General features: G+C 46.9%; 5 protein-coding genes and 2 pseudogenes across 10 annotated transcripts; 3 read left to right on the forward strand and 4 right to left on the reverse strand.

The window, feature by feature from the left end:
• Positions 1–9,201: 9,201 nt before the first annotated feature.
• On the forward strand, positions 9,202–25,676 carry PHF19 (PHD finger protein 19). Of its 3 annotated transcripts, none has more exons than XM_040962952.1 (15): positions 9,202–9,299; positions 11,425–11,625; positions 12,206–12,287; positions 14,598–14,693; positions 14,983–15,083; positions 15,442–15,590; positions 16,876–16,971; positions 17,579–17,647; positions 17,810–17,930; positions 19,224–19,291; positions 20,177–20,341; positions 20,784–20,871; positions 21,521–21,606; positions 22,434–22,529; positions 23,328–25,676. In XM_040962952.1, exons 2-15 carry the CDS (start codon positions 11,440–11,442, stop codon positions 23,668–23,670), a joined length of 1,746 nt encoding a protein of 581 aa, XP_040818886.1. In that variant the 5' UTR covers positions 9,202–9,299; positions 11,425–11,439; the 3' UTR covers positions 23,671–25,676. The 3 variants fall into 3 exon arrangements, with proteins under 3 accessions (XP_040818886.1, XP_040818887.1, XP_040818885.1); XM_040962953.1 differs by lacking the exon at positions 9,202–9,299 and adding an exon at positions 10,105–10,458; XM_040962951.1 differs by lacking the exon at positions 9,202–9,299 and having other exon boundaries at positions 10,587–11,625.
• Positions 25,677–28,332: 2,656 nt separating this feature from the next.
• LOC121144720 (protein CutA homolog) lies at positions 28,333–41,068 on the reverse strand. Its single transcript, XM_040963168.1, has 6 exons — positions 41,000–41,068; positions 36,307–36,455; positions 34,159–34,218; positions 31,832–31,877; positions 31,244–31,293; positions 28,333–28,435 (listed from the first exon to the last, which is right to left on the reverse strand). The coding sequence occupies exons 1-6, from the start codon at positions 41,066–41,068 to the stop codon at positions 28,333–28,335; spliced, it is 477 nt and encodes a 158-aa protein (XP_040819102.1).
• Positions 41,069–47,704: 6,636 nt separating this feature from the next.
• LOC121144549 lies at positions 47,705–49,638 on the reverse strand (annotated as a pseudogene).
• On the reverse strand, positions 48,838–50,562 carry LOC121144550 (annotated as a pseudogene).
• Positions 50,563–53,115: 2,553 nt separating this feature from the next.
• Positions 53,116–70,228, forward strand: PSMD5 (proteasome 26S subunit, non-ATPase 5). 2 transcript variants are annotated; one of them, XM_040963248.1, is made up of 10 exons: positions 53,116–53,288; positions 56,116–56,260; positions 57,554–57,667; positions 58,388–58,516; positions 58,927–59,036; positions 60,948–61,090; positions 64,441–64,632; positions 66,237–66,346; positions 66,683–66,823; positions 69,469–70,228. In XM_040963248.1, the coding sequence occupies exons 1-10, from the start codon at positions 53,116–53,118 to the stop codon at positions 69,724–69,726; spliced, it is 1,515 nt and encodes a 504-aa protein (XP_040819182.1). In that variant the 3' UTR covers positions 69,727–70,228. The 2 variants fall into 2 exon arrangements, with proteins under 2 accessions (XP_040819182.1, XP_040819183.1); XM_040963249.1 differs by lacking the exon at positions 58,388–58,516.
• A 4,923-nt stretch (positions 70,229–75,151) lies between these two features.
• Positions 75,152–77,420, reverse strand: B3GALT9 (beta-1,3-galactosyltransferase 9). The gene is made up of 2 exons (XM_040962824.1): positions 77,415–77,420; positions 75,152–76,255 (listed from the first exon to the last, which is right to left on the reverse strand). Exons 1-2 carry the CDS (start codon positions 77,418–77,420, stop codon positions 75,152–75,154), a joined length of 1,110 nt encoding a protein of 369 aa, XP_040818758.1.
• A 2,338-nt stretch (positions 77,421–79,758) lies between these two features.
• Positions 79,759–104,724, forward strand: FBXW2 (F-box and WD repeat domain containing 2). Of its 3 annotated transcripts, none has more exons than XM_040963908.1 (8): positions 79,759–79,820; positions 79,927–80,035; positions 84,929–85,438; positions 92,636–92,830; positions 95,088–95,221; positions 97,346–97,432; positions 98,658–98,827; positions 104,067–104,724. In XM_040963908.1, exons 3-8 carry the CDS (start codon positions 84,949–84,951, stop codon positions 104,353–104,355), a joined length of 1,365 nt encoding a protein of 454 aa, XP_040819842.1. In that variant the 5' UTR covers positions 79,759–79,820; positions 79,927–80,035; positions 84,929–84,948; the 3' UTR covers positions 104,356–104,724. The 3 variants fall into 3 exon arrangements, with proteins under 3 accessions (XP_040819842.1, XP_040819843.1, XP_040819844.1); XM_040963909.1 differs by having other exon boundaries at positions 79,775–79,820; positions 95,088–95,125; XM_040963910.1 differs by lacking the exon at positions 98,658–98,827 and having other exon boundaries at positions 79,775–79,820.
• Positions 104,725–123,206: the final 18,482 nt, after the last annotated feature.

Here is a 123,206-nt window from a genome sequence, read left to right on the forward strand (position 1 = left end):
TCCTGGGGTGAAACCAAATTCACAGGGGCCCTGACACCTCTGAGACAAGAACAATCATTTTCCAGTGAGTTGGCACAAAAAACTCTGCTGCACATAACAGCCATGTTCCCACACAGCCTGCTGATGGCACATGGTGCACGCATCTCGGGGGCTGCTTCCCCAGCCTGCCTCTGTGCTGGCTCAAATCCTGAACGGCAAAGGCAGCTCTGAGACCAAAACGATGGGTGGCTTGGGGCCAGGGCTGCTCCCAGAGTCCCTGCCCGGGTCTTCAGCAAACGCTTGGCAGAGGTTCTTCGCAGAGCTCAGATGAGCTCTGGAACCTTTGTGTTAAAAGCATGTTAAAAGTACCAGGTGAGTCTGGAACTTTGGCGTTAAATGGTTTGAATAAATTGTCCTGTATCTCACATTTGAATGTACAGATTGTGTGTGTGTGTGTGTGTGTGTGTGTGTGTATGTGTAAGAGAGCGAGAAAGATTTTCAAACAAATTAAGATTTCCCAGGAGTCAGGCATTGCCAGTGCCTAATTGGGCACCCTGCAGCCTCCCACACATGCCCTCTGTCCTTCAGCTCCATGGGGAGCCAGGGGCACACATTCCTGTTGCTGCTTTGTGCAGCCCACTTACAGAGCAGGTCAAGGGTCGCTGCTGAAGCTCCCTATCTTTGGAGTGGACATGATCACCCTGGACAACCCCAAGAACTGAAGGGCCCCCGGGGGTCAACGCCTCCACAGGCTTCTTCCACACTTCTTTAGACAAATACAGAGGATTATGAGTTCAAGGTAAGCACTGCTCCGCTAAGCGACTGGGTCAGCACTGACGCACATGCTGTAAATTACAGGGGGCCCCACCTTGGCTGGACACAAAAGCCATCTGGTAGGGCTTTGTAAGCCACACTCCCAAACCCAGACCAGAGAAAGCAGAGCCTCCAAGGACGAGAACACGCACAGCCACGGCTGAAGGCTCCCAGGCTGACCCCATGTTCCTGCCAGGAGGGAAGATCAGAGCTTAGGAACAGCAAGTGGCTGCCCTGGGCCAGGTCCGGAGCTGGCTGCAGATTGGGACTGGAAAGGCTGTGGCAGGGGAGAAGCTGGACTGCCAAGGCAGGGGTGACGGGAGGAAACCAGGCAGAAGTTACCCAGTCGAGGTCACCCAAACCCTCCCTGGAGAAAAGCGAAACCTGAGTCTGGGGGATGAGTACCACGCAGCCACACGAAGAAGGGAAGAATGGGGCCAGCACGCTGGCATAGTGAGTGAAGCAGCTGCCTGCCTTGCTGGCATCCCTCATGAACACTGGTTCGAGCTCTGACTGCTCCACTTCCGATCCAGTTCCCAGCTAATCTGGTTGGGAAGGCAGCAGAGAATGGCTCTAGGCCTTGGGCCACCAAACCCATTGAAGGGGATCCAGAAGAGGCTCTTGGCTCCTGGATTCAGGTCTGACTATTGGGTCCATCTGGGGAGTGAAGCAATGAGTGGAAGCTCACTGTCTCTCCCTCGCTCTCTCTGCAAATCCTCCTTTCAAATAAATACATTTTTAAAAATGAAGATGAGGAAAAAGAAGAGGAGGCAAAATAAGAGAAAGGCAACCCCAGACAAGGATACAGTTTAAGGCTTTGAGCCCCAATCAGAGGGAGGGTGGGGGAGCAGACAGTTGTGGGAAGGGAACAGGAGGCAGATAGGAAGGGACTGAATCCCAAGGGCCTTGTATGCCAAGCCAAGGGGTCATGATGCATGAGCAAACCCATGATAGGCTGGATTACCAAGGAGGGCTTCCTGGAAGAGTCCTAGTTGAGTTGACAAAAGGCTAGGATTTAGAAAGCTGGCGTCTCCATGAACTACCCCCACCCTTTGAACTGGGTTGAATCGCAGACTGGCTGTGTGGAAGATGGGCTTGTCTCTGCTTTGAAAGCTGTGGTTTCTCTGTAACTAAGTCTGGGCGCCATCCTTGACTAGGAACCAAGAAGAAATGAAGGGCACAGCCCCCTGCCCAGAGCTCATTACCGCGCCCCAGCGGGCTGCCCCAGCGCCATGGCGTCATCAGCCTCCTCCTCCAACGGCTCCTCCTTTCTAATGGGTCCAAGTTTGCAGTACATTTTTATGGCTGCTCCTGAGCCAGCTGGAAGTTCTTTTTCCATAAAACCTCCAGGATACAAGTAGCCAGATTTCACATATTAAAGTAAAAATGTCTAAAGCATTGTTTAAAAAAAAATGCAGGCTCATTTACAGGGCTTCAATTCACACAACTGGGTATGCCCAGTTCATTTCCTGCAAAGCCAAAGGTCCAGTTAGAAAGGTCAGAACCTTCACTGGTTGTCCATTCACTCCACAAGCAATAACTGGGCATTGCCCGGGGGCTGGGGTTGGTGCTAGGCCCTGAGGGGCTGCCTCTGGCACAGTGGCTCCAGCCCCAACACTTTCCCCCAACAGCAGAATATATCTTAATGTGCAAATGGTTCCCCTATGGGCCATCCAAAAGTGGATCCCAAGTTCTAGCCACTTTAACTTGCTCCTTTTTGTTTCTTTAAGGATTGCCTGATTTGAAAGGGGGTGACAGAGAAAGGCACCCACCTACCCACAAGAAAGAAAGAGAAAGAAATTTTTATCGGCTGGTTCACTCCCCAAATGGCTGACACAGCCAGGGCTAGGCTGGGCTATGCCAGCTGCCACCTGAAGCCAGGAACTCCATCTGGGTCTCCCACATGGGTGCAGGGGCCCAAACATTTAGGCCATCTTCTGCGGCTTTCCAGGTGCACTAGCAGAGAGCTGGACCAGAAACGGAAGAGCCAGCAACTAAAGCATTATTCACATGGGATGTAGGCATCTCAGATGGTAGTTTAACCCACTGTACCACAATACTAGTCCCGTCTTGCTCATTTTTAAGCAATACCAATACTATCTACTGTTAATAGCTTAAGGTGAACAACTCGGGAAAGTTTAGCTGTGATTTATAGTCTGCTCAGAATCTATGTCTACCTTAAAACTGATTTCTCTTCTGAGGTGTTCACATTTAGAGAGAGGAAGAACTAGTTTCCACTTGCCACTGCCACTATGGAAGCCTAGTGGAGTCAAATCCACCTCAGAGCCTCTGCCTGCCTGGGTGACAGAAAGCGGCCCACGAAATCCAATCCAGTCAGATTCTCATGCTCAGATCAACTCCAGAATAAGTGCTAAGGGACCTATTGGTGACTAAAGTCCTCAGTAGAGGACCCTGAATCACAATGGCACCTGCCACCCACCTTTGCCTGGAGTCCAGTGGTTCTGTGATTCTCTTGTCCAAATCTATTCCTCATTATCCTCTAGTAAGATCCCCTTTGCTTAAGATGGAGTTGGTCTTGACTGCTCCTAACCCCAAATCCTGTCTGATAGACAGGAGGGCCGAGGTCCCCATCTTACACACAGAGGAGGCAGCCAACAGCCAACTGCCTAGGTGCTATAAATCCTGACATGAGAGTTTCTTGCCAGGAAACCCATTTTAGGATGCTCTAAAAATATGGACACAACCTGAGACACATCACAGCAAAGAGACCCAAGTGTCCAGGCTGTACCCCAAAAAGCCGGGCCCAACCTCCAGTTCGTGGCTGGGCACCAACTTTCACAGCTCTGCTGGCTGTCACCAAGCTTGTTCCCCTTGCAGTTCCATCCCCATTTGGCCCTTCTGGCCCTTTAGAGGGTCCACGTGTGTTGAGAAGGAGGCTGACGTCCAAGCTGTGGGTGTGGGCTCTGCTGACAGAGGGACATGTTGGGTCTGTGGACAGGGAGCCAGGGGAGAGGAGGGAGGGAGGAAAAGGAGGTCCAGACTGGCACATGCATCCCTGGGCACTCTGGAGAGGAGCTGGAAAGGGCCAGATCATCCTGCCTTCTCAGGACTGTGGAACACAGCCCAGCCTCCAGTCCCCGGGGAAACAACCAATAGGATGTCTGGACAGGCTTGATTATAAAGAGATGTGTTTATTTCATAGAGTTGCCTCACAGGAGAGTGAGGATGGCAAGTCTGAAATCTACAAGGCAGCCCAGCCATGGAAGTTTGGGCAAAGATTAATGCTCTGTCCTCAGGAAGAGTTATGGGGGATTTTTTTTTTTAAAAAGGATTTATTTGGGTAAAAAGCAGAGCAGTAAAAGGAGGAAGAAACAAAAGAGAGAATCATCCATCCACTGGCTCACTCTAAATGTCTCCACAGCCAGGTCTGGGTCAGCCAGGTCTGGGTCAGTCAGGTCTGGGTCAGCCAGGTCTGGGTCAGCCAGGTCTGGGTCAGCCAGGAACTCGACCAAGTCTCCCACATAAGAGTTAGGGGGCCCTAACTCTTAGGCCTTCCCCGGCACATTAGCAGGGAGCTGGATCAGAAGCAGAGCTGCCAAGCCTCAAACTGGCACTCACATATGAGATGCCAACATCAAATTCAGTGGCTTAACGTGCTGTGCCACGATCCCGGCCCACTAAGACTGAATTGTTTTTCTCCAAGAAACCTCCACGTTTAAGTCCTACAACTGATTAGCTGTAGCCCACCCACAGGATGGAGGGTAAGTTCCTTAAAGATAGCTGATGGTGGGTGTTAACCGCATTATGGGAGGCCTTCACTACAATGCCAGCTTTGGAGTTTGATGAGCTCCCTGGGTATGGTAGCCTTGCTGAGTTGACACATCCACCAGCCTTCTCAGATGTGTGACACAGGGTGGTGGTACCTGTGCTGGTTGACTGCAGGCTGGTGAAGCAGCTGGGCATGGAGGCACTGGGCTGCAATAAGCATGAACTTCAGTCACACAGAGGGTGCACTGCCAAGTGCTAGGGTTACCATAAGGGGTGGGTGGATAACTGGGGCATGGTTTGAGCCTCTAGCTCTTCTTTGCTCTCTCTCTCTCTCTTTCTCTCTCTCTCTCTCTCTCTCTCTCTCTCTCTCTGGCATGCCCAGACCAAGCCCCTGGCCGTAGAGACCTGTCCTTGGCAATGCCACTCCTGTTTTTGCCTGGTATTCTTTATTATCCCTCTGGTTTGGCTCCATGTTCACACACATGCCTTCCATCTCTCATTAGCTCTATCTAACTCTTGGAGATCCCTGCCTGCCTGCTGATGCTCCCTTATATTCTGATAACCCTTCTCCAGTCACTACACGTCTACTCTGGGCCTGCCACAGCCTCCCAGGTGGGATTGGGATCCCACTGGGCTGAACCACATCTGAATGAAACACCCCAGCTCATGGACTCCTACCCCAAGGCAATCTTCCACACAAGCCAGGCTCCCTGCACACAGCTCTGGCCCAGCTGTTTCCGCTGTGTTGTGGCAGGAGGCCGACGTCACCTTGATTCTTGTACTGGGAAGAAGCAACCAGAGACCCAGATGTAAGCTTTTCAGACATCAATGCCCCCACAGAGATACAAGGTCGGGACGCAGAACAGAGGGCGGAGCAAGAACAGGCTTACGCATCTCCTCTGAGAGCTGCAAGGGGCCGGAGGTTATCTTGCAGTGGCCGTGGGATTCTAGGGGCAGAATCTCCATGCTCCCAAGACCACTTAGACTACTTCCCTCACCCAGGCAGAGATTCCTGCTAAGACTCCTGAGAATGTGACATGTCACAGAGCACTCAACCACAAGGCTTTTTAAGTAGATGGTGGTGATCGAGAACTTCAAGAGGACACCTGGGAACCAGCTAAAGCAACCGAACCCACGGCTCTGGATGGGGAGGGCGATTCACCACGTGACCTTGAACGAGCCTGCCAAGCCCATGAGAGTCCTCTCACGGCTCCCTTCATTCCAGCATTCTCCCCTAAAAGTGGAAAGTCGGGCGACTTAAAGTCCTCTCCAGCTGTGACCCCAAGTCATGCACCTGACACTACCTCCCCAACCCACCTACACCGGGTAGCTTGGGTGCATCCCTTAGCATCCTTACTCCTAATTTCATCACCCACACAGGGAAGGAGTCACAACCTCACACCGCTCTGTGGGTGAGATGGGAGACATGAAGTTCTTTATTTAAACTCGCAAGAGTTAGTCACATATGAGCTATTGTGACAAGATGTCATATGATATGAAGCTCGTTTTTAAATCTGATCTTATGTTATTAAATTTGAAGATGTATTTTTATTTGAAATGCAGAGATAGTTAGAAGGAGGAATGGGTTTTTTTTTTTTATCTGTGTCTCTCCGAAAGCCCTTACTAGCCAGGGCTAGCCAGGTCAGAACTGAACCGGCCCACAGGCAGCAGGCTGTCTCCCAAGGTACGTATTAACAGGAAGCCCCTGCCACCTGCAAAATGACCCACCATTTCAAACAGACAGCAGATTCCACATTCCCAGCATGGCCAGACCATCACACTGAGCCAGGCGCTCCAGACCTCTTCATTTTGTGCTGAGAAAGAAAGCATTGCAGGTGCAATTTAACCACGAATGTTCTTTTCTCATTCCATTCCCAGTCCTTCCCAGACGCAGCCCCATTCTAAACCCAGCGTATTTCCCCCTGCGCTTTTTAATACCTTCACTGCCTGACTCTACTCCTAAAACTATGAACCCAGCAAAGCTTCGAATGTTTTTGAAAATTTGTATTGCGAGACAGAAAACGATGTTGGTGTTGTGCTAGAATGTGTCTCTGTGGTGACGCTACCTGAGTCACTTTCACTCCCCTTGCAGGAACACATCGCAACTTCTCTAGCAAGCTGCTGTCCATCAGCAGTCTCTCATCTTTTGTTACGATTTGCCGATGGCTCCAGTGGAGTCACTGCATTGTATATATTTGAGCACCTTTAGCATTGCTAGACACTGCCGGCCTGCCCGCCAAAGTTGCCGAGCCTCTTTCTGCATCCAGCAGTGGTGCCCAAGGGTCCCACGAGGCCTCCCCTCACTGCCCCCGAGCGACAGGCTTCTTTCTGTGCCTGTGAGGAGAAGCATCTTTGGATCACAAATCTTTTCATTTGCATCTCTCACATGATCAATGAGGCTGAACATCTTTTCCTATATTTGGATGCTTTGGACATTCAGATTTTTGCCTTTTTTTTTTTTTTTTTTTGCCAATTGCCTATTGATATTCTTTAGCTGTTTTTAAAATTTAGGTTGTTTGTGACGCCACACTCCCTCCCTCTGGAATATCCACCTTCTGCATCATCTTCCTAGATAAATGCTGTCTTTTCCATCAACCTTAGCTTCTAAACAAGCGCTAAACGACACCTTTTTTTGTGACATTTGTAATTTCCTGTTTTGTAGTATTTTAACTACTTCTCATTTTGCATGCTACTTTTTGGTGTACAAAACACCTGTTCAAGACCCAACTGCTCCACTTCCTATCCACTTCCTTTCCCTGCTAATACACCATGAAAAGGAACGGAAGATGGGACCAAGTGCTGGAGTTCCTGCACCCATGTGGGAGACCCGGATGGAGCTCTTGGCTCCTGGCTTTAGCCTGGCACAGCTCTGACCGTTGTGACCATTTGAGGATAAGATCCCTTTCTCTCTCTCTCTCTCTCTCTCTCTCTCTCTCACTTTGCCTTTCAAATAAATAAATCATATTTAAAACACACACATTTGCTCTTTTGTGACTCTATTTTACCTTTCACGCAATGGCCCAGTGAGGTGGTATCCTATCACAACTTGCTTTGAACAGATGGGAAATGTGGCTTCAGCTACCCAGTATCCACAGCTCTCTGTGGTCACAGTCAGCCCCCTGCACAAAGCTCTCCTCCTAGTACAAATGTGCGGGGCCACCTGTTCGGCACCCACTTCCCCCCAAGATTGTGGGCTGCTTGTCTCCTACACACTACGCCTGGATGGTTCAAGCCCCCTGCTCTAGTCCCACATGGGGGAGCAAGCAATGGAAACACACTTTCACCTTCTGGACACCCACTGGGTACTAGCGGCATTAACTCTTGCCTTCCCAACAACTATCTTTAGCTCAGGAAACAGGCTGCAGAGGTGAAGTGACACACTGAGGGTGTCTCCCCAGGAACGGGCAGAGCTGGCCTGGCATGCTCGGAGAGGGTGTCCCCAGCATCCCAGAGGCAGATGCCACCAGCCTGGAGCCAAGCAGAGCAATTTGCTCCCCATCAACAGCGCTGCCCCCGTGGGCACAGGGTCCTGGCGGAGCCTGATCAAGTAACACATTCCTGCAGGCCCTTTGGGGGGCCTGGAGATCTGCCCTGAAAGACTGTGGGACTGCTCCCAGCTTTCTGTCCAGGCTCAGGCCGAGGGCAGGCTGGTCTGTCTTGACAGGAGGGGCAACAAGACCAAGGGGTACAGGGGAGGGAGGTGGGGACAAGTCGGGATCTCAGGCTGGGAAAGTGCAGCTCCCCTGCTGGACAGACCACACCGGAAGGCCAGAGGCTGGTGGTCAAGATCAGGCCACTTGACAGCTCTGAGAGGGAGGGAGGGAGAGGGGAGAGAGATGCTGTTCACTGCTCAAACCCACGAAAGATCGTCATAGCATCTGTGGGATCCAGTGGCATGGGGGTGGAGGTGGGGATTCCGCCAGTGTCCGCCCCCACTCCCAGCCCCAGAGTGAGTCCGGGTGGGGTCGAGTCTGCCTCTTCTTTCCGAGGCAGAGACCTAATCTGATCGGAGCCGTGCCCGGTTGCCCCACATGCCCTGTCGGTGCAGCGTCTGCTCCCTCTCCTCTGCCTCCCGGGGGCGCTCCGTGGGTTCATGCCATGGGCCCTGTACCTATGGGGTGTGTATCTGAGACCCCTCCCCACGCAGAGCGCACTTGCTTCCACCCCACGGTGCGCGTGGTGTACCCGATGTGCTGGGACGCGCGTGTTTGGGCCCCTGGACCTACTCTATGCGGGAAGTGCAAGGTGCTGTGTGGGTTCCCGTCCCGGTCGCACTAGATCTGCGACTCGGACCTTCTGTATGTATACTGGCGCAGCCGAACGCCCGGGTCCGGAGCGCGCTGCCGCTTCCGTGTGTGCCGGGCTCGGGCGCGGGCTCCGCGTCCCAGTGCGCCCGAGGCTGGCGGGCGGGGACCCGGGGGCGGGCGCGGGCGCGGGCGGGAGGCGCTGCGGGGCCCGGCGACCGCGGGCTCCAATGGCGAGGCTGGCGCGGCCCCTGCTAATTACATAAGCGGGACGTCAATAATTCGCGGGAAAACGCGAAAAAGATGGCGCCCCGCGCCCGGGGGGCCCCTTCCTGAGCGCCCCGGCCCCTCCCTCCGCCGCCTCCCCCTCCTCCCTGCGGCGCCCCCGCCCCGCCCCGCCCCCGCCGAGACCCCGACCCCGGCCCCACGGGCGGACACTCGGCCAGGCAGCCGCGGGCCGCGCGCAGCCGCCTCCGCCGCCGATGCGCCTGGTGGCCAGACTCCAAGTGGGACCGGCGGACACGCAGCTCCGCGGTAAGTGGCGCCGCCGCGGCCTCCCGGGAGGGGACACCCCGCCGCACCTTCCCCGCCTGCACGCCTCCCACGCTTCGCCGACTCGCGCGCGCTGGAGAGGGCACGGAGCCCAGCGGAGCCTCGAGCGGGACCCAGGGGTGACTGCGGACGAGGCTCCCCCGGGCCCGAGCAATGGGGATGGGGGGCGTGGGTTACAGATCGCCGTTGCTGGCACCCAGCCTCGTCCCTTGCCGGTGAGGGCTGGAGGGGGAGGAGAGAGGGAGACATTTGGGGTTTCGCTCACGTCCAAAGTACCGCTGCAGCGGACCGGGGCGGGTGCTGCCTCCGAGGGGAGCGCGTGCACCGCAGGGGGTCCCCCTGAGAGCTGGGGGCCCCCGCCCCAACACCCTTTTAAAAAGCCAACGGCCGCCCCGGGAGAGGCCCCGGCGCATGAATCATCCTCGTTTCCTGCCCCCGCCCGGCCCCGCGCTCTGGGCGCCGCGGATTTGAACTGGACGCCGAAGGGAACCCGCAAACAGGCTCTGCTTTGCCGATGGGTTTGAATCAGCCAATCACAGCCCGCGGGGGCCGCTCCAGGAGGACGCGGGCGGGGTGGGGGCCGTCACCCGGGGGCCCCAGCCTGGCCAGGAGGGCGGCGCGGCGACCGGGCCGGCTCCCAGGGCGCCGCGGGGGAGGAAGTGTCAGTTTGTGAACCTGCCGCGGCCAGGGCCCCGCGCCCCAGGCCAGGCCGGCGGAGGAGAGCCAGGTGGCAGGGAGAGAACAGGGGTCCAGACCACGTCGTTTCTAGCCCGGAGCCTGGCACCGAGCCCTACAGAACAGACAGACGGAGAGGGTGGGGGCTGGGGCCGTGGCCTTGCTGCGGTGCGCGGAGCCCCCCTGGCACTTAACTTTCACACCCTCATCGGCGCGGCTCTGGACAGCGGTCCACACGGGCTCACAGGAGTGCCACAGAGAATGCCTGGTGCCTGGCACCGCGGCACAGAAAGGGGACCTCGCAGCACAGCGGGAGGACAGCCAGCGCGGTGGTCCTCTGGCTGTAGCTGGGAGGGCATGCAGGGGGCATGGAGCCAGGTGTGCCCAGAGAAGGGATCTGGTGGTCCTGGGTGCCGGCAGGGTCATTCCTGGCCAGTGCAAGGGGAGCGCCAGGCTCAAGCAACAGGTATTGAAGGAGTGAATGAATCCACAGATTCATTCATTCATTGAAGTGAATGAATGAATGAATGAATGGCCTAAGCCCAAAGATGCCCACCAACTCTCTCACCCCGCCCCCGCCCCCGCTAGGGCCAAGGCAGGGATGCCAGAAGTCCCTGGGCTTGAACTCGGTGGGCTCTGGGAGCTCATTGGTTGGGGAAGTCCGAGGTGGGTGGGGTTACAGATGGGAGGACCTAGGGGATGCTCAGAGATGCTCTGAGCGACAGAGGCCGGCAGCACCTCTGAGGGCAATGAGAGAGACAGGCGCAGACAGGCTGGCAGGGAAATGACCTAACCACTCGGAGAAAATCCACATCTGGGTGAAGGCAGCAGCCGGATTTAATGTCCCAGAATCCCCATTCCCTCATTCTGTTTGAGTGTGAAAAAGGAGATTACTCAAATCTCAGATGGCCAACCTGGTATCCAGGGGTTTCTCTTTGAAGGTGAGTTTTTTCTGGCGAGGGATCTCAGGCTAGGGGTGGGAGGCCATGAGAACTTTCCACTGCTGCCCAGGAGATGGCCCTCCTCCCGGAGGCCAGGGTGTGCGTTTGTCTAAGAACTAAAACTTCAGCCTGCTGGAACAGGGAGTGGGCTCAGGCCCCCAAGCAGGGTCTTGGCTGCGTGTGGGTGGAGGGACCTGTTTTCATGGTGATCTGGGTGAGGAGAAAGCAACAGGACTCAGAATCTACACCACCCCCCCCCCAACTATGAACCATAGCTCTGCCTCTGGCCTGTCAGCCACTGCTTCTCCTTGCTACACTTCAGTTTTCCCCTCTGTAAAATGGGAATATTATCTCCCTTGTAGAGCTGTCCTGAGGATATGATGAGATATTATGCAGAATATTCCAGAATCAGCAGTTCCCTTCCTTTCCTTAGGGGGTGCTTCCTGCCATGGGGAAGCAAAAACCAAAAATCTCTTCCGTTTCTCTCCCAGTGTCGGCAGAAGCTGATGGAGACTCGAGCTCTGGACCCAGGGACTCGGGATTCCTATGGTGCCAGCAGCCACCTCCCCAAAAAGGGGGCCCTGGCAAAGGCCCCAAACAACGTCAAAGACCTGATGTCCAAACTGACCGAGGGCCAGTATGTGCTGTGCCGCTGGACAGACGGCCTGTATTACCTCGGGAAGATCAAGAGGGTAAACATTTCCTCCGAGGGCCCAGCCACTGCGACCCTCTGCCCCTCCTCTGGCCTGGTCCCCAGAACAGCACTGGAGGGAAAGGGGACTGCTGGGAAATTCCCTGGAGCGGGGAGAGGGGGCTTGGTGCCTGAAAACTGGAAGGAGGAGGGGCCCGCCAGAGGCTGGTCTTGCAGGCAGCAGCCTTGATGTCAATATCAGCCAACCAAATCTTTTAAAAAGTGCCCCACGTGCTCACAGATGACATCAAGGCCAGGCTGGAGAGGAGCACGAATGGCCATCTGCCCTGGTCCCCGTGTCCCCAGCACTCTCACAAGTGTCGCCCTCCCTTCCCCCATCCCACTGCGACAGTCCTTGAATGCAGAAGCCAGGCACCTCCCTCCAGTGTTGTTCCCCAGCTACCGGCCACACACATACACACACACACACACACACACACACACACACACACACACACATACACACACTCCCCATATAGCTTCGCTCTGCTTTCTGGAGCACCAAAGAGAAGAAAAAACTTTGTTCCAGTCTGGCTGTGCCTTGCCTCTTGCTCACACTGCTCTCTCTCTCTGTACCCCAGGTCAGCAGTTCTAAGCAAAGCTGCCTGGTGACTTTTGAAGATAATTCCAAATACTGGGTCCTGTGGAAGGACATACAGCATGGTAAGTGTGCTTAACTAACTTCTCAGGGCTCCCACCCCTCCCACGGCCTTGCCCTCTGTTGGCTTCGTGTTTTCCTTTCCTCTCCTTCCCCTTCTGATTGGTGGCATCTGCTCTGGTGCATGGACCCCCATCAAGCCTGAGATGGTGGTCACATGACCAGTGGTGGAGACACCTGCCATCTGCTGGAGTGTGTGTACTTCACAAGGGAGGTGGGGCCGCTGGGCCTGGGTCTTGGGCCTGGGTCGACTTACTGGCTGTACTTTGTCTCTTGCTCTGAGTCAGGCTGGGAACCAGCAGGGAGTTGTGAAACAGAACTCTCATTCCTCGAGGAACCCAAATGATCACTTTGGGAGAAAAGTAGTGGGGACAGCTCTGTGTGGCAGGGAGCTGGGCATGAGTGAGAGACCAAAAAAAGTAGAGCTGGCCCAGGGAAAGATGGCTGTGCCCAGTAGAGTTGGACTAGTTCAGGATGCAGAGGGAAACTGGGTCAGGCACCATCCCTGCCTGCAGAGTCAACAACCTTTTCCAGAGAAGACACTTTGGGGGCATCTGTGCCACCTTCTCCTTCCCCATGCACACGGCAGACACCAGCAGCCATCCAGCACTCCTGGGTACCTGGTGTGGAGCTCCCAGCAGCTGCTACCAGAGCTGGCATGAGGCCTTGTCTGTCCCCTCTGATGGGTTTCAGGGTCAGAGAGCCCATGGACCAAGTTCCAGAACTGCCTCTTTGAGGCTGCAAGTGACATAACCTCTCTGAGTCTTTTTCTTCATCTGGGGATGATTACATGAAATAATCCCAAAAAAGTGCTTAGCCCAGTGCTATTGAGTTACTGGGAAGCAGTTTCTCAAGAATGTGTTACCAGAAGAGATGATTCCAGAAAGCCTGCCAAGGAGAAGCTGCATAACCCAGCCAGATAGGACAGCCTTCTAGCAGTCCTTTCCTCCAAGAGACAGCGGCCAGGCAGACTGGTCCTTCTCCAAGCCCCCTTTGCCCACGCTTAAGATATGAAGGGTCCCAATCCTGCTTTCCAGCTGGAGAAGTCGTTGGCTCCCTGCAGCAGACCTTATGTTGAGAGCCCACTGTGTGCCAGACTCCATGAGGGTGTGGGGAGACCAGCTGTTCCACAGCCGCATGCCTGCTCCCCCAAGCAGCTCAGTGGTACCCTGGCATCTCCCAGGATGAGAGCATGTAGCTGGACACTGGCCAAGGTATTGTTCTATCACTGCATGAAGCCAGCCAAGACTCACCCAGTGCCATTAACTTCTTGAGGTATTATTCAGGAATAAGAGGCAAAGGTTCCTGCCTGGCCATTTATGGAACACACACATCTCGGGCACCTGCTGTGTGCTACAGTGGCTAGAGACAATGAGGAAACATCATTTCTGCCCATTAAAGATCTTCAGGCTGCTGGGAACGAACAAATCATGAACTCAAATATATTTGATATATACATACAAACGTTTCACACAGACATATTCATTCTTCCGAAAAGAGAGGAAACCAGTAGACTTAAAACAGTTATAAAAGCGAATCAGCCAGTCACCATATGTGGGTTTTATTTGGATCTTAATTCAAAAGAACAGAGCTAAAATTGTTAGGACATTCTAAGAGGTAGGTGAAAATGTGAACACTGAATTTGTTGATAATATTAAAAATATGTCAATTTTAGGTACAATAAAGGAATGGAGCTTTAAAAAAAAAAGTCCTTCAGAGAGATACATGCTGGAATATTTATAGGAAAATGACTGGGTATCTGGAACTTGGTTCCAAATAATTACAGGAAGGGGAAGAGGAGAAGGATCAAATTGGAACAAGACTGGCCATGAATTTATAATTGTTGATGAGAACATGGGCTTTGATTATAGTAGCCTATAAGAGAGAGCGTGCCCATGTGTACCCCCTAAATGCCTGCGAAGGCCAGGGCCAGGCAGTGGGAAGACCTGCTTACGTTAGCAATCTACATTTGGCCGGAAGCTGGAAATGGGAGCTGGAGCTAAGACCCCAAACCCAGGTCAACCACGATGGGGCACAGGTGTCAACCACGATGCCAAACACCTCCACAATAATTTTTTAGCACTGTTTAATAGAGGAACAACACAATCTGTGCCAAGTTAGGAGAGAAAACATGAGTGCAATTGACAGCACAAAGGATTTGATGGCAAACAGCCGTGGGTTTGAGTCGTACCTCTCCCTCTTCACCTCTGGGAGCCTGGATTTCTGTTGTCAGGATGGCATTCACAGACACCTCAGGGAGGTTGGGGACACTGCACACGGGAGAGCGCAGTAACCCCAGAGGCTCTGTTTTCCAGCCGGCGTCCCTGGGGAGGAACCCACATGCAACATCTGCCTGGGGAAGACTTCAGGGCCACTCAATGAGATCCTCATCTGTGGGAAGTGTGGCCTGGGTGAGTGGCCTGCTAGGCATCGCTCCAGTCCATGGGGGCTTCAGACTGCTCCCGGCTTCTATGGGAATCCAGAGTCAAAGGAGGGGGGGCCGGGTCATGGCTTCAGTGGGGGAGGGGGAGACATGGAGGAAAGCAATGAAGTGGGTGCCAGCTTTGCCTCCTTGGTGGGCATGGTCAGCCAGCTCCCCAACAACTGTCGCACGGCCCTCCCAGCTCTGCTGCCTTGGGAAGGACTAGCCTGGAGCTGCCCCTCCCTAGCGGGCACTCACCAGCCCCTCCTCCACCCTAGGTTACCACCAGCAGTGCCACATCCCCATAGCAGGCAATGCAGACCGGCCCCTGCTCACCCCTTGGTTCTGCCGACGCTGCATCTTCGCACTGGCCGTCCGGGTGAGCCCTCGCCCTTCCCAGCCCCAGTTCCGGGCAGAAGAGCCACAACTGGGGCTTGGGCACAGAGTATGCCTCTGCCCCCTGCCAGGTCCTCGAGCCACCCCGTGCCTCCGTTTCCCCTGCTGTAACACGGACACGGGGTGGATGTCAGCCGGAGGTCCTCTCCAAGCTACAGTCTTGGACTTATATTACTAATGAACAGTATTTCCAGCAGCGCCTCACCGAATAGAAAAGGATGGGTTTGGGGTGTGGGAGAGAGAAAAATGCTCGTAGCGTGGCTGAGCCCCAGAAACGCCTTCCTCTCGGAGGCCGAGGTTCTCGGACCCTGAGGTGATTCCCGCCCTCGTCTCGCCCCCAGAAAGGCGGCGCACTGAAAAAGGGCGCCATCGCCAGGACGCTGCAGGCCGTGAAGATGGTACTGTCCTACCAGCCCGAGGAGCTCGAGTGGGATTCGCCCCACCGCACCAACCAGCAGCAGTGCTACTGCTACTGCGGCGGGCCGGGAGAGTAAGGCACCAGGGAGAGAGGCGGGGAGGCGGTGGAGGGCCGGGACGGGGGTAGGCCCAGAGTGACAGCCTGGGGGTAGGCCCGGAGTGACAGCCTGGGGGTAGGCCCGGAGTGACAGCCTCGAGTGGGGCCCAGAGTGACAGCCTGGGGGCGGGGTCGGAGTGTCAGCCTAGGGGCGGGGTCGGAGTGACAGCCTGGGGGTCGGATTGTCAGCCTAGGGGCGGGGTCCACAGTGACAGCCTGGGGGTGGAACCCGGAGTGACAGCCTGGGGGCGGGGTCGGAATGACAGCCTGGGGGCGGAGCCCGGAGTGACAGCCTGGGGGCGGGGTCGGAGTGATAGCCTGGGGGCGGAGCCAGGAGTGACAGCCTGGGGGCGGGGGCAGAGTGACAGCCTGGGGGCGGGGCCCGGAGTGACAGCCTGGGGGCGTAGTCAGAGTGACAGCCTGGGGTGGGAACCACAGATGTGGGAACTGGGCCCCCTTCAGAAGTCTCTAAGGTCCTAAATCGCAAACCCAAGCTCTGCTGTCGAGGACTTTATAAAGACCCATGGCCCAACTGGATAAACTTGGCCAAATCATCCTAGCTTCATCTCTTAAGTGGGCTTAAGGACCTCAGCCTCCTCAACTTCCTGGGGAGACAACAGAGGGAGAAATGCTTACAAGAACCTTTACTTGGCACACTTCTCCCAAGCTTAGAGGGCACAGCTGAGAGGCATCCCAAACCTTGACTAGGACCAAGGCATCGACATTTCAACCTGAACCATACTTAACCACAGTGTGAACAATGCACTGATTGATATTCAGGGAATGCTGTTTTGCACTTGATTTGTATTCAGTATTTGTTGAATGGTCCTGATTGGATAGAAAACTCAGATGTAGCCTGCCCCCTCGTGGCTTACAGGAACCATGTTCATTCTCCCATGAAGCCTTTGCCTGCTGTTGATGTCTGGGAGGCAGTGTGTACAACACAGGCCAGATGTGGAGGTTCCAGGGTAGGCTGGGCAGGAAGAAGAGCTTGGGCTTAGAAGTTAAGGAGGCCAGAATTTGACTGGCCATTCACTGCTTGGCCTCTGAATGACCTTGAACAAGCCTCTGCCTCATCCTCATAATGGGGTAAGCTCGTTGAGGTAGGTTTGTGCCTGGCTCTCTGGCACAGCCCCTGTATTCACACATGGTGGAATTCTCCATCCTTGCTGCTGAGGGAGGACGACCTAATGATGAGAAAAGGTTGCTGAGACCTGTCTGTGCTCCTGGCCCCGGCTCACCCCTGCTCCTGTCTCCCCAGATGGTACCTGCGGATGCTGCAGTGTCACCGGTGCCGGCAGTGGTTCCATGAGGCCTGCACCCAATGCCTTAATGAACCCATGATGTTTGGAGACCGGTAGGTACTGATTGCGTCCAGCAAGGCCTCGGGAGCGAGGCGCAGCGACAGGGTGGGAGCGGAGATGAGCGACAGTGATGCCCCAGTGGCCCCCACGCAGCAGCAGCGGGAGTATAGACCTGTTTCCTGGGGGGTGGCTCGGGGAGAGGAGGCCTCAGGTGTTCTGGGCCACTTCTCTAGTTGCTATTGCTTTGTGAAATCACAAAGTCATGCCTTCCCAAAGGCCCAGTCTCTTTTAGTGTCTGGGGAGGGAGGAGTGACACAGTCCTTTCTCAACACCCCTACTCAGGGTTGTTGTAGAAGCTGCTAGAGAAGCTTGGTTCAGCTACTCTGCACTGGAGTTAAGAGAAGGGATTTGGCCAGGCAAACCTGATGTTGTGTGTCATTTGGAGAGAAGGGCCCAGTGTATAGCCCAGTGTAGCCCAGAACAATGATGCCTGGGAAGGGAGGTCCCTGTCCTGCCCTAGCCTTACCACTCAAGAAATTACCAGCCCCAAGTGAGGCTATGAACAATGGGAAAACGGGGAAGGGCCCTGGGGCCAGCCTAGGGTGGGCTGTCAGTCCATCCGGCCACAGGCCCCCTCTCTGCACTGTTCCTCCCCTGTAGGTTCTACTTGTTCTTCTGCTCCGTATGTAACCAGGGCCCAGAATACATCGAGCGGCTCCCCTTGCGATGGTGAGGAGGGGCAGCCTGGCCACAATCCACTCACATCCACTCGCTGCAGCTACCTGTCCCCTGCCCCACCTTGTCCCATCTCTGCTTGCCCCCAGGAGGCAATGGCCCTGGCTGCACAGGCTGCCACCTCACGTGCCTCCTCCTGTGCACCCCCCTGCCCAGGGTGGATGTGGTTCACCTGGCCCTCTACAACCTGGGAGTGCAGAGCAAGAAGAAGTACTTTGACTTTGAGGAGATTCTGGCTTTTGTCAACCACCACTGGGAGCTCCTGCAGCTTGGCAAGGTATGCAGGGCTGCGGAGTGCCTGAGGAGCAGAGAGGCTTGCCCCGTGTCACAGGGGGTGGGCTCAGGAGGAGCTGCATCTCAGGAGTACTTCACCGCAAGCTGGAGCTTCTCCAAGTCCAGGTCTTGGAGCCTGACCCCGAATGTTCACAGCGGGTAGAGTGGGGCCTCGCCAACTCTTCAGGGAGCTGGGCCAATGGGTCAAATCTCGAACAGGCTGTCTGCTGCTGAGGTCTTTGGCCCACTCCAGGGTTCCTGGCCAGGTGGGCAGCGGAGTGGGCCTGCCCCCTGCTGATCCTGTTTGGAATAGTCACCAAGGCAGCCAAGTTAACAGAGCCTTGGGCGACTCGCCAGTGGCAGTGTGGCTGTGGGGCCTCAGGCAGGGCCTCCCTGACCACTCCCACACTGGGGCTGGCCATCCTAGTCCCCAGTGACACCCTAACAACCCTCTCCAGTACATGCGGAGTGTCACATTTGTCTATATTGTTGCTTCTTTAATGAGACAGGCTTTTACAACAATCTTTATGGTATCCAAGGGTTTCAAATGGTATCTCCCTTTATGATGCCTGATCACTTACAAGGCAATTATATGATATACCCTTAAAACGTAGACAGGATTGGCATTTTTAACAATGATGTTTTAACTTTCCATATTGATAAAAAAAAAAAGACCATTTATGTTCCTGGAAGAAAATACTTAATACACCAAAAAACATGAGACAGTATACTTTTAAAAAATCTGTGTTCTACATCAGAATAATAGCAGAAATAATGAGAAATGCACAGGTATGTTTCCTTCCGCCTTTTGCTGTTGTGTACATTTCTTTCTTTCTTTGTATGCGGATTACTCCATAATTGGAAATGACCCCTTTCCGAAGTTACATTCTACCAGAACCACTTTATTCAAGAGTCTATAAACTTTCCCAGTGCTGTGTTGGTTTCTGCTGTAGGTTAGTGCTCCTTCCTGTGAGGCTCCAAGTTTCTTTCCCATTTGCCCAGCATTAGCAATGAGGCCACAGGTGCCACTTTGTTCCATGTCACAGCCACGCCAGTATACACACAGCAGCATCAGGGGTCAAGGGCATGGAGAGTTTTCTGGCTCTTGGTGCATTTGGCCAGGAGTTTTTCTCTCCATTTCTAAACAGGGAAGTGAGCTCATGAGAGAGGTGAAAAAACTTCTCTGAGGTCATGGAGTGAGTCAGTGGTCCTCCCCAGGAGGACTGGGGCACACCAGGAGAGGGAGGGGTCAAGGGAGGGCCTGGGTGCAACCGCCCTGCTGGCCTGCTCCCTGCAGCTCACCAGCACCCCCGTGACAGATCGAGGACCACACCTCCTCAACGCTCTCAACAGTTACAAAAGCCGGTGAGTGCAGCAAGGGGGAAGGAGGCTGGGAGCCCCCAGCAGGTGGGGCTTCAGCCTTCAGTTCTTCCTGCCTCACAGACTAGGCCCCAAATGGGTTCCCTGCCTGGTCTTCCTCCCCTGCTCTCCCCTGTTCTTCAAGATGTAGGATACGCTCCAGCTCCTGCTGCCCCTAGGCTGAGTGCCATGGACATGCTGCACCTGCAGCCCTGCTCTCCTAGGGCCCCTGCTGCTCTAATCAATTGGGGTGCTGGGCCAGGCATGGAGGGATGGAGTCCATCCCTCAGCTGCTCAGCCCTCCGCCTTCAGATGTCTCAGTTTCCTCACTACCCGGGCTTCCGGGGCTGGCACTGAAGGGCATTGTGGTCAGCCTATAGTCTTGCCTATTGACTCAAGGCACCAGCCCTTTCCAGCCTCTGGCTTCCCACTCAATGTTTTGCTCCCACCCCCACACCTTCACTTTTTGCTTGTGTGAATCCCAGACACAGCCCTGCCCTTCCTGCCCTCTCATCCCAGTGCACAGTCCCCTCCATGCCTGGAGGTGCTTTTAGTCTCCTGCTGAAGGAGGCCAGAGAATAGATGAGGTGGGATCCAGCCGTGTGTACTGGCGGAGCACTGTGAGCTGCCAGAGGCCTTCCTATAGGAAGTGGCCTGGGGGGCGAGGTGCTGGTTGAGGCTGAGGAGAAAGGAGATCAGAGCTGCAGGGACCACATAGGATGCACAGGAACAAAGAACGACAAAGCACCTTCTCTGCCCCTCCCGGACCCCCTCTTCCATGGACCTGGAGGAGGCGGCGGTAGCAGCTCAGGAGGCCTCTCTGCTTTTGGGCTCTGGCCACCCCTCCCCAGGAGGATACACTGACAGGCTCCAGAACTTTCTCCTCACCAGCTTCCTCTGTGGCAAGGAGATCAAGAAGAAGAAATGCATCTTCCGCTTGCGCATCCGAGTCCCACCCAACCCCCCGGGGAAGCTGCTGCCCGACAAGGGGATGGTACCTGCTGAGACTGGCCGAGCTGCATCTGAGCTGCGGAAGAGAGGAAAAAGCAAGCCTGGGTCAGCACTGGGGTCCCAGGGGCTGCCCAGTGGGGGTACAATGACACCCAAGTAATCCAGGAGGACTACACCCAGCCTGTTGATCTGAGGCGCATTCCCTGGCTACTTCCCCAGAGTCCTTTAGTGTCCCCACCGGGTCCAGGCTTGCTGGATTAAGGGGGTAAAGGGACCTGCACCCTCCCTCTTGTGGCCAGCTGAGCCCTCCTCCTGGGTGCCAGGGCCCAGGGTCTTTGGACACAAGATACCTTTCTCCTGCTGCCTACTGGCCAGTCTCCACACTTGGAGCCCCAGGATTCACCCTTCTCCCCAGAACCCCTTGCAAAGTGCCCACTCCCCCAGGACTGATTCCAGCCCCCATGCTGCTCCTGACTGCCCTGTCTTTGGGTCACCCCTGGCCCTTCAGCTGTGACTGAACTGCCCTCTCTGTTTTCTGTCTTCACAGTTTATTGCCTCACGAATTCCAGCAACAGAAAAGGCGAGTTTATAGAAGAAAAAGATCGAAGTTTTTGCTGGAAGATGCTATTCCCAGTGTTAGTGTCTGTTTTCTTCCTCTCCATTTTGACATGCAGGGTTAGCGCGTTAGGGACTCCTATGGTGCCAAAAGCTAAGTGGTACTTCTCAGCCCACCAGGGCACCGGGGCCTGGTAAAGCTCAACGAGCAGAACCAGGCACCCTATTCCCCTCTCCCCCGCTCCCAAGAACACAAGGTGGGCAGGAGGAGGAGGGCAGGGTGGGCAGTGACCTTCTTGAGGTTGCATATCAAGGCAGTGGTGGAGCCCAACCTAGCACCAAGGTGCGAAGCAGGGGAGCACTTTCTCACAGTGGGGTGGGGGGCATTCCCCAGGAACCCAGCACTTGATAGTTTACAACAGAATAAAGCAAGGCAGGGACTGTGGTCCCCAGTTTGCATTTGAGTTAAATGAGGCCCAGAGGAGGAGAGTACATAAAAGCCACCCAAATTAGGAAGTTGCAGGCTATGACCAGTGTGACCTGGCTCCCTGATCAGGACTTGGAATAAAGAGGAAGTGGCAGGCCTTACCCCAGGTGGGGCCCAGGCCCTGGCAGAGCTGACTGCACAGCAGACAGTCCGGGTGGTCCTCAGCTGAGGCAGCGTACTTGTGGGAGGGTGGATGTGACACCTGCTGACAGACCTCCCACCTCTCGCCCCTGTGTCCACAGAGCGACTTCACCTCGGCCTGGAGCACCAACCATCATCTGGCCAGCATCTTTGACTTCACGCTGGATGAAATTCAGAGTTTAAAAAGGTAGCAGTGAGGGAAATGGTGGCAGGGGGACAAACAAACAGGCTCCCTCCAGTTCCTGTGGTGCAGGCAGGGACAATGCTGAGTCCTCAGAGGGAATGGAAGTCCCGGGTTCAAAGTATCCACATTGCGAGGGCCTGCCTGGAGGGTCTCTACATAGCAGTCTCCAGCCCCTTGTCCCATGAAACCCCAAGAAGCAGTCTGGGTAGCCTTCCACAGCATGGCCTCCTCCCCGACACTTTGTCCACAAGTTGCCATGGCTGCCCCATGTGCCCCCTCAGCTCTGCTTCTGCCCTCTGCATCACCACTCCTCTGCATCTGACCTCACACTCGGCTTCTTCCAGGAAGGAGTCCTCCCTGGCTGCGTTGCACACAGCCCTTCTGGCCTGCTCCCCACAAGGGAGGGGGTGACATCCTCCATCATTTTGTTTCCAGAATCACTAGGGGTCACTCAGTCAGCTAAGGCCTGGTAGAGAAAGCAAGGCTGAGAGCTGAGCTTACCCCATGACTGGCTTCAGTTAAATTCCCTAACCTCTTGAATTTCATTAGTGTTTTGAAAGCAAGATCCTGCAGTGAAAGTGCTTTTGAAGTGATGTAGTGCTTCAGGCCATACTCGTTGTAACCAGAGTGTGTGTTAGCAAGTGGCACCAGGGAAGCCTTTGACTCCTTGAAGACTGGAGGGCTATTATAGGAAACAGACAAGCAGGTGGTGGTATTGGGAAGCTCAGCCTCTGCTGGGATGAATGGTTGTTGTCAAATCAAGGATCTAGCTAAGAGGTCCCAAGGGATGCCAATAGCCAGGCTGGAAGCTTCACTCTCTCCTCTCTCAGTGCCAGCTCAGGTCAGACCTTCTTCTCTGACGTGGACTCTACCGATGCTGCCAGCACCTCTGGCTCTGCTTCCACCAGCCTCTCCTATGACTCCAGGTGAGCTTCCAGGAGTGGTGGCTACAAAGGCCATCATCTTCCCCACCTCCCCAGCCCCACCCAGCCCCTCTACCTTCCAATTCCGAAGTATAGCTCATTCTGCACATCGCAGCTGCAAGCTGGGGGAAGTCTATGTTTTGTGGCTTCTGTCCCAGGGCAAAGCCCTCCACCTGCTACAGAATGCTGGGACAGCCTCTGCTGTGGGATGTCTGACCTCAGGTCCTTGGCCTGTTCGTGCTGATTTTGCATGTCCATATCTTCTGGGGGGAGGGGACAGAGATCTGGGCAGACTCCCAGAGAGCCCAGGCTGTTAGGGAAAGTGCCAGGGAGGGCGGTGTTGCCAATACAGGGACCCCTTCTCAACCCGGGGCTCCGCTAGCTGTTCTTGAGAGCACAGAGGGCCCTTGCCTAAATGGAATCCAGAGTACAGTGGCCACAGAGGTGTGCCTCGAGGGTTCTGTCTCCAGACAGCTCTCTATCCCTGTCTCCACTGTCATCTCTGGATTTGATTTTGTCTGTGTCCACTGCTCTCCTGTGTCTTGTGCATTCATGCACATGGCTCTGGAGTACAAGGTCATCACATCTTTAGACCCTCATCCCACCCCCAGTTGACTCATCTGGTGTCAACTGAGTTCTGGTGGGGAGCACGCTGGGTCTTCAGGAGGCCCTGCCACGCCCCAGCAGCTTAGCTCTCCTCTGGCCTCTCAGCTGTCCTCGCAGGGCCTGGCTCAGGGAAGAGGTGCTCATTCTAAAGGTCCCTTCCTGTTGCCCTCATCTTCCTCTTCCCCTCCAACACAGAAGGACAGTGGGCAGCCGCAAGAGGAAGCTGGCAGCCAAAGCCTACCTACCGCTGCGGGCAAAGCGGCGGGCGGCTGAGCTGGCTGGACGCTGCCCCTCGGACAGCAGTGCAGAGGGGGCTTCAGGCCCCGAGCGGCCGGATGAAGGCATCGACAGCCACACGTTTGAGAGCATCAGTGAGGACGACTCGTCTTTGTCGCACCTCAAGTCCTCCATCACCAACTACTTCGGTGCGGCAGGCCGCTTGGCCTGTGGGGAGAAGTACCAGGTGCTGGCTCGGAGGGTCACCCCCGAGGGCAAGGTGCAGTACCTGGTGGAATGGGAAGGGACCACGCCCTACTGACTGGCCCTCGGGGCGGGGGGGGGTGTCAGGAGCCCTGCAGACCCTGCAGACCCTGGCAGACCAAAGGAGGGATAGCAGAAGCCATAGGTTTCCCAGTTTTCTGTGGGCTGCGGTGGGGGAGGGAAGCAGGGCAGAGCTCCAAGTGCCTGGCTGAGGTTAAGGTGCCCTTCCTGCCAAGGAAGGCCAAGGCCGTGCCAGTCCTGCCCGTGGGCCTCCTCAGGCATCTGCTCCCCTGCCTTGTCTCGAAGGCCCCACAGCCTGTCAGTGTCTCTGCACACTGCCACACCCCTTCAGCTCACTCTATGCTCCTCTGGTGTCCTGCCGGCTCTCTGACTTTCCTCCCAAGGCCTCCGTCTTCATCTCCAACTCTGAGTCCCTCTTCCTCTCTCACCCCTGTGAGTATGTTGGTGTGCACATCTGTCCCTCCACTGGATTCCTTCCTGCCTGCTCCATCCTCCGGTCATGGAGCCCACAAGGACTGTAGGATGGCTTGTTGTGGCAGACGCCCAGAGCCGAGGAGTCAACAGCGCCAGCACCACAGCCCCTCATGAAGGCTCCAAGAGCCAGTTTTGGAGTTCATGGAAGTCGCCTTTGCCCTGGCATAACCCCCCACGCCCCTACCCCATGACTTTGGTGCCATGGAATGGACCGCGGCTTTGCTCAGGAACCCGGAGGGTTCCTCCTCCCTCAGACCCACCACATACAACCAAACACAGCTAAGAAGTATCCATTACTTCACACTGATGCGTCCAGCTACACTTATCTCCACACAGCCTAACCCCCATCTGTCCCTGTTTACAGACACACACACAACTACCCATTCCCTCCAGGGTCGGCCTGGCTCCCGTCCTTGGCTTTTTCACAGCCCTTCCCAGGGACCATGTGCTGCAGTGAAATGTGAACCCCAACCCCAGCGCCCGTCTCCGTCTTTAGCCCAGGAGCCAACATGCCTGCCCGCCCCCTCCACCCCAGGAAGGCCCAGGAGACTCCTGGCCTCTGCCACACCCCCTGCTCGGATGAGACAGCGACAATCACTCTTGGGGATAGAATGGGACTTCTAGAGGGCCTGTACGGTCCAGTCTCCTCAGAGAGGATGCTTCTGTCAACATGGAACATTCCACAGGATTCCTACAACTAATGTTCAAACTTGGCCCCATCTGGAGGAACCAAAATTGGAAGGGGAGGGGGAGTTACCTCTCATCTTTGCTGCTTCCAGAGATACTAGAAACTGACTGCCTGATTGGAGAGTGGAAAAAGTGCCTTGACTGGGGACAGGGGAAACCGATGGGAAGCCAATGTCAGCAGCTGCTGCTCTGGCTCCCGGCGTGGCTGGCTTCTGCTTGTCCCCAAAGCCAAGGGGAAGGTCTGGTTCAAAGCCAAGGTGGGTGGGAATAGGCTGCAGCCCAGAGAAGATGGCTTTTCCCTGCTTAGGCCTACCTCCTCCCCGCTGAGTGGGCAGGAGTCCCTGAGGTAGGTTAGACGCCCCCTGCTTTATACTTCAACTCTTCTAGTGCCTTTGAAGAGACCTCACCTCCTGCACACAGCCCACCTGTGGGAAAACTGGGGTTGGGCCCAATGCTCCGCAGCCTCGGCTCCACAGCTGCTGCCACTGAGGCCCCCTGCCTGGAGCCTGTGGAGAAGAAAGAGGCCAGCCCCAGGCTCAGCAGGCACACAGCACCCACATCCAATCTATGGCTTCCTGCTGGCTCTGGGCCTGTTTTCAGGGTGTCTACACAAGCCTGGGTGAGCAGGGCCTATTCCAATACCTTCCCTACTCAAACTCCCCAGAGGCTATTGAAAGGAGGGAAGCAGGTGCCTTTGCCACTTGGGAAGACAGCCCAAAGCCTATGAAGGTCACCCAGATTCCCACCCCAGCATTTCATTCATGCCAGATAATAGCTGCAATACTGCCAACTGACCTTATAGCCCTGTGCACCTTCTAAGATTTATGGTTTTGAATTGCTGCTTTTAATAACATTTGTTATATTAAAGATATAATGAATGTGTGTGGTTTACAGTGATCACTCTCTCCCTCTCTCTGAGAAACTGCCTTTCTTCCCAGTGGTGGCTTGTGGGCTGCTGGGAGACAGCAGCAACAGGGTCTGGCTCCTGCTCTTGGCTTCCTGGAAGTTAGGTGGCAGAGGCCAGAGTGATCCGGCCACCCGGCCATTCCTCTCACTGAAGGCAACCTTTCGCCCTTACCATCAGAGTGGTGGATTCCTTCCCCACTGCGAATAGGTACCGAACCCATGCAGAGAAAAGGCATCAGGTGAAGGTGCAGAGGTAAAACACAGGAAATGAACTTGGGCTCAGAACTGACTTGTTCCAGTTCTAACTGGACTTGTATTGCCAGAACTCTGGCCAGAGCCCTTTACTTCTGTTTTCTGAGCCCTCAGTGTCATGTTAGTGCCTGCCAGGCTCCTGATGCTGGGAGGGAACCCTGCACATACAAAGGATCTTTGAAAAGTTTGTGGGAAATGCATACTTTGGAAAGACCACGCATGGGTTTCAAAACGGATGGACTCAGGAAACAGGGGCCTCCTGGCTGAACGGCACGCACTGCTCTGTGGTGATTCAGTTCATTGTCTCCAAGTGCCTGACAACAAGAAACTGCCTACACTTCATTCTTCATACTCTGCTCCTTGTTATGGGGTCACTGGAAAAACATTTTTTAGTAGACATATTAAAATCTTTTTACAAAGAATTGTATATATTTAAAGACTGGGGAATGCCACAGAACATTTATTGGGTGGTATTCAAATAATGCAACATTCACGTATCCTAGAAAGGTTAACGGCAGCTGTAATCATTCCTTTGTCCAAATCGCCAATTCATTTTGTTTTCAAAATGTTTCTTAGAGCGCTACCCAAAGGATTTGTATAGAAAGTGTACATAATGTATATAAGAGTGTTCAGAGCATTAGCTTTGAGCCAAGCACACACATTTATAACATGGCATCAGCCTAAAAACAAGACCAAGTGACAGTGGATGACATTTCTCTCTTACATGCTCTTGTCTTGGTTCTCTTAACATCCAACTTGACAAACTGACGTTTCCTGTTCTTGGCTTGACCATAGTGGCCCAGAGAGCTGATCAACTTTGACACTGCCAAGGCAAAGGAAGGCCACCAACAGTTCTCTGATAACACACAGAATGAAGCACAGAAAATGAATCCATCAAGGCCACAATCCCCTTTGAAATAAATCCCACATGAAGACAATCCATGGAAAAGTTGTTGGGTTTTGCCTATCCTACAACTTCAAAGTAACCGGTTCTTGTAAAGATAGCTTTGGTTGTTGACATCCTGGAAACATTAGTTTTGTAGCCAGTTTGCAAGAGCTCAAAGATGTTCAGACATGTCTCCGGCCTTGAGCAGCTCGCAGTTGAGGAACATGAGGCTAACTGTGACACATAAAGATAACAAGCTCAAAGGCCAAAAGGATTTCCTCCCTGCAGGGAGCCAGTCAGCGCAGAGAGCAGGTAACACATCTGTGCAGATGGGCATTGCACCCAGGAGATCACAGCTGCCTGGGGACCCTTCCCCAAACTGCCTGCCATCGCCACAGGGCAGAGCTACCTGGGTCCGCTCTCTTATACCATATGGCTCTGCAGCTTCCACCTTCCCTGGTCTCTTCCTGCCTGTGGAGCAGGGACAGAGGAGCCCTAGTCCTGAGCTACCTGGGCTGTTCCACCTGCAGCCAACAAACCACCATCCTTACACCTCCCTGCCATTTGGCTTTCTCCAGTACTGCACCCACAGAGAGTGCCTTACAGCAGCAAGCTCACAAAGCCTTCCCAAACTTTTTATTAAACCATTTTAAAAAACACATTTTTAAAAAGTGTACCTGAGCACTGGTAGGAATTTGAGTGGGAGACCTCTGACCTTTACCCCTCTCTAGGCAGTCCCCACTGAAGAACACTGGCCTAGCGGTTTCCAGGTTCTGCTTCTGTGATTAAAGGAGAAGGCAGCAGAGTGGCTCAGAACTTCCTCACCATCACAATCTCGTGACGGTTATTGTAGATAAGGAAGGTATCAACTCCCAACTCCCAATCCAGGGTGCTGTGTCTCAGTGCTAATATTCCCCCACCCAGTCATTCCCAACACCACCTCTTTGGGATTCAGGAGCTACTAAGCCTCCAGATCAAAGAATAATCTTGACTCCTGGAATTCTGCCATTGGCAATGCATCTATCAGGATAGAGCAGTTGTCAGTATTCCTGGGAAGAGGCAACCAACCCCGCACCTCCAAGAGGAGTAAGGTCCTCAAGCCCATTCCTCCCCAAAAGAACAGGAAGGCAAACATACCCCAGGAACTCAAGGTAAACCCGGTGACTAAAAAAGGTGAATTCACTCTCCCTGCTTCCTCTCCACAGTCCCTACACACAGCCATCCTTGCCTTTCCACCTTCTGGCCACGTTAGAGCATGAAGCACTCACAAACACATTTCCCTGTGCTCCCGGTTGGCTTGACTAACCCAGCCCTCTCTTCTTGCCTCAGGAACTTGGGACTTTCAGCCTCCACAGGATAGGTGGTGCCTCGATGCTGACAGGAACCTGGACTCTGGAGAAGCTGAGAGGTAACAAGAGGCTTCTTTTTCCCAAGATTGCAGCTGATGGAGGCCGAGCCAATGGAGTTGGCCACACACGCAGAAGCTTCTCCCACTCAGTCTTCCTCCATACCCTCCTCAAGCCACTTTAAATACTGTACATCTCCATGGTCCATGGGAAGACTGAAGACTTCCGGGATTTCAAAAGGATGGATCAACCTTGGGAAAGAAAGCACACCCCGGCGAGGGATGATGATTAGAACCAACCCATGCTAAAAAGCCAGATGGCCAGCTCCCAGGAGGACCCCAACAGTCTGCCATGGCCATCCTGTCCTGCAGTTGCTCAGCACTCCCGAGCCCAGGTCTCATCTGTTAACAGGTGGGCCAGAAGGCTTAAGGGTCTCACAGATATGGGATCAAACTCCAAGTCTGCCCTGAGCAACTGTGGGAGAGACTAGGGGAAAGTTACTAAATGTTTTCTTCAAAGGCCCCTGAAATACAGGAAATAGGAATATCCACATGATTGGGTTATTGAGGGTTAAATAAAGCAAGGTATACAGACCACTGATCATTATATCAACTGGCACTGCATGCATTCAATAATCACCCTCCCATAACATTGCTATTCCTTTCCTGAACAGCCCTCTCCCAACTCTTTTGACTTCTTTTCCCCACCTAGAAAACTCTCCTCGCTCCTACTGGTCAATCAGATGTTGCTCTACCGCCTCAATACCCAGCTTAACCACTGATCTTTTCTAAGGAGCTTTCCCTGAGTTCTCAAGCCTGCAGTAACCTCTGTCTCCTCATCATGTGGTACAAGTTCCCTTTGCTTTCCCCGGCTGATGAAACATGAGGACTTGGATCTCAGCTCGCCATCTGTCTAATGAGGGTTCTAGTCCATGCTGTGAAGTACTTCACAGTTCCAATACACATCACAATCTATTAGTATGATCCTGATTTTATAGGTGGGGCAGTTGAGACATACAAAGTATTACTATCTTGTAGGCACTTTCGCTACAACTAGCAAGTGTGTGGTGGGCATGTTTTGACATGGGTCAAGCTCTGAACCAAGACAGTGTCCACCAGTAAGGCTGTAATTTCTCAGCAGTGATGGCTCTACCAGAGGTGTCTCCTTTCCTCCCTTGTGCTAAAGTGGTGCTAGGGGGACCTTTTCCATAGCTAGATTTAATAGAATCCTAGTTCTCCCAGATGTGAAGGGAAGGAATTTTATCATCCAGATAGATGGCTCACATCCTTGGCTATATGTCAGAAGCAACTCAGTCCCCACTCCAGCCAACATAAATCAGAATGTGTGAGATGGACCTACATTGGTATGTTTGAAAATATCACTAAGTGATTGTGATATTTAGCCAGCATTGAGAACCACTGGATCTGACCAGTGCTTCTCTCTCTCTCTCTCTCTCTCTCTCTCTCTTTTGTGGCAATCCTCTCTTTTTTTTTTTTCATGATTTTTACATAGCTAGTTAGGATGATAAGGGTCAAGGGCTACAGGAAGGTGAGTGAGACCATTATTTCCATATTCTCTTTTTTTCCTTCCTGTTTCTGGAGGAAGGAGGGTGATAAGGGGGGTGAGAAGCCACACCCACCCTCCCAAATGCCTCTGTATCCTTGAATGGAGGACAGTCCCACGCACTACCCTAGGGTCCCCAATGTGGGGCATGCTCCAAGGGTCTTGCTCAAGAGGTTTGGATAGTGTAACAGTTCTGAATTACTACCGATCTCACCACTCCAAACACGATGAAATCTCTCCAGAATCCACTGGTTGATATAGTCCACCTTAGAGTCTCCATTTGCCCAGATAGTCAAATTGATCAACTCCCCCAGCCAAGTGCTGGCAGTGAATATCTGGACTAGTGGCTTTCACAGGGAAGACTGCTGGCCTTAGGAGTTCTTTGAGACTCTTCATGGGGTCTATCAGCCAAACCACTTTCGTAACAATTTTACTTCGTTAGTTACCGTTGTATTTATTGGGCTGACAGTTACACTGATGGTAGCTGATGGAATGCAACAATGGGTGAAACTGCAGCCACATTAGCATGAGCCAAGACAGTGGCATCAACCTGTACTTGCTGTCACCGTGTTCTTCCCCAGCACACTTCCATCTCAGTTTCACTTGACATTATGGTCAAGTTATACAAGTTTCCATTTTTATTAAATGTCAACCTTTGAAAAAAAAATGACCTTTTTAACATTCTGTGTGGTAAAATGGAAAGCACACAGAAAGCATGTCTGCTCTATACCTAGATTCACTGCTTGATATAGGCTTGTCCGAGTCATACACTAGTCACTCTGGGGTAAGCACCGTTTCGCTTGCACCCTGAACAAACCAGTCTGCTGTTTTAAACAATTACTTCACTATCAAGGAGACATTTTCCCAAACACAAAGGTATGATGCTCAGATGAAAACACCGTAGAGCAAAAATTGTTGCCAAGGATGAAATTCCTATTCTTAAGCAAAAACTAAAGTTTTGGAAATTTGGAATTAATCACTATGAGCTTAAAAATCATACCAACATTTAAAGATGCTTTTGAAGAGAGCTCATTGTCTTATTAAGCCAAATTCTACAAAAAAAAAAAGTCAGATACTATCATCCTCACTTAATTCATTTATAGAAAATATGGTTACTTTCCATTAAAATACATTATGTTAGTACATAATGGTCTCAGTTCATTTAAATGAATTAAAATTTTTAAATCTCTCAGCTCTAATGTCTGACATAACAAGCACTAATGCAAACCACAAATAAAATTGTTTAGTGTATCAGTCTTTATGCATGTAAAGGCCTCTAATATTTAGAGACCGACTGGTTTGAACGGTCTTATTCTATGAAACCCCAATTGACACACGGACAATCTGAGGCTCACAGAGGGACAAGGACTTGTTCAGGGGCATACACAGGTTGGTGGAGAGACCACACATCTCCACTTGGCAAGCTCACTCACTTAATACCCAGTCCAGCCCAGGCTGGCCCCGTGGTAAACACACGTGAACAGAGGCAGCCTTACCTGATATAGCTGGACAACAGAAGGACCTTGGAAGTCTTTGTTTTGATTAACTGTGAGAGAAGGAAACACAGTCACTGCTGGCAGCACCTGGGCCCAGCTCTGCCACCGCACCTTCATCCGGCGTACAGGAGACAGCACTCCTCCCACCCAGCTCACCAGGCCCTGTCTCCAGCAATTTTTTTTTTTAAGATCTATTTTATTTTTATTGGAAGATCAGATATACAGAGAGGAGGAGAGACGGAGGAAGATCTTCCGTCCGATGATTCACTCCCCAAGCAGACATAACGGTTGGAGCTGTGCCTACCCAAAGCCAGGAACCCAGAGCTTCTTCCAGGTTTCCCACGTGGGTGCAGGGTCCCAAGGCTTTGGGCCATCCTTGACTGCTTTCCCAGGTCATAAGCAGGGAGCTGAATGGGAAGCGGGGCTGCCGGGATTAGAACAAGTGCCAATACGGGATCACAACGGGTGCAAGGCGAGGACTTCAGCCACTAGGCTACTGCGCCAGGCTCTGTCACCAGCAATTTTACAGAAAGGTCTTGGCCTCAGCCCGCAATCTCCTTCCCTCACTCTAACCCCATCCTCACTCACCAACAGGATCTCAGTGGCTTCTTCAATTTCTCCTTTCCAAAAGTACCTGGAGGAGAGAACAAAATCAAATTATGATATTTACAAGAGGAACCCAGTGGAGTGTCAACTGGCCTAAGTAGGTGATTAAGAAGACACTTCTAAAAAATCTGTCCAAGTCTACAGAAAGTCTTGAACTGGCCAGATCTCCAGAAGTCATCCAGCCCAACCATTCTGATATGGCTGGAACATTCCTGAAGATGGGAGGTTCACTACCACTCGAGGCCTACAAGTGAGATGTTTTACTCTTGTGGTATGCTACCATCTGCCTCAGGTTTTTTTCCTTAACAGGCTGCGGGAAGGCACACCCTAGCTCGGCCCTGTGGAAATGTCTAGGCCTCCTCACCTCCAAACTGGGCAAATGAATGCTAAGGCCTTCCAGTCCTTTTGTGCCGGCAGTATGGTTTTTTGTTTGTTTGCTTGCTTGCTTTGTTTTGTTTTTGTTTATAAGATTTTATTTATTTTTATTTGAAAGTCAAATTTTACAGAGAGAAGGAGAAACAACGATCTTCCGTCTGTTGGTTCATTCCTCAAACGGCCACAATAGCCAGAGCTGAGGCAATCTGGAACCAGGAGCTTTTTCTGGGTCTCCCAGGTGGGCAAAGGGTCCCAAGGCATTTGGCCATCCTCCACTGCTTTCCCAGGGTACAAGCAAGCAGCTGGATGGGAAGTGCAGCAGCTAGCACATGAACTGGCACCCATGTGGAATTTTGGCACTTATAGCTGGAAGGATGAACCAATTGAGCCATTGTGCCATGCCCTCCTCTGATCCTGCCCGCCCTCCCCTCCACCGCCATGCACTTGCACTACTTTAACACTGGCTCTTAAAGTCACATATCCACTGGCAAATAAAAAACTCAGTTCACGGGGAAAAGTAAGCCTTATTAAAGAGCCAAAGTTTTAGAAGCTGAAAAGTCAGTGATAATGTTCAGCAGACAGTATGAGGACAGCATCACAGGAGAGGAAAGAAATTTAGCATGGAAAGACCATGGACACTCAGGGCAAACCATGGATGACCAAGGCTACAGGCCTGTCTGTGTCACAGGACCGTGGTAAAAGGATCGTTCACAAGCAAAAAGGAACATGTGGCTGAATGAAATTCCAGTCCAGTTCCCAGACACAGGCTCCTGCGTGGGCTGAACATCAATCACCTGTATGTACAACCTTTACAAACTCAGAAACTTGGACCCCACTTCAGAGAGACTGAGTGGACCTGGGTTGGAGGTCCCAGATTGAAAACGTGGCTATACCCAGGTGCCACACGCAGGTCTAGATGGTGTCCACCACTCAGGGATTGACAGCATCGGGGGTAAAGGTGGGCTTTCATTATATAGCACTTTCCTCTTCTTGCCTACAAAAAGCACATGCTTTCTCTCTCTTTTGGGAGTAGAGAAGAAAAGAGAATGATTGGGTAGAATAAGACATAAAACTCCTGCACAGCCTGTGCTGGGAGGCAGAAAGAACTTAACAAGGAAAATGGAGAGGCCAAGTGTTTGCAGTCTGAAGGAAAGACAGCCAGTACCTGTGCAGCCATGCACATATGCTGAATTCCATTTTTTTCCCAAGAACCCCAAGGCCATAGAAATTGTTTTCTCTGACACCCCTTCTTGGCTTACAAATATGAATATTTATTTGGCTGCTAACTTCTCATTACACAGAAGACAGAGTATTCAGATTGCAAATTGTATGTAAATAACCTCAAATTACAATATAGGTAATCTACCTAATCTCCCCCTAATCTGCCCCCAGCAGATGACCTTGCCTGTCAAAAGCTGTTAGCATCACTCATTTCAGTCTGTTTGTATATCTGTGAATCTCTATGTTTAGGGGTCTCCATCATTACAAATTTAATATTTGCCTAGGCGCTGCCTCATAAAGACAAAACCTATTTTTTATAATTTCTGTTCATTATTAATTCAATTTTTCTTTCTTGCCCACAGACAATTCTCTGGCCATTTGGTTTCTATCATGTGTATATTAGGATGGGATGCCTAACATGACTTCCTTGCTAACAACAGGTTAACTAATTTGATCAACAAATGTGCAAAACAACATTATCTCTAAACTGTGGTGTCCCCTCCTCCCTTCTCTACACAAAAGCTACTTTCACTTCTCTTCGATGACATGAACCTACGGATGGATTCACCTCCTCTAAACATCAGTTGTCAACTGCTGACCGATTAAATGTCACCGAGTTACTTTTTGACAACCCCGTTGGTTCACTTGCTTCCCATCAGCCAGAACCTGACCCCAGCATTCCCCTCCCCCTGAGTGAACCTGGCAAAACTCACAGTGAAGCAGCTCTGGGCAGGATGTTCACAGAGGCAGCCAGCTTCTTATCCAGTATCGCTCTAAGAAAAAGGGAGAGGATGGCAGTCACGAAGGAAGAGCCATGATCTTCAGCGATGGGGGATTACCCAGGAAACCAGAGTCTAAGTAGGCAGCTGCATGGCTTGGGTGTCCCCTTGACCGCATATTCATATGTCATAAACATAATCCCTCGATTACTATATTAATGATATTTGAGGATGGGATTTGAGGAGGTGATTAGGATTAGATGAGGTCCTGAGGATGGGCACTGGTGGCTTCATAAGAGGAGGTGCGCTTGCTCATAGCTCCTGGCGATATACTCCACGTGTGATGGAGCAGGAAGAAGACCTTTACCATGCTAGTGCCATGCTCTGGGACTTCCCAGACTGTAGAGCTATAAACCAAACAAGCTTTTATTATCTGTAAATTAGCCAATCTGTGATGGTTCTAGCAACAGAAAATGCACATTAGATATCACCTCATGACCCTCCTCACTCGAAGTAGCATATTCCATAACCACCACACACTGCCCTGAAGGCAGAGTAGATTTTGTTTCAGCATTAATTTACTTATTTGTTTGAAAAGCAGACTTCCAGAAAGAAAAGAGAAGGAGAGAGAGGGGCCCGGAGGTGTGGCCTAGCAGCTAAAGGATCCTCGCCTTGAATGCGCCAGGATCCCATATGGGCGCCGGTTCTAATCCCGGCACCTCCACTTCCCATCCAGCTCCCTGCTTGTGACCTGGGAAAGCAGTCGAGGATGGCCCAAAGCTTTGGAACCCTGCACCCATGTGGGAGACCTGGAAGAAGTTCCTGGCTCCTAGCTTCGGATCGGCATAGCATCAGCCATTGCGCTCACTTGGGGAGTGAATCATCAGATGGAAGATCTTCCTCTCTCTCTCTCTTCTTCTCTGTATATCTGACTTTCCAATAAATAAATAAATCTTAAAAAAAAAGGCGAGAGAGATCTTCATCTACTGATTTACCCTCTAAATGGTCACAATAGCCAGGGCTGGGGCAGAATACACAGACAGTTAATAAACCAATTAAAAATCAGTATTTTAAAATAAGTATGGGGATGGACATTTGGCCTACAGTTTCTGACATCTGCATCCCATATCAGAGTTGCCTGGCTGCTGATCTTAGCTTCTTGTCATGTGCACCTAGGGAAGCAGCAGGTAATGGCTCAAGTAGCTGATTTCTGCCACCCATGTGGGAGACCTGGACTGAATTCCTGGTTCCTGGCTTCCAGCTGGACTCAGCTCCAGATACTTTGGCTGTCTAGGGTTAAACAAAAGGATAGAAGATTCTCTCTCTGTCTCTCTAACTGCTTTTCAAATAAATGTGCACCAAAAAATGGAATTAAAAGAACTTAAATGTGTGTGTGTGTGTGAAGAATGCTGAATTACAAAGCAAGAAGGAATTGAAGTGCCAAACCCACTACCTCCCTGTCCCATTAACCTTCAAGGCTGCATCTACAGAGTGGAAAAGGGAGAAAATTCTGACATTTACTAAGCATCTACTACATTGCATGTAGTGAGTCTACCCTGTATATATTTCCTATCATTTAATCTCCCAACCATTCTTAAGGAAGGTGGTATTGTACCCCTACAAATTTAGGAAATTCACACTGAAAGGAAAGAAATGATTTGCCCAAGACAACCCAGTAAGAAGCAGCATCAAGATTCAAACCCTGGCTTAATTCCAAGTCTAGCCCACCTCTTTCCATCCTCAGTGGCTTCTAGAAAGACTCCTTCTTACTTGTCCTGAGTTCTTCTAGCATTGAGCAAAGAGAACTGCTCCATGAAGACAGTTGAGCCAACAAATAGGAGACCTGAATTCCCAACCCCCAGGGTGACACTGTTGTCTGACCTTTACACATTGAGTAAACCACCCAACCCTATAGGTCTCCCATCTGTTTTATCCCATTATGTGTCACTCAGCATCTCTAGGCCCAGCTGTAGCATGATTAGGGGAGCATTTAGCTATGTTCCTGTCACCTCAACCAGACAGGTGTGTTTTTACCACTGGATCAAGGGGGTTGTCAGAACATAGAGAAAGATCCCAAGTAGCCTGTGGAGCATCCCGTACCTCCCTGAACCATCCAGGAGCCCTCTGGTCTCTTCACCTTACCTGGCAATGTCTTTGGCAATTTGCTCGTTGGGACAGTTGACAAAGACAATGGAGTGGGTGCCAGAAACATAGCTGCCAGTGATAGCTGAGTGCAGCTGCAGGCTAATGGTCCTGAGCATGGGGTACATTAGGAAGGAAGTGGTCAGGATCTGTGTGGTGGAAAAAGGAGAGGAGGAGTCAGCAGAAACATCCCCAATCCAATGCTTTACAGCTCAGGCAGGCTGCAACCAATGCTGCGACTATCTTTTCATCTCTACTTCCCACCTGCAAAATAATTACCAAGATCTGCATTGAGCTTTAGTGCTTAAATTACTGCTGATAGGAGAAGAAAATGGAGGCTCAAAAGTAAAGAAATTTGCTCAGAGAGTCTGTCTTCCAACTGAGGAAGCCATGCTAAAGACTCAAGTTTGAATGACTTGAAATCCATTTTTTTTTTTTTAATATATCAGACAAAACTGCTGCTGGAGGAAATACCAAGTGGCATCAACTGAACTGTTATGCTCCTGGAGATTACAAATAAGCTCTTAAATCTATTGATATAATAGAAAGTAACTTCACCTCCATTCATGTGGTATATATACCAGAGACTGTCCAGTCTTGTGGAAACCACAGGCTTGCAAACAAACTCCTTTTAAAGCAATGAAACCCGTGCTTGTGTAACTGAGAACTGCAAGGAGCAAGGCAGGCAAAGGCTTCAAAGAGAAGGTGCTGAGTTGAATGTGAAATAATGAGGACTAGAGGAAGAGGGGGCACATTGCGGGGGATAAAGGATACTATGTGCGAACTCAACAAGCATTTAAGGACACATGAAATAGTGCATCTGCAGACCCCTCAGTGTACAGTGGAGGGTGAGTGTGAAAAAGTCAGGAGGAAATTAGCCAGAATTGAAAGCAAAGGGTCACACCAAGGGGTTTGAGGCCTGTACTCAGGTGAGAAGATGCCCTTAGAAGTCTAAGCAGGTGAGTGATAATATGGTCAAACCGAATAGAGAAATAGAAATGGGCAGACTAAGAATGAGCAGAAGGCAGCCTAGGTAGAAAGGCATTTCAATGACTCATGAAAAAGACATTAAAATCCTTAACCAAGGGAGTAGGTAGTTGGCACCATGATTCAATGCCACTTAGGATGCCAGCATTCCACTACTGTAGTATCCAACCCAGTCTCCTGTTAAGGCACACACCTTGCTAAGCAGCAAGTAATGGTTCAAATATTTGGGTCCCTGCCATCCACAGGGAAGATCTGGATGGAATTTCAGACTTCTGAAGACGACCTGGCCCAGCCCTAGCTGTTGGAGGTGTTTGGGGAATGAATCAGCAGATGGAAGATCTCTCACTCAGCTGTTCAAATAATTAACATAAACCAAAACAAATTATCAGCTAAGAATCACATGCAAAGATCAAACTTTTCCTACTATTTTAAGAGAAAACATATAAAATGTAAGAAAATGAGCATGAGGACACCTTCCATTCCAGGGTTCCCTGCTTCGGGCGGCAGGAGGAGGGGGTGGGATGCAATACAATGGAGCTATTAACAGGGATAGCAGGAACTTGCAAGGAGTCAGACTGTGGCTTAGCGGAGGTTGAACAGGAGCCTGCTTCTCTCACCTCGGCCCCCGGCTCACGCTCTGCTCAAATGCACCTCTGTCCTCCCACTCCTTCCCAGTGTTGCCTGGGTCCTGGCTCCTTACTCCTGGCAGGGCCTGAGAGGTGTTTTATGTCTTTAGCTTCGGTATGACTGCAGGCCTGTCTGGGTTGGGTTTTGCATTCCTTCCCTCTCTCCTACTCATGTCTCCAATTCAGCACACTACATTAGTCCTCTGAAGTAAAACAGGGATTGTGCAAGAACGGGAAAAAAGAAGAAATACCAGGCATTTCAGAAAAGTTTTACTGATTTTTTTTAGGATGACAATATGAATCATACCATAACAGAGGGGAAAAAAGCACTATGAAGCAGAATTTTTTTTAAGATTTATTTATTTTTGGGCCCGGCGTGGTGGCGCAAGTGGTTAAGGTCCTCGCCTTGCACGCCCGGGAGCCCATATGGGCGCCGGTTCTAATCCCGGCAGCCCCGCTTCCCTTCCAGCTCCCTGCTTGTGGCCTGGGAAAGCAGTCGAGGACGGACCAAAGCTTTGGGACCCTGCACCCGCGTGAAAGACCCGGAAGAGGCTCCTGGCTTCGGATCAGCATAGCATCGACCGTTGCGCTCACTTGGGGAGTGAATCATTGGACGAAGATCTTCCTCTCTGTCTCTCCTCTCTGTATATCCGCCTTTCCAATGAAAAAATAATAAAAATAAATCTTTAAAAAAAAAATTTAAAAAAAGATTTATTTATTTTTATTTGGAAAGGCAGATAGAGAGAAGGAGATACAGATAGAAAGCTCTTCCATCGTCTGGTTCACTCCCCAAATGATTACAATGGCTGGAGTTGAGACAATCCAAAGCCGGGAACCAGGAACATCTTCCAGGTCTCCCACGTGGGTGCAAGGTGCAAGGGCCCAAGGCTTTGGGCCATCCTTGACTGCTTTCCCAGGCCACATGCAGGGAGCTGGATGGGAAACGGAGATGCCTGGACTAGAACTGGTGCCAATATGGGGTCCTAGCACATTCGAGGCGAGGACTTTAGCCATTAGGCCATGCCACGCGGGGCTGAAGCAGAATTGAAACCCTAGGTCCAGGGCAGGCATTTGATGTATAGGATGGGCACACCCCACCAGAGGACTCAAGTGTGAGTCCCACCTCTGATTCTCACATCAGCTGCTTGCTAAAACACAGAGACAGCTCAAGCCATTTGGGGCCTGCTACTCTCAAAGGAAACCCACACTGAGTTTCCAGGCGTGGCCCTGCCTTGTGTGGACATTTGGAGAAGTGAAACACCAGACAGAAGCCATCTGTCTCTATCTCCTCTACCTTCCAAATAAGTGTAAAAATAAATAAATAAATAAATAAAATAATTTGGAAAGTTTTAAATCCTAAGGCCAGTATTGCTAGTTGTCTGTAGCCTTTGGTAAGTTACTTCTTCTCTCCCTTCCATAAACATTCAAGATTGGAAATCTTGACACTTGGCTACGTATTTCACCAATGCCAAGGGTTCAAACAAGATAAGGACAGCAACATGTGATCACTGAATCAAGAAACAGACTGGGCTTTGCTCACCATTGTTCCTTCCAGCACCATCCATGGCACATAGAAGGATCTCTTTAAGTACAGACTACTGAATACACCAGTAAAACACCGCTACTAAGACTTAGCTAGATTTGCCAGTTAGGTCACCCAGTATAAGCAGGGCTTTTGGCAGTGAACAGGATACATGGGCACACTGCCAGCCGTGCAGCTACATGACGTCAAAGGCAACCCTCAGAAGACCACTCCTTTTCAAGCTTCAATCATTCTGGCAAATCTCAGTTTGGGGAGACTTGACTCCCCGACACATTTGGCAATGTCTGGAGACCGTATCACCACCGCCAGGACATCAGAAGAGGTGCTGCTGGCATCAGTGCACACGGGACTACTGTTAAACGTGCTTCTGACCACACCGCCACCCACAGTCCCTTTTCTATGCCTCCCCCTCTTCATGTCTGTATTTTCAGCACCCTACCGCTCCTGGCAAAGATTATATGCCTGAAAAATGCTTGCGGGCCACGTCAGCAACATATCAGAAGCAGGAGAGTTCAACATGATATCGTGCTGGTCTACAACAGACTTTATAGTAATGCAAAATCGATGGGAAATGCAAACATCACAACACGCCCTAACCTTTTTCTTGACAGGAAAAAGAGCTTCAACAGATTTTTAAAGAAAAGCTTCTTTAAGATGGCATTTTTTTAAAAATTTCTTTTACTACAGCTACAGGTCTTTTCTTTTCTTTTTTAATTTACCCCATCCTTAGAAAACACTTCCTGTGTAACTTTTTGATGATTTCCTATTTCATGTGCCTTTCTCTCCCAGCGTGTCTGCATCAGGAGGTTCGGGGTAGATCCGACTTCCTGTGGGAAGGCAGAAGGGGCCTCACCGATTTACCTAGCCTGGTGGCATGGAACTTTTCAACCTCCTAGGATCAAAAAATCTGTAAATGCCTTCAAAATGAATACAACACTGAGTTTGCACATTTCCCTAGAACTTAAAGAAAAAAAAAAAAACCAAAACAGGAGTTCGCTTAAATTTCAAAGGGGGGAAATCACCCACAAAGTGAGCAACAGAACCGGGCTCCAATCCATGGCTTCTGATTCTCCACCACAGAGCTTCCCACCTCCCCGCTCCACTACCGGGGTTACTCTGTACCCACCTAACACCTGCCACTTTAAAGTGGTTCCGAGAGGAGAAAGAGGCCCCAGGAAACGGCAGACAAGTGAGGTGGTAACGGTAGTTTCAAAAGAAAAGGAATCTATCTGGGGCCACTAAGTTCTCACAACTTCCCAGGACTCCCCTTTTCTCCACCCTAGTTGTGAAACCCAATCCAGGCCCCTTGTCCCAAGGCAGGGAGAGCAGATGTGCGGAGAACCTTGATAAGTCACTCCCACAATCCCCAGGACACCTAGAAGTGTCTCTAAGCTTTTTCCCTGCTAGCCTCTTGCCTGCCTCCAGTCCAAGCCCAGAAGCAATGCAGACAAACCTTCACCCTTATTCCCAGCCCCCACCCACCCAGATGAAGCTACAGAGTGAGGTGGCGCGCAGCGTCACAGCATAGGGCACTCACCAGCAGGCACAGAAAGATAGGGGGCCTCGGACAGCCTGGCGGAGCGCACCAAGCGCTTGGCTTGTCCATGGCGTCCCTGGTAGGTCGGGGATACAGCTGCAGCTAATGACGCTCTCGGGCTAGGTGCGGCTGCTGGGCGGGCACCGTCCTTAACGGCCCTCTCTTAGTGCCACCTGTGGCCTGCTCCGCTCCGCCCCAGACCCGCTGCCTACCCTCGGGCACGCCCCCGGCGCCGCCGGCACCAGCTGGCTCCATCCTGCCTCAGCCCCGCAGAAGACTGTTAAAGGGGGCCCACAAAAAAAGGATTTTCACGGGGCACTCCTTACTCTAGAAATTCACAGTTCCGGCGCCACAGGTGTGCCTGCAACCCTGCAAAAATCTACTTTCCCATTCAAACAAAAATCACAGAATTCTCAAAGTCGTACAGGACACAAGACCCCCAGAAACCCACAGATCACATAAACAACTCAACCACTCAAAACAGCTTCTCCGTTTCCACCCGTCCATCAGGATCTTCCTGTAAGTCTCCAGTGCCTTAAGGTGTGCTTGCTACCTCCTCCTCTCCTCAGGGAACCCACTGCTCTTGCCAGGTTGACTGCTCCAGGTAGGCTTTCCCAGAGTTCATCCCACAGTCCTCCCCCATAATGCACTTGGCGGGCACGTCAGTTGACTCAGTTGGTTAATGTTAACCACGGAGACCTGCAAAAAATAAAAGCAGCAAGACAGCTGTGGCTCTTTGGGAATGCAGTGTTCACCGTTGCCAGGGCTTCCAAATTCTTTTTTTAGGATTTATTTATTTTTATTACAAAGTCAGATATATACAGAGAGAGGTGAGAGAGATAGAAATATCTTCCATCCGATGATTCACTCCCCAAGGGACCAAACGGCCACTGCTGCACCAATCTGAAGCCAGGAGCCAGGAACTTCCTCCAGGTCTCCTACACGGGTGCAGGGTCCCAAGACTTTGGGCCATCCTCAACTGCTTTCCCAGGCCACAAGCAGGGAGCAGGACAGAAAGTGGAGCTGCTCAGATCAGAACCGGCGCCCATATGGGATTCTGGCAGTGCATTCAAGGCGAGGACTTTAGCCACTAGGCCACGGCGCCGGGGCCCCATGGGCTTCCAAATTCTTAATACCTTTTTCTTAAGGTGAAATTTCCAAACTTAAAAACGGTAGCAGGTGCAGGTGTTTAGTGGTTAAGATGCATGTGGGTTCAATCCCTAGCTCCAGCTTCCCACTGATGAAGACCCTGTGAGGTGGTGGTGACAGCTCAAGTAACTGGGTCCCTGTCATTCACTCAGGAGACCTGGTTTGAGTCCAGGCTCTAGGCTTTGGTTGGCCACTAGGGGAATGGAGAGGAATGAATCTGAATAAGAGCATGAACTCACTTTCTAACAAATAAATACTTTATAAACAATGGGGAGACTGCACAAAGACACACCCATGCTAAGTGTTCTGGATCTTATGGTGTTGATGATTGCATAAGTATTCTAAATTCCAACCAACTGCACACTTTTTTTAGACGAATTTCACTGTGTAAGAATTAGATCTTTTGGGTACAGTGCAGTAGCCTATTGGCTAAAGTCCTGTCTTGCACAAGTCAGGATCCCATTTGGGTGCCAGTTCATGTCCAGGTGGCCCTGCTTCCCGTCCAGCTCCCTCCTTGTGGACTTGGAAAGCAGTCGATGACAGCCCAAGCTTTGGGACCCTACGTCCACACGGGAGACCCAGAGGAGGTTCCTGGCTCCTGGTTTCAGATTGGCTCAACTCTGGCCATAGGAGCTACTTGGGGAGTGAGCCAGCAGATGGAAGATCTTCCTCTCTGTCTCTTCTCCTCTCTGTACATCTGACTTTCCAGTAAAAATCTTTTTAAAAAATTGTACTTTGGGACTGGAGCAATGGCTCAGTAGCTAAATCTTTACTTTGCAAGTGCCAGGATCCCATATGGGTGCCAGTTTATGTCCCAGCTGCTCCATTTCCCTTCCATCTTCCTGCTTGTGGCCTGGAAAAGCAGCAGATAATCATACAAAGCCTTGGAACCCTGCACTCACATGGGACACCCCATGGAAGTTCCTAGCTCCTGACTTGGGATCAGTTCAATTTTGGTTGTCACGGCCACTTGGGAGTCACCCAGTGGATGAAAGATCTTTCTGTCTCTCCTTCTTTCTGTAAACCTGCCTTTCAAATGAAAATAAGTAAATCTTTTTTTTTTTTAGATTTATTTTTATTATTTTTTTTTATTGGAAAGGCGGATATATAGAGAGGAGAGACAGAGAGGAAGATCTTCCGTCCGATGATTCACTCCCTAAGTGAGGAATGCTGCCATGTTTCTTTCAAAGTGAGGGTTCTCCCGCACCAACCCTCCGCAGTCAGCAAAGTGGTCAAACATATGTGTTGATGTAATACCTCCTGCATGATTCTGTTACGCCCTGGTCCATGTCATTCCAAGGCAAAAACATAATACCAACATTTAAAGGAACTCAGGAATCCACGTGATTGGGGCCTCTGTCCTCAATTAGCACTGAGTTAAACAACTTTGGGCTTCATAGGGTAAAACTCCGGCGAAGCCAGCCCCCAAAGAGGCTAGTGGTTACTGATATTGTCAGGTGTGATTGCCAGAAAACAGACTAGGGTCTTTAAAATGTATTAACTTTTTTTTGTCTTCGGAGGCACTGGGACAAAAACACATTGGAAACTTTGTCTTTAACCACTTCTAAACTGTTTACATGTCTATTTTCCTACATTATAAAGAGGACACATTTCCCAAATCGGGTCATTTTGGCGCTGAAGATCTTGAAGGTGCAGAGCCTTTAGCTCAGGGCAGTCTCGCCAGTGGCTGGTACACCTGGGTATAGGAATGGCCATTTAACCCTCCCCTTCCCTCCGCTAATTTTGCTGACAGTAACCACTTTCAGACTTCTAACCCCACCCTGGTTTGCATTATCTGGAGTGTCCTGGAGAGTGGCCCCAACCATATGCCTACAGGGGGATTTGATCCGATTGCAAATGACCGTCAGCTTCAGAAGACTCCCCTGTAAGGCCGCGCGGAGTGGAGTGGGGACAGCCTTACCGATCCACGAGAATATGTGTCACCCCAATGATCAGCGAAGACAGGCTTGATGCAAAAGCAGGAGGGTTTATTCAGATGCCAGCGCGCTGGGACGGAGGTCAGTTCCTCACGCAGGAGGATGACACATCCGTGCTGCTCGCTGTACATTACCCAGTTTTTATAGATCAAGTTTTGCTGGCACAATAGGTTAAAAACTAAATTTAGAACAAAACTAGGAACTTTCTAAAGAGCTCAAACATCACATAGTCGTGGGAGTTTACAATGCAGGGCTGAATAAACATTGCATAGCCATAAAACTAGGAAGTCACAACACAGGGCTGAATAAACATTGCATAGCCATAAAACTAGGAAGTTACAATATAGGGCTGAATAGTCATTGACATTAGGAATTCATTTCTATTTTTTGTCACCTTTGAGCTTCTCTAATTTTGGGAACTTCCTTTACACCAATTGTCTCCTGGAAAACAAGTCTTGGGAACATTTTTATCTTTCAATTGTCTCCTGGAATACAATTCTTGGGAGCATTCCTATCCTCCAATGGTCTCCGGAATATATGGTGCCTTTGCACGTTGTTCTCTTAAATCATTTACCAAAGACATCTTATTCAGCTATTCTTAGCAAGCAAAGTGTAGGAAGCAAAGAAGCAAATTAAACTTTTCTACTCTAAATCTAAATTCTTCTATTCTGAACTTTTCCCTTCATTCCCCCCTTTTTCTTGTAACTAAATCCCAATCATGGGATTTCAACCTCTTCATCTTGAGAATTTACCCATTGATATTGTTGTCTTAATATTAAAACTTGCACAGTACTAATTCTTTCTCTAATAAAGGCAATCAAGCGGTTAAAAATGCAAGGACCAATAATTAGTAATAGTAATAGAATTAGGAGAGGCCTTATTAAGGTGGAAATAAGGGTGGTCAGCCATGGAGACTGGTTTAACCAGGATTCAAACCATCCCTGTTTGTCTCTGTGTTCCCATTTTCGTTGATCTAATCTTTCTTTTAATTTTTTCATAGTGTCTTTTACGACTCCCGAGTGATCTATATAGAAACAACACTCTTCTTTTAAAGCTGCACATAAGCCTCTTTGTTGGAGGAAGACTAAATCTAGCCCTCTTCTGTTTTGGAGAGCTATTTCTCATAAGGAGGTTAAGGATTCCTGAAGTTTAGAGATCGAGTCTTCTAGTGCTCGTATGTCCTCTGCCACTAAGCTCTGGAGTTCTGACATTTTGGAGTCTTGGGTGGTTATAGCTGCGACCCTGGTCCCAATTCCAGCTGCTACTCCGAGACCTAATAAAACTGCTAAAGTAATTGATATTGGCTCTCTTTTAATCCTAGTTTCTTGTAGAGCATTAAAGAAATTATAATCTGGATGATAAATTATTCTTGGATACACACGGACTAATACATAATAATTAGAGGTCAAATTCAATACTTCGAGGGAGAGAACAGGTGTTAATTTACTATCATAGGCCCACTACCCATCTGTGGGTGCTGCAATATATTCTTCGCCTGGAACCCTCGCTTGGTCGGCGCAAAGGTGGTGATGGGTGATGGGCACATTTCTTAGGCACAATCTTTTACCTGAAACCATTGCCAAAGTAAATTTGGTCGGTTTTGGACTAGTGTCCATAGATGCGACAGGATCTATAATTAAAACTTGTTGAGACTGATTCCATGCCATGGCCTCATAATAGAGAGGGGCAATATCATAACAAAGCCAGTAACTCTGTGTAGCCTCTGGATTAATAGCATTTGAAACTATAAAAGCTTTATCTATTATTCGTAACAGGACAGTTTTATCTGATGACCAGTCACTAATAAGTAAGACAAGATTAATTTAAGAGAAGTAAAAAAAACCTGTTGCTTTGACAAAGAATCAGATTTCAATTTCATTGTACCAAAGATGAACATTAAAAAAATGTTGTATACAATATGTTCAATCATACTATACATCTTTTAAGAACTTGCTGTCTTCTTGTAAGACAAAATTTCACAAATGATGCTTTTTGTAAATTAGGAACATAAATAATTGACAATGCAAGAATATAAATAATTTCACAACGTGATACAGCTTCACGAATAAAAGACAACTTGATCAATAAACATAATCACCAGTTTATGCATTAGCAGTTTTGAAACTTTTACCAAGAATTTTTGTAATTATGCAAGTATTCATTTACTTTAATAGAATATACAAGCTCACACGCAGAATCTGTTCCTCTTTATAGTGAGCACCACTCTAGGTGTAAACACTGTAGGCCAGATCTGATCAGAGCTAGGATGGTACTATAAATCAGTAGATGGTTAAACTTCAAGACCAAACAGTAACAAAAGCAGCAGAAAATATTGCAAAAACATTGAGAACTTATCGCTGAAGCCAGTTGCAATGACACAGAAAAACTTTGATTTAGCACATGAACCGAATGAAATACTAGTAGTCGGGGTCAGAGGGAACTGCAAAGGGAAGGAATCTCTCAGGCTATAAAGAGTTAATGAATTTTAAGTTCTCCCTGGGGGTGCAGGAGTCTGGGGTCTGGCCCATTGTTAACTAGCAATATTCTCGTTGGTTCCCGAGATCAGTGACCAAGGAGAGACAAAATAAACTTCTACCCCTTGTTAGATATCTCTAACAATTAAGCCTAAAATGAAACAATTAAAGCTAAAAGACAGAACAGGGAAGGGCCAAGGTAAAAGCCAGTTTTGTGTTCCACGTGGCGGTGGAGGCAGCACAGCACAACAGCATAGCCATGCAAAGAGGCCCATCCAGACTCTCTCTATTCTAAAGCTCAAAGCTGGCAGCCAGGCTGTGGCATCCCTGTAATTGCGGAGGCACCCCAAGGGGTATCTCCGTTCAGCCTCCCATTCCTGTGACATGCTAGCTCAGGGACTCCTGTTAGTACAAGTAAGTCCTGGTTTTGCACCTGGACATACTCGTCAGAATAGCATATGCTGGGAGCACTGAAATGAGGATAGAAACTAGAAGCGTCCCTCAGTTTCTATCTCTCCTGAGTCTAAGACGTTTCTTAGGACTCTTATAGCTCGCCCGTGGTGTCCAGATGTGTGCTGTTTAAGACCATAGAAGAAGGGAGGAAGGTGGGAGTGAAGTCAGCACACTTGACTCACGTCGCTCGACCTTCCATGCCTTGTGGGATGTCTCAGTATAGCACGTGCCAGGAGTGAACAATCCACTCCTGTTTCCTGCGCCATGCTAGACCTAGGCCTCTGCCTCGTGCAATACTCTGATGTCCTGAAGAACATACAAGTCAAAAACAGCATGTGCCAAAAAATATCCCCTGTACCATGCTGCATCTGGGACTTCTGCCGGACAAAATATGCTCTCCTTTTGAAATTCATTCTAACCTCGAGCTGACAAGCCTGACCTCAAACTTTTGCCTGATAGCATCCTATAGGCCTGTGTAACAATGTCCTTAACGAGAACTGGAGGAGTACCTGTGTTGACTCTGGTTTTCTACTCACATTAGCAACTACACTCGTTAAGAGTTAACCTGGAGGAACTGTCTCTGTTGACTGCCTTGTGAAGGAATTAAAGCACTTTTCTCCATATCTCCGTTGCTTGGATCTCATCTATAGAGGGGCCTAGAAAGAAACTCTGCCTGCCTTTCCTTTTCCCCATCACAGACCAGCTGGTATTTAGCATATACTGACCAGTAAAAGAAAATCGCAAAACTGAATTCATACAGAATGAGTGTAAACTGACATTAGTACAGCAAGTAGGTTCAAACATTTTGCTTTAAGGGAGGCGGGGACCCACACAGAATCTCGAAGGGAGTTAATCTAAACATGGAGGGGGTGTTTCATACCCAGAACAAGGCTAGGGGAAGGAGCACCGTCCAATCTGAATAGCCAGTCTCTAAGGTCAATTTAGTCATGATCTCCTTTAAGGTTCTATTCATTCTTTCTACCTGACCTAAGTTCTGGCATCTTTAAGTGCAATGCAATTTCTAATTAATCTCTAATTTAGTGGCCACCTGCTTATTCACCTGGGCAACAAAGGCAGGTCCATTGTCAGACCTTATTACCTGTGGTATTCTAAATCGGGGGATGATTTCTTCGAGAATCTTTTTAGTCGCTACTGTGGCAGTCTCTTTCTTGGTCGGGAAGGCTTTTGTCCATCCTGAAAAAGTGTCTACGAAGACTAGGAGATATTTGTTCCCGTACTTGGCAGGCCTGACTTCTGTAAAATCAACTTCCCAGTAAACACCTGGTCTATCTCTTCTTAGTCTCTTTCCAGTTGTTATAGTTCCTCCACGAGCATTAACTTGTTGGCAAAGTGTGCAGCTTTAGACTATTTTTTAATTAAGTCCAATTGTCCTATGATGTAATAACCAGTCTTTTCGAGCATAGCTGCCAGTCATTTTGTTTCCAAATGGGTCAATTTATGTATTTGCTGCACAATTTCTTTAGCTTTTTCTCTTAGAAGGACAATACGGCCTGTCTCCGTCCTCTGGAGTTGGTAGCCTTTATTCCTTCTGTTAGCCTCAGGGCCTGGGTCAATGTTATTAGTTCTGCTTTTTGGGCCAAAGTCTCTCAGGCAGTTTACTAGCCCATATTATCTGCTGTCTATCCACTACCGCCACCCCTGCCATCCGCTTACCTTCTGCCATATAGTTATTACCGTCCGTGAACCAGGTGACTTCCATATCTGTCAGCGGCTGGTCTTTCAGATCTCCACGGATTCCCGCTGTCTCGGCCAGGATTTCTTGACAGTTACGAGGCTCCGCCTCTCCAGGGTCGATGTCCGGCAGAAGTGCGGCTGGGTTGAAATGGGCTATGGGGCAGACTTCACCCGTTTTGAATTCAGGAGCAGGCTCTGGTAACGCATCAGGCGAGCATTGATCAGCCTGCAGTCAGGCGGTTGGCACACTACACTTTCTAGTGCATGGGGAGCCAGGACAGTCACTGCTTGTCCAAAAGTGAGCTTGTCTGCGTCTTTAAGTAAAAGGGCCACTGCTGCGATGATTCTCAGCAAGGGGGCTAGTCGATGGCCACTGGATCCGGTTTCTTTGACAGATAGGCCGCTGGCCTCTTCCAAGGGCCTGAGCGTTGGGTCAGCACCCCTTTGGCCACCTCCTTCCTCATGCATATAAAGGTCGAATGGCTTGGACACATCTGGCAAAGCCAAGGCAGGTGCTGTCAATAAGGCCTGTTTGATCCCGTCAAAGGCTTTTTGTTGGTCTGCTCCCCATGTAAAGGGAGAGCTGTCTCTGGTCAGTGGATATGGGGGTGCTGCCAGGGCTGCATACCCTGGGATCCACAGTCGACAGAACACAGTAATTCCCAGGTACTCACAAACCTGACGGGCCGTCTGTTTCTGGCAGATCTGGGTCTTCTTTGCAGATGCTCGGCTTTCTAGTTGAGCCAGTTTTTTAGCAGGGCAGAGGTCCCATCGGCATAGAAGGGAGCTAGGTCTCACTGCTCATCCCGTTCTGGCAGTCTCCGCCCACATTCCTCCGTGCCGTTTGGCTACCAGGGGGCGGGGGTGTCTCAAAGAGGCGATGTTCATCCTTTAATTTTATATACAGTTAGTACTTGCAAAAAATGGCCATTTCTGTTCATTGCTTGGGGTCCCGTTCTTGTAAGGGTGATTTGGGCTTTCAATTTAGTCTCTTCCCTGAGCAGTCCCAAACCCAGTGTCTTTTTTCTTTGCAATAGGCGCATTAATCTCTGGTTAATGCTTCTCTAGGCTTGCCAGTTGCCCAGGGTCCCTATCTTTTTATATTCTTTTCTATTTTCTGTGTCCCTGACTACAGTGGCCAGGATTCTCATCAAATTCTTTTCCTATCTCCTATTCTTTTAATCCTCTTTCTGTTCCTGTTTCTTAATCTTTTTCTGCTTTCTCTTTCTTTTCCCTAATTTTTCTCTGCTTTTTCTCTCTTCTTTTTTAATCTTTCCTCTGCTCTCTTTTTTTTCTCAGCTCTCTTTTTTTTTTTTTTTTCTCTCTTAATTTTTTATACACTTTCTCAGTTTCCTCCACTAGATCCTGCAGGGAATATTTTCTTAGCCCGTCTAATCTCTGAAGCATTCTCTTTATACCTGCAGCTGCCTGATCTATAAAGGCCATTGCCACTGAGGCTCTCTGCTCCTCCGCCTCTGGATTAAATGGAGTGTATTTCTGATAGGCTTTTATGAGGTGCTCAAGGAATACAGAGGGGGGTTCAGTGGGCCCCTAAAGAACTTCTCTTACCTTACTCTCTGAGACCAGTCACCAGAGCCTGGCGATAGATTCGAAGGTGCTCCCTACCTTTGGCGGTGTTAAAATCTCAATCCGGCTGCGTCAAGGGGAAACCGAAATTTATAACATTCTGCAATTGGGTAGGGCGTCCATCAGGTCTTGGGATATTTTCCCGGGCTTCCAGGAGGATGCGCTCTCTCTCCTCAGTGGTGAAGAGAGTCTGCAACAACTGCTGACAATCATCCCAGGAGGGCTGGTGGGAAAAGACCAGGGATTCTAAAAGGACAGTTAACTTCAATTATCCAATACTGCAGAGGCTGCAACCCATTTGCCATTTGCTTCCTCAGGCCCAAATGCCTGGAGAGGGAGTGCCACAGTGGTGTCTGGGGTCCCAGCCCGCCTAATCCAGGTTCCCACAGTCCCTCAGTCCCTCAGAGGAAGTGAAACAGGAGGAGGAACAGATAAGAGTAGGTCGGCCTGGGCGTTTGGATAAATCTTCTTGGGTCGATCTGCTGACGTCTGGGCAGCCGGTACCTGTGCCGGGCGAAGAGAAACCCAGGGATGGAACCAAGGGGGGATTCTGAGAAAGATCTTCTCAAACCATGATAAGGCTGCCGATCAGGGTAGCCTTTTGGACCTGTTAGAAAAACAACTTTTTAAACTGCTTGAATGATATCAAAATTACAAGAGCCTTCCTTCGGCCAGCCCACGTTGAAAGCGGGCCCTTCCACAGAGCAGGAAGTTTGCCAAGATCTCCTTTTAACCTGGAGGGAGAAATCGTGAGCCCTATCTTTAATTTCAGTCCAATGATTAAGAGTCAAACTAAGGGGTGTCGTCACAGTCTGTCCCATCGTTATCGTCACAACAACACTCGACAAACAAACAAAAATACACAGACAGACGCGTCCGCAACAGAAAAATCAAAAAACCGATGGTTTCAGCCCCCGGAGACCTGACTAGTTTCAATCAGACATACAAATACAGAGACCTGGTCACTCTCTCATACAGACGGGGGGCATTCACCGCAGGAGCCTGCCAAGAGTTCTTGGCTCTCCTTCCACCCTGGAGCGTCCCCCGGGGTCACGACCTGTGGTCCTCCAGGCACGTCTGCCGACCACTTGTTCACAATTCTCACGAATTAGTGAACGGTCGTGTGCTGCAGCCGATGGGACTCGAACCCACCGTGGAGACGCGAACCCCCAATCTTTTAAGGGAAAACTGCAGCAGCTGTAACCGCAGCAACTGCAGCCGATGGGACTCGAACCCACCGAGGGGACGCGCCCCCCAATCTTTTAAGGGAAAACTGCAGCAGGTGGGACTTGAACCCACCGGGAGGGACTCGAACCCTCCCCAGATGGGACGCGTACACGAAACACAGACAAGACTTCAATACAACACAGACAGAACACTCAAGGCGCCTATTTACCTCCAAGCCTGAATTCGAGGATCAGGGGGCGATGCACAATTCCCGGCCAACGCACCAAAATGTAAGGCCGCGCGGAGTGGAGTGGGGACAGCCTTACCGATCCACGAGAATATGTGTCACCCCAATGATCAGCGAAGACAGGCTTGATGCAAAAGCAGGAGGGTTTATTCAGATGCCAGCGCGCTGGGACGGAGGTCAGTTCCTCACGCAGGAGGATGACACATCCGTGCCGCTCGCTGTACATTACCCAGTTTTTATAGATCAAGTTTTGCTGGCACAATAGGTTAAAAACTAAATTTAGAACAAAACTAGGAACTTTCTAAAGAGCTCAAACATCACATAGTCGTGGGAGTTTACAATGCAGGGCTGAATAAACATTGCATAGCCATAAAACTAGGAAGTCACAACACAGGGCTGAATAAACATTGCATAGCCATAAAACTAGGAAGTTACAATATAGGGCTGAATAGTCATTGACATTAGGAATTCATTTCTATTTTTTGTCACCTTTGAGCTTCTCTAATTTTGGGAACTTCCTTTACACCAATTGTCTCCTGGAAAACAAGTCTTGGGAACATTTTTATCTTTCAATTGTCTCCTGGAATACAATTCTTGGGAGCATTCCTATCCTCCAATGGTCTCCGGAATATATGGTGCCTTTGCACGTTGTTCTCTTAAATCATTTACCAAAGACATCTTATTCAGCTATTCTTAGCAAGCAAAGTGTAGGAAGCAAAGAAGCAAATTAAACTTTTCTACTCTAAATCTAAATTCTTCTATTCTGAACTTTTCCCTTCACCCCTGGGTCTTCTCTGTCCCCCCAGGTTGATGTGATTCCCATCTTCTCCATGTTTACCTCACAGAAAACGCACAGCTGAAGCATATGGACCGTTCTCCATCCTGCCCTGATGTTCAACTCATGAACGCCAAAAAGATGCCCGACTCTGTGCCACCCACGCCTCCGTCCAGCTTTACTAGAATTCCCATCCTGGGTGGCCCAGAGGCGGGATCAACGCTCCCCTCAGGGTCTTCCCACTCCCCACAGTCAAGAGCCGGCTCTGGGGATGCGGGAGTCTCCCGTGAGGTCGGCTAACTGCCCGTGGGTCCACGCCTCTGCTCCGCTAGCCCGGCACCTGACACGGTGGCAAACATGCAAATCCATTGGCAAGTCTCACTTGTGTGACCCACGGAGCAGGTTCCCCACAGAGCATGAGCCTCAACGAGAAGAGCAACCTCGGGCGACTACTGACTGACGCCAGGGACCTCTCGCGGCGTTGGGAGACGCCAACAGCGGACCCGGCACCACCGCCCAAGCAACTGAGGCCAAAACCCGGAAGGGATGGCGCGCTCCCCACAGTCCTCGCGAGATTCTGGGATGCGCCCGGGAAAATGAGGCAGGCGGGTGGGTGGGCAGAAGCCGGCAAGATGGCGGCGCAGGCGCTGGCGCTGCTGAGGGATGTGGCGCGGCTGGAAGCGCCGCTGGAGGAACTGCGCGCGCTGCAGTCGATGCTGCAGGCCGTGCCGCTCAGCGAGCTTCGTGAGCGAGCAGAGGACCTGCGCCTCGGCCCGCTTTTCTCCCTGCTCAATGACAACCAACGGTGAGAGGACCCCGGGTGCCGAAGCAGGGGCTGCGGGCTTCCTCAGGCAGGGAAAGCCAGGGTGGGTGGAAGTCAGGGAGTGCTTTCCATGGTCTCGGTGAAGGTAAACATAGACGAAGTTGCCGAAAGGAAAGGACCCCACTGGGCTGAGTGGCTGGAGCCGTGGGTCAGGTGCTGCCTCCGAGGGGTGCCCCTTGGGCGGCTTACCTTTGAAATTGGGGGTAGGAAAGCGGGGTCACCGACCCGTGAGCGCTCCGCAGCCACGTGCACCGGTTCTGGGCGTCTCTGCTCCCCTTCCAAGAAGATCCCTCCTATCCAGCAACGTTTTAAACTCAGCTGCCTTTTGACCCAGTCATTCCTTTCAGGTGACAGGTAGAATTGCACAAAACCTGCCTGCCTCTACAAGATGTGTGACAACTAAAAACTGGAGCCCACAGTATATGGAAAAGGGAGATTCTGATAAACTGAGCATTCTAGGGCACCCTGTGCAGCTGTTGATTCATAACAAATAGATGCAAATATGGAAAAGTCTGAATGAAAAAGGAAACTTGCAGAAGTTTATGATACTGTTACATATAAAATTTTTTGAAAAGAAATATAATCCCTCACCCACCCCAGATAGGTTTATATAACATGGAAATATCTGTTTTTAAAAAAAGTGATAATTGTGAAAGTGTGACTTCAGATGGTAGGCCACGGATCTGTGGTGTTTGGTGAAAAACACTGATGATCGTTTAAAAGAATTCTGAAATGAGCTAGAAATCAACTCTCCTATTTGAAGACAGTGACCCAGTGGATCTGCATTTAAGGATTCCAGAGGGCTTTCTGGGCTCTGAAATTTCCCTTGTTGAATTGTTGACAGTTTTCAGATCTGCCATGACATTTCTGACTTGTCTTCTAGGCAGGCTTTCGTTCTCTCCAACTAGCTAGATATTTTTGTGTGAGGTTGTCTTTTTGTTGACCCGCAAAGTTCTTTTCCTAGATAATGCCTCTCCCATGCACCCACTGTGAATGGGGGTCAGTTGACTTAGCTCTCTTAGCCATGGCTTCCCCTTGACTATGGGAAATCATGACTTCTTCGTCTGGTATTTGGGCCTTTGTAGGAGATTTCCACCGTACTACACCAGCGTCACCTTTTCCTTTACCTGGCATTGATTCTGTCTGTCCCAGCTGCCATGTGACACCACCTCATTTCCCTGGGCCATGACTTGCACTTTGTAGCACTCCTAACTGAAAGCAGCCCTCCCTTCTTTCTGTATTCTAGCCATCCTTCAGGGCCCAGCAGACAGGCCAGGCTTCCAAAAAGCCTTCCTTTATTCTTCCTGGTGCAGGTGACTACTCAGACCTCCCAAAAGACATTCTCATTGTCTCTGTTAATGGTGCTGGTTGGTAAATTCTTTGAAGGCCAGGGCCATACTTTGCTGATCTCTATATCCGTTCTAGGGCTAAGCATATGATATTATTTATTCCTAGTGTAAGATGTGTCTCATGGAGTTAATAGTTCATGAGAGGCTGATTGCATATAATCACCTGAGCTTGTTAATATCCTTGTTATCACTGTTATTACTACTACCCAAAGGTAACGATGATTTAGTCCGTGCTGTACTCCCCATTTGAACCACACAGGTCATATGCTAGCGTTAATTTCTGCAGGAAGATACTGGACACTCTTGTACCACCCTAGTGTTACGTTGACACCCCTGCTGTGAGTTTGATAACACTGTGGAGAGGAAGACTCACCATTTCATTTTATTTAAATTTTTTTCTTCCATTTTTCCCTCTCAATCCAAGGAGGACTGTACCTAAGGGGAGCTATAATGGAAGCGCAGTGGAAATAAATATGTCCATAGGCAGAAACAGAGAGAAGTATATCCCCATATTTGCAATACAAGGATGGTTTCACAGCAAAACGGCAGATAAGCCCCTATATTGTTGGGAGACACCTCAATGGCAGTATGATGGACTTCTGAGGCTACTGGAAAGACATCTAGTGAAAGGCCGGAGAGGAGAACAATGGGACAGGGTGGGAAGGGAGAGGGAAACCCCCATGCTATTAAAATGTGTCATAAAATAAAGAATTTTTTAAAAAAGGCAGCAGTATAGAACACCTAGAGCTTCTAGCCTCCTGCCTGTCTCAACCTTGGATTTTGCAAGCCAAATAGGGAGTGAACTAGCGGATGAAAGGGGGGTGTGTGTATATAAATAATTTGGAGGGAGGGAGCTGGTATGATGGCTCAACTGGCTAATCCCCCATCTTCAAGCACTGGCATCCCATATGGGTACCGGTTCATGCCTGAAGTGCTCTACTTCTGATCCAGCTCCCTGCTGGTCGCCTGGAAAAGCAGATGCGGATGGCCCAAAGTCTTGGGGTCCTGCACCCTTACGGAAGACTTGGAAGAGGCTGCTGGCTTCAGATCTGCTCAGCTCTGGCTGTTGTGGCCACTTGGGGAGTGAACCAGTAGATAGAAAATCTTGCTATGCTTCTGTATAAAATATGCCTTTCAAATAAAAATAAAGTAATTTTTTTTGTAAATGTCACTTGTTACACTCATGTCTTATATTAGAGCACTGGTCAGGGTCCCTATCGCCTGCATGGGAGACTCAGATTGTCTGTAAATTTCATTATGAGGATTACAAAATGGTGGTTTTACTGAGTTCCTGGAAGCAAGAGGATTTACTGTGACCTTGTTTTTGTAGCCCCGGAGTAGGTATGGGGTACATAATAGATGCTCAGCAAGAAGGCTGCTCTTTCACAGACTCAATTACTAGGTCTTACTCCTATCTGGCAGGATGTGTGAACTAATGAGATCTCTGGTGTTGTCTTCAGGGAACAGACCACTTTGTGTGTCTCCATTCTGGAGCGACTGCTTCAAGCTGTGGAGCCAGTTCATGTGGCTCGGACCCTCAAGGCTGACCTGCAGAAGGGACTGGCTCACCCTGATGACTCCGTCAAAATCCTCACTCTGACCCAGGTATGTCTCTCCCTCCCGTTCTTCCCCCGTCACCCCTTTCCTCTCCTATTAAGGAGTTCTGGTCTATTCTGATGTGCTTATTACCTGGAAAAAAAGCTAAAGAAATTCAACTAAGTACCATCTTAATCGCTCAATCATCAAAAAGTGAGTTGCTTTTATATGCCAATCACAGTGCTACATGCATTTAGAATTTCCATGATAGATGAAATCTGTTTATTTCCTTCAAGGAGTTTTCTAACCTGAAGAAAAATTCTCATGTGTTCAGATAGCTGTTTTGCCAGCTTAGGTCCCCACGACAGTGGCATTACCCAAATGAAATTGTAAAAGTCTCTAAGCCAACAAATGAGGACATCTTAATTATTGAAGGTGTGTCTCTTTCTTCCTGATAATCAAACCACTGATTGAAGTGGTTAGAAGCAGACATTTAGGGCCTGGCATGGTAGCCTAGTACCTAAAGTCCCTACCTTGCACACGTTGGGATCCCATATGGGCGCCAGTTCTAATCCCAGCAGCCCCGCTTCCCATCCAGTTCCCTGCTAGTCTTGTGGCCTGGAAAAGCAGTCGAAGACAGTTGGGATCCTGCCACCCATGTGGGAGGCCCAGAAGAGGCTCCTGGCTTCAGATCAGCTCAGCTCCAGCCATTGCGGCCAGTTGGGGAGCAACCCAGGATATGGAAGATCTTCCTTTCTGTGTATCTGACTTTCCAAGAAAAATAAATATTTTAAAAAAAGATAGAAGAAGCTGACATTTAGCAACAGCTGGTTACTCAGAAATGCACAGGAACTTTTCCTTTTCTTATCCAAAGTGTTTATTCAATAAAAGATGAGAAAATATCCATTGGCCCTTTATGTGCCAGACACTGTTTTACTTATTTAATTTCTTTATAACTATATTGATACTGAATATAATATTCCCATATTTTAGGCAAAAGAATATTTACAGATAAGAAATTAGGCTTAGAGAATTTCAACTGATTTGCCCGTGGTCAGTGCAGTTATGATGAAGAGCATGAGAATTGGTATGGTTTTAACTCACTGAGCTATCCCAACTCTTTACTTACTGTTTTTTCTTTCCTTTCATAGATATGACTACATGCTATGTGCATTTGGATCACTATGTTTTTAATAACTTAGCTTGTGGCTGTAATCTGATTCCTAAATACAAACTCGAATTTGGCCAGTGGGGGACCCAGATTGTCTGTAAATTTCATTATGAGGTTTGCAAAATGGTCTTCACTTTATTGACCTACCTTAGAGAAGAGGTTTTTTTTTTTATTTTTTTTTCCCCCTTCAGGTTGGAAGAATTGTTGAAAATTCTGATGCTGTTACTGAGATTCTGAATAATGCTGAACTACTAAAACAAATAGTTTTTTGCATTGGTGCAGAGAATCTGTCTGTGGCTAAAGCGGTAAGTCTGCCAGAGCCATCAACTGAAACATGCAGAGAGTTCGGTGTCCTGGAAGATCCAAGAAAGACCCCTGACTTGAGGGGCAGAGGTTTAGGATGGATCACCCATGTAATGGAATTGGTAACCTCTCAGAAATGGTATCAAGCAAATACATGATTGTCATAAATGCCAGAAAAATCTATCCTATTTTCCGGGACACATATTTCCACATTATCCACCATCACGTTTACATTGATTACTTGGTAAACCAAACTTGGGGCTGGTATTTGGCACAGTGGTTAAGTCTCCACTTAAGCTGCCCACATATGGATCAGGGTGCGGGGATTGAAGTCTTGACTGAGCTTTCCATTCCAGTTTCCTGCTAACACATACCCTGGGAGGCAGCAGGCAACTCCATGGTTGGATCCCTGCAAGCCCACGTGGGAGACCTGGGTTGAGTTTTGGGCTTTTGGCTATTGTAAACACTTGGGGAGTGAGCCAGTAGATGAAAGAGCTCTTTCTCTTTCTGCCTTTCAAATAAAGAAAATTAATTACTTTGAACAGGAAATAAAAGTTTTATGATCTGTGTGCCTGTAGTCTGGTAGAATACTGTGTACTTTTTCCCGTTATAATTAATAAGAACTAAAATGCGCTTATTGGGTGAGGTGTGTTCCAAGTACTTCTTAGAAAGTATGTATATTTTATCTTTGTAACTTAAGAGGTATCTCCTTTTCTTATCAGGCCATTAAATCTCTGTCAAGAATGTCACTAACCCAAGCTGGGCTGGAGGCATTATTTGAAAGCAGTCTGCTGGATGATTTGAAAAATGTAATGAAAACAAGTGACATTGTTCGATACAGGGTGTATGAGGTAAGCCTAAAACTATACTTTCTAATCATGCAAAACAGACTTATGTTGGGGAGCAGAAAGGTTCATTTACCATATTGTTGAGAACACAACCTGTGTTAGGTCCAACACAAGGTGTTGCAGCTATAAAGATGAACTCTCAGCCTTATATGTAAGGCAGTCCTACACAAAATATTCAGGATATACTTGTTGAATGAGGAAATTAATGATTTTTTTTAATAATCTGCTATTTATTTATGCCCTGAGTGATGATTGAACACTTCCATGCCAAAATCATTTCTGAGGTGTCCAGTAAATTTTTCCTAGAAAGCAGATTCAAAATTCAGTCAAATAAGATATCTAGATCTGGTTTTTATTGGAAATGGGATTTAAAACAGGTTTGGAGCTGTGTTGACCTTTTCCTGTTCTTGCAGCTAATTGTGGAGATTTCCTCTGTGTCACCGGAATCTTTAAGCTACTGCACCAGCAGTGGGTTGATAACGCAGCTCCTGAGAGAGCTGACGGGGGAGGATGTGCTGGTCAGGTAGGTTGACATGTTCCTTCAGTGAAGCGTGTTCTGCTGGAAGCCCAGGAAGCAACCTGGGGACCGAGCGTGATCTATGCCAAGCTTACAGTCTCATGAATGTCCTTAGCAAGGGAGCTCTAGAAAACGGTTCACGTGGCCTCATGACCACAAATGGGAACTTAGCAAAGCCCTGCAAAACAATTCAACTACTTTCAAGCAACTGCATTAGGTTACTTAATGTTTTATTACCATGTGTTTATTTGATATTAATTGACATCAAATACTAGTTGACATTAAATATGCCAGCACTATGGCATGATAGAAAAAAGCATGGGCTTTTTGCAAAAGACTTGATCTTGCAAGCTTCTCTACTCACTGGCTGAGCATGCTCAGATTATCACTACCTAGCATCACCTCAGGTCATCTATGCCTGATGGAATACAGCTCTGTTAAGATACTATGAAGGTCAACCGAATTGACCATAGAAACCAATGCAGGTTCTAACTTAGGTCCTAAGGATTAATTCCAGTCTGTGTTTTAAATTTGTTTCAATATAAAATGCATAAATTACACATTTGTCGCCATACAGCTTGAGAAGCACTGGGATTCCTCCCTCCACCTCCCTGATCCCGGTCCATTTAACCTCCCAGCCCTGTTGTCTGAATGGCCTTTAACGTGTGCCATATGTTTCCTTGCTGATATCCTGCAGTTTACTAACATGTCCTCTCTGTTGAGCACTTCACATTCTGCAGGTATTTTGTTAAAAGAGAATTAGGTTAGTATTTGTTTTAAATGATGTTCTAATTGTCCTGTGTTCTTTAAATGTGACTGAAGTTGTTAACCCATAGACACTTATCACTCACTGGTTAAATTGCTTCAAATCATTTGAATGTCCCCTCTCAGTGAGTAAATTAGTTGTTTTTTAATATCATGTCAAATTTTGTGACAGAAAAAAAATATTGCCAGGTTGATTAAAAAAACCTTAGAATTAATTGTAAAAATGCCATTCTGAGTCACTTGTAGTCTGCTCATGGTGGGGTATTTGATGATGCTTAAGAAGTGTGGTTAATTTGGTAAAAGCATGATGACTGTGAGGAAGCTTTGTGTCTTTTACAGATGTGTGCTGAAATGGACAGGGTGAATGGCAAGATGGGTAGCGGAGGGGTTTGCTTACAAGTAGTGAAGCCAAAAGTTGGAGGGGAGATGAAATAAGTAGGGCATAAGCCTCCCTCATTATAAAAACCAGAGTTATGAGCACATGGTGGCTTATGAAACTATTCTCTTGTGGGTATATTTATGATTTCAAACCAGAAAGTTTTATACATGTATTACATTGTAACATAACTGAAAACAGTAATAGATTGAAGATTTAGGATTTAAGTCTAAACTCTACTTTTTTTTTTCAGATTTTTTAATTTTTATTGGAAAGTTAGATATACAGAGAGGAGGAGAGACAGAAAGATCTTCCATCTGCTGGGTCACTCCCCAAGTGGCCTCAATGGCTGGAGCTGAGCTGAGCTGAGCTGAAGCCAGGAGCCTGGAGCTGCTTCCAGGTCTCCCACACAGGTGAAGGGTCCCAATGGTTTGGGCCATCCTCTATTGCTTTCCCAGGCCACAAGCAGGGAGTGGAAGGGAAGTGGAGCAGCCAGGATGCAAACTGGCACCCACATGGGGTCCCAGCAGATGTAAGGTGAAGACTTTAGCCACTAGGCTATTGCGCCAGGCCCTAAACTCTACTCTTAATAGCAGTGTGACTCCTGATACATCCCTGCAGTTTCCTAGGTCTTGTATTGTCACCTGAAGAGTAGAGCCAAGAGTTGATCGTTCAGCTTTTGTGGGCAGAATTACATAGGATAACACATAGAGAAGTAATTTATTATCTGTACTAATTGTATGTAAAGTCTCCTCATGTTTGTGCTGACATTTTAGAGCCACGTGTATAGAAATGGTGACATCACTGGCATACACACATCATGGGCGACAGTATCTTGCCCAAGAAGGAGTAATTGACCAGGTTTCTAATATAATTGTTGGGGCAGATTCAGACCCTTTCTCCAGTTTCTACTTACCAGGTAAGAAGCATTGATTCCTATGGGAATGATAGTGTAATGACTTATTTCCGACTTGTCACTGACCGGGGAAGCCAGGGATTAAATTCCTTAGAACTAATAACTTTTAGAAGATACCAGAGCCACCAAATTCAGCACATTAAAAGGATTGTTAACCATGATCAAGTAGCATTTATCCCAGAGATTAAAAGATGGTTATTATATATTTGCAAACAGTAAAAGCCATGTCTGACAAACCCACAGCTGATAATCCTATTCAGCAGTGAGTTGGAATCTTCCTCTGTATCAGGACCAGAACAAGAACACCCACTCTTCCCACTCGTGTTTTTGCATCATCCTGGAAGCCCTAGTCAGAACCACTAGGTAAGAGAAGGAAAGGGCATCCACATCAGTGGGAAGAAGTTAAACTGGCTGTCAGCTGATGGCATGATCGTATGTACAGAAAGCCTTACAGTCTCCACCAAAAGCAGCTTGGGTCATGCAGGCATATTACCAGAAATGGAGCAGCCAGGACTCAAACTAGTGCCCGTATGTGTTGCTGGAACCACCAGTGGAGGCTTAAACTATCCCACAGTGCCAGCCCTACAAAAAAGTGTATCTATGCATTGACTATGAACTATTCAAAACAAAGTCCAATTTATAGTAGCATAAAAAAGAGGTTAATACTTAGAAGTAAGTTTCAGTTAGAAACTGAAAGGTACACACGGAAAACTTGTTACTCAAACAAAATTGAAGACACAGATACGTGGAAATATCTCATGTTTGTGAACTGGTAGAAGTAATACTATTAAAATGTCCATACTGTACCCATAGCAGCATGCAAATTCATTATACTACCCATCAAAATTAGATAGCACGCTTTTCACAAAAATATTTTTTAAAATCATGTGGAACCACAAGAGACTGAATAGCCAAAGCAATGTTAAGTAAAAACAAAACTGGAGCCATCACACTACCTGTCTTGAACATCAAAGCAGGTGTAATAATCAAGCAACATGATTATTGCATAAAAGCATACGTAGGCAGTGAGACACAATCGAAAGTTCAGAAATCCATACATTTATGTTCCGTTGATTTTCATTGAAAATACCAGCAGTATACAGCAAACATAAATATTAACTCAGAGTGGATTAAGTATGTAAATGAAAGACATGAAACTACTGGATGAGAATCACCATATTAGAAAAGTTGTATAGGGTTGATCTGGACGTAGTTTTCTTGAACATGACCTCAGAAGCACCTGAAAAAAAAGAACAGAAGAAGGTAAATGAGATCACCAAATGAGTTTCTGTGTGGCAAAATAAGCAGTTCACATATAAAGAGACAGCCTGTGGAAAAGTGGGAGAAAATATTTATAAACCATGCACCTGATAAGGAGCTAGCATCAGAATAGGTAAAGAATACAAACAACTCAGTAGTTAAAAAGGAACCTGTGTAAGACAGGCAAGGTCGAGCAGATGTTTAAATGTTACTTAAGGTGCCTGTGTCCCACTTCAGAGTGACTCTGAGTCCCAACTGTAGCTCCTGACTGGCTTTCCATCGTCCAGACCCGGGAACACGGAGTGATGGCTCAAGTAGGAGAGTTCCTGCTACCCAGTTGGGAGGCCTGGATACAGCTTCCAGCAGCAAACTTCAGCACAGCCTAATGCCAGGCCAGGCCTGCACAGGAACTCAGGGAGAGAGCCAGCATTCAAACTGATCAACCTTTTTTTTTTAAGATTTGTTTATTTTTATTGCAAAGGCAGATTTTTGTAGAGAAGGAGATACAGAAATATCACCCATCCTCTGATTTATGCCCCAAGTAGCCATAGTATCTGGAGCTGAGCCATTCTGAAGCCAAGAGCTGGGAGTTTCTTCTGGGTCTCCCACGTGGGTGCAGGGTCCCAAGGCTTTGGTCTGTCCTCAACTGCTTTCCCAGACCACAAGCAGGGAGCTGGATGGAAAGTGGACAGCCAGGATACAAATTGGTGCCCATGTGGGATCCCATCGCATACAAGGCAAGTGAGGGCTTAAGTCAATAAATTACTGTGCGTAGGTCCAAGTTATTTTGGGGACGGGGTTGTTTTTTTGAACATTAAGAAAATTAGAGGCTTGGGGTCCCTCACCTTGCACATGCTGGGATCCCATATGGGTGCTGGCTCTAATTCCAGCAGCCCCGCTTCCCATCCAGCTCCCTGCTTGTGGCCTGGGATAGCAGTCAAGGACAACCCAAAACCTTGGGATCCTGCACCTGCAAGGGAGACCCGGAAAAAGCCAGGCTCCTGGCTTCTGGTTTCAGATTGGTTCAGATCCAGCTGTTGTGGCCACTTGGGGAGTGAATCAACAGATGGAAGATCTTGCTCTCTGTCTCCCCTCCTCTTGTGTATCTCACTTTCCAATAAAAATAAATATTTAAAAAAATTAAAGGTTTGTTCCTCTCTTAATTTAGCTTACTTTGTTCGTGGTATTTTCCATTAAAAACTTTCTGCCTGGTGCCAGTGCTGTGGCATAGTAGTTGGAGCTACTGCCTGTGGCCCTGGGATCCCACTTGGGCTCCAATTTAAATCCCAGCTGATCCACTTCTGATTTGGCTCCCTGATAGTATTCCAGCAAAGACAGTGGAGGATGGCCCAGGTGCTTAGGCCCTGCACTCAAGCAGAAGACCAAGGAGCTTCTGGCTGTTGGCTTTGGACCGTCTGAGCTCCTGCAGTTGCAACCTTTTGGGGAGTTTGCCAGTTGGTGAAGCATCTCTCTAGCCCTTTCAAATGAAGAGATAAATCTTAAAGAAAAAAAATTGCTTGCTGAATAACCCTAAAACTTGCCGTACTCTAATTTGTATCTGTTCTCTTTGCTTACTGTATGTGACAACACTTCAGTGTTTGCTCTCAGTTCCAGTAAGAGCCTGGGGAACCACACATCCCAGAACTGTCGTGTCCTTTCGGGACAAGTACTGCTCCAGCCTTTCTCCACTTTTTGGTCTTCAGTTTATTACTGTTCCTATTAAAATTAAAGAGAGAAAGAAGTCCCACAATTTGTGCTTTCTTGCTTCTCAAGTAAAATATATTTGTAGGGAGTGAGCATGTGGTACATTAGGTAAGCCGCTGCTGGTGAGGCCTGCATTCCGTGTCAGGGTGCCAGGGTTGAAGTCCTGCCTTTGTAATCCAGGTAGAGGACGCACTAGGAGGCAGTTCTTCAAATGACTTACGTGTTTGGGTCCCTGCTACCCACACAGGAGATCCAGACGGAGTTACTGGCTCCTGGCTTTGGCCTGGCCCAGCTATGGCAGTCAGCCAGCATTCGGGGCGTGATCCAGAGGGTGGAAGATTTCTCTTGCTGTTTTCAGTAAGTGAATATGTCTGTGTACATATCCTTAGGATTTGTGAAGTTTTTTGGAAACCTAGCTGTCATGGACAGTCCGCAGCAGGTCTGTGAGCGCTATCCTGTGTTTGTGGAAAAAGTCTTTGAAATGACAGACAGTCAGGACCCCACCATGATCGGTGTCGCCGTGGACACAGTTGGAATCCTGGGATCCAACGTTGAAGGAAAACAAGTTCTCCATAAAACAGGTTGGTGTGACTTGCCGTGGTTTTCTTTGAGGAGTTCTTCATTTTACACAGGATTTCATTTTTTACTTATTTTTTTTCTTTTTTAATTTTTATTTTTCATGATGAAATTTTTATAGGTGCAGGAATTTCCCTTTCCACCCTCCCCATTCACCTTCCCCCCTCTGGTTTCTCCCACATTATTACAGCAGCGCAGTCCTTCAGACCAGTCACGAGTCTATCATTCTGCTCTTTAAGTGTGTCATGACATTGTTTGTACAGACAAGGTTTTCCTATTCAGGTTAATTTGCTGGATTATTAGCTACGACATAGAAACCACTTTTGCAGGTGAGTCTTCTGATCTGCCACCTTGGACCCTTCTGCATCTTCCTTGAATAGAAGACTATGTCATATTCCAGTTCAAACACTGACTTGGCTTTCTGAACTGCCTTCATTCACTTTATTCCTTTAGGCCTCATTTTTCTCAAAAAACAAAAAGGGTGTAACAAACACTTCCCCAGGATTGTTGTGAATATTTAATGAAGTTTTGGTATTTGTAATGTTAAGGAAAGAAACAAATATTTGTTATAGGACTTTGTGTTTTAAAAAAAGGTAAGGGTGAGGCACATCTGTAAGGACCTTAACAGCATTTGGAATTCTGCACAGAGATAATATGCAGTGCTGTTATGAAAACTTGTGAAGTGTGTTTTGCAAAATTAACAGGCTGATGTATCATAACTCGTGTCTGTGTTGTATGTGCTTTTCTGAGTGCTTTTACCGTGGACATAATCCGTTTTACAATCCTGCAAAGAACATAATGATTGGCATTCTCATTTTATTGATGAAGTAGCTGAAACTCAGAGAAGATGAGAAAATTTTCAAAGGCCATACATACTGAGGCAGCTTGTACTCAAATTCAGGCCCTTTGATTCCGGTTCTGTGTACTTTGTTGTATGCTGTATCGCATATAATTATATATTTTTAGGACTGTCCCTGTATTCTGCCTGTATTCTGTCCTTGTGTTCTTTTAAATTGACAGTGTCATAATATATGAAAATATTTTTAAGAGTCATTTTTTTACTTTTACAACTATTAGGGTGCTTATTATTTAAACCAACAAAAAACATAAAAATAGCAAACATTTGGATACGGAGAAATTGTAACCTTTGTGCTTTCTGGTGAGAATATAAAATGTTACAACCAGTAAGGAAATCAGCATGAGAATTCCACAAAAAGTTAAATATGATACAGGAGTTTCACTGGGGGATACATACCCAAGAGATTGCAAAGCAGGGACTCAGTCAAATGTTTATATACCTACCCATATTCAGAGTAACATGCACAGTAACTAGAAAAAGTAGAAACAACCCTATGTTTGTTAACAGATGAATGGATAAACAAAATTTAGTCTATTCATGCAATAGAACATTACTCAACCTTAGGAATGTGAGTTACTGTTACACATGCAGAGTTCTGGTTTCAGTGGGTAGGGACGCTCTGGGAATGGATTGTGATGATGGTCGCACAGTAATGTAGATACTCTAAAGTGTACTGAGCTGCTTAGAAATGGTTGAAGTGGTGAATTCTATGTATGTTTTCTGCCAACTGAATCTTTTTGTCCTTCAAAGGAACTCGCTTTGAACGCTTGCTTATGAGAATAGGCCATCAAGCAAAGAATGCCTCCACAGAGCTGAAAATTAGATGTCTGGATGCCATTTCATCCATTTTGTATTTACCAGTAAGTAGATTTGGAAATTCATGAAGGACTGTAGGATATGTGTAAGAGACTAGCTCTGTGTGAGTCAGTAAAGTCTTGGTTAGCTTCCTGTCAATGTTGATCAAATGAAAGCCATCTTTCTCACTTTAGTAAATAACAGTATTAACCCTTACTGTATAACTAGTGACATTTTAAAAACCAAAATAAGAATATGAAGTATTGGCATCAATCCTCTGCAGAAAAATTCTGGGAAAGGTCTGGGCCGGAATTGACAAAGATGCTCTAGACATAACCAAGACGTCAAAAGCTTTGTGGCTTCTCCAGAGATGTTAATGAGTTTCTTTCTTGATCCTACAGTCTGAGCAGCAGACAGATGACCTCTTGAGGATGACAGAATCCTGGTTTTCTTCCTTGTCTCGGGACCCGCTGGAGCTCTTCCGTGGCATCAGTACTCAGCCCTTCCCTGAACTGCACTGTGCTGCCCTTAAAGTGCTCACGGTAGGCACCATCTTCTCCCATGGGACTTTGCCGGTTCAACTCATGAGTAGTTGGAATGGGCCAATCTCTGTGCCAGGCTCTAGTTATGCACAGGTGCTTACAGCAGAGTTCCTGCCTTCTACTACCTTGAAAGCTAAGGAGGAAGTCAGATGTGAAACAGGTTGTTTCAGAAAAGGGAGCAGGTGCCCTTTGAGGTTGGAACAAGATGTAGTGAGGTCACAGAATTAATTCCAAACTCCGTAGCTGCCACCTTGTGTGGACCAGCTTCAGGCTTCCTGCCCAACCTTGTCTCCTGCTCTTCCCCTTCCAGCGCCTGATGCTCGAGTGAAACCAGTCTGCTCTCGCCCTCTCTCTGGACTTGCGCTGTACTGGTGGCATTCAACAGTCTTCCTTACTTTTGCTCGTTAACCTCTCGTTCCTTCCTCAAGGAGGGGCTCAGCTCTCTCTTCAGCATGCTGTGCCCTAGCCAACAAGGTTGAGTTTCTTCAGTTTCCCTTTTTTGCTGGTTATGGGGATACAGCACTGAACAAAATGTTTAAAGGCCTTGTTTCATGTAGCTTCTTCACATTGAGGAAGTCAGGCAATAAATATAACTGTGTAATTATTTTCATTATTAGAGATATGATAAGAACCATATGAGTTCTGTTTATTATTATGTCATGTTGAAATGTTTATTCTATTGAGCTGTGTCAGCTATTACACAGTTGGCAGAGAATAGGAATGCCATCTCATTTGTCTTATAATGCCAGCACTCGCTATGGGGCCTGGGTTTAGAGAAGTGAAGCAATCTCTTTGGTAATTGTATCAATGCCAGGCTCTTGGGCAGCATTTGTGTGCTCTCTCGAGACAGTTGGTGGAGAAAACTTTTTACAAAAAAACTTTGTGGGTTTCAGAATTTTCTGCACTGGGGCCAGTTATCTTTCTAATTCCGTTTCCATTCACTTACTGAAATGTATCCTCATGCTTGGCCTACATGGGGAGGAGGCAGGGAGGATGGAGGAAACCAAAGAAGGAAGGCTTCCTGAGGATGTGATGTAAGGTCAGGATCTGCACGGACACAGGATACATTCACTCCTGGCATTGCCAGCAAATTGGCTTTTCAGGCTCCTTCCCACTCACACATGGTCGCTGAATGAGGAGTCCCTTTTGGCACCTGCATTGGTATTCTTATCAGCTTATTACGTTATCCCTCTTCTATAGTGTCCTCTGCTTAAGTGGCCACAGTTGTGGAGAGAATTTTATGTACTAGTTGCAATGGCTGGCTTTAGCTCAGCCCACCCTCCCTCCTTGGCTGTGGTTGTGGAGGTGAGTGTTTCTCAAAGGGACCTTGTTAATTTGTAGGTTCCCATTCAGTAGTTCTGAGATGAAGCTGAGATCCTATGTTGCTGACGAGCTCCCAGCTGATGCTGGTCTGTGCAGCACAGCACCAAAGGAAGAAAACAGGCTATCACCTGAACAATCTGCTCTTCCTTAAAAATTAATAGTGTGGTCTTTAAGAGCATTTAGAAAAGTACTTAGACATTGTTCACAATTAGGAAAAGACTAAAATGTGGGAAAAAATTGTTTGCGTTTTTTAATTTGTATTGGAAAGGCAGATTTACAGAGAAGAGGAGAGACAGAAAGGAAGATTTTCCGTCCAATGATTCACTCCCCAAGTGAGCACAACAGCCGCAGCTGAGCTGATCCGAAGCCAGGAGCTTCTTCCAGGTCTCCCACGCAGGTGCAGGGTCCCAAGGCTTTGGGCCGTCCTCTACTGCTTTCCCAGGTCACAGGCAGGGAGCTGGATGGGAAATGGGGCCACCTGGACATGAACTGGATACATATTGGATCCTGGCATGTGCAAGGCGAAGACTTTAGCTGCTGCTAAGCCACTGTGTCAGGCCCAAAGCAGAAAATTCAAGTCACAAAACGTTGGACCTGTTTGCTATATTTCCTAGTAATTTTAATATTAGTATGTATTTACTTGGGGTGAATATTTCAAATGAAGAAGTACTAAAAAGGTACGTTGCTACCTCTGTCTCTTCCCCGTCTCTTCACCCCACCAAAATAAGCACTTCAGTGAATTCAGGGTTTACAGGCCATCACATCCTGTATGTCTTCTTATACAAAATGTAATTTTTCATATTTAACAATTCCATAACTTGCTTCTCTAAGGTTGCTTTTTTTTTTCTATCTGCCAACAAATTATCTTTTGCGCGTCTCTCTCGCAGTCTTTGCTCTAATTTTTGTCTTCATTCTCCCGATATAATCATGCCTTGGATATGTAATTTGGCTGTTTTCAACATAGCAGATTTGCACATGACATTACCTATTCTTTGTGAGCAGTCTCCAGGGGTTTTTTTTAATTGTTACATATAATAATTTACTTAACCATTCCCCCATTATCTGAAATTTATATTGTAACTGTGATGCTGTGATGAACATGTTGGTATACAAAGTTTTAAGTTTTAGAATTCTTTCCTTTTTTTTTTTTTAATACTTTTATAGGGTTATTTTCTGAAGTCAATTCTCAGAGGGGAATTTACTGGGACAATAGGTGACATTTTATGGTTTGTGCTGACACAGTTCTGTCTAGGTGTGACACCATCCCACTAACAAACTCTTCACGATTCAGAGGAACTGTGTCTTCTTGCCCTCTTTTTCAGGCCATTGCAGATCAGCCCTGGGCTCAGAAGCTGATGTTTAATAGTCCGGGTTTTGTAGAGTATGTGATGGACCGGTCCGTGGAGCGTGACAAAGCTTCCAAGGATGCCAAGTACGAACTGGTGAAAGCACTTGCCAATTCTAAGACAATTGCAGAGATCTTCGGGAACCCTAATTATTTGAGGCTCAGAGCTTACCTGAGTGAAGGTCCATACTATGTGAAACCTGTGGCCACGACAGCTGTCGAAGGAGCGGAGTGACTTCTCCCAGAACCCGTTAGGGAGGGCGGTATTCGGACCAGAACCTCTCCTGAAGTGTTTGGCTGCACCTGTATTTTACAGACTTCCTTCACCCCACACCCCGACCTCCCGTCCTGAATTATCATGACACCTCTGATGTGACTCACCAACATTAGGTTTCTGTATCTAAATACAAAATAAAACGAGGAGTTTGGAAGACATTAATCCGAGGCAGGCTTGGTCCGATTAGAGGCAGGCTTTTCCCCGATTCTTTGATTGCCTTAATCTTGGCCACAAGATGAAAGTTTTGTTCCTTCTAAGTTCTCAGACATTTTCAGGATTTTACTTAAACATCCAATTCAAATAAAATGCAACTAAACTGTTTCTGGATTCTCTTACAGTCTTCCTCCCCACCATTCTGGTCCTTCAGTTCTGATCCAAAGTTTTGGATATATTATTTAAAACGTGGATAAAATATAATCTTAAAATTATGTTTTCTATATTAAGAATAAATACTTTGAATAAAGTCTCTTGTGTCTTGTTACTGTTTTTAAAACTGAACATTGATCACTGAATAATGTTCTGGTGTTCTTTCGATGGCTTTTTTGCTATTGGTCAATGAGTGTTACCCCACTGTGCGTTTGGGGATGGGGAGAGTGATAACGTCACCAGAAAGGCCCCTGAATTGTCATTTATTGGTGGACATTATTGTTGGGGTCCTCTTCTTCAGATTTTCAGCTCCATAAAGTCAGTCTTGATCAATGAGAGCGACACAGAATCCTGGTATCTAAAGTCAGAATGGAAGGAAACACACACACATCCCATCCTCCCCCATGCCTTCCCATTCATGAAAGGGTTCATTGTAAAGGTGATTGTGTTCCTGCAAGTCTGGAATCGCCAAAGAAACACCTGTACCCCATTGAGAAAAACTCCTGCTTCCTGAAAGACCAGGAGGAAGACTGGAAATGGGAGGGATCTTGGAGTTTTAGGATTTAACGGGAAGGACAGCGACCTTCGAGGCATGCTGCTTTACTACTGTCTGCGTTGAAGTGATAGGATCAGAATCCCAAACCTACACATTGTAAATTTCTCCTTCCTGCTCTCTGCTTTGCTTCACAAAAAAGCCACAATCATGTATTTGCTCATTGTCACATAGCTTTTGATTTTCACATAGATACCTGCTATAAAAACTCCACGCTTATTTTGGCTCACTTCTTGTTCATGGCAAGAGGTAGGTGGTCACCCAACTGGACATTAAAATCATTTCACTCGCCCTGGAGTCTCGCAAGATTTCCTTGAACCGCTACACACACTCACCTTCAGAGAGTAACATTTCTTTGCATTGACAACATCCATACCTGCCTGTTTACCATTATTCTGGCCACCAGATCACCTATCCAGAGAATTTCTGCATGGTCACCTTGTCAGAGGGAGAGGTTCAGAATTAAGGGAGATTTTTCTCTGAAGCTCTGGTGAAATTTATAAAGTTGATACTTTGATGAAGCTGAAGTTGATACCAGAACTCTGGTTTCCCTGAGTCTTCTTTTTCCATTTTTCCATACTGACCATTCCCCTTCTGTTTGCATCACTAATTGGGCTATGGCCTGAGGAGTATTCTGCTGTTTAAGGTGACTTTTGCTTTAATCTTGTGCATCATAATTTTTTTCTGGTGTTTTTGTCATTGTGGAAAGTTCACATAACCTGGAATATATCCTTAGCTATTTTAAGTGTGTAGTTCAGTGGTATTAAATGTGTGTATAAGATTGTGCAGTTTCCATCACCTCCAGAATTCTATTTTGTACTCAGTGAGCAATAACCCTGTTTCCTGCCCACCCCCACAGCCCTGGCAAGCATCATTGTAATAAACAATGTTGATATTGTTTAACATCAAGAGTTCAGAGATACACCCTCTCCTGTTAATGGTCCATGCATACTTTGATTTTGTACTTGTGAACTTCAGATGTACTGAATTTGTGAAATAATGTATGTTTCATATAGAAATACTGTTTACGTTGACACTGAAAAATTGTTAGACATTGTCCTAAGCGCTGTATCTCACTTAAAGATAAACAGATGGATCTAAAACTTAAATAGCTTATCCCTGGAGCTGTCACTGTGGCATGGCAAGTTAAGTCTCAGCCTGTAACACTGGGATCCCAAATGAGTGCTGGTTGGGGTCCCGGCTGTCCCGCTTCTGAGCCAGCTCCCTGCTTATGGCCTGGGAAAGCAGTCAAGTACGGCTTGGGATCCTACATTTGCATGGGATACCCAGCAGAAGCTCCTGGCTCCTGGCTTTTGATCAGCTCAGCTACAGTCATTGTGGTCACTTGGGGAGTGAATCACTGGACGGAAGATCTTCCTCTCTGTCTCTCCTCTGTATATATCTTACTTTCCAATAAAAATAAATAAATCTTTAAAAGAAAAAATAGAGTACTCTAAGTGTGGTTAATAGAAGAAAATGAAATAACTACCGTCATCTGATGCCTCCCCGGATATTATTAGGAGGAAACTGGAGTAGTTGATCAATTTGTTCTGTCCTCCAGCTTCTGTTCTGGTACCAGGTGTCCTCTGCAGGTTCTAATATACTGTCATAGCCTCCATGTCCAACTGGCCATGTTGTCCACTGTTTCATCTAAGCCACTAAGGAAGCCCAGCTCTGACACAAGCATTCCACTGTTAGACCATGGACCCTGCAGTTTTCTCTATGGTTCCAAGTTCTGAGTCCAGCTGTTCAGTTGATCAATTACCCCAGCCAAGTGTTGGCAGTGAAATTCTGGGCTAATGGAGACTCTAGGATGTACTATATGCGCCAGTGGATTCTGGAGAGATTTCATCATGCTCAAAATTACTAGATCAGCAGCAATTCAGAACTGTTAAACCATCAAAACCACTTGAGTGGAGCCCTCAGAGCATGCTCCATATTGGGAACCTTGGGATGGTTGGGAGGCTGGGTGTGGCTTTTCCCCTTATTTCTCTCCTTCCCCCAGATATGGGAAGGAAAAAAGAAAATGTGAAAGCAATGGTCTTACCCACTTTCCTCTAGCCCTTGACCCTTTGCGTCCTAATCAACTATGTCAACTACATAAAGATCATCAACAAAATTGAAGAGAAAAAAAAAAAAGAGAGAAAGCTGGATCAGAAAGTAGCCAGAACTCTAAATGATACTTTGAGATGGCATGTGGATGTCCTGAGCTGCAGTTTAACTTGCTGTGGCACAAGGCTTGTCCCTGTATTCATTTTTGGTATTTGCTTATATTTGGAAGACATTAATGCAGCCATTAAGTGATGTTTACCAGGAAAACATGATGCTCTACTCACACTCCCAGGAATTAGGTACTGTTGTTACTGAAATGCGCATTTACGGGTAAGACCAAGACAGTGAAGTTCAGGCCACATAGCAAATAAGTGGAGCCAAGATTTCAATCTAGCCTGTTTAACAGAAGTGTTTGGCTCCTCCCTCTTTTCCAAATGGCCACCATCTGCTGGTGCACTCCCCAGATGTTTGCAATGGGGAAGACTGGCCAGGCCTGCTTTGGGAGCCAGCAGTGGGGTCCCAGCTCACTTGGTGTCCCACACAGGTGACAGGAATGCAGCTACACATGCTGCTCAGGAGGTGTATTAGTAGGAAGCTGGAATAAGGAACAGCACTAGGACTGGAACCCACACACTCCAATATGGTGTGCAGGAGTTCCAACTGATACATATATTTTAAACATATTTATTTTTATTGGAAAGTCAGAAATAGGAGAGACAAAGAGAAAGATATTCCATCTGGTGGTTCGTTCCCCAAGCGGCTGCCACAGCCGGAGCTGAGCCAATCTGAAGCCAGGAGCCAGGAGCTTTTTCCAGGTCTTACATGTGGGCACAGGGTCCCAAGGCTTTGGACCATCCTCTTCTGCTTTCCCAGGCCACAAGCAGGGAGCTGGAAGGGAGGTGGAGCAGCTGGAACATGAATCAGCATCCATATGGGATCCTGGATTGTGCAAGGCAAGGACTTTAGCCCCTAGGCTACTGCACTGGACCCCCAACTAATATCTTAAGCACTAGGCCAAAGGCTTGCCCCAGGATACATGTTTATAACAGCCGCCTCTTGCTTTTTTGAGCACTTACTAGCAGCCAAATCTAAAGCCTCATGCTTACTGTATCATGTAGGCCATGAACCCTGCAATGGTTGACCTTTGTATATAAATTAAGCTCAGTATGGTTTGGTAACATGTCCACAAATGTGATCTAACAAGCAAGGCAGATATTTCCAAGGTATATGGCTGTAGGAACATCCAAAATCCCTCAGACTAGGGGCTAAATGGTGGTTCAACATGGTAATCCTCCAACTGCAAGCACTGGCATCACATAAGGCACCAATTCCTGTCCCAGCTGCTCCACCTTAAATAAATATTGCACAAAAGACATATAAGCAGTCAAAGCCATATGGGAAAATGCGCAATATCATTATAGAAATATAAATTTGAATCACAAGGAATATCTCACATCTGTAGAAACATTTCAAAAAGAAAAATTACAATATGTTTTGATGGAATTGTAGAGAAAAGGAAATCTTTTGCATTCTACTGTTCTAAATGTAAGATAGTTCACCCACTGTAGAAAGCAACATGGAGCTTGCCAAAAGAAAAATAACAAAATTGCTACATGACCCTGCAATCTCACTACTGGTGCGCATATGAGATCAGTAATATTGGACAGGTATTCACACTCACATGTGTGTTGCTGCATTAATCACATTAGCCACGATAAGTGAAAACACAGAACAACAAGTGCCACATGGTGTCATTTATGTACAGAAGATGAAACATAAAATCACAAATCATAGAAACAAAGTAAAATGGTTATCAGAGTCTGGGCTGATGTAGTTGACCAAGGTCCAAGGGCCAAAAAAATTCAGTTTGACAAGAGTAACAATTTCAGATCTATTGTACTTCATAGCAATGCCAGTTAGTAATCAAATACTGCATGCTTGGGAAATTGCTACGAGAGTAGATTTTAAGTGTTCTCATCAGAAAAATAATAGACATATGAAACAATCCACATATTAAAAATAGCAAATAGTTCAATTTAACCATCATAGAATTGATATTACATTATATTACAATTTATTAGTATGTCAAAACCTCATTTTTCATATCACAAGTATAAACAATCTTTGCTTGTCAATTTTAAAAGGAGCTGGTTATAATTAAAAGCTCTATTCTCTTTTTTTCTGAAAGAAGGCTTTTATTTGCAAAAGAATCACATCACACCAACTTAAACTTCTTAACATAAGCTCTCATGAAAATTGAATACATCAGAGCACAAGAATGTTTTGTGTCTTTGCTAAGTAACACTAAATATTCAGAAAATAACATTGAATAAGGGGCAAGGGGAATGCTTTCTATACCAGGGGGTTAACCGTAATTCAAAACCAACACCCTGTAAGGAAAACAAAGAAGCTCTAATCATCATCATACAGGACATTGCTTTCTATGGTGCTCATGGGAGAACGTTTAAAGCTATCAAGATATGTCAGAAGTTTGCAGGATATAAGCCCATAGTAAGTCTCCAACAGTGTACATTCCTTCCCATCATTAATTTCCTTCCACGCCAGGGACATTTCGGCATCTGTGGTTTCTGAGGATGTAAAAATGAACTTGTAGCAACATCTGTTGTATCGGATGTGTCTTTTCCCAGAGAATCTTGAACTGTGCATGGGAATAAGGCCAATGGATTTTGCACACATTCCTATAAAGACATCAGCAGGCACCCTAACAGGGACCTCTTTGAAAACTACATACATCATCCGAGCCACTTCTTGAGACACTACAAAGGTCTCTCCACTGCAGTAATCTGGGTAATATCTTTCCGCATACTCACTAAGAGAGACAAATTCTTGGTGGTGAGGGTCTCTGTTGGGTGCACCCTGATGGATAACACTGCCCACATAGATATCTTCAAGGTGTTCTTTCAGATTGAGAAGGTAATCTACCAGGCTTGGCAGATTAACAAACACCCCTTCATCAACCTTAAGAATGAACAGGGCATTAGGACAGAAAGTCACAGCCCACTGTGTCATGGCAATCATCTTCAGGGTTTGATTTTCAGAACTATCCAAGAAGATCCCTTCAATGATATCATTATCCTCCCAGGACTCTTTATCTATCTCTTTCTGAGTAGTTACCAAAACAGGCATCCCTAAAGCGAACAATGTGATCACAAGGTGCCCTCGGATATTGGTCATGCTACCCCAGGTTTTCCTGATAAGGTCTCGTCTTGTTCCATTTCCTGGGCTACTAAAGATAAGAGAGAGCAAGAAAATGTTTTTCCCTTTACACACTTCTGGCTGATTAAGAATGTAATACTTGGAGAGATTACTTTTCTGGGGCTCCATGTTCAATTTTCTTGCCTGGTCCTTGATTTCAAGAATTTTCATATCTACATGAGGCAAAGAATGCAAAAAGTATTCTTCCACAAAATCAGCTCCAAAAAGTAAGGCATGAAATAGGATGACATTAAACAGGATGAAGCACCATTGGTGGGTCCGAAGTCTACAGAATGCCACCTAAGCAAGAAAAGGACATATGGTCACTTACCATCCAATTCCATTCTTATTTTTGTGCCATTGAAGCCTGTATGTGTCTTTTAGAGCCTGTAGCCATCCACTCTATTTTAAATATGCTTTATTAAGTATTATCTGTCCCTCCTGCTATGTTATCATTTATGGGACGGCTGGCATAAATTCTTCCTATGGCTTCTGAATCCACTGTCTGTCAAGTGAGTAGAATGTTAGTCAGTTGATTTCCTGCAAACTGAATGAATACTTTCTTACTTTATACAAGCTACTGTGTTAGATACTGGAGATACAAAGAAGAATCAGACACAGACATGTGGATATGACAAAGTGACATCATTGTGATAAAGTTATATAGGGACATATCTGATGTACTTCCTGGAATTAGAACACTTGGGTCAGTTTCTTCTCTAATTACAAAGGTCAAGGGCGATTTTTCCATGAAGTGGTTACTTTTGTTGGTCACTCAACACTGGTTCCTATGAAATATGCACATACTTTCAGTGTCACTTTCCAATTTAATACTGAATCGAAGTCTGTTTTGATGATGTCTCCTCTATCATCTGACCTATCAATATGTGCACGTACTTGCAGTCTGCAAAGCACTTCTGAGATCCAGCAAGGACACAAGCCAAGCTTCCCACACCTCGTCAAATGAGGTAGAATATTTCTATGGGGATGTACTTACATGGAATTAGAATATAACAGAACTGGGGACCAGGAGCTTTGATCAGTAAAACCTCCTGTAATAAGAGCTATTTCTTACTGAGCACTCACTCTGTGCCAGGCCTTAATTCATTCAGCACTGGCAATATCCCTTGCAGACAAGTTATCTTCAAAATTAAGCTGACCAACTAATTACCAACTAGTAATATTTCCACACCACCCAGTGAGTAAGGGTTGGTATTGAGGGAATGATTTGAACTCAGATCTGTCAGATTCCAAAGCTCATTCTGAACTACAAAGGATTCTGACTCCTATCTTTATTTTTCCATACCCATTGCATAGAAACAAAACAAAACAAAACAAGCTACAACTATCATAATCTGAACTCCTTGCCACTTTCTCAGTGCTGATAATTTACACACAGAATAAACTTAAAGCCTATTTTAATAGCTATCAAATGTTTTAGTGGTGATCAAAAACCTACCTGCATGTTGTCTGTGAGCAATTTCTGGGCACCAGGAAGTTCTTGGGCCCAGTGATGCCCCGATGTATGTCAGGATCACTCCAGACAAACAGCTATTGCAGGAAAGTACACGGAGCTTCAGACTTTAAGGATAAGGTTTCTTGCCAATCAACCTGAGCTTTTGTCCCAGAATACCTGTTCACCACATGGGAACGTGAGTGCTGATCAAGTTACAGCTCAGTAAATCCAGAACAAAGACTAGAAAAATGGCTTCAAAAGCATCTTACCTTGTGTATATATATCATGAAACTGATCCCTTCTCTTTATGCTGAGTTCCTGGTCAGATGGATGATCTCTGTACTCTTTCAAACAAAGAGAAAAATCTTTAAGAAGAAAAGAAATAGTATTCAGCACATTTTCATGTTCCTGTCACATAAACAGCTATATTGACCACTTTGTTCTCACACCAGGCTACGGTTCTTTTTCTTTCACATGTTGAACTGCTTGTCAACCATTCATTGCAAGTTTTGTATTTATTTGGATAAGAATAACTCCTTATGTTGAAAGTTGGCTGTTTTCTAAACAATCATCTTTCAAACTTGGAAATGTTTATAAAGCAGAAAAACAAACTAAAAATCATACAAAGGGGTATTTTTGATATATGCTGAAATTAATCATGAAATGGGTGTTGCAGGTATTTCATTAAATTAAAACATGGATTCTATGCACAGTTTGCAACTTGTGATAGTCATTTAGATGCTTCCTGAGCTTAAAATTACAGTCTGGCTTCTTGGCGTATGAGGGTTCCAACAGCATTACCTCTGGGGGCAGTTCCATCTGGCATTTTCACTTTGATTCATCAAATTCCTATACTTCTAGGGCCGAGACAGTTTGCTGCAAAGATACGAGTTCTTGGCATTCTTCACTGAGTTCTGTTTCATAGAGATTGTTCTCTCTGAATTTATGCCTTCCACATTTCTTAGAGTATTTTCATCAGTCTTACTCTGGCTCGGAAAGGGCTTCTGGTTGTTTATCAAATTCAATCTGCTCTCTCCAGATCTAATTTTTAAGAAACCATACTTGGCTCCACTCCCGATCCCCCTGTTTGTATTTCTAATATTTCAACTCCTCTTGATGAGAGAATTGTGTGCTACTACTAGCTGAAGATGTGATTCTATATATGCTATGTCAATACACTTAGATTATACTGTCCAATATGGTAAGCCATTAGCCATATTGTTAATACTTGGATTTTACTTAAATTTTTAAAATTGTGATTACATAATCAAGGGACATGCCTACCCATGTTGGCCTCTGATAGGGTGGGAAAGGTTGAGGTGTGGAGAAAGGTGGGTGCGTGTTTTGTGTTGTTTTTCCCTCCTGTGTCCGCAGGGGTTGGGGCAAGGGATGTCAAACAAACAAAAAGAACCACATCAGCACCCCGAGATGGGGAAGAGTCATTTGATGACACCTTAGAGACCTGGATGAACCACACTTTTTAAAATTAAACTACATGTTTAGTTTCTCAGGTGCATTGTGCACTGTCTGGATGTTCGCGTTTGTGGGTGAGAACATTTTTCTAAGGCCAGGAGCCCTATTGGACAGTGCTGATGTAAAGCCGTGTGTGTGTGTGTGTGTGTGTGTGTGTGTGTGAGAGAGAGAGAGAGAGCGCGCGCGAGCGAGCGCCCCCCATAGAGCTTACAAGTAACCTGGGCTCTGAAGTCCCCTTCAGTCGCTAGGGTCTAAGGCAAGTAACCTAAACCTCTGGCCCTATTTTCCCACCTCTAAAAAACAGGGCTGATAATACTAACTATCTCCTAGTGTAGCTGTTTGCCCGTTTCATCTCAGAAGAATCAGATGAGGGGCTGGCCACACTAGTTACGAGGGATAGCGGGCACAGCCAGGTCAACACTGGGTTTCAGAGACTTTGGTCTGTTGTCTGCTGCCCTCTTAACCTCGCCTGGATCATCACCTCCCTAATTTTGCTTTATTTTTCTTCTTAGCATTTATTTTCCTTCTTAGCATCATAACGGGCTTAAATATGCTTCACGGGGTGTGTTCCAGTCCAACACTCGTCCCCTCGCCCCACGCCGAGTTTGGGATCTAGTAGGCAACCAATAGTATTTGAACTTGGACCGGTCCGTTAATCTGAGTCGTAATCCCCGCTCCAGTAAGAAAATTGCAGCTGAGGTGCTTTGAGGGCACTTCGGTCGGGCACCCGACGCCTCTAAGCCACCGTGAGCGCCAGCAGTGCCCGCTCCCCGCCGCCCCACAACATCAACCCGACCCGTCCCACCCCAGTTGCCCGCCTCCACCTCCGGCCGGAAGCGCGGCCGCTTCCGCCGGGACGCGCGGAGATGACGCAAGCCGCACCGGAAGCCGCTCCCCCGTGAGGCTGCGGATCCCAAAGAGCGGCCGGAGGGCCAGGTCTGTGGACACAAGGCGGGGCGGCCGGGCGGCGGGCAGGTCTCGCGTGGCCGCGGCCCTGCTGACCCGCGGCGCCTCGGGACTGTTTGTCTTTCTGTCCCTGCAGGCGCCATGGCTGCGGAGCGGACCCGGCCGCTGCGAGGCTCCGGCGGCCCGAGCGCGCCTTATCGGTGTGAAGCCGGCGCGAGGTCCCGGGCCCCGGGGCGCTCGCTCAGGTCAGTGCGGCGCGGGACACGGCCGCGGGAGCCGCGAAGGCATGGGGAGGGTGGGTCTCGGAGCTGCCTGCCGCCTGGAGAGGCGGGTTAGGAGGTGCTAAGGCGAGGGGGGACCGCGCCGTGATGGTGGGTGTACGTGCGGGCAGGTGTGTAGGACCAAGGCTGTGCACTTTGATGGCGAGTAGTAACGGTAGCTGGCGTCTAGCGTGGCGGGAACGGCGCGAAACGCCTTCCTCCATTGGCCTGTTGAATCTTCCCTCACCCACATCCCCCGAAAAAACCCTCCTTGTGCCGTGCGTGGCCCCGTTTGCCAAGCGAGGAAAGTTGGACTTGAGATGGTCACCCAGCGGCAAATGGAATTGCCAAACCCCTTGTTTGACGATCAGGATCGCGCGTCCGTATTCTTTCCAAGCATCTTAAAAGTTCCTCCTAAAACCAAAGGGATGTTCTTAAAGCAGGAGGCTGACACGGTTTTAAATGCAGAATAGGGTACAGTTAAAAGGAACCCCGCACCTCTGCTCCTCAGCTCAGCACTCCCCTCTGGAGGTAACTTGAATATTCCAAATGGGTTTCCTGCACTGGTAAATTTGTTGAGTGCATATGCATCCTCACATCGGTACTGTGCAGCCTTTTGTGTTTGTTAGGAAAAGGTGGGCGAGAGGAAGCCTCCTTCATGATGACTGCTGATGGTTCGGCTTGGTTCTTCACTCGGCCAGGCCCCTTGGTGGAGTCGCAGGGAAAGTACATTGACCTGTTTCACTGAGTGTCCTCATTAGTAAGGCCTGGGGTTTCAGGTTTGGTTGCTGTGCCATCCCACCTCGTAGGCCGCGAGTTTCTCCATCCGTTGGTTAAGGCTGTAATGCCCATCGCTTCTGTGAGGCTGAGGTCAGCGAAGTCACGCTAATGAGCAGTACTGCTTTAAAAAGGAGCGTGCATACGCGCCTGGCCTCCATGGATGTACCGGCAGTTTAGCAGGGACCAGACCCAGGCTCCCGTCTCTCCACTCAGCACCGCCCACTTCCTTAGCGCTTGGTGATTGTTATTGTTGTTAATGTTTAGTCTGAGATGGAAAAACTGAAGGTCAGCACTGCAGGGAATGTGGGGGAGGTAGGCAGAAAAGGGGGCACTTAAATTACAGTCAAGGTTGAGTCTGGGAGTTTTCACATAAATATGTTTAGAAGATTATTTATTGTCTATTTGAAAGGCAGAGTTGCGGGAAAAGGTGAGACAGGGAAAATCCGAATGCTGGCTCGCTCTCCAAGTGGCTGGAACAGCCGGGGCTGGGCCAGGCTGAAGCCAGGAGCCTGGAGCTTGTATCTGGTCTCACATGTGGGTACAGGGCCCCAGCACTTGGTTTGTCTTTTATTGCTTTCCCAGGGATATTATCAGGGAGTTGGATTGAAAGTGGAGCAGCCAGGCCTGGAACCACCATCCATGTAGGATGCCAGTGTTGCAGGGGCAGGCTTAGCGTGCTATACCACAGTGCTGACCCCTAGACATTTTTAAGAAAAGCTTTGTCATGACGTTATAGGATTGAAAAGGATCAGCCTAGCCTCAGTGCCACAGAAGGCTTGCAATAACACAGGAAATGCTGTGCCGGGTACCTGCGGCTGGAGACTGTGCTGAGCAATATTCCTGCTTTATTTCTGATTCTCCCAGTTCTGGAGTGGAGTAATAGTTCCCGTCTTACAACAGACTGAAGTAGAGCAGCTCAGTGAACTCATCCATGATCAAACAGGAAGTCTCTTAGTAAAAGATTCAGCTGACTCCAGTGTTTTCATTTGTTCCATTTTGTCTTGTCTGTTCATAGGAGTGGGAAGTTCACCCTTCTCAGGCAGCTTTTCCATTGTTGAGAAGCTCTGAAGATTGCAAAGCTCCTCCTCACATTGCATTGAAATCCCATTTCCTGAGCTCTTCCCCTGGGGACCGTGTGCTGTTAGTACATGATCTTCTAAAGACTGCCCAACAGGATAGATCTGTGACCGCATAAAAGGCCCTTCCAAAGTTAGTTGATTCTTTTACGAAAGTGAAACTTGGTGCCTTAAAAAAAGTTGTTTTTTTTTTTTTTTTTTAACTTGAAAGGAAGCATAGGCTCAGGGCTGATGCTGAGGGAGGGGCAGAGTCCAGGTCTGCCATGTGAACGGGGGAAACTCAGTCGCATGAGCCCTCACCAGTGCCTCGAAGGGGGTGTGTTAGTGGGAACTGGACCTGGGCATTGAACCCAGATACTCTGGCATCTTACTTGCTAAGCTAAGTATCAAACTGTTATTTATTACTGCATTGTGCAAAGTTGTGGGACTTAATATTATTATTATTATTATCATCATTGTTATTATTACTATTTTAAAGGTAACCTTCTGGAAGTAATTAGAGATGAAGGACTGGAGAACTCCCCCTAGGAGTTAGGAGAATTCTTAAAATTGGCTAGTGACCACGGAGAAGTTTGTCCTGTAATTTTCAGAAGTGAAACGCCATGTGCACATGATGTAGGGTGTCTCTTAGATATTAGTGAATGATGGGAACCTGATAGTGTTTTATGGGTATTTTAAATTTGCTTTGTGGCTATTGGTATACCTAAATATTTTGGTGATGTGTGATATAGTGAGTGTATGTGTTAAGAAATGGCAAATGCTTCTCACACTTTACTCTGTAAAACAATACAATTCCAGGGCAGGTGTTTTGGTTTTTATCTTTAATTGGCCAGTATAAATTAATTGTCAAGACATTGTGTAGATGGCCACAGAAAATGGTTCTATCTGGTTCTATCTCTTGTGATTGCCTTAAAAGATTGTCCAAAATGCTATCCTATCAAGAGAGTTGGTAGGATTGAGGAAGGAGCGAACTTGAGAAAACTTTTAGTGAATTATTTTTTTTGTCAGGCACGTAAATCCTTCATATAAACTTACAGATCTCTCTAGTCCAAACTTTTTGGCCTCCAGAATACGTATATATTTTTAAGGTTTATTTTTATTGGAAATTCAGATAGAGAGGAGGAGAGAGAAAAAGATCTTCCATCCACCGATTCACTTCCCAACTGGCCACAACGACTAGAACAGAGTTGATCCGAAGCCAGGAGCCTGGAGCCTCCTCCAGTTTTCCCACGTGGGTGCAGGGCCTCAAGGCTTTGGGCCGCCCTCGACTGCAGGGAGCTGGGAAGCGGAGTTGCCAGGATTAGAACCAGTACCCATAAGGGGTCCCAGCACTCGCAAGGCAAGGACTTTAGGTGCTAAGCCACCACACCAGGCCCTGGCCTCCAGAATATTAATTTTGAAATCCAGTCATAGTTCCAGAAATCAGAACTGTTAAACAGCAGCTGAAATGACTGAATGCTCTGGTTACCTGTGCAGCCAAATCAATGCCTTTTGTCCAAGAATGTTCTTGTCAAATTTAGTATTAGAAACTAGGTGATTTTTTTTTTCTCCCTTTAGCAAAGGGTGAGCTGTTGTTTTCATTGGTAAACCTAGATGACAGGTGTGGAAAGGAATTTCTTTCCCTTCTTCACATTAACTTGAGTGTAAAATCTTAAGATCATTATGACAGTCTTGTAAAACACTGTATAATTTGATTGGAAGAAATTTTGTTTTTTAATCATGGAGGTGTCTGAACGTAAGGGACCAAGCCTTGTGTGCCCATCATCCATCACTAACATCCATCAACACATGACCGATCTTGGGAAAGAGGTTTTTACTGGCTTGATTTATTTTTTGTTCCTTTCCCATTCATTTACTCTCTTCCCATTCGTTCCTGTTGCTAAGAGTGAATTGATACCTGATGACAGTAATGTAGGATACTTGTTCTGGTTAGTTCTGGAGCCATTTGTCATTCTTCTGAGGGGGAAGATGGTATAATCACATAGACACATTACCCCCAGATCTGTCAGCAGCTTCTGCTGCTCCCGGGGCCACTAGCTTCAGAGAGGGACATTGTTGTGTATTGATCTTTTAAGAGTGCTGATCTGCAGTTTGTTCCAGTATTTTAGTAATTCTGTGACCATTGACAAATCATTTACTTCACCCTGTAGATTTCTACTCTGCAAAACTATGATTTTACCTGGTGGTTGTTATTTTAATAAGCATCAAAATGATGAATTTGCCTTGCCCATGTAGGGTTTTGGGACCCTGGTGGCTCTCTGGGGCACATGGATGAGGGTTGTCACCAGTCTGTGAAAGGCTTATCAAAATGAGCCATGTGTAAGCCATGTAAGGTCTTTGGTAATTGATGTTCTGATAGGCAGTGTCGTCGTGGAGGTGGGAGGACCAGAATACCTGAGGTGCATAACTTACCTCACCTGCCTGTTCTTTCCCACTCCTTGTCATTTGAGCATCTGTTCTAGAAACCAAGTAGTCAGCTCTGTGATTGTGGTGACGGTCAGGCCATGCCACCAGGATAACTAATGTCTTAAATGATTGGTTCAGACTTGATTTCTCTGTTTGCACATCCCAGAACTTATTTTTGTAATTTTAGTGCCCAGTAGTAATTGTTAAGGAATCCATTAAGGAAATAGTTCTGTAAGGTTTTGGTGGGGGAAAATGTATTATTGGTACTATTTATGATGGATGCGTATTCTGAAACGTCACTGTGAAGATGCATGTAGCATGTGCTAGGCTTTTAAAGGAAGCCTATACCATCAAGTCATACCATCACTGAAGTTGTACAGATTCATGTTTTGAAGATCATGATTTGTTAAAATGTATTTTCTCAAATGTATTTTATGTGCATGGAAAATTTTCAGATAAATATAATGTATTAACCATAAAATTGTAATGTAACTAAGCATAAAGTTGTAATGTCAAGTTTTTTTTAACACTAATTTTTAATACTTCGTTTGTTAGCAGTCTTGCTTGAATGGTCTTTTTTTGAGCAGAACTAATACAATATTTTGATGTGCCACAGGTAAATTTTTCCATAACCTTATGGAGAGAAAGGACTTTGAGACATGGCTTGATAACATTTCTGTTACATTTCTTTCTCTGACGGACTTGCAGAAAAATGAAACTCTGGATCACCTGATTAGTCTGAGTGGGGCAGTCCAGCTCAGGCATCTCTCCAATAACCTGGAGACTCTCCTCAAGCGGGACTTCCTCAAACTCCTTCCCCTGGAGCTCAGTTTTTATTTGTTAAAATGGCTCGATCCTCAGACTTTACTCACGTGCTGCCTCGTCTCTAAACAGTGGAATAAGGTGATAAGTGCCTGTACAGAGGTGTGGCAGACTGCGTGTAAAAATTTGGGCTGGCAGATAGATGATTCTGTTCAGGACGCTTTGCACTGGAAGAAGGTTTATCTGAAGGCTATTTTGAGAATGAAGCAACTGGAGGACCATGAAGCCTTTGAGACCTCATCGTTAATTGGACACAGTGCCAGAGTGTATGCACTTTACTACAAAGATGGACTTCTCTGTACAGGTGAGAGCTGCTGCAGCGTTTGCTGTTTGACTAATAGAGTGTACTCTTAAAGGCAAACATTGTATACCGTGTGTGACTATTGGAATTCAGAGTTCAACATGGGATCTTGCAGTTAGGATGGACGCATGTTTTCTGCATGTCATCTGGGCTCACATTCTGGGCAATGTATTTTTGCAGGCAGTGTAATTTTTAAGTAATATTTAGAGTAGTTCTAGGCTGTTCTGTCAGTGAGCCCAGACTGTTTACTTACATTACATCTGATCTACAGAGATACATAGTATTCTTTTTCATCTAAGTAGTTTCTAGTAAACATTTGTGTGTTACCTAAGAACTCTTGAGTTGTCATTTAGAATTTCTGTGCTTATGCATACTCACGTTATTTTTATGAATGTCTTTGTTAACATTACCTTCCCCCACTTGAGCTATTTATTTGATACACAAATCGGAAAGTAGACTCAGGGGATCGAGAAGTGAGAATAGTTGCCTGCGAGGCGTGCTCTCCGAGTAGATTGCGTTGACATCATGCCCACAGCCAGCTCACACATGCCTCGGTTCTCCTTCAGGATCCACTAGTCCATGAGTTCTAAGAGTTAAGAGAAAGATGATTTCTGAGAAACTGCATTTCCTTATTCATAAAGGATGCACGTTTTCCCACATGGTAATATATTCTCTGAAATGCTATATACATTTTGGCAGTTTTATAAAATAAACATTTGCTTAAGACATTGCACAATTTGATTCATCATCCTGAATTCCTTTCACACATAGATTATTCTCCCTAATTTACATGCCTGAATATCGAGGCAGCAGCTGTTCATACTTTGATGCACCTTCCCAGTTTCCATGTCCTTTTTGCCTCAGGATCCATAGCAGGCTTATCATTATTATTATTATTTTAATATCAGCATGCAGTATTACTTAAGGTTCTTTCTCCTGTAGGTAAATATTGGCAGTTTGCTCCATGTTTATGAAACCACCTCCACTTTTTGTTTTTTTTATTCAAACCTTATTTTTTGAGATACAGTGAAGTATAATTATCAGAGCATAAGTAAATTGGAAATATTTGTTGACTTCTCTACCTGGAAAGTTAGTATCTGTGATAAATGGACTTAACCCTGAATCATTCTCTAGGTGGACCTGCATGTTACTTACGTTCTGATTAAATTTACCAGCTTTTCATATTGAAATTATACTGTGGCTGTTGAAGATGATCCAGAGCACTGCTTTGGTTTTTCAAACAGCAACAACCCTAACACTTGGCTTGTGAGGAAGGTACTTGTTACACAATTACACATGTGTTTGTGTCATCTTGATACTTGAGAACTTGAAATTTCACTGTGGTTGGATTGTGAAATCCTGAATTTGGCAGTAAGTTTGCAGTGATTCTCAGATTAGTACCTTGAACAGGCATTAACGAAGTATTACCAGAGACAGCGATGGCTAATGCTGATGATTGATAAGGTTGGATCGAGCTAGTTGTCCTCTTCTACAGCTGATGAAATGTTAAGAAAAGAGCCCAGCGTTCTTTGTGATGTTCAGTACGTATGAAATGCCTTCTGTTTGAAAGACAACATGAGGGCACACGCAGATGTGTGCAGTAGTTCTCTCTAGAGAACATGCACGGTGAGATCAGGGCGATGATCTTCTTTGGGTAAAAGTCTGTGTGGACTGTGGCAGTTCAGGGAACACCTGTTTTTTAAAGAGTATTGCTGCTATCACATTGTAGTGAATTATTGTTGTGTGGGATTCAGATTTGCAATTGCCAGTTTTGGATTTTCTGGATTTTTTTTTACACACGAGTGCAAGGGCCCAAGGACTTGGGTCATCCTCGGCTACTTTCCTAGGCCCATTAGCAAGGAGCTGGTTTGGAAGTAGAACAGTCAAGACACGAATCAGCTTCCATATGGGATGCCAGAGTAGCAGGCTACAGCTTTACCCACTATGTCACACCCTGGCTCCCAGTTCTGAATTTCCAAGAAAAGCTTCAGGTTAAAATTTTGTAATAGTTGATTTTTTAAAGTCTTAATCTTCAGAAGGTTCATATAAAATGGACATAGATTTAAAAAAATTTTTTTTACACCAAAATAGATTTTTTAATACCTTCTCCACAACATTTTGAGGTAGTCTTACATTGATTTTACCTTAAAAAAACTGTTATTGGGTCATATTCAATCTGTAAACTGCTCTATTATGACCTGTGGTTTATGTTTGAATATTAAAATAAGGAGTTATAAAAGAACTAAAATGACACAGTAAAATTATATAGAATAAAAGCTATAGCTATGCCATTGATCAGAGGATGGAATAATTTCTTCTAGTTGGAAAATGTGAGCAGTGTTTATGTTGGGCCTGAGGAATTGGGTAGATTTTAGAGAGCCGAGATAGCAGGGTATTAGTTTTTTTTTTTTTTTTAAGATTTATTTATTTTTTATTGGAAAGATATACAGAGAAGAGGAGAGGCAGAGAGGAAGATCTTCCATCCGATGATTGACCCCAAGTGACCGCAACAGCCAGAACTGCGCTGATCCGAAGCCAGCAGCCAGGAACTTCCGGGTCTCCCATGCAGGTGCAGGGTCCCAAGGCTTTGGGCTGTCCTTGACTGCTTTCCCAGGCCACAAGCAGGGAGCTGGATGGGAAGTAGGGCTGCTGGAATTAGAACCGTCACCCATATGGGATCCCGACGTGTTCAAGGTGAGGACTTTAACCGCTAGGCCACTGTGCTGGGCCTGATATTGGCTTTTTGAAAGGAAGAAAAACATCAGTAAAAGGCATCGAAGGGGCTGAGAGGCATGGAACATGTAAGTAAAAGGTAGAACTCATTTTAGTGGGACTATTTGGAGATAAAGGAATCTTAGAATATAATCTGAAAAAGTAGGGCTAGGCTGTTTCTGAAATTCTCTCAGGAGATGCCTTACTCCTGTGGAGACCTGTTGAGAGAGGTCTCAAACCTTTTCGTTTGAGATTAGTAATTTCAGCCTGATAAAGAGGTGTGGGCTTAGGATAGTACGGATAGAGGTTTGAAATGGGAACAATTGAATACAAGGGCAGTCATTAAAGAAGGTGGGACAGGATTTGGCTGTGGATTAGCTATGTGAACACCGAAGGAGAGATTTCAGAAATGGTTAAGGTTTCTAGTTTTCTGTCTAGGAAGATGATAGTTCTAATAGAAACACTAGGAAATGAATACATCAGAGTAGGTAGAGAGTTCAGTCTGGGATGAACTGAATCTTGTTGCCTGTTGTGTGTGTAAGCGGAGACGCCACAGTGTTTGGAAATACCAGGTCAGAGCTTTGAAGGCTGTGGTCGAAACAGTCAGGTTTTAGAAGATTTAGTGAGGGAAACGAAGGGAGGCAGGAGTACATCCTTGAGGAGCATAGACAAGGGAGAGAGGGGAAGGAAGTAGGGCAGCGAGAAAGGGTTTCAGGGAGGCCAGCCTGACTTAAAGAGCTGCTGCTAAGTGTTTAGTTGGTCAGCAGAAGCTACTGCCTCCAAGAGGGAGTTGAGAATCGAGATCTGATTCTGCTAATTAAATATTTAAACTTAACTTGATGAGATAGTTTATTCCATTTGGGTTACAGCTCATGTTTCCTGCCTATCTTTGTTACATAGTCATCTTTGGTTTTCATTCTGTTTTCTAAGTTATGAGGATTTGTTTTTCATGAAATGTAAGAGTCCACATTTATTTAATCCTCTTTTAGCTTGAGACTACATCATTGTCTTTGAAAACATGTTGACTTAGCTGTTGCAGCAAGTGCGAATCAGGAGGGAAGGCTGACATAAGGCCAGAAAGTGGCAAACAGTGGCTCCTGAGTGATTACCAATTAGGAGTAGATTTGTAAAACAGAACTAACTCAACCTTATTATTAAGATTTATTTATTTATTTGAAAGGCAGAGTTACGGAGGGAGACACAAAGAGCTCTTCATTCGCTGATCTACTCCCTAAATGCTGCAGGACTGGTGCTGAACCAGTCCAAAGCCAGGAGTCAGGAGCTTCTTCCAGGTCTCCCACATGGTGTAGGGGCCCATTGACTTGGGCCATCCTCTGCTGTTTTTCCAGGCACATTAGCATGGAGCTGGATAGGGAATAGAGCAGCAACAGAGACTAGGAATGGCACACATAGGATGATAGGAGTATAGGCTCTATTTACTATACCGCAGTGCCAGCTGTTGTTATTATTTTAAAAGACTTATGTGTTTATTTGTTATTTGAATGGTTTACAGAGAGGGAGTTGCAGGAGAGACTGATAGCTCAATCAACCCATCGATCGATTGATTGAATGATTGATTTTCCGTGAATTGATTCTTACCACAGATGGTCAAAACAGCTAGGTCTGGGCTATGCCGAATCCAGGAGCCATGAGTTTCTCCCAAGCCTCCCACGTGGCTGCAGAACTGAAATACTTGGCTGTTCTCTGCTGCACTAGAAGCGAAATATCCAGGACTCAAAGTAATAATTGTGTGGGATGCTTGCATGCAGATGGTGGCTTTACCCACTGCGCTACAACAGTGGCTCCAACCTGATGATGATAATGATGATTTATTTTATTTAGGCCTGACATGATGACCTAGTGGCTGAATCCTCACTTTGTACCCATCGGGATCCCATGTGGGTGCCTTTTCATGTCCCTGCTGCTCCACCTGCCATCTAGCTCCCTGCTTGTGGCCTGGGAAAGCAATTGAGGATGGCCTGAAGCCTTGGGACCCCGTACCCACATGGGAAGGAAGAGGCTCGTGGCTTCAGATAGGCTCGACTCCAGCTGTTGTGGCCACTTGGGGAGTGAACCAACGGATGGAAGATCTTTCTGTCTCTCCTTTCTGTAAATCTGACTTTTTATTTATATGGAGGACAGGGTGACACAGATGAGAAGAGATAAGGGAAAGACCTTTCATCCACTAGTTCACTCATTAAATGGCCACAGTGCCTACGCTGAACCAGAGCAAAGCCAGGAGCCACAGAACTCATCCCAGCGGGTGCAGGGGCACAAGGACTTGGGCCACCCTTTTGCTGCCTTTTGCAGGAGCATCAGCAGGGAGCTACATTGCAGGTAGAGCATCTGGGATTCAAATTGGTGCCCACATAGATTGTAGGCATTGCCAGCTTTACCTTAAGCTACTATACCACAGAGCTGATACCCTCATTATTTTTGATCCAACATTTTCCTGTATTACTTAGTTAAATTGTTAGTTTGCAAAAATCTTTTCCTTGTGTCACCCTCCCCCGCCCCCCAAATGCGATAAAACATAGGTAGAAAATTTGGCTTTTTCCCTGTTTTAAATGTACTGTTTTATGTTAAGTATATTGTTGTATAGCTATTACTATCAACCATCTTGAGCCAAACTGGAATTTTGTGGCATGAACACGTAACAGCCTGGCCCCCCTGCCCCTAGTCAGTGATCACCCACATTCTTCTTTCCATGCATTTCACTATTCCAGGAGCCTCATGCTGGCAGAGTAATGCAGTTTTCTTTTGTGACTGGCGTATTTCACTTAGTTTGATGTATTCAGGGTTTTTCTTTATTACACCATGTGTTAGAATTTCATTCCTTTTTAAGACTGAGTAATGTTGCATTGTGCAAATAGATGTACCTCACATTTGTTTCTCCCTTCCCTAGCTCATCTAGCCATTTTACCTCCAGTTTCACCATCTCCTCTAAGTCATTTTCCATGGTGCAAGTGGTCTTTCGGAAATGCAAATAAAGCTATGGTTAAATATCCCGTTGACCCAGTTCTCCAGCCTGACTTTGCTGCTGTTTCCCAAGGGAGACTGAACTGTTTTTATAACCAGTGTCAATAATATAACCAACCTTGTTAACAATCCTTGGAAGTGCTATATTAATTGGCCTTGATGCCTGCTCACATAGATTTTTGTCATCTGTAAGGATACATACTAGGCGTGTTAGCAGGTGTCCCCCAGGATTGGCAAACTGTGGATTATAGGCCAAGTGCAGCAAAACAGAGTACTTGCAACAGAGATTGGGGCTGAAAAAGTCTTAAAATATTTGCTTTTTTGGTTTTCTGTAGAAAAAGTTTTGCTGACCTCTGGTGTATACTGTTTCTTTTCCTTTTTTGAAAACATAAAATCCCTCCTTCAAACAAGCCCGTGCTAAAACTCAACTCAAGAGCAAAAGAGCAGTGTAGCTCAAGAGCCCTTCATGCTGGCCTCCACGTCTGCTTGAGGAACACATGCGTGAGGGACATGGTTATCAACTCAGTGAGCTTTCCTGAGCAGTCAGGATTTGAACCAGTGCCTGTCTAGAACACTAGCGTCAGAAGTAGCTCCAAGTTTACTTTTCCTGTGGATACTTTTTTTTTAAGGTTTATTATTTTTATTGGAAAGGCAAATTTACAGAGAGAAGGAGAGACAAAGATCTCCCTTCTGCTAGTTCACTTCCCAAGTGGCTACAGTGGCTGGAGCTGAGCTGAGCTGATCCAAAGCCAGGAGCCAGAAACTTGAGCAATCCTTTACTGCTTTTCCAGGCCACAAGCAGGAGTTGGAGAGGAAATGGAGCAGCTGGGACATTAACCAATGCCCAAAGGGATGCCAGCGCTTGCAGGAGCGAGATTAGCCAGTTGAGCCATCATGCTGGGTGTCTTTCTTGCGGATTTTTAAGAAAAAAATATTTTTATCAAGTTGCTGTGAATATCTCGGAATACTTTATCTCTGGTTTCCTTCTGGCTTCCTGCAGAGGTATTTGAAGATAGTTCAAGAAATTAGTGATGAAATTTTACAGGACGTAGCCCAAGATCAGAGGTTTATGTTTGACAAGTCTTAAAGTGGAATAGGTTCCAACAGAAGGTTTTATTATTCAGTATTTCTTGCTACTAGTTCAGGACTGTGAAATTAGGTTTGGTGTGCACTTGGAAATATATCCATCTACTTCAAAATCAGACCAAGTGGTAACCCAGCATTTAGGACAGTTTTAAGTGGGAGCACCAAGGAATGATTATTCATGATATCCTGTTTGTAGCCTGAGAACTTAAGGGAAAAGGACTGGACCAAAAGGTGTGGTTTCCATCGCAGTGTGTCTGACACTGGGTGACTGAGTGAGTCTTCTGTTGGTTTTCTCAGTCATAAAGTGCAAGTGTTGGAAAAGGTGAGCATGAAGGTTCGCTTTTAAGAATACTTTGGTTTGGAGATTGATTTTGCCTTTTTAACATGTCTTTTCTCATTAACCTCCTTGTTTTTCTCTTGAAGGGTCAGATGACTTGTCTGCAAAGCTCTGGGATGTGAGCACAGGGCAGTGTGTCTATGGCATCCAGACCCACACTTGTGCGGCAGTGAAGTTTGATGAGCAGAAGCTCGTGACAGGCTCCTTTGACAACACTGTGGCCTGCTGGGAATGGAGTTCTGGAGCCCGGACCCAGCACTTCCGGGGGCACACAGGGGCGGGTGGGTTGCCCTTTTTCAAGGGTTTTCAAAATTACTCTAACCTCATCTTTAAAAGCCAGAAGCCAAGAATGGGAAACCCTTTTCTTTTAATTTATACTGCCTTTCCCCACTTTGTTTTCTCAGTCACTATAGTTGTTTCCCTTTATTCTAGATAGTCATATTTGGGACGTTTTCCCCCAGCTTTGCTTTTCCCTGTTTGGCCCATTTAAAAGCTCTTCTATGCACTCTTAGCTGGGAAGGCTAGTTCTCCCTTCTTGCTGTTTGACTTAAACTTGCTGAACAGTCATCTTTGCTTTTATCAGACCCTGTCTCCATATTTGAGTAAGTCCTGTACTTGAGATTCAGGACACTTGATTTGTACAGTTAAGGCTGAAAATCTGTTGTAGTGATGGTGGTTTCTGGGTTGTACGGCCTATTTGGATTATATCTGATTGGAGCTTGATTGACATCTTGATTAAAACAAGCAACCACCTAGAGATAAAATGAAACACACACTTGAACAGTTTCTAAGGAAGTATGCAGGAACCGTGTTTTGCAGAAAACTGAACTTTTTAATGTAGTCCTAAGCTTCTCCCTCTACTAAGTTAATTTCAGAGTTGTGTGTGGAAACTGTATTAAGCTATTTCCAAGACTTTTGTACCACACCACCTTCTTCCTTTCATGTTTACTCAGTGCTTTAGTCACTCCACTCTTAACGTTTGTCAGAATGGCTTGGAGCCCTCTGCTGTACGATGCCCACACTCATCCTGCAAATAAGGGTGACAGCCTTACTTCCTCCCTAGACTGCTGGCTCTGGTGGACGAGGGTCCTGCCTGTCTCACTCATCCTGTCTCGCGTTTGTTGCACTGAACGTACCTAATGCTCAGTACTCTTTAGTGTAAACCCAACTTTGATCTTTGCTGCCAGTTGCTTGTTTTAGATATCGATATTTGAAGGCATGTGTTAAACTGAGTCATGTTTTCCACAATGGCAGAATACTAAGACTTCTCGGTAGTTTTATTCCTGATCAAAGTTTGATCTAAAAGAATTTTCTACTTAATGTTCCCTGGACATGGCTGTCGCTTATCTTAACTCCCTGTTTTCGCTGACCCTGCTACCTGCAGTATTCTTTCTTGATAAACTACTCATCCTTCAGGGCTCATCACCATTATCGCCTCTTCCCTGTAGTCTTCCCTGATTTCCCTGGGCAGAGTTAGTCATTCTCCTTGGTGTTGCCCTAGCAAGAGGTAAACATTTACTTTTTTCTGGACTCGCTCCTCAGTTCCCAGCTGTGACCGAGTTCCCTGCTGAAAGGAAGGGACTGTATTGTCCTCTCTGGATCCACAGTGTACCTTTAAAGCCTCCTGAAACATTTAAAAACAGATATTTGAGTGCAAGCTATATTGAAGACACTGTTTGAGGTGTTCGGGGTGTAGCTGTAAAGAAATTTAGACACTGTTTTGTGTGACTGTCGTAATTTGACTTTTGAGACTGCCTCTCCCCCCTCCCTTAATCTCGTTAAACCACATTGGCTTGTTTTGAGTATGAATACTGTTTTGAATGTATTCTTTCCTCTTTTCTTATTATCAGTACAAATCTGAATAGAGCCAGTTATGTTTCTGTTTTCCTGCATGAGGTAGAGTTTTATGCAGTAACAGGCAGACAAGCCTAAGAAGGGATGCCTTTATCTCCGATACTGTTTTTTCCCTGCTTGAAAGCAATTATAAATACAAAAAAAAAATTATTTCTAGAATGATCACATTTAGAATAATAAGTTGTAGTAATAATTTTTTTTCTTTGAAAAGATTTATTTGTTTGAAGACAGAGTTACAAATACATAAGGAGAGAGAGGGGGGGAGAAAAACGTGAGTGAGCAAGCATGATTTTCCATCTTCTGGTTCATTTTCCAAATGGCTGCTTGGCAAGGGCTGGACCAAGCTGAAGCCAGGAACCTGGAACCCCATCATCTCCCAAATGGGCCATCTTCCACTGCCTTCCCAGGCATATTAGCAGGGAGCTGGATCCGAGGTGAAGCACCTGGGACTTGAACCAGTGTCCATATGGATACAATTATCATAGACAGTACCTTAACCCACTGTGCTACAATGCCAGCCCAGTAACAATGGATTTTTGAAATCATGAAATTACTGATTGAGTAGTCCCATTCTTGTAGTAGCTTTGGTTGGGAAATTACATGGTTGGGCAGCTAGCAAGACTGTTAATGAAGTGTTACTGACAGAGACATGTGTTTCAACTTTGTGTATGTTGTGTGTACTAGTGTTTAGTGTGGACTACAATGATGAACTGGATATCTTGGTGAGTGGCTCTGCAGACTTCACTGTGAAAGTATGGGCTTTATCTGCTGGGACATGCCTGAACACACTCACGGGGCACACGGAGTGGGTCACTAAGGTAGGAGGACTGAGAAGACATCACTGGGTTGGTGGGCTTGTTGTGAGTGGTGGGGAGTGGGGCATGTGGTTACACATCTGTAAGTGGCAGGTGAACTGTAAGATAGGATAGACATAAACATAAAGCTCAGTGGTACCCCAGTGAGCAGCGCTTAGAAGGTGTCAGTAAACAGTGTTACCAGTGAGTGACTTACGGACAGGGAAAAATGCTCAGGACATATGTGTGTTCTCAATGGTGTTTATGCACCAGTATGTTGAAGGTGATTATTTGTGACAGACTGTGGGTACTTCTCAGGAAGAACATATTTGTCTTAATCAGAAAAACAATTTCCATTTTGAAAAAAATGCTTTTCAGTCTGAGGAAATGAAGCAAAGAAAAATTTGTAAGACCTTCAGCAAAATACTGTGTTTTCTAGTTTTCAAACAAGATTGTATGAGAATCACATGCAGTGTTAATAAGATCTTGAGGGCATCAGGATACAGGGGTCAGAAAAATAGACACAGGCTCTCCTTTTGGATGTTGGTCTAGAAGGATGTTTTTACAAATAATGTCATTAAGTTTGTGTTTGTTTCTGAGAAGGAAAAGTGAAAGTAGCCAGGCCAGGGAGAGCTTTTTGAGAAAGTGCAAACACAGACAGTGAGTAGATGATAGCTGTGGGCAGCGCGCCTCAGAGTGAAGTGTATGCACGAGCTTGAGTCCAGCAAAGAACTTTGGACATTTGGTGAGCCAGAGGAATGCTCGAGGAGCTGTACTCTAGTTGGAGGAGATGCCGATGAGAAGTTAACTAGGCCATAATGAAAGTGGTGGAAATGGTAAGTGTACTAGGAAGCAGTTGACAAGTTCTGAGGGAGAATCTGTATGATATATATTTAAAGTAACTGCTGGGACCAGGTTGATGTTCGCAGTGTACTAAGCAGAAGATGCCTGTAACAGGGGCTTGGGTGGCAATAGAGAGAGGTGAGCATACAGGCAGGTGTAGGGTTCCCAGACAAAAAATCAGTGCTAACCAGTGTTTTTGGATTGCATGAGTGACTGTCTTTTTCTCTAATCGGTGGAGCTAAGGGAGAACAGTTTGTGAGAAATCAATAATTATGTATTAGATACTCACATTTTTTTTTAAGATTTATTTATGTTAATTGAAAAAGCAGATTTACAGAGAGGAGAGACAGAAACAAAAAGCTCCTCCAGTTTTGCTGCTTCACTCCCCAAATGGCTACTGGGTTGGAGCTGAGCTGGTCTGTAGCCAGGAGCCTCCCACATGGTTCCAGGGTCCCAAGGCTTTGCGCCATCTTTGACCACTTTGGCAGGCTGCAAGCTGGGAGCTGGATGGCAAGTGGAGCAGCTGGGACACAATCGGATGCTGCACTTGGAGGTGGAGGATTAGCCAGTTGAGCCCCTGACACTTCAAGTTTTTAAGTAGGAAAATTGTAAGGCAAATTGATATTTTAGAAAACAGGTCTGACTCCCTGTGGTCTGTTGGACAGTTAATCTACCCTTTAGTTGTATTACCTGGGTTTAATCTTTTGCTGAATGTTCCTGTGGCTATAAGTGAGATACTGGAACAGCACTCAGCAAGGTGCCTGATACTTGATGGCACATCTGTCCATCGCAGTTGAATGGGCAGTGTAGGCTTCAGAGTAAAATTTGCCTCTTCTCTCATGCTGGTTTACTACAAAAATACCTAGAACCTAGGCTTTATAGATTATTTCAAGTGCTGATGAAATGTTAGCAGTATTACTGTTATGTTTATTTACATTGTTTCATCTTCCTTGTGTGAGATAAGATGATTGGCCCCTTACCTCCGATGTAGAGATGAATAACTGAGAAACGAAGAGACGATATGGTTTCACTAGTGTGCAAAGCCAGTATATGGTTGGTCCCAAGTTCAGTGCTTAAAATCAATCCTAGTGCTTGCTTGCAGACTGTAGTTAAGATTAAATGCTGCCAGTCCTGGATACTTTTAGATACTGCTAGTAACAGATCGTAATGGATAATATAGCTTAGGTATTCTAGAATACTGTGTCATTTTAAGTTCATTTTAACATTTTAATTAAAAAAATGAAAACCACTATAGGAAAAACATTACAGCTGTTTTTCTGTAACATGGACATTTTTATTTTACAGGTAGTTTTACAGAAGTGCAAAGTCAAATCTCTGTTGCACAGCCCTGGGGACTACATCCTCTTAAGTGCAGACAAGTATGAGATCAAGGTGAGGTTTCCCCTCTATCCTTCTGCCTGATTAAGAAAAACTAGCAACTTGAGAAAATGAAAGTGATAGCAAAGGGAGAATACTCCAAGGGAAAGATGCGAATGTCTTAGTCTGACATCTTTAACTCGTTAGGAAAGGGTTAAGTCACCGCTGGGATGTTTGCATGCCCTGTCATAATGCCAGCTTGAGTCCTGACTGCTCAGCTTCTAATGCAGCTATCTGCTTGTGCACCTGGAAACATCAGGTCATGGTCCTTGAGTGTCTACCACCCATTTGGAAGATGTGAAAGGAGCTCCTGTCTTCCACCTGGCCCAGACCCACCCTGTGTTACAGCATGTGCAGAGTGAAGAGCAAGTGCAAGATTGTTTGTTTCTCACATTCACTCACTCGCTTATTCCTGCTGTCACTCTTGCCTTTCAAATAAGTAAATCTTTAAAAAACAAACAAAAAGCCACAAACAGGGCACAGTTTACTAATTCTGTGTCCTGTGCAGTTTCTGTGATTTGTAAGTAAAAGAAAAATCCACAGAAACTTGTGTTCAGTCCATTCTTAAGAGACATAACTCCCATCCTCAATTCTTAAATCTAAGTGTCCATTACAATAGTTTGCGAAGTATTTACACAATGCCTGTGTATGTTCTTATTACATCTTATGTTTAAAATCTTTTTATTTATCTGAAAGGTATGAAGAGAGAATGTGAATCACAGAGGGTGATCTTCCATCCACTAGTTTACTTCCCACATGCTGACACCCACAGGCTGGGCCAGGCCAAAGCCAGGAGCCTGGAGCGCAGTCCAGGTCTCCGCCCGTGTGGAAGAGACCCAGGTGCTGAGCCACCACCTGTCGCCCCTCAGGGTGTTCAGTAGAATGCTGGGACTAGAAGCAGAACTAGAGATCTGAAACCCAGGCACTCTGACATGTGGTGGGTGTATTACAAGTGCCAGCTTTACGACTAGGGCAAATGGCCACCTGGTTTTGCACATGTTAAAAGATTCCATATAATAAGTTGACTGTAATAACTAAGCTTTAGAGATGTTAAGTCTTTTATTCAAATCACCCAGAACAGTCAAGACTTGAATATGTGATCTCTGGCTTTAAAACCCATGATCTTTCTAGTTCATTGCACTTTGTGTCTGACATCAGCAAATGCAGGCCACTTTATTTAAGGCAAGCTTTTCTATGGTCATGGGATCTGTTATCTTTTCTCATTTTCTTTTTTCTGTAGATTTGGCCAATTGGGAGAGAAATCAACTGCAAGTGCTTGAAGACATTGTCTGTCTCTGAGGATAGAAGTATCTGCCTTCAGCCAAGACTTCATTTTGATGGCAAATACATTGTTTGCAGTTCAGCACTGGGACTCTACCAATGGGACTTTGCCAGTTATGACATCCTCAGGTAATGTTCCTTGGGCCTTCTGCTTCGTCTCTGAAAGTGCTGCAGTTCAGTAGGGAAGGAAAGACTACATGTTTGCATGTGTCACCCAGCAGCTTGCTTTTAGAAAGTGTTTACTATTATCAGTTACAAACAAGGCTAATAAAGTATTTTAGAGGCAGTAAGCAAATGAGAAAGGCTTATATTCTAGAAGCTAAATATCTGGGTTCTCATATAATAAATATCTAGGTTCCTTCCCCCTTGTGAGCCACGAGCCACTTTCCATTTCAGGATTTAACTTGCTTTTCTGGAGGTTGAGGGGCTTGGGTAAAAGATCTTCATACACACACATATATTTAAGTTCTACTTCACAATTAGCTTTTTCTTTTTTAGAATTTATTTTATTTTTGTTGGAAAGTCAGATAAACAGAAAGGAGGGAAGACAGAGGACTATTTTCCATGCATTGATTTACTCCCCAAGCAGCCGCAACAGCCAGAGCTGAATCAGGATTCCAGAGCCTCTTCTGGGTCTCCTGTTCAGGTGCAGGGTCCCACAGCTCTGGGCCTTTCTCTACTGCTTTCCTAGGCCACAAGCAGGGAGCTGGATGGGAAATAGGGCTGCCAGGATTGGAACAGGTGCCCATATGGAATCCCGGCGTGTGCAAGGTGAGGATTTTATTTTAGCCTCTAGGCTACTGCGCCATGCCCAGTTTTTTTGTTTTTGGGTTTTTTTGTTTTTGTTTTTGTTTTAAGATTTATTTGTTTTTGTTGAAAAGTCAGATATTTGGAGAAGAGGAGATAGAGAGAGGAAGGTCTTCCGTCCAGTGATTCACTCCACAAGTGGCTGCAATGGCTGGAGCTGAGCCAGTCCAAAAGCAGGAACTTCTTCCAGGTCTCCCACGCAGGTGCAGGATCCCAAGGCTTTGTGCTGTCCTCGACTGTTTTCCCAGACCACAAGCAGGGAGCTGGATGGGAAATGGAGTGGCCAGAATACATACTGGCACCTGTATGGGATCCTGGCACGTGCGAGGCGAGGACTTTAGCCAGTAGGCTACTGCACTGGGCTCTCTACTTCACAATTAGTTAAAATTCTACATTGTTACACAAGCCTGGTCAACCTCAGTGGGATTCCAGAGATCAAGTGACTCTGTTTACTAATTACAGGCAGTGCTGTTCGATTTGTTAAGAAATAAAAGGTCGCTGTACAAATGCTTGTTTGGTCCATGGCCCAGCATAGATCCCTCTTGAAGAATGGCAGTGTTTGCTGGAATGTGATGATTTAATACCTGATGCCATCTCTTACAAGATGTATGATTCTTAATTCTATTATGCATCAACTTCCTCATCTATAGAGTCTTAAATGCTTGTATGACAGCCTAGTAAAGCACCTGACAGATCATCACTGAATCTGTTTGAATCTGTCTAACCTCCTGTACTTGCCTGTGATATATATGTGTGGGAGGAACTCAGAGTTAGTGTTTCACAGCATGAAATTCCTCCTCCCCTTTTTTAAAAATGACTATTTGAGGTCAACTTGAATGGGATCTGACTAGTGAGCATAATTTTGGCAGGGCCCATCTGTCAGTTGACAGAGTTCAAACTCCATTCATGTCTTCCTCGAGTCAGACCAGTATTACTAAGTAGGTTCCAGAGCTGTCAGGAAAATTCTAGGAATGATTGATGATTATGATTTGAAAAAGGACAAACATCCTAGAACTAAATAAAGATTTATTTCAAAATCTTTATTTTTTTAATGGGAGATTGCTTCTTGGCTAAAATCAAGTACATTTGATAGATAGAAAACAAGCCAAGATGAGGCCGTGGCCTTGCCCAGAATTGCACAACAGCTAGTCTGATATTGCTGCATGCCTGGCTGGGTAATCCAAGAAATGTGTGCTTGGGACCCAGGAAGTTAGGGCCCCAAAGTCTAAGGCAGGAAGTTCTTAGAATAATGGTATTTTTCAGACAAAACAATTGTAAGTAATTACCACAGGGGAAAAAAAATTACATCTCTTATATCTTTTTTTTTAAGATTTATTTATTTATTTATTTGGAAGGCATACTTACAGAGAGAACAACAAAGAGAATCTTCATCTGCTATTTCATTCCCCAAACAACTGCAATGTCAGAGCTGGACCAATCTGAAGCCGGGACCGTCTGTCATGACTCCACGTGGATGCAAGGACCCAAGTATTTGGCCCATCTTGTGCTACAATCCCAGGAAAATTAGAAATTATTGGAGAACTGTATCAGAAATGGAGCAGATGTGACTCAAATTGGCACCCATATGGGATGCCAGTGTCACAGGTGGAAATTTTACCTACTGTGCCACAGTGCCAACCCCCTCTTAATACTTAAAAAAAAAAAAAAAAAAGATTTATTTGAAGGACAGAATTAGAATGAGTGCAGTCTTGTAACCAGTGATTTGCTCCACAAATGGCTCATTGGGGTCTGTGCCCAGACCAGGGCCAGAAGCGTGGAGCTTCATCAGGTCTTCCCCCGTGATTTCAGGGGCCCCAGTCTCTTCTGCCATCCTCTGCTGCTTTCCCAGGCGCATTCACACGGAGCTGGATTAGAAATGTAGGAGCTGGGACCTGGTATGGTAGCCTAGTGGCTTAAGTCCTCACCTTTAAAAAAGAGAAATGCAACAGCTAGGACTCAAATGAGCACCCACCCATATGGAATGCTGGCATCTCAGGAGGCAGCCTAACCCTCTGCACCACAACCCTGGCCCTGCTTTAGGTTTCCTTAGTACACATGCAGAGTTGCTGAAGTTAAGAGCCTGGGCTGTACAGCTTGGTGGTTTTCTGGTCAAAGACATAGGACTCAAAAGCCTATCAAGGGCCCGGTGCTATACCATAGTGGCTAAAGTCCTTGCCTTAAACTCACCAGGATCCCATATGGGTGCCGGTTCTAATCCTGGCAGCCCTGTTTCCCATCCAACTCCCTGCTTGTGACCTGGGAAAGCAGTGGAGGATGGCCTAAAGCTTTGGGACCCTGCACCCATGTGGGAGACCCGGAAGAGCTCCTGGCTTCGGATTGGCTCAGCTCTAACCGTTGCAGTCACTTGGGGAGTGAATCATCGGACGGAAGCTCTTCCTCTCTGTCTCTCTTCCTCTCTGTAGATCCGCCTTTCCAATAAAAATAAATAAATCTTTTTTTAAAAAAACGCGTATCAAGACTAACATTTGTGTTTCAGTGTTCGGAATGGGTTTGTCTTGACTGTCTTAAGCTCTCTACCCACAGCCAGCCAGTGTTCTTTGCTTACAGCTCTCTCCTGCATTAGAGAGGTGGTGTAGGGCTTACCAGAGCCTGATTGCTTTTCCCAGTGTCCTTGGCTTCGCATAGGAATTTATATTTGCATTGTACATTGCGCAAGTTCTCTGTTTAGTAGTCAATGCTGAGGACCCCCCTATGCGTCTACGTTTCAGAAGTGGTGGAAATACTTGCCAGGAACCTCATGGAACTGACTGACCAGCAGAAAGGAAGACTGGCATTAAACAGCTGGTGCTGCTAATGCTGTTTAATGTTTTGAGTAGATGGGATAGAAGGCACCTAGTGCAAGATATGCGGAGTACCCATGTCGTTTGTGGAGTAGGATAATGCCTCCTTGAGGAAGGGGTGTCTACAAGGTAACACGTAGCTGAGGAAGAGGCGTTTAAGTTCACCTCTAACTGTGTGCCTTTACTGAGTGTGGCAGTGAGGCTGTTCCATTCATCAGTGAGTTTAGAAGTTCAAAGTCCACGGTGATGGCATCAGATTCTAGTGTCAGGATAACCAATTGAAATTTCCTAAGAGTAGCTGGGGAGAACACTCTTGACAACATTGCAAGCAAAAGATGATGTCTTGGGCTAGATCTGTGCTATAAGAAAGAAATGGATGCATCAGAGAAACTGAAGAGGTAAGGTCAGCAGAGCATGGTCATTGAATTTAGGAGTTAAGTCTGGAAAAGAGCTGGATGGTGGCCATGCTTCCTAGAAGGAGCAGGTTGGGGGGAGTGGAAATAGAGAATCAGATTTGGGATAGACTGTTTTTGACAGTTTGTGTGTGATACGCTGCACTTCTTCACTGCTTAATCCTGACATCAGCATGGACTGGCGCACTTCGTGTTTCCAGTAATGGAGTGAATCAACATGCGTCGTGCAAGTGCAGAGGGATGAGGGTGCTACTGGTTGGGAACGCACTGGCTGGAGCCTGTGCCAGCCTGGTGCCTCTCTGTACTTAGGGGGTATTCAGTGATTGGCTTAGGATTGGCATCAGCCTGAGCATGCCCAACTGCCTCCTTTAGGGGTAGTTTATTTTCAGTCTAAGAAGGTGAAGTCTTCTCCGATGTGCTGTTTAAGTCCTCGTTAACTATTTTCTTAGTTTCCTGTTGCTCTTGATATTCTTGATACCACTGAACTATTTCCTAAGGGTATCGGTGGTAAGAGAGACACAGCCAGTGGTGGAAAGTTTGTATAGTGTAGAGAGAGGCCTTTAGTATTCTTTGAGTCTGGAAGAAGCACCCCAGGTCCAGTTGATCTGAGGTAATGCCGTGCTCACTGCAGTCTTGCTGCCTGCCTCAGCAGTTGGCTGTGAGCGTGTTCTTCTGGCGGTCACGTGCTGGACCCACCGCACTAAAAGGGGCAGCAGCTCTCTGCCAGCCCTCAGCATGTGTGACTCTCAGAAGCAGTGTGCTTAGTTGACACACGTTTGTGCACTCATCCCTTCACTCGGGGAAAGACCTTTGCTTCTCATCTGGAGGTGCTTGCTGCTGCCTTCTAGAAAGCACTGGAGTGTGGAGAGCAAAGTGTATGTCCTGGATGGAGTCAGACACAACTGTGGGCTCAATTGCTCAGTCTGTTTCCTGTTAGCTGTGTGACCAGGGCGTGACATTTTACTGCCACCTCAGTTTGTTGACTAGTTACCGTGGATAAATGCCTGTTGCCTCGCTGTGTTGTGAGTATTGAGATAACTTGTTAGCTATGGTGTTCTGTGCCTGACACATTAGGTGAATGTTTGATGAAGGTCGCCTTCCTTGCTAATGTCAGGCTGAAATGTGTGTCTACATATGATCAGATTCAGTGGCTGTTCATCCCCCTCCCTCAGTTTGTAAGGAGTTAATCTCTCTGTCCTCATTCTCCTTTTCCTCAAAAACTGTCGTTTAATTCTAACTTTTCTGGAGTTTTGTATTGATTTTAAATGTCTTCACAAAAGATTGCCGAGACACAAGCAGAAACAGAATTGCCTTCTGGTTCCTGATCCCTCTCTCTCCTCACTGTAGGGTCATCAAGACTCCCGAGATAGCAAACCTGGCCCTGCTTGGCTTCGGAGACATCTTTGCCCTGCTGTTTGACAACCGCTACCTGTACATCATGGACTTGCGGACAGAGAGTCTGATTAGCCGCTGGCCTCTGCCTGAGTACAGGAAGTCCAAGAGAGGCTCCAGCTTTCTGGCGGGCGAAGCATCCTGGCTGAACGGACTAGACGGGCACAATGACACAGGCTTGGTCTTTGCCACCAGCATGCCCGACCACAGTATTCACCTGGTGTTGTGGAAGGAGCACGGCTGACACCATGAGCCACCAGTGCCGACAGACTTCGGGTGCCGGGCTGTACGTTTCCGGTGCAGCCTCCGTGGCAGCCGAATGCATGAACCAAAGTTCTCACCTGATGGTATCGTCACGCAGTGCACAATCATTTATCTCTGTTTGCCAGGGACCAGGGCTTGGGGCGGGGGAGGGCTTGTTTTATGGGCGAACAACGCAGCATGCTAATGGGATACACTGTTGACTTCATTTGTACTTAATTACGTTGGTCAGCAAAAGAGGATGCATTTTGGATTCATCTTTATTGAGTGGAGTATTGGTTTTAAGTAAAGAAAGTTAAATGGTTCATTAATTTGCTAATTGGTTGCCTATAAAATCACATGTGGTCTGATATGAAAGCTTTTTACCATAGCCTTTTTTCTTTTGAAATTGAAGCAAAGGTGCTATGATGTTACAACTTCTCTCACAGGAGGCTTAGCTTTTATAAGGGCTGGTGTGTGAAAGACCACCAAGTCCTGTGGCAATCATAAACTTCCCAGTCCATATCAAGTTCAACAGCTTGATTATTAACAGCTCATTCTAAACCCAGTTATTGCCGGGCAGAGTTAGTTACTGTTTCCATAGCATCGGCCTGGGTGGCAGCACAGAGGTGACAGGCACAGTGGAAAGAGTGCTGAGCTGGGAAATTGGAGACTGACTGCTACCTGGGAACTGTGCAGCCTCAGGCGTGTCACTTCTCTAGGCCCCGCGCCCTTGTCACGCAGCTCCAAGGTTCGCCCCAGAAGCTGACCATGCAGCTTGATCTCATCTCCAGCGGACTGGGGACAGGATTTAAATACAATCACAGATCCAAAGCTGCCATCTGTTAAGGACATCAGGCCTACAAACAAAGGTAAAGAGGAATTTAAAGACTATAATAGATATCACTTCAAAAACATAAGCAACTGACAGGAATGAAGTGCCCACAGGTCTGGAGGGAAGCAGTGTGCCAAATCCGAAGGGAAGCTGCCTGAGCCTGCCTCACATACCACCTTGGACTGTAACTTTTCTAAGGCAACTATTCATTTTGTGAAACAAAGGAATTGTTCTGACTTAGGATTCACAGACTTGCCTGAAGAGCCAGGCAGGGAAGGTGAATGAGTGACATGGGCCGGGCCCTGGCAGAAGCCGTGCTGTCCTCAGCTGTCACTGTTTATCACTGGTCAGAACCAGTCCTGTGCTTACAGGTCTTCTGGGTTTGTTTCAGAAGGAGCTAAAAATTTGGATTTTTATTTGAAATACCTTCATTTTAAACGTGTTGACAGCTGAGTAAAGATAATTTAAAGCAAGCCAAGGAAAACATGGCAGTGGTGACCAGCTTGTGTCCTCCACCCTCCCATTGTGAAATTAGGTAATTTGGGGCCAGTGTTGTGGCACCATGGGTTTAGCCGCTGCTTGCAACAGTGGCATCCCAACCTGGCACACCTGTTTAAGTCCTGGTGCTTCATTTCTGGTCTAGCTCCCTGTTGCTGTGCCTGGGAAAGCAGTGGAAGATGACCCAAGTGCTTGGAGCCCTGCCATCCACATGGGAGACCCAGATGGGGCTCTAGGTTCCTGGCTTCACCCTGGCTCAGTCCTGACTGTGACTGCCATTTGCAGAGTGACCAACAGAAGATCTCTCTCTCTCTCAATTTTCTTTTCAAGCATATATATTTATAGTTATTTTAAAAGCTAGACAGTTGCGATTACAACAGTGGAAATGTAATAAACATTAGGAGGGAGGGGGGAGCAGCAGTGGACGCAGTGTTCTCTTGTGAAGGGGCAGGTAAGCGGACAGGCGTTTTTCATTCACAGTTCAACAGAAAAGCAGTTGGAAGATGAACATGAGAATTGGAAGGCCTGGGCAAGGTTCGTCTGGGGGATGGGAACAACTCCTCCTTGCTGTCTCCATGCACCCTGCTGCTCTCCCTGCATCTGCCTTTGTCTGCTGCCTGGTGGTGGACTGCCTGCCATGTAGCTAGTAGAGAATACTGGGCTGCTAGTTCATGTCCATATTGAAACCCCAGAGGCGGGGGGTGATGGGTAGAGATGAAAGGTATGGCTTCACTCATTCATTTCTGTGGAGGAGCTCTGCCTAGGCCTCTGAGGTGGAACCATTGGGGCTGGTGTTTTGGCACAGCAGCTTAGGCTGCTGTTTACAAAGCTGCCATCTCATATTGCAGAGCTGGTTAGAGTCTGTCACTCCTATGCAGCCTCCTGCTGGTGCAACCGGGAAGGTAGCAGAAGATGGCCCAAGTACCACCTTCCACGTGGGAGAGGAGGATGGCGCCCCTGGCTTCTTGTTTTGACCTGGTAGTTACGGACTTGGGGGAGTGAACCAGCCCACGAAGATTCTCTGTCTCTCTAAATCTTTAAAGGAAAAAAGAACTGGAACCAGCTAGAATGTGTTTTGCAGGAATCTTAGGACACCTCAGGCACTGATGAGGGTACATGACTCATTCCCCCCAGCCTGAAGATGTCACTGCGATTATCACTGGTCTAGTGGCCACGTAACTGTCTTTCAGGTGTGTCCGGTAGCTTTCAAGGGCACATGGTTATATAATCATTTGTGGAAAAGATTTTATGTAGAGTGGCTATCTTTTTTTTTTAAGATTTATTTATTGTTATTAGAAAGTCAGATATACAGAGAAGAGGAGAGACAGGAAGATCTTCCATCCGATAATTCACTCCCCAACTGACTGCAATGGCTGGTGCTGCGCTGATCCGAGGCCAGGAACCAGGAACCTCTTCCGGGTCTCCCACATGGGTGCAGGGTCCCAAAGCCTTGGGCTGTCCTCTACTGCTTTCCCAGGCCACAAGCAGGGAGCTGGATGGGAAGTGGAGCTGCTGGGATTAGAACTGGTGCCCATATGGGATCCTGGCGCGTTTAAGGCGAGGACTTTACTGCTAGGCCACTGTGCTGGGCCCTTAAAGTGGCTATCTTGAGACCTGTATGATGTGTCCCGTTTGAATTTCGATGGTACAGTCAGGAATTTGGACAGCGGTCCGTGAGGCGGTGGTCAGACTCCTAATTCTTTACCGAGGCCTTCATTCCATTGTATGTAATTGCTTTAGAAATGCTGGAGTTACTTATTCCTACTCTTGCCAGATTTTAAAAAGAAAAAAGAAAAAGAAAAAAAAAACTGGGTCATCTCTTACAAATTAGAGCGAAGTGAGGAGTCGGAGGAGCGCGTGGGGATCATGAAGCAGGTGCTTCTTAGTCTCCTTGTGATTTGGGGAGCTCAGGGTGGGGGTGTTGCCTTTGCCGCCCGTGAAGAGTCTCATTTCTGTACAAGTCGGTCTTGAGCACTTAGGGACACATTTGCGAGGGCTGGATTTCCTGGGTGCGTTCTGGTGTGGTGGACATGCAAGGCTTTCCCCCTCTCGGGTTCATAAAGGATGCCCTCACTGCTTCGGGTCCTGTTAGATCAGAGGTGCAGGAGCCCCAGGTAGGCCTGGGGTTTTTAGTATTTTGTTCCTCCTGCAAAGGAGGACAGTTTCTTCCAGCTCTGCTAACTGGGGAAGGAGCAGTGAATCTGGCCCTGCCCTGACCATGTCAGCCCGCCTGAGGAATAGGGAAGAACAGCTTCTGGAAGGGCCGTACTCGGAGGTCTTCCCATGGGGCTTTGCCGAAGTCCGGGTGGAGAGCATCACTGTCCAGTAAGTGCTCAGGTCTGTACTGATTTAACAATCCAGAGATTACTCTGTTCTGGCCAGTAAAGTTTGGAGCTTTTTGTCATCGCTAGTATTTGCTCCTAAGAGAATGATGACCCTGCGTTTGTAAAGCAGAAAGGGCACGTTTTTAGGAGCAGAGTATTAGTTTGGATGTGAGGAAATTGTTTCTATTAGGCGAGGCGTGTTGACCTAACAGCTGAAGAAGATGGAGCCCTACTTTACACGTTGCTGTGACAGGTCAGCCACCTCCTTGAGCTTGTGTCCTGGCTTTGTGGTGCCCAGACGTATATGCTGGCCACCATCTCTGTTACAGCTTTGCAGGTCCCTCCACTCTCCTCTCTCTGTAGGGAAGCTAGTGGTGTCAGTCTGGGGCAGAGCACACCGAGAGTCGTCGGGGGAATGACCCCTTGCCACAGCCTTCCAGGCTGGCTGTGACGCTGGGGCCTCAGAGTGCCCATGGAAACACGGGTCAGTGTGCTTGGCCAGCACCACCCACCGGCTCAGTGTCTCCCATCAGAGGGTTTTTGTCTCTATTCTAGGCAAGTGAAATCCTTCTAGAATGAATTCTCTGATGCTTCCCGCATAGTCTCCGACGAGCCGAACAAAACTGAGGGATCATGCTCGGTGCCAAAGGGATTTTGCTTTCCTCCTGTTTCTGTGTTTTCCGTCTTCCCTGGAGCCATTCTGTTGCTTGGAATGCTCAGTTTTCATCCATGTGAACTCGTGTAATTCTTACAGCCGATAGGATCCTGCCACTGCTCATCAGGAATGCACCCAAATCAAAATGTGCTTTTGCATAGTCAGACCTGGCAAACGAGGATCCGTGCTCCCATTGTTGGCCGTCCTTGTGACATCATCAACAAACCTGTCTCATTGATGCAGCCTTCGTGTATTAATGAGCATGCTGAGGTTGAAAAAGCTGGTCTCAGCTTCCTCACATCTTAACCACATGGTAAACAGTCGTCAGCTTAGGCCTCACAAACCTGATGGAGGGCAAGTTCATGGTTAAACTGAGTTGAGTGGGAGGGAGAGGGGTTTGCTTAGGCAAATAGTGGAGTGGTTGTGATAAGTTTTTTTCATGTATCCCAGAAGCATCCTTTCCCCATGAGTGATTGTGCTAATGTTAAATCTATCTGTATATTAAACCAGATTCCTTCAGTTGGGCAATGGCTTAGCCAAGCCCAAGTTTATTGTTTGTGCTTGAAAGTAATAAACGTTCATTTCCTTAACAGTATATTCTGTAGTTAAGACTTTTTCCTACTTTTTTTCCCCCTCAACCAATTCAGAACCAAAGTCCCATCTCCCATAGCCAATTTAGGAAGTTTCGAAAGCATGCGTGTTTGGGATTGCTCCTCTGGGATTTAAAGTCTCGGTGTCTGTGTGTTCTGGAATGTAAACCCAGCAGTGTCAGAGTATCTGCAGGAGACCCAAGAGAAAGCAGTACATTTACAAGCACAAAGCTACGGAAGAATGTTGGCAAATTCACCAAGCACCTTAGTGGACAGATGCAAACGGATGGGGTGGGAGGTTGCAGACCTCGGGCTGCCCTTCTCGCCTCTGTTCACATCCACAAGGTTCTTTTTTTTTTTTTTTTTAATTCAGTAACTATTGGTACATTGTCATAGTTAACGCAGATTTGGCATTACCCAGGCTCAGAATGCGGCAACAATTAGCTGCTTTTCTCTGAGCAGTGTAACCCTTGCCTAGGTACAGTGCAACCTTAAAGTCAATGGTTTTTTTTTTTTTTAAGATTTGTTTTTCTTTTATTGGAAAGGCAAATTTGTAGAGAGAAAGATGTTCTGTCTGCTGGTTCCCTCTTCCAAGTGGTCACAATGGCCAGAGCTGAGCTGAGCTGAGCTGAACCAAACCAATCCGAAGCCAGGAGCCTGGAGCTTCTTCCGGGTCTCCCACGTGGGTGCAGGTTCCCAAGGCTTTGGGCCGTCCTCAGCTGCTTTCCCAGGCCACAGGCAGTGAGCTGAATGGGAAGTGGAGGAGCCGGGACATGAACTAGCATCTGTATGGGATCCCAGCAGATGCAAGGCGAGGATTTAGCCATGAGGCTACCACACTGTGCCTAGTTCCTTCCTTATGTATTTACAACACAGGATAGGTGGGGTAGATCATCATTCCTATCGTACAGATAAGGAAATTGAGGTTTGGAGGAGCATGGTCAGCCGAGAGTTCGACAGCCCTGGCGGTTGACTGCCTTTGCAGACTCCCTTCCCGTCCTCCATCCCGCGCTCTGCACACTTGGACCACTGCCCTTCTCACTGCCTGGGTGCACCTTTGCACAGGCCTGATGTGCTGTCTAGGAGGCGTCCGCCACTGCCCCAAGCAGCCCGTGACTCCTGAGCCAATGGATGTAGGCGTGGCTAGCTTCCTTCCCCTCACTGAACGGAGCCCCAGCTCTGGTCTGCGGACAGTTCTTGCTGTCTCTCCCTTGCCCTTGTGCTTTGGCATGCACTGCCCCCTCTTCAGAGGAAACCTTCTGTGTCCCCTCCCACGAGCGCTAGAATCCCATGAACTCCTTTGTCCAAAACTTCTGTTGGCCCTTGTCCCCTGCTTCCCTGGACCAAGGGATTTTGTCTAAGATGGTGAATTTTATGATTTATTCAGCAATACATCCTATACTACTTTTTGCAGTTTATACACTATTAACTTTCACATTGACCTGTAAACTTTCCAGAGTTCAGGATAATACTTGATTTTCCCACAGTAACATTACCAGATTGAGAATAGGTGTTCCATGATGCTCAAATTATATATACATATATATATATATATATATATATAAAATTCCACAGGCTATCCTAAGGGATGTGTAGATGAGAAGAAAAATCATTTATGGGAATGTCATAGGGTTGCGAATGCAGACTGTAACAGATGCAGAGTTGAGGACCAGCTCCACACAGCTCTTCCTCTCGGTTGCTGTGTCCTGTGTGCATCTGGGGAGAAGGTTTGATGATCACATTATGATCAGACATGAGGAGTCTGCCAGTCGGATGTTCCAGTTCTTTGCCTTTTGCTACATGTTCTGTTCTCTTCGTAGTGAAGATAACCTAGCAATAATAAAGACTTAGTGGAAAACTACCCAGAGCTCCCTCATCACGATGTCTGATACGGTCTTTGAATCCTTAGGCACATGTGTGGGTAGTTAGGGACTGCAATTGTTGCTGTGTATTATGCTGTCAGAAATGTGCTTTAACTCTTTTCAATTACTGAAACACTTCATAATATTCTTCCCTTACTGTAATTTGCTAAACCGTTCCTGTTTGGGTGGATAATTAGGTAGTTTCCAGTTCTGTTTTTTTATATCGGGCTGCAGAGAACTGTGTGTGCATTTCTTTAGAACACATTCTCAATAGAAGATTTAACGGAAAAGCAAAGAATTTATCTTTTGTGTTACAGAGTATGTAAAGCAGTCTATATAATAAAGGGCACAACTGTCCCAACTGAGGCCAGAGTTGAGACAGAACATTCTGGTGCCCCAGATGGTTGCTCTGTGCCTCAGGAGGGACCTTGATGGCCTTGGCCTCAGCATTTATCTTCTCACAATGTTAAGTGTGTGCTTTTGACCATGGCATTATCAGTTTTCAGTGGCTTATTATTTATGTATTTTAATATACATTGGTTTGAGAGATACTCTCCAAATGGCTACAACAGCCAGAGTTGTGCTGGAGCAAAGCCAGGAGCTGGGGCCACAGTGCATGCCAGGGATGCAGGTTCCTGGGCCATCCCTGCTGCCGTGTGTGCCTGCATGAGCAGCGAGTGGGGACAGCACCTGCAGCCAGGGATTGGAGCCAGGTTCTTGGATATGGGATGTGAGGAGCTCCATTAAAAAATAGATAGATAGGGCCCGGCGCGGTGGCGCAAGTGGTTAAAGGTCCTCGCCTTGCACGCCCGGGATCCCATATGGGCGCCGGTTCTAATCCCGGCAGCCCCGCTTCCCTTCCAGTTCCCTGCTTGTGGCCTGGGAAAGCAGTCGAGGACGGCCCAAAGCTTTGGTGAACCTGCACCCGCGTGGGAGACCCGGAAGAGGCTCCTGGCTTCGGATCGGCATAGTATCGGCCCGTTGCGCTCACTTGGGGAGTGAATCATTGGACGGAAGATCTTCCTCTCTGTCTCTCCTCTCTGTATATCCGCCTTTCCAATAAAAAAATAATAAAAATTAAAAAAAATAGATAGATAGATAATATGTATAATATATAAATATATATAATATATATTTAATTGGAAAGGCAGATTTACAGAGAGAAGGAGAGATGAGAGAAAGATCCTCTATCAGCTGGTTCACTCAAGTGTCTGCAACTGCCAGAACTGAGCCGATCTGAAGCCAGGAGCTTCTTCTGGGTGTCCCACACAGGTGCAGGGTCCTAAAGCTTTGTGCTGTCCTCTATGCTTTCCCCGCTGGATTGAAAATAGAGCAGCTGGGATACAAACCGGCATCCATGTGGGATCCTGGTGCTTGAAGGGAGCAGATCAGCCAATTGAGACACTGTGTCAGCTCCCTGTTCCCCCGCCCCCCTGCAACTGGCATCTTAACCACTAAGTTAATGTCCTTCCACTGTGTTGTAATTTATTATTATTTGCCAATGTAATAGGTATAATATTTAACATTGGTATGCTTGTTTTAATTTCTTCTGCACTTTGCATCTCTTATTCAGTTGTTACATTTTCAAATCCTATGAAAACATTGGTTTAGATGCATTATGGTCATACATAACATTTTACTAATCTAGAAAATAGCAATTTAGAAATGATAATTCGGCCCGAGGCACATGTTGCAGTTTCCTTCCATGACCTAAAAACAACGTGCGTCAAACCCGTTGGCAGCAGCTGTTCACGTTGTGTAGGTTAGCACAGTATGCTGCGGCCTGGGCATTAACTGCTTAAATACTTACAGAGCGATCCAGTCCTAGGGAGATAGTCGGCAATGATGAATATGTTGGATGCTCCAAATGTTTTTCTAGTGGGACTGACAAGGGATGGATAATGCTTAAGGGAACGTATGCGTGGTCCTGAATCAGGATTCCCCAGATTCGCCATACCATAAAAATATAGAGTGAGTTAACCCAGAAAGGAACCTACCGCATCCCAAAACATCGTAATCCTGGAGTTTTGCCTTTACTCAATCATGCAGATCAGGGAGGAATTGTCATGGGAACTTACAGAGAGGAGAGACAGATCCACCCGGTGGTTCAGTTCGTAAATCACCGCAGTAGCTGGAACTGAGCTGCTCAGGAGCCAGGAGTGTCTTCCAGTCTTTCACGTTACTGAAGGGGCACAAGCTCTTGAGCCATCCTCCACTGCTTTCCCAGAACTTGGTTTTTTTTTTTTTTTTTTTTTTTGGCTTTTAAAGATTTATTTGTTTTTATTACAAAGTCAGATATACAGAGAAGAGGAGAGACAGAGAGGAAGATCTTCTGTTGATGATTCACTCCCCAAGTGAGTGCAACGGCCGGTAATGTGCTGATCCGAAGCTGGGAACCAAGAACTTCTTCCTGGTCTCTCACACGGGTGCAGGGTCCCGAAGCATTGGGCCATCCTCAACTGCTTTCCCATGCCACAGGCAGGGAGCAGGATGGGAAGTGGAGCTGCTGGGATTAGAACTAGCGCTCATATGGGATCCTGGGGCGTTCAAGGCGAGGACTTTAGCCGCTAGGCCACACCTCCGGGCCCCTGCTTTACCAAATCTTAGCAAGGAGTTGGATCAGAAGTGGAATAGCTAGGACTTGAACCAGCAGCCTTAAGGGATGCCAGCGCTGCCAGTGAAGGCTTAGCCTGCTGCAGTGCCAGCTCCAAGGGGTGCTTTTATGTCTTAGGGCTGTGTTCAGAAGGATTTTCCATATGGAAAGCATTCCTACATTTGTTAATGTCACAGATTTAACCAGTTGAGGTGACTGGCACATTGTTAAGCCAGTTGGTAACTGGTTAGGTAAGACAAAAAAAAAAAAAAAGAAAAAGAAAAAAGAAAAAGGAAAAGGAACTACACCTGCTTTCTCAGCCTTAACCTTAAGGTTATGCCATTGATGTCTCCCTACAGTTCCTTAATGTGGGGTCGCTCTGCCTGTGGCACCTGCAACCCATATGGGTGCTGGTTCAAGTCTCAGCTGCTCCACTTCTGGCCCAGCTCCCTGCTGATGGCCTGAGAATGTAGTGGAGGATGGCCAAAGCACAGGGCTTGAACGAAACGAAGTTAAAATGGATAGAGTCGTGTCGGAGGAAATGAAGAGTCAGAAGCACCAAACTAAGCATTTTTTTTTTTAATTTTGCCCGCTGGACTACCTTTTTCCTAGTCCTTATGTATATGTCTGTCTTGGAAGAGAAGGTTTTGACTAAGTGTGTGTTGGCATCCTGGAATCCAATGTTCTGGAAATGTGGTTTCCTTTCTGCACACAAGCATTACCTGGAGGCTTGTTAGAGATGCAAATTATTGCCAAGTGGACTGAACCAAACTTTGGAACTGGAGCCCTCCTAGTAATTGTGGTGCACGGTCAGGATGAGAGCCACCAGTATTATCTAAACTCTGCTGCCATCTAGTGGGACTCAAGGGAGTTGTATTTGGTGATTGAACTGAATTCTTTTGCTGTTGAAAATGTTAATTATACCAAGAATATTTCCTTTATTCTTGTTTTTAAGATTTTATTTGAAGGCAAAGTTGCAAAGAGAGAATTTTTATTTTTTTTAAAGATATATTTATTTTTATTGAAAAGACAGATTTACAGAATAGGAAAAGCAGCAAGGAAGAGCTTCCATCAACTGGTTCACTCCCCCAAGTAGCCGCAACAAACAGAACTGAGTCACTGAATCTATCTGAAGCCAGGAGCCAGGAGCTTCTTCCTGGTCTCCCATGTGGGTGCAGGGTTCCAAGACTTTGGGCCATCTTCGTCTGATTTTCCAGGCCACAGGCAGAGAACTGGAAGGGAAGTGGAGCAGCTGGGATACAAACTGGTGCCAACACGGGATCCTGGCGGATGCAGGGCAAGGACTTTAGCTACTAGGCTACTGTGCCAGGCCCGAGAGAGACTATCTTCCATCCACTGGTTTACTCCCCAAATGGCTACAGTGACTAGGAATAAGCCAACCAAAGCCAGGAGCTTCGTCCAGGTTTCACATGGGTGCAGCGGCCCAGGTACTTGGGCTGTCTTCTGCTGCTTTCCCAAACGCAGCAGCGGAGAGCTGAATCTGGAGCAGCCTGGGCTCAAATCATTGCCCACACGGGATGCTGGTGCTATAGGCAGTGGCTTTGCGTGCCAACTCCGTTATTTCACTAAAGACCACAGTGTGCTCTGAATGTGCTCCAGGGTCACACCTGTGTCCCAGCTTGAGAGTTATCACAAGGCATGTCTTGTCAGGACATCAGCAGGTAGTTCCCAGTCAGTTCATGCTCGTTGTTTTAGAATTGTTCAACTTTCTGTTGCAATCATTTCCTTATTCTGTGGAATCATACACGCCTTCTAAGTAATGCTACTGTAGAATAATCATCGAGAATGGAGAGCATTAGTAGAAAAAATGGGGTTAAAAATGGCACACAGCATTTCCCATCCCCGGGTGCTGAGGCGGTGGGGAGCCTGGTTGTTCCCTCTCCCCTTTTCTCCCATTTCCCCCCAGATACAGGAAGATGAGAAAACGGAAAGTTGACACAATGGTCTCACCCACTTTCTCCTAACCTCAACCCTTCCCACCTTCATTAATATGCTAACATCACCCAAAATGAAATATTTGTAAAAGGCACACAGAGGTTAACGGTGTGGCGTATCAGGCTGCCCCACTTCCCGTCCAGCTCTGTGCCCAGCACACCTGAGAAAGCAGTGGGGGGACGGCCTCCCTATTCGGGTTCTTACACCTTTGAGGCCATTTGGGGAATGAACTGGCAGATGGAACATCTGTGTTTATCTCTCTCCCTTTCTCTGACTTTCAAAAAAAAAAAAAAAAGAATAGATCTTTTTTTAAAAAAAGTAGAAATCTGGGATCTTCCCCTGACTTTTCCTGGCTAATTCATGTTGACAAGAAAGTGAGGAGCAGCGAGGCAGGGACCTGGCAGCTCTCACGGGGTGGCTGAGGTCGCTTCTCGCAGCGCTTCAGTTTCCTGTCTGTGAAGCACAAGTGACACTTGTTTTGTGGCGTCTGTAAGGTGAAGGTGCTGAATCTCGTAGCCCGACAGATGAAAGCAAATGCTCTCTCAAAGTATGCCCGGCACGTCCCACAGGGTGACTTGTCCATAGGGAGCCCGCCGAGGGGTGTCTGGAACCCGTCTGAGTTGCTCCAAGTTTACCAGGTCCACCGCAGAGCCTGCCTGAAGGTGCAGTGTCTGAGTGGAGCGAGCCCAGGCTCAGCGAGAGGGACGCTGTGTCTTGGTGACCAGTTTCTCATTCCACCTGGATGAAGGCGCCCCGAATTTTGGTTCAGTTCTGTGCCTACCATCCAACCCTCTGGCCAAACATTTGGACTGAGGGAGAATCTGTTCTTCTTCCAATCCATCTTAGAATCTGATCAACTCTGGGTTCGACACGTGCAGCACTGAGCCCAGGCTGGAGCATACAGTTCCGGCTGCGGCCCTGCCCCTGCCATCCAGACCCCTGGCAAAAACATCAGCTGGAAATGAGATCTGCCACCGTGACGCTTTGAAGTTAAAAAGAGCACTTTAGGTTGAAAGTAGTGATCGCTTTGTAAGGTTGGTGTTTGGCCTTCTAGTGAAGACTCGGGTTAAGGTCTCTGCGTCCTGTATCCCTGGGTCTGTGTTTGCCACCTGCCTCCTGCTCTGGAATCCATCTTCTACCAGTGCAGATGCTGAAAAGCAATGCTGATGGCTGCCGGGGTTGGGTGCATGCCACCCACGGGGGCGATGTGGACTGAATGCTCAGCTTGGGCCAGCTTGGGCCTTGGCCCAGCCCTGGCCAGCAAGGCCGTGTGGGGAGTGAACCTCTCTATACGTATATTCTGCTCTCTTTGTGTCTCTCTGGCTGTCCAAGAAATAAGTAAGCAGACTTGAGAAATACAGCCATGTCCAAAAATGCTTTTTTTTTTTTAGGTTTTGTGGATCCAGCTTCGCTTGTTATTTCTTTGGGACCAGGCCGAGGCTTTGTGCTTTCCCATGGAGCATTCTTCTCCTTCTCCTCCCCCCCCAGGAGCTCCCGCCTCCTCATGCTGCTGTGCCAGCTGGCTGAACAGGCCTTCACGGGGCCACCTTCCTGGCCTGTCAGCTCCTTGAGCCACAGCACGCCAAGGCAGCTTCCCGCACGCCACTTGCTGGTGTCTGTACCACACTCCACTATGAGTTCCCTCCAGGGGCTCTGCCTTTCTGTTTCATGTCCTTGTCCCCAGCACTTGACAATAGCTCCCGCAGGGGGCTCCACCCAGAATCCCAGCCATTAGACTGTTCTGTGCCCAGGCACAGCAGTACTCAATTTCCTGAAATTCACAAGATATTCCAGAAGAGCCAAAACCATCCCACCCAACGTATCAGCAGCACCTCCCTAGGGAAATATTGTGAAACACCTTACAAAAGAAAAATAAAGGCTTTCAAAAAACACACAGTTTTCCAGTAGATACCACTTAATTGCTCACAAACATCTAGTGTTTTAAGCACCAAAAAGTTTTAATAGTAGTTTTCAGATCTTTGAGTAGAACAAAGCTTTCCTACAGAAAGATTTCATGTTCAAATGGAGAATTTTTGCTGTCACACACACACACGTACAAATTCAAAAGACAAAAAGAGGAGCTGTGTAGAATACTTTCAGTCGAATGTTTTTGGGAACGTGTCCCTGAAATGGTTATAAATGTAGTGGAGGCTGTAGGGCCTGTGGAAACCCAGCGTCACCTCTCTGCAGCGGAAGCCGTGGAAGATGCTGCCGTGAGAGAGCTCCAATCGCTGACTTCCTCTGGCTTTTATGGACCATTTTCCACTCCCACATGCATGTATTTGAAAAGATCCACTGGGCATGGGTTTAGTTGTGTTAAGCGACTTGGAGCTGGGTAGCCCTGGCAACCCTTGGATGTGACTTAGGATCTCCTGTCGAAGTTCGTTCACCTTACTCTGTCAAAGAGGAAATTGGGGCTTTTTTGGTGTTGAGGCCAACTTGATCATTATAAGACCCAGACTTTATAATTTAGGATTTGCTCAAGCGCCGAGTTGTTAGAGGCCTCTGCAGAGGCTTTCTGACATAGTCAAGGAAAGGTTAGCCCATCCTAGGAGGGGACTGTGTGCCTGGAAATAGGCACAGCTTTCTTTGGCTCCAACAACATTTTCTTTGTTTTCAATGAGTTTGGTGGATCTTGCTGTGTGGAAGGAGACCGAGACACAACGGTCCCAGGAAGATCTCAAAGGATGTATAGGGAAGGGTTGGCACCGTGGAGTAGTAAGCTAAATCTCCACTTGCAGCGCTGGCATCCTAAATGGGCAGCAGTTCAAGTCCCCGGTGGCGCCCATCAATCCAGATCCCTGCCTAAGACCTGAGAAAGCAGTGGAGGACAGCTCAAATCCTTGGGTCGCTTCACCCACAGGGGAGATCTGGAAGAAGCTCCTGGCTCCTGATTGGCTCAGCTGCAGCTGTTGTGGCTACTTGGGGAGTGAACCAGCAGATGAAGGAACTGTCTCTGTCTCTCCTTCTCTTTGTACACTGCCTTTCAAATAAAACAAATCAAATAAAATTAAACAAATCTAAGAAACAAAGATCTGCAGAGAAACAGTGCTGGGAAGATAATTTTTTATTGGGAAAATCGCACCATACAATTGTAAATGCCTGACATCCCTAGCCAGGAGCTTGCGGTCTTGGTGCCTGAGCTGCAACACGGTTTCCATGCCATTCAACCACTCATGGTGGCTCCCTTGCACATTTCCATGGATTCAGGCATTGAGAGTAGGTCATGGCGTTAATCATCCTGGCAATGTCACCTTTCTTTGGGAAGTGTCACCATGGAGAAGAAGCTTGCGATGGGCCATGCAGTGACCCCCTTCTGAGCCTTTCTACAGGATTCTTCCCTAGACAATTCCTGCAGCCAAGAGGTGCCTGCCCAGAGATTGGCATCTCTCTGGGCTTTGTATACATTGAAAGATATTCTTGTAATTTCTACCCCCCAGAGAGGTGACATGCACACAGTAAACTCAGAGGAAGGATCCAAGAACGAACTCGGGTTCCAATTTCAGATGCAAGTGATGTTGCCTGCCTTGGCTCAGAGTGGGACAGACGCATCCCCAACCCACAATTCAGAGGAGACTTGTACAGCACATCCAGCAGCCGTGAACAAACTTATTCTGCCCTGACCTGCAGCTGGGCACTTCCTCCGCGCTTCTCCATGGTGGATGCCTCCAGCAGGCTGGCTGGAGCGTGGGGGCCATCAATGGTCCAAGCACGGCGCTCTCAGTACATCCCTGTGCTCGCTGACAAATGTGCCTGTATTCCCCAAGAACGTCCTGTCTCCACATCCCGGCAGCCTTGGCTCTTTTTATTTCTTCTTCTTCCTTTTGAGGGTTTTATTTAGAGCAGCTTTAGTTTCACAGCAAAATTGAGGACATCCTTGTTTATTTCTTTTGTTTTTTTACATAAAGAATTGTGTGAGGTATAGGATCAAAATGGCATATGAGAGGCACATATGGAGAAAGACTTTCCACCTGCTGCTTACTCCCCAAGTGACCACATGGGTGGATCTGAGCTGAACTGAAGCCAGGAGCTTCTTCCCAGTCCCCCACATGGGTACAGGAGTTCAAGGACTTGAGCTATTCTCTGCTGCTTTTCCAAGCCATAGCAGGGAACTGAATCGGAAATGGAGCAGCTGAGACACAAGCTGGCTCCCACACGGGATGTCTATATACCACAGACAGAGGCTAAGCCTACCATGCCACCATGCCATCCCCACTCTAAGCATTATCTCTTTAAAAAATTAGACATTTGCCTAATCCTTCGCCTATAAGTGTCAGCATCCCATACGGGCACCGATTCATGTCCCCGCTGCTCTGGTTCCCATCTAGCCACTTGCTCATAGGCTGGGAAAACAGTGGAGGGCAGCCCAAAGCCTTGGAACCCAGCCCGTACATGGGAGACTTGGAGGAGGCTCCTGGCTTCAGATCAGCTCAGCTCTAGCTATTGCAGCCATTTGGGAAGTAAACTAGCGGGTGGAACATCTGTCTCCCATCCTCTCTGTAAAATCTGCCTTTCCAATAAAAATAAACAAATCTTTAAAAAAAAAAAGTCAGGGACATTTGGACCTCATGGACAAATATCAGAGAAAAGAGGAAGAGAGACAGAGATCTTCCATCTGCTGATTTACTCCCCAAATGACCACAACAGCTGAGATTACACCAGATGGGAGCCAGGAGCCAGGAGCCTCCTCTGGATCTCCCACATGGGTACAAGGTCCTAAGACTTTGGGCCTTCCTTCATTGTTTTTCCAGGTCACAAGCAGGGAGCTAAATGGAACTCAAACTGGCACCCATAACGGGATACCAGTACCGTAAGCATTGGCTTACTCTGTTATACCACAGTGCTACCCACCACCCCCTAGAACATTCTATGAGCCCTTAGAATCTGGAGCTTCTGAACAACATTATACTTTCCACTGTATTCCCTGTGCCTGGTAGATCTCCTACACAATAATATTTATAAAAAGAATAAATGAGCTACAACAATATTTTCAAAACCTTTGTTATTCAAATACCACCATGTATTTCTTATCATTTCTGCATACTTAATACTTGTGTTTTCCTTTGAAACCACTGTTCTTTTTATGAACTTATTTTAAAGGGAAATGACCACTCCTTAAAAATACAGAAATATTTTCATGAATCCCTTAACTAGCCCCTTATTAAACATCAAAAACTGTGAACTCCCCAGCATGTGTTTAATAATCTGTTCCCGTTCCTTGGGAGTCAACTGTGGTTGTTCTCAAAATAGAGGAGTGCCCTTTTTGGACAGATAAGTTGGACCTTATCACGAACGGCCGTCGGGGGGGGGGGGCTGGCAAGGTTTCTGAGGAGGCTATCCCCCAAATGGTGCCTTCTTACCTCCTGGGGCTGCTGCCCAAGAGCCCGAGGGAAAGTCAAGGAATACTTGCTGGGATTTGTCTCTGTCTCAGCAGATGTTCCCCAAATGGGTCAGGATATCTGCTCCCCAATTCTGAAGCAGATTACAAAGAAAACAGATGTTCCTTCCCAAAGTAGCAAGGGCACCCCAGGCTGCTCCAACATGGTTTTAAAAACAAAACAACCCTTTTCTGGAACAGAGAGCTAAACCAAGGAGGACATACTTGAATTTGATAAAAACTCCGTGCGTAGAGAGTACAAGGCAAAATAGAAGATGCTTCCCTTGACCATTTGGCCTCGTGCTCATAGTATTTCTACTCCCTTGCTCATTTTTTAAGAAGTAAAATTAGATCCAGCCTAGAGAAAATAAACCCGATGTGCCAATGTTAATTATCATTAAAAAGAAGTAGAAGAACCACGTAGGAATATTACTGCTTTTTTTTTAACATTTATTTATTTTTATTGGAAAGTCAGTTAAACAGATAGAAGGAGAGACAGAATGGTCTTCCATCCTTTGGTTCACTGCCCAAGTGTTTGCAATGGCCAGAGCTGAGCTGATCCAAAGCCAAGAGCTTCTTCCGGGTCTCCCACACGGGTGCAGGGTCCCCAGGCTTTGAGCCATCTTCTGCTGCTTTCCCAGGCCACAAGCAGGGAGCTGGAAGGGAAGTGGAGCAGCCAGAATACTAACCAGTGTCCATATGGGATCCTGGCTCAAGCAAGGCGAGGACTTTAGCCTCTAAACTACCATCCTGGGCCTGAATATTAGTTGTTTTTTTTTTTAAAGATTAATTTAATTTTATTTGAAAGGCAGGGTTAAAACAGAGAGGAGAGAGAAAGAGAGATGTTGCATCACTAGTTCACTTCCCAAATGGTTGTAATGGCCCAGGCTGTGCCAGGCCAGTGCCAAGAGCCAGGAACTCCATCTGGGTATCCCTCCTGAGTGGCAAGGACCCAAGTGTATGGACCATCACCCACAGACTTCCCAGGAGCGCTAGCAGGGAGAGGGATCAGATGCAAGGCAGCTAAGATGCGAACTGGCGCTTGGTTATGGCACCACAATGCTGGACTGGGGTTATTGATTTTTCAAGTTTAAAAATGTTAAATTCCCATGAGGTACTAGTGATAACTGAATAAACAAAAGTGCATACCTAATAAATCAATGCCTTAAGCGGAAATTAGAGCTATTTACGATCAGTTCAAATTAGGAAAATATTCACTTGAACGTTGATTCTTTTTAAAGATCAGCATAAGGTTCTTTGTCCGTAATGCAATTCCAAATTTAAGTTTTGATGCTAACTAGACAGGAGGGTCCCAGCTGACAGACATGTATCTTCAACAAGAACAAGACATGTAGCTGCCATCACAGTTTGGGCTGGAGATCCCGAGCTCATTTCTGACCAAAGGTGGAGTCAGTAACAACTCCCCAACACTGTACTCCAAGAAGATGCCACTCTGCAAGGAGGGGCTCCAATGAGAAAGCAGTGGTCTCTGAAGCAGCTGGCCCTCACCAGGAACCTTGATTTCAGACTGCGCAGCTTCCAGAACTGGGAGAAGCAGGATTCTGTGGGTACCAGGCCACCTGCCCTAGGTGTCCTGTTACAAAGTGGCAGGAGGAAGCTTTGAGTGACTGAGAGGTTCACGATCACGATCTTCCCAGGGATACACTTGGTCAAAACTTGCCAAGTTGAACACTTAGCGACAGGGAGCTTAGTGTACACTTAAGGCTGTCAGCGATGATTTCTCACTCCTTGCTGTGCCAAGTTACTCACCATGCATATTCTTGACTGGTCCATGTTTTCGCTCCAGATGGTCCTCCTTGTGCTCTGTTGTGTTCCTTGGGGGGCTAATTAGATTGGTCTGGAAGCCAAGGTTCATCTGTGGTAGTAGCTGCTCTGTTTGGAGGCAGGCTGCAGGAGAGGAGGGAAAAGAACTGGTCCATAGCCCTCTCACTGGGTGCAGGGGAAGAGGAAAGAAGAAGCCCAGGGTCTTGGGCTCCAAGGTTCTACAAAATCATCTTCCGTGCTTCAGGGCTAATGCCACCTTTCTGGCCAGGGAGTGGCCCTTGAGTTCCTAAGGACAGCAGCACTGAGACTAGCCACTCTCTCTGGGGAATCATCCCAGTCTTTTTCCTGTGTCTCTTCAGTAGGGCTGCTCTCTTTCCTGC

The sequence above is a fragment of the Ochotona curzoniae genome, unplaced genomic scaffold (assembly GCF_017591425.1).
Source record: "Ochotona curzoniae isolate NIBS_2020 unplaced genomic scaffold, NIBS_Ocur_1.0 scaffold_3208, whole genome shotgun sequence".
Lineage (NCBI taxonomy): Eukaryota > Metazoa > Chordata > Mammalia > Lagomorpha > Ochotonidae > Ochotona > Ochotona curzoniae.

Excerpts from the sequence above, each read along its gene's own strand:
- PHF19 (XM_040962951.1), top strand. The coding sequence starts at position 11,311 with ATGATGAGATATTATGCAGAATATTCCAGAATCAGCAGTTCCCTTCCT. Across the intron at positions 17,648-17,809 it reads GAGCGGCTCCCCTTGCGATG|GGTGGATGTGGTTCACCTGG; the intron begins GTGAGGAGGGGC and ends CCCCCTGCCCAG. Across the intron at positions 20,342-20,783 it reads AGAGGAAAAAGCAAGCCTGG|TTTATTGCCTCACGAATTCC; the intron begins GTCAGCACTGGG and ends CTGTCTTCACAG.
- LOC121144720 (XM_040963168.1), bottom strand. The coding sequence starts at position 41,068 with ATGGACAAGCCAAGCGCTTGGTGCGCTCCGCCAGGCTGTCCGAGGCCC. Across the intron at positions 36,456-40,999 it reads CTATCTTTCTGTGCCTGCTG|ATCCTGACCACTTCCTTCCT; the intron begins GTGAGTGCCCTA and ends TCCACCACACAG. Across the intron at positions 31,294-31,831 it reads AAGCCACTGAGATCCTGTTG|TTAATCAAAACAAAGACTTC; the intron begins GTGAGTGAGGAT and ends CTTCTCTCACAG.
- PSMD5 (XM_040963248.1), top strand. The coding sequence starts at position 53,116 with ATGGCGGCGCAGGCGCTGGCGCTGCTGAGGGATGTGGCGCGGCTGGAA. Across the intron at positions 53,289-56,115 it reads CTGCTCAATGACAACCAACG|GGAACAGACCACTTTGTGTG; the intron begins GTGAGAGGACCC and ends TGTTGTCTTCAG. Across the intron at positions 66,347-66,682 it reads CATCCATTTTGTATTTACCA|TCTGAGCAGCAGACAGATGA; the intron begins GTAAGTAGATTT and ends TTGATCCTACAG.
- FBXW2 (XM_040963908.1), top strand. The coding sequence starts at position 84,949 with ATGGAGAGAAAGGACTTTGAGACATGGCTTGATAACATTTCTGTTACA. Across the intron at positions 95,222-97,345 it reads ACACGGAGTGGGTCACTAAG|GTAGTTTTACAGAAGTGCAA; the intron begins GTAGGAGGACTG and ends TTTATTTTACAG. Across the intron at positions 97,433-98,657 it reads CAGACAAGTATGAGATCAAG|ATTTGGCCAATTGGGAGAGA; the intron begins GTGAGGTTTCCC and ends TTTTTTCTGTAG.